Raw genomic sequence first — 121,896 nt, 5'->3', positions numbered from 1 at the left:
ACAGTGTGAGAAGCAACCTGATATAAACTGACAGAACTTCCAGAGCTGTTCTATTGGATTTAGGTCAGGCAAGCGTGGGGGCCAGGCAATGATATTGATTCATTCATCTTCCAGGAACTGCCTGCTTACTCTCACCACATTGTTGTGCACCAGCAGGAAGCCAGGACTCACTGCACCAGTATAGGGTCTGACAATGGCTCCAAGGATTTCGTCCTAATATCTAATGGCAGATGTGTCGAGATGTCAGACGATGTTACAGGCAGCCTAACACTCTTTACAGTTTCTCCAGACCCTTTTATGTCTGGCAGACATGCTCAAGGTAAACCTAATCTTAACTGTAAAAAACATGAGGTGCCAATTCTGGTATTCTATGGCAAATGCAAATGCAAGTGTTAATGAAATTAACAACAGGCACACTAGTGGGGCATCAAAGCAGCTGAAACCCCCTCTGCTACTTACCTGACCAGATTAATATCCCAGATTTGATGCTGATTAAAAAGTGTTCCTTTTAGCAGTGTATTTTTATGGTTGTATGATTAAGGGGAAAACTTTTACTTAAGTAACACTCTGCGTCCAGATGTCACAGAGGTAACCTGTTATTGTGCACATCTGAAACTGATAATGAGGTATTACTCCACCACTCTTTACAGTGAAGTGCATTTCTATCATGTCCTCTAGTATGATGACAAGTATGTCCTTCATTCAAAAAAGGTAACAAAACCACATGTGGATAAAATGTCCCATTTATTCATTTCTAAAATTATTTTTTATTTACACATTTTCATCCAACTTTATCCTCCACAGACTTTATATAATTACACTTAATTAATGGTAACATAACTTAAGAGTATGATGACTGTTTTCTGTGTTTTTTGATTTTGTCCTCCCGTAGCTGCATTTGACTTCTGAATGAATTTATAAAGCAGTTTGATGAACACACAGTCACAGGTGTGCATGCGCACACACACACACTTTTCAAACATAAATACTCCTCTAGACCGAGCTGTGGTTGACCAAGTAAGCAAGTTCTCTGAGAGTATAACTTACTGTGGTACAGTAATGTGACCAAACATAATAATAAATCAAAAAACAAACCAAAAAAAAAAAAAAAGACAGGTTATAAATAAACATTAAAGTATGCTGTCAATATATACACAGGAAACGTTGCAGCACCAATGATAGGTTTCCCCTGAGGAAACTACCACATAGTAGGAAAAGCTATGAAAAATATGTTGTGTATCAAAACATGGTTCATAAATTAGAAGTGACCAAATCAACATAAGCATTCAAACAACATAACAAATTCTGATGTAACCGGTACATACAAAACAAAGGTAAAAATGACTAACTTGACTATTTTTGAAAGCAGGTAGAGGTAGAGTACCATCTGTCAAGATGTACAGGTCCGACTGGATGGGACCGAAGACAAAATATCATGAAAAACAATATCAAATATAGCCTCTGATTGGACGATGAAATATTTAAAGCACACATATTTTCCATATTGCACCTTTAGTTAGACAGTGCCCTCTGCAGAGGCCTGGCATGATCCTTTGGGTTCGACCCCTGCTAAGGATGGTGTGTTTGGGAGTTGAAGGGGTGGAACATGAGTGAATGGCAGGTTTAAGTTTTGGGTTTTGGACAGGCTGCTGCAATGTGAGGCCCTACCCCTGTGATCAGGAAGTAAAATGGGTCCATATGCAGTGGCCCTAAGCACCTTTTGAGTGAAAATTAAACAAACACTTTACACATTGATTAGATAAATATCAGTATACACTGTCCTCTTTGGCACGTGTGTTCCACAGAGACTGATTTCTTCCACGTAGAGCTGCCTGCCATTGGATGTTGGGTTTTTGTTAGTCTCACAGTAAGTCCTGTTGAAGCTCTCCTGCAAATGCAACAAGCTCTTGGGGATACAGTCTGCCTTGCTGTGCTAGCATCTCTTTGGTAGGAAATTTTAAAAGTCTGTGGATTAAAGTGGTTTATAAAAGTGGCTTCGATGACAGGGATGTTGGTATCAGAGGAAGCAGACTGGACCGGTTTCTACACGTCGCTGACTGTTGATTTGTGAAATGGGAAATTCCTCTATGTCTACAATTGGTAGCTGACCACTGTCCTGAGTATGGAAGAGGAATTGTGATTGGTGCCAGCTGCCATCTTGGATCTGGAACAGGACAAATGGGGGAGGGGAGGAGAAAGGATTGTGATTCTATTTATTTGTGGCAATGAGTTTTAGTAAATAAAAAAAAAATATATCTTTAGGAAGTTCTTTAAAATTCTGCTGTCACCTATTTAATTACAACCAACAATTTATCACCAGCATAAAGAATATATCAGAGTATATCATCAGGATATCAGTTTACATTTTCAAATCAGTCCCAGCAAGTCATAATTTCACAGGACAGTCCTATTGCTATACAGAATCATCTGTGGGTTTCTGTAAGAATGACCACAGAAAATGCTCATGACTAAATCAAACTGCCCCAACGACGAAAACAAAGGCACATTTTTTTAAACACCACATTACCTTGCACTCATCTTGTAGCACATGTGGTTCAAGTAGTGTGTCTTTCTCAAACATCTGTTTGTTCCAGCCACGAAACCGAAGCCTGGTGTTCTCTTTGTGTCCATTGGAGCTGAAGCTGTCTGCGGTGCTGGAGGGTTGATAACTCAGGCAGTGAAACGTGATGCTTTGGCTAGCCTCACTGCTCAGTAAATGGAGAAACTTCATCTGGACATTTCCTATGTCAAATACCATCTGTCGGAGACAGAAAGTGCACAGACGGTGTAGATTGTGAACACCATGTTATTACAACCACAATGGGACAAAGACCTGCCTTCCAAACAAATGAAAGTTCGGATACTCCTTCATTTCATATCTGCTGTGGTGAAGCAAAGGCAGGATAAAGTACAGATGCATGTACAGATGAGGACAAAATTATAAGCCCCTCTATGAAATTAAAAGTTTTTGTGAAAAATTGTGGAGCGTTTTTTAACAGAGGAAGGGATTCTTAGCTGTCACTTGACATAGCATCATGCCAAAATGAAAACAAAGCCAGTTTAGACTTGAGAAAAAGAACTGCTGATGCTCACAAAGCAAGAAATGGATACGCAAAGAACTGGAGTGAGAAGTATCCTCAAGAAACTTGGAGAGAGCCACACAGTACAGAACAACCCTGTCAGAGGAAGGAAGTGAAAATTTTCAAAGAATCTGGAAAGAAAACCAGTGAGAGATGTGTCTAAAGACCCCAGAGCAACTGCCAAGACACCAGTGAGTTACTTAGCCAAGACAAGAAGTAGTATTTGGGAAGACAGTAACTAGAACCCTGCACAGGAATGGACTAAGACGTTGGAGACCAAGAAACACTGTACTTCTTCAGAAGAGACACCTTCAAGCTAGAATGAAGTATGCGAAAGACAGCCTGAAGAAAGATTAAGCAGACTAGAAAAGCATTCGTTGCTCAGCTGAGACAAAACTAGAACTCCTTGGCTAAAGAGAGTACAAGGAAGTACAACCCTCTGTCTGTCATAGTTTTTTATTTTTGTGAAATAATTTTGTTTCTGTGTGCAAAGTAAAATAATATAAGCATAATGCAGTAAAGCAAAATAAAACAAACTCTAAATGAATCAAAATGAAACTTTTCTTGTACTGTCAATGTTAAATACTGTAGTCTAAAGTAAAAGTGTCCTTTTTTCACTCGTTCAATGTTACCTTATCAGTTGACACTGGATGTAAACAAGTCTGTCCCCCAGCTGTAAAGTTGCAGAACACCTCGAAGGCATCAGACGTACAGCCCAGGTTTGGATCAACCCAGAACCAACCTGAAAAGAGAAGAATATTAATGTTAAGACCTGCTACCTGTGCAAAATAGTGTCTTCAATGTATGGGTGAAGATGCTCACCGTCTTTTAACTTGTGCTGACAGTCCAGCAGGTCTTTGCAGACACGAGCTGGGTTCTCCTTTGTCCCGAGAGGCTGTTTGATGCTCTCGATCACACTGCTCAAATACTGTAGAGTCTTAAGTACTTCCGTATTCTGGTCTGGCATGCTCATCTCCATGTTCTGGAAACTCTAGTTAAGGATGGGGACGACAACACTGTCAACTCTCAAGTTTTAACCTGACTTCACAAATCTACTAATCCATAACTTCTCTATCCATCCTTATAAAGTGCTTCACCTCTGTCCTCAGGGCACCATTGGAGGCGGATAGACTGTAGACTGCTAAGTCGTCATATAACACCCTCTGTGGATTAAAAATCAACATATTCAGTTCAATGAAAACAATTCAGTGCCTTCATTATTAAACGGAAAGATTTTAATCTGTCAGCTTACTCATTGATTAAGGAAATACGGCAGCAGAAAGACATGTCCAGTTTAGTGAGAAAACTTTAATAGCGTCAGCGTATACTTTAATACCAGACAAGGGCAGAAAAATAAGTCTTGGATCAATAAACAGCCACATTCTTGATTTTGGTCGCGGGAAAATTAACACATTCCCCTTAGTATAAACACCGCAGCAATCACTGAATGTGTGTACACAAAAAAGGCAGCTGAGTTGTTTGTTTAAGGGGGTTCTTGGAACTGTTTGAACAAGAAAAGGTCATGTAGAGAGCAGAAAGCTGCATGATATCCAGAATCTGGGACAAACAAGAGCAGCCATGCCAGAAAAGGCTTCGTCAGTGCTACTGAAAAAACAATCACAGGGATCTTAGTTATTATTGACATACACCATTTGTTGGCTCATCTAGACTAAGACAGGAAACAGGTGCTTGTCCTGGTTCGATCATACCCTGCCACTGCTTTGCTCTCAGAAAAAAAAATGGCTTGTATTACTTATTTTTTACTAAAATGTTTATTTAAGCTTGAAAAAGCACACATCTTAGGTTTCAGGAAAGAAGAGAAGAAAGAGAGAGATGTAACTCATTTACCCCCCCCCAACCACAATGAGATATAAATACATACAGGCTAGGTAATATATATTCAAGAACTGTACATCATTACAACATCTGAATTTTACATTAAAGCAAGACTTCTGCTGTCTAGTCAATCTTGTCTGCATTACACAAAATACTTACTGTTGGACCAGGAGCGCCAGGGGGTCCCTGGGGTGGTAGAAAGAAAAGGACAAAATGAGTAACACACACAGAAATGATCTCATTGTGGTTGCCATCATTTCACTTTTTGGTTTGTCATGTATGTGCCAATGGACTCTGTGAAGAAAATGTACACTGCAGGAAAATGTTAGAGTGTACAACCACAGAACTGCCCTAACCCCAGCTCGCCATGTGATTCTCTGAAGTCTTGAGTCACTTCTCACTTCTTTACATTTTGCTTCCAAGGAGACAGATTTGGACTCCAGGCTTTCTGTAAATCTTTCAGAAGTTTTCTTTCGACATTGGCTGCTCGTTCACTTATTTTTAGTCCAGTTCTTACACTTGAACATTTTTGGAGGAATGTTCTGTTGATGTTGTTTTTTTGTCTGTTTGTTGAATCATTAAAGCATCAAAGAAGCATCTAGTGTTATGTATAGACCAATTTTAAATTGTTGCCGTCCCCAAAACACAATTAGTTTCTTTAGTTGAATCTAAAAAAAGAAGAAGAAAAAGCAAGCAGCCTATGATAACAGTTTGGTCAGCATAAAATGTAGCTGCACTTTTGCAACAACATGGTGAGTTATTAACTTAACATAGTATCTGAAACTCATGCCCGTAAGACACAAGACAAAATCCAACAAAGACATGACACAGTAAATCAAAGGCAACACCAAATTTGAATCTAAATCATTATCAATATGTAGGGGGAGAAAGTCAGGAGAGAGGTACCGGAGGGAGTGTCTACAGCAAACTGTAAAACATGGTGGAGGCAAGAGAATACCATGAGATTTTGATCTACCATGCAGTACCATTTGGAAAGCATCTGATTATCAATTATCAGCTTGTTGACCTTTTTTAGCATGAAAATGACCCCAAACACGCTGCCAATGCGGCATAATCACACCTGGATACACACAATGATGTCAGTCACACATGGACTGGTCTCTCCAGAGACCTCAACATTATTGAAGCCGTGTGAGATCATCTTGACAGAGAAAAGCAGCCAACATCCAAAGAAGAGCTTTTTCTTCAAGAAGCTTTATGAAGTTCAGACTGTGCAGAAGAATAAAGGTGGTCATACCAAATATTGACTTTCAAACTCATTAGAAGCACACAAACTGAGTCTTTGCCTTTCATACTATATTCCGATGCATGTTTGCACATTTCAATAATTCCTTGCATCTATTTCTTATTTTCTAGCAAAATATAAAGAAATGAGAAGTGACTCACAACATTTGCACTTCTGTATATTTGACCTGTAAAAACTCTCATTCATAATTGTTCATAATCCAAAATAACAGTGAAATATATACAGTAGTTCTGTGTATACAGTAGGAATCATTCTGTAAAGTGATAGTGTAGTTAGCACTTACTCTGGGTCCAGGGCTTCCCTGTGGTCCTTGAGGCCCCTGAAAGAGTCAGGCGCATAGAAAATAAGCGTTAAAATGGCTAAAATGATTATGATACCCAGAGAACTACTACATAAATAACACACACTACGAAAAATTAAATAGATGAAATAAGTGCAGCCCCACAGTGAACAGAATGGAACAGATTCGTGATTCATCTTCCTTCAAGCGCCTTGAGGCGACTGCTGTTGTGATTTGGCGCTGTATAAATAAAATGGAATTGAACTGAATCCTTCTCTGAGATGCTCTGTAGAGCGACAGTAGCATCATTCACATACTGCCCCCTCTGGTGGACTAGGGACACAACACTGGTGCAGTTGAACTTCATGAAGTCTGTAAGTGGGATCCCAGGCACTTCCTATCCATACCATACTGTGAGACTATGCACATTTTAACAGCATCTGAGTAAAGCCTAGGATTAGAGCCCCATTGAGTACAGTGTGTTTGCGTGTGGTAGGGTGAAATGCAGAGGGATTTGCAAAGAACTGACAATCTAACTACCACGACTGAGAAGTGACTGTGTGGATTACACTGCAGCTTTCCCTGCTAACATTTTGTCAAAGCACTTCCTCAGCATTGTTTACACAAGAGGGCCCCACACTGAGCTCCGGGAGAGCATGCTCATTATGACTCAGCCATAGCCTTAGCCTAAAGTGTCATACAGCACCGACACTTTAGGAAAGCCATATAAACAAAACTACCACTACACCCTAGCTCACATTCCTGTAACTTTCATCAACTACAGCTCTGTTTTTACACGCACAAACTGCTTTGAGGTGGCCGCTAAGACAACCAAGTGTTTCTCAGTCAGGAATGTTTGACACTTTGGCAGAGTGCAGTCATGACATAATAATACAGAAGACTTTCCAGGTTTTGATTAAAGGGTTTGATTGCATCTCACCATTTCACCACTGTTTCCTTTTGGACCCCTTGGTCCCTGCAAAAAAGGATAACATAGCATAAAGACACATACAGCGCTGTATTCCAATCTGTATTATCAATCAACATGGCCAGAGATGAACTCTCTTTATTGGAAATTAAAGAAAACATACAGTCAAAGTCTGAATGTGAGAGTGTAATAGTTCCCTTTTCTTTGTACGAGTCCTACACACACATACACAAAATGAGAAAAAAAAAAACCTACAGGTTTTCCCATTGGACCCATTTTTCCTTCAGGGCCTAGAGGTCCAGTGAAGCCCTGAAACAAATAGTGACATTGCTGAAAAGGCAGTAAAAACATCTATAAAGACTTCAAGGTGTACTGCACATGTTCTCTTTATAAACACTTTGACAACAGGGAACAAAACAAAAATGTATTCATATTTCTGAAAGTTCTTTCCTGAGTGGGATTTGATTTAAATCAGTACTTCTGAAGAAAGCACCATTGTGTGCCTACCTGGTCCTATTTCAGTTTCTATTAAACTCACCAAAGTACCGATAGGACCTTTAGGACCAGGGAAACCTCTCAGTCCTAAATCACCAGTTGGCCCCTGTTTCAAGGAAAAAGATATTTGTTATTTCTTGTCCAAACCTCCTCTCCCGTTATTTTTTATCGTTTTTTTATACGCTCTTAATACATGTTGGCTACTCGGTTGTTTACCTTAGGTCCTGGTAAGCCCTGTAAACCAATCATGCCCAGATCTCCAGTTTCCCCCTATAAAAAAACAAAAAACACAATATGCAAAGAATGGCTCTTTAAAAAAAATTTTTTTAATCTCTTATGTGATGTAATCGGGGCTGACAGTAAATCTCTCAACAATATCCTCAGTAGAATTACGTAGATTTACTCATAAAAGTGGGTCCCTAAGACAAATAGGTCTTAAGATACATACAAAACATATAAAGTCAACACTTATTATTGGAGATAATGGACAATAGAAAATAAGTTGTTTATTTCTTTCTTCTCCAATGGAGAAGACAGGAACTTGATATTTGATATTTAATATGCTGAACATACAATAGTTAAAGACATATAGCATGTTTATGTGTATGTTCACACTTATACATCTTTTGAGGACCAAAAATACTTGTGGGACCAACAGTCCCTTATGGGGCCCAAATTCGGGGCCCCACAAGTCTGAAGGCATTTTTGAGGCTCAAAATGTGGTTTTAGTGTCAGGGCTACAGTTAGCCTAAACCTAACCATAACCTAAGGGTTAGGCATTTTTGATGGTTAGGGTAAGGGTAAGCGGCTAGGGAAAGCATTCAATTAGATGTCCTTACTAAGATATAAAAGGCAAGTGTGTGTGTGTGGAGGTGGGGTTGTTTTACTTGATTTTTCACCCAGTTTTAATACCAGACACAACAGGGACACTAGGCAGGCCTTATAAAGACTCTTCTTTTCTTTTTCAAAAGAACTGGGGCACACAGACAAGACTTTATGTCTCAATCTGCAGCCTCAGTGCACACACTCACATAACCTAGACACACTGCGAGGGAATGGATGTCTGCGTCCTATCCTGTGTCTAAGCACATGCTGTCCAGGGTGGCAGACTGTGTTTGTACAGCCAGTCTTCCACATTCTTTAGACAGCTCCACTTTGAAACTGGTGACTCTGGCCGAGAGACTCTATTGACTAAAACGTGTAAAGGGATCTGACCCAAGGGTCTGAGTCTCCTCTCAGTTTCAGGAGCATCAGTGGAGATAACTATAGGAGGGGAGAGCGAGGGATTAAATGCTGTTTCTTTTTTCTTCTTCGGGGAGTTACATAACTAAAGGAGCACCTCTTTTTCAGGTCCCTGGAGTGTGAGGATCTTACATAACTTGGCCTCACCAGGCGGAATGTTTCCATTCCTAGTCTCGCCCAGATAATTTGTTACTCTACTCAGGTTGGAAAAGTGTCAGGCACACATTAAAACCTCACCAAAGATTGGCTTCATAGGTCCCTGAAGCTATATTTAGAGAGGTATTAAAGAATGTATATAAGCTTATGAAGCCATATTTCAACAAGTGCATTCCAGTGGAAAGTAATGTATATACTCTACCGGGTACATGAAAAAAAGACATGACAAGTATCTGTGAAAAACACACAGCCTGAAATAAAAACTGTACAAATGTGAAGATTAAAGAGTTACAAAAATGTGTCAGGCATAGAATTTAAAATAACAAAATAAAAAAAAATAAAAAATAAAAAATATATATATATATATATATGTATATTGTATTTTGACATCCTTCTTTTAATATGATGCGATGGAACTAGTTAATTTGATTTTGTAGAACTGTCTCTGAATGTGAATTCAGCTAACAGCATCCTGGTCCTTCGCCCCAGCATTCTGAGTTTGATGGAGCTTGAAGTTTTGGTTTTTGGTTTGTTTTGGGGTTACATTTAGCGTATCTGGTTGTATTCCTTGTTCCTGGCAGTTTATTCCTCCCTTTGTGTTTGTCCTCTTGTGTCTAGTATTCTGCATTTTGGTCAATTTATGTGTCTGTGTTTCCCATCCGTTATCACACTTCTTGCCTCCCCTGTGCCTCGTTGTAAGGGTTTGAAACACCAGCAACAAACACTGTTTTAAGTTGAAATCCTGTCCTGCATCAGAGTCATAATTCTGTCTTCTAAACACTGTCCACGATGAACAGAACTGATCCTCAAACATACAGTTAGAGCCAAAAGTTTTGCACACTGACACCGTTTCTGTGCACCACCGCAGTTGATTTTAAATCAAACAAACAAGATGTGATTGAAATGCAAATTTTCAGCTTTAAATTTGCTTTAAAAAGAGTTTAACCAAAGTTTTTAAATTAACTGTTAAGGAATTGCAGCTATTTTTTATTTATAGGCCTAATTGTACGTCAAAACTTTTATAATAAATCACAGAACTACCACACAGTTTACAACAAACTTTGCTCAAGTACTATTAAAGATTGACTTATATTTTAGGACTTTGCTTGCATGTACTCACAGGCTGTCCTTTGGGTCCTGGGTCTCCTTTCTTTCCCTGGTCACCTGCAGCCCCCTTCATGCCCTTGATTCCAGGGGCCCCCCTGTCTCCTGGTAGGCCAGGTTCTCCCTGATTCAATAAAAGGTCAACAATTAAACAGTGTAGGTGCAAGTTACAGTAGAATTTTATTTCACCTTAGATGACTTTCATCTATCAAAACTCTGCAAAAATTCAGAATAAAATGGGTCTTTATAATGATTAACATTTCCACCTTGTGACCAGGCGGTCCCCTTTCTCCAGGAGGTCCAGGAAGTCCAAGTTCTCCCATGGGACCTGGCCGTCCAGCAGGCCCTTCCAGTCCCACCGAGCCCCTCTGACCCTACATACACACAAGAGGTGATTGAACAAATCTTTGCCAAGGTTAAAAAGGTACTAAAGTTAGTGTGCTTCCTCAAAAGGCACAACACAAAATCCGCAAAACATTATACCACTGTTTAAAACTCTACAATAGTAAATGACATATATAGTGACAAATTTGAGGTCTATCTCATGGGTGCCTCTTCTGTTTAAATGTTGCTATTAAATAAATGACACTCAAACTTCTGAAGTGGGATTATCCCAAAATACACTAACAAAGCAGGCAAAACCACAAGCATAGTCCTCTGCAAAAACTAAACACAAGTGTATAAATGCATGTTGGAAAAATCATTTGGAACTTGAGTGTTAGTGGAGAGGGTTATTTACTGATGGTAAATATTGACATCTACTACAATTAGTTGCTATAGAGTACAATGACCACTATTTCCAGTGTTTCATTTTTAAATATATAAACAAAAATTGTTGTATTGAAACAATTTTAGAACACGGGTTCTCGACAGCGTATGCCTAAAGGCGGTCCAGAAAACCTGTTAGTGAGTTGTTTTTTACTTTGCAGACCACAGTGGTTTCCTGCTCCATCAGCAGTGTAGTGAGGCAGCAGGGAGCCTGAGATTTTAAAATAACACACTCAGTGAGTTGTTGCCTCGCATGTGGCTGACAGTGAAGAGACAGGATACTTTAGGAATTTGGGTGGAATTACACCACCAATGGTTTACTGGATGAAACCCACAGTATGCAGGTGTTGGCAGACCCTTACATAAACCAAGGTCTCACCAATTTACTCTTCACCTTTCCCCACATACAGGAATGCGGGTAAAAGGGGCTACGTGCCATTTAGAAATAATTTTGACCTCTAATCAAAAGAACATGAGTCGGAGGGTAAACATAAATTTGTTGAATTTGAGCCCGAAAGAGACCAATTTTAACTTTTCAACTAATTAACACACAAGATGGTCTGTAAATGTCACGGATGGCAGACCAGATTAAACCTAGATAACAACATCCATGGACTTGACATGTGATGCTTCATTAAGGAGACCTTTGAGATATAATTTATAATGGGTTCATCATTTTATCATCACTAAGTTATTGCCAAAAATGTCATTTATGAGGTCACAGTGAATTTTGTGCCAGCTTTGGCACAAAGGGCAAAGACAATGTGGATAATTTCACAAGGATTTATGAAACGTGACAGCTTTTTCTTGACAGCTTGAGTGAAAAACTGAAACTGATTCACTGTAGTGCTACCAGTAAACAGTATAGTCTCAGCAAAAAGTGCCTTAAGCACTGAAGCAACTGAAGGTAACAGTTTGTTTAATCATTTGTGACCTTTTTGTGATGTCATTGAATGTACAATAAACATAAATATAAACAAAAAAGATATTTTTGTCACAGAAAAGCTGCCAATTATTTGAAAGGTGCTCTCCAAGACTCAGAATCTGCAGCTTTTAAACATCTGTTTGATTTAAAGACTTAAACTTAAGGAGTGAAGAATGTCCTTTATCAAGTAAAACAACAATGGTGCTCTACTACAACTCTGCAGAGCTGAAATTTTGCCTTCTTTTGGAGCTCAAAGTAAAAAGTGATGCAATGTCACATCATTGCATCACGTTTTTACACAGCAATGTAAGACATAAGATAAGATAAGATGACCTTTATTAGTCCCACAGGTGGGAAATTTGTTTTGTTACAGCAAAGTGCAAAGTTATGTAGCATATTACAATATTTAAATTAGACAGACAAGGGATTGTTCACCTTCTTTCAACACCAGTTTATAAGAACAGGTCTCTGTGAATAAAATGCTAATTTAAAAAAAACACAAGTGCAGTTGGGGATGTTACCAATAAGAAACAGTATAGTTTTAGTTCATCTGAAAAGCATCAATGGCTAAAATTAGCCTCACTAGACTTTCATACAACATTATCTAAATGAAAGCCAGACCAGTAGGACTTGGCTTTCCAGCTTGGCTAAAAGGACTTTTGCACGCATGTAATCCCAGTCCACTTTGGCTGCATACATATTTGGAGAGGCCCAAAATGAAGAGGCCAATCAAATCAAACAAGACATTTAATGATCAGTCCAAGTCTCCAGTCTCACTCGTACAACAACAGATGGAAGGAGCTGGAGTAAACCTTTGGTCACTTGCAATTCCATAAGTCCCATTTGTTGATTTTTGTGGTGCTGCAGTGGTATCTTTCCAAAGCACGCCACAAGTCTCCAGTAAAGTTACTGCCCTGTTGACAGTTTAGCTGTGCAACTACGTCTTTCAACTCCTTCTGCGACCAACATTAACAGTGCTCGTGGTGCAAAAACGTTCAACTGAACTCTGCTTTTTGAATATATTTCATTAATGTGAGTCTATTGAATTGCCTAAAATGGAAAGCTAATCAATTACTTAAGACTACCGTAGTTAGCTTTTGCTATAATGTTAATCCCAACACCAAGGAAACGCTGCTGTCTATATGTCACTGATTACCTGTCGACCTTGCTTTCCTGGAAGTCCTGCTAAGCCAGTCGGTCCCGGGGGGCCATCAGGGCCTGGATAACCCTTCATTCCTGTGAGCCCAGGTAAACCAGTCGGCCCCTGTTAAATGACAGTGTCAGTTTCAGCCTGAGGGGCATTTAAAAATACCATCAATCTTTTCGTAAAACACCACTTTCCGTCAATAATCTTGTGACTATATTTACACCTGTGATTCTTCCTCTGATGCTTAGCCTGAAGCACTGAAGTCCACCGTCTGGATCGTTAGAAATTACAATAAAATATTTATCCTGGTCTTCTCTGTCTTCATATTTCTCAGTTACTTTGTCTTTCAGTTACTTCCTGTTTTATTTTGAAGGTTGGTTTTCTTGTGTGTCTTGCTCTGGGTTTTGTCTCCTGTCTTTGTTCCTTTCCTGCCTTTTTATTTCCAACTGTGTCTCACTGTCAGTCATCCCTAAGACTCTAGTCTTGTCTTTCTCTTTGTGTAATCATCTGCTCCTAGATGTCCTACTTTTGTCTTTAGTGCCTTCCTCATAGTTTGTTTTAGTTTAGTTTTTGCATTTTTATTACAATCCTGTTGGGTTTTGGCTTATCAAGTTTTTTAAATTAAAGCTCACATTATGTTCTGCATCAGACTTCTTTTTGTCTGCATTTGTGTCCTCTGATGCAGTCATGAGTATTAGAATTCTCCATGTTTATTGGTCTGTTTATTTTATCAATGATAACTGTTGATCTTGTTGTGATTTTTTTTTTCTTTTACAGGAATGAGAACCGTGTAGATATATCCAATAATTTGATGATGCAGAAGATTCTCAGCTAATGTAAAGAGGAGGCTGCTTCTCTTTAGGCCATTCACTTAATTGAGCTAATATGATGCTTACTTCAATGCCGGGAGCTCCAACCAGACCTCTTGCACCTTTCTTTCCAGCCAAACCCTAGAAAAACATAAACATGAAAAATAACATGTACATTTGCATTAAAAAGAAAACAAAAATACTTTAGTATATCACTCTCTAGACAGTAAAAATTTGATTTTTACTATACTTCACAGAGAAATGTTTCAGTTTTGAGTGAAAATCACTGAATACTGTTGGAAGAAATGTCCAGATCAAAACTTTTATGGATACTTTAGAACCACAACAGCTAAAAACATAAACCCACTGACAGTGATTTATTCATAGTCCCAGAGAGATATTGTTTAAGAAATGCTTTATCAAAGCTGTTAATCTAAAACAGGCATACAGAAGATCCTCACAGTTTCCAGTGTTTCCTGGCAGGCTGCTAAGTTCTCAGTGCTTCTAAGCATATAGAAATACAAGTTGCATGTTAAGGTATTGCACAAACTTCATTTGAACTCAAGTTTGGCGAAATCCACTGAAATGCTTGGATAGTATGTGAACTGCTTATATAATCACTCTTCTATACAAGCTGTTTCACATGTGGTGGTGAGTCAGTCATGTCTGTACACCTGTGACACTTCAAGATTACAAAAGGCCATATGGAACCTGATCAAGGAGCGTCAAAGCTGTTGCACGGGGAAATCATACTTATGCAATTAGAAAGCCTGTGAAGACTGAGGGCTCTAAAGAACATGAGACTAAGCAAGCAAACCTGTTAGTTCAAGGTAGCACATGTTACTAAAAGCTGTCTGCAATTTAAGTATCAAAGAACAAAAAGCAATGAGCCATTAATAAACACCAGATAAAATATTAGAGAAGCTTAATCGTGCATTCAGGGTGTGAGGAAAAGCTGCAGTTCCCTGGTTGCTGTCCAAATTTAACTGCTCCAAGCCTTTTTTTTTTTTCTTTAACCGCCTGCTTTCTAACTCGATGAAGTAAGCAGAATTCTACCACAGCTGAGCTAAAATTATCTAGCGTGACAAGCAGCTTAAACATCTGTACCAGCATGCTCCTGTGGTGACAGCTAAACGATGACAAATTGGGGATTTTGGTTAAATCTGTTTGCATCTGGTTTTGTACATTTTCTACTGTCAGGTGTAAATCCATCATTCCACGCAGAGAAGAGACCAAATTTAGTGATTCCCTAAACTATTCACATTATTGAAAAGCTGTATTATGCTGTATGTGAATGCTGTCAAGTCTCACCGGAGCTCCTTTTTCTCCTTTTGGGCCTGGTTCTCCGGGGGAGCCTGGAGATCCCTGTGCGAAGGAAGAATACACGATAAAGTAAGCAGAATATAAACACACAAAATATTATCAAGCTCTCTAGATCTATATAAAAATTATATTCAAGATTCAAGATCTATATAAAAATAAGATTCAAGACTACTTCTTAAATGAGTCGATTTTAACACTCCACAGTATATACAGTATATCCCACAGTATAGCTCCTAATCTAATAGGCAACGACCTGTTAGGAGAACAATCACACTCTCAAATTGGATAAAGAGTTTTGATTTAAAGATGTACTTATCTGTCACCCTTTGGAAGAGATATTTCATATATTTAGCATCACCACAATAAGGCCAACACACAGTAGAGATATTTAACTGTGGGTACATGTAAAAAAACAACAGATTAAATACTGTTGCTACGGCTGTTTACTGACTGTGTGGGTTCTCTGCCATTAGGTCATGGTAGTCTTAAGCTTGAAAATAAAAAGGCAACCAGACTTCTTTAAGTCTTCTTTAACTCTCATCCACGAGCCTTCTTCAGTCTAAAATTTCAGTTTAGGTCTTTAAAAAATTTTAGGCAGCTGTTTACTGACTTACCGGTGGGCCTTGTGGTCCAGAAGCCCCACGAGGTCCAGGGGTACCGATATAGCCCTGAAACATAATTTTCAGATTTGATAAGTAACTTTTTATTTGTGAATAATACATACACGTCATTCTCAGCCTCATGCCCAAAAGCATAATTAATGCGTATACCCAAAGGCCTCTTTTCCACCTGCAGTAAAGACTCAGAGGCTCCATAGTATCAAAACTAGGATTTTTTTATATTATCTGTAATAATATAAACTGAATTAAACTATTTCATCCATTTACTTAACTAACCAGTCTGTATCTGCTGCGTCTATCTTTTGTACTGTCTAAGGAAACTACACAATATTACAACAAAGAAAAATGTATCTAAAAACTAAAATGTTTTATATGTTAACGACAATGAAGATTTTTTAAGTTGGAGATGAGTTCACAGACTAGCATAAACCCCCCCAGTTAATACGTTGCCATCACTGTGAACTTGTGCTCAACTGTGTGTACTTTTTGGGAAAAAGCAGCAGATTTTCTCAGCCTTATTGCTTGGATTTTGGTAATCCTCTCCAACATGTGTGGTCTGCTCTTTATGCAGCGTGGAGTATAAACAACAATCAAGCAGACTGAGCGGAGTGCCGTGTGCCTGACGTTTAATGATTCTTTTCTACCTGATAGCCTTCATCCCCCGACTCTCCACGCTCTCCTCGTTCCCCTGGAGGCCCCTGCGTAGACAATGAATGGACACGCATGAATGTGCATACTGCATATATGTACATGCCTGTCTTTTACCTGCACAGCTTCAGTTGAGCTGGGCACCTACTCAGACTCACTCCCCACATATCAAACACATGAATCTCTCTGAACGTGACCTACAGGGTACAACAAAACAGAGGCCGGCATTGTATCGCTTATACTATACACTGCAATTCTGTGCCAACTTGAAAATTCAATACTACTGACGTGCAGGCAACCAATACTCCCGGCTGCTCATGCAGTGTAGTTTTTGTCAGTAGTCACGTCCATTGCAGGGGAAATGCATCTTAGAGAACACAACTGTTGTATAACTGCAAGACTCCGGGGTTTCCAAAGCTGCTTTATGCTGATCCTCCTTTGATATTAGTCTAAGAATGAGTCACTGCTGAATTCTTGTGGTGACTTAGGTATTAGGAAGTAAACTTGTATTCTTTAGCTGTGCCCTGTGTGTGAGGTAGCTGTTTTCTCTGTAACTTCTCAGTCAGTAACCAAGACAAAGAAGGTTGATAATCGCTTCATGCTCATGACAGATTTAGGACAAGAAACTTTAACAATCATTTTTTATAAATGAGTGCATTTGGTGCTAAAATCAGGAGCTGATCAGGATTAATTTTATATCCAGTCTCAATCTGGTATTTAAATTGCTTTGAATAAGCAGAGCAAGGAGAGTTCAGAAAGGAGAGTTTAAAGGAAAGCAAGACCTACTGGTTCACCTAAGGGCCCTGGCAGTCCTGGGGTCCTGTTGTCCTCGCCCGGGTAACCCTGGGATGTAGCAAACGCAAACATACAATCATAGATGGATGGATGTAGATTGCAGGCAGATAATTTACTACTTTAAAGAACTCTGAATAAACCTAAGAAATCCAGTTAAGGACATTAATCACAAATTCAGGTATCAAATTACCTTTTCACCTTTGGGTCCTGGCGGGCCAACAGGCCCAGGCTTTCCAGGGTGCCCCTAAAAGGGAAAAAAGAAAACCTGATTATTGTACGTAATGGAGCTGCGACACTTTCGCTAACTTTTAATCAGAACTGTTTGGCATAAACAAAATTCCTTATATTATGTCAGATTCGATCAAGCATGAAGAACTCTAAAAGCACACATGCAAAAAACATTAGCAACAAGCATTAGGCTCTATTTGTGTAGAATTTGTAAAGGTATTTTCTGATATCTAGTGTTTTTGAGGATATCTCAGGCTACCGAGAAAAGCAAAAAAGGACGACTGATGTGTGAGTCGTCCTTCTTTGTTCAATAACTGTGAGTAAAGTGTTCTGACATTAAAACATCTCAGGGCACTGTACTCATGGGGGTTTGTGCGTTTCTGAGCATGTGTACATATGGTTGTTAAGTTTTCATGTGTGTGTGTTTATCCCACATGGTTTATACAATACACATTCATGTATACATGAGTGAAGACAAAAAGACTGTTCTCATGAAACCAAGTTTAGAAAAGAAAAACTTACTTGGTATCCTGGAAGTCCTGGTTGCCCTTCTATCCCCATGACTCCAGGCTGACCCTGGAAACAATGCAGAAAATGCAAAATAAGGCCTTGAATCAGTCATGGTGCTTTTGCTTTGCTTTTTAGGTCTTCTCCAGATAAATATATCTTTGGCAGGCTTATAAATCGTTGATCCACAGCTATGTCAAAGTAGTCTCAGTGGTTCTACTGAAAGGGGAGCTGAAAAAATGTCTGGCATCCTCCTAGCTTGCCATCTCTCACATCTTCTTGTTTTGGTTTTAACAGTTTGCTTTGGTTTTAAAATTCTGAGTTTGACTTCAGCAGTATAAAGAATTAATTATACACAAGACACAAGATGTGTCTTTTTTTCCCCTTTTTCCTCTCTAGCCCATTACAGCTAAAGGTTCAGCTGATGCAATTCCACAGATTCAATTAACAAACATCAGAGACTGCAAGTCACACCTTCAATATAAACTGTGGCTTGCAGTTTTCAACACCTACATCCAAGGAGCTCCAAGTAGAAGAAGATATGGGAACTTACAGGTGGGCCTCGAGTTCCCCTGGCACCTTTCAGTCCTGGCTCGCCCGGCTGGCCGATGTCTCCCCGAGTGCCAATCTCCCCAGCAAGACCAGGAGGACCCCTCTCTCCCTAGAAAAGATTGTAAATATAATTAAAAGACATAAAAAATATTATTATTAATAAATCTTGCTGTTTTCGTTTAATTGTAAGCAGGCTACTTTAAAAATAAACTATAAGACTACATCACTCAGTGGCTCTCTGTGTTAAATGTGCCCTTTGTGTTAAATTGAACTTGGCTGGGAAACATATGGTGTTGAACAGGATATTTACTTTCTTTCCGTGCCGTCCTCTGTTTCCTGGGGGACCCACTTTTCCTTCTGGACCCTGTAAAGCAATGGCCAGTAAATTATATTGCTTAAAATACATTCTAAATTACTTAATGGTGTATCCCAGAATAGACTCTGTCATATTCTGGATTCTGTCTCACTTCATTGCCCGATGTTCAGATTAAACACTAACCAGCAGATACTGATACACTAGACAAATCAGTAGCTCTAGTCTATACTGTTGTTCTGAGCTCTGAATCTGCGTCCTTCCCTCCAGATAACAATGACCTTCTTGCTCCTCGGCACCCATGGCTAGACTTGGATCTGTATCTCCAAACACCAAGAACCTAAGATCTGCAGCTATCAGACCATGCTACACATCCAAAATCTCTGACAAGGTAAATTTATTAACCTAGTAGCAAAACATTTTTATTGAAGAGCAGAGTGACCCCTACTGGGAATCAAAGGCATTATTTACAGAAATGTGTCTCTAGATTTCCCTCATTTACATGAAGTTTGCTGTATTATCTGAAAGTTAAACTTTGGGAACAATATTAACTTACGCGGAAGCCCTGTTTCCCAGGCTCTCCGGGTGGCCCCAGGGGTCCAGGATCCCCTTCCGTCCCTTTCTCCCCTGACTCCCCAAAAGGCCCACGCTCTCCAGGTTCACCCTGGCAATTTGACATAGAAAGAGGAAAACAGGCACACAAGAAAAGAGTAAAAGTAAAGACAATTCAGCAACAATAGAATAAGCTTTTATTATATTACCACTAGAAAGATGGAAGATTTGGGGCAAACTAACATGACTTTCACCCCCTTCTGTAGATTTTAATATCATACTCAAATCCAGCATCAAATTAAGTGGATATACTAAGTAATGCAATGAGATTCAATGTACGACTGGGATGACCTTATTTTTGAATCCTGAGCTAATCTGCGGATGTTCTAACATTTTGATTTACTGACATAGGGTCAGTCCTGCTAAAATAAATGTTTTGGCTCCCTGGTTTATTTGATCAGAAATAATCAAGAACACACAAGTCAACAAACCTTGGCTCCATCTTTTCCCTGAGGTCCGTCTTCACCAGGGGGACCGGGAGGACCCTTAAAACATAAAAACAGTTTTAAAAAATCTGCTGTAAAAAGTTAGAAATCAGCAGTTACCATTACATCTCAACTCAATTGCCGAGAAAACTACAACGCATCTATGAATTTTTACTTCAGTTTTAATTGGAGCTGTTTATGAAATAGACATTGATTCTTAGTAACAGGCATGCTGCTTCTTGAAATCCTCAGCAAGTTTAAATAATACTCTGCACAACTTCATATCACTTGGTAACACAAGATTGTTTAATAATTTGTGTAACCTGTGGTTACGTGTGATAAAAAAAGCTCCGAGCCCAACCTAATCCAACCTGTTGCATGCATGCAATATACTTGCACATCACTTCAATGTGATGAGAACTAGAGTGGGTATTTACATACTCTTGTATTTATAATGTGTTTGTTTAAAACAAGAATACATTAGGGGTTAATTATTTTCGTGTAGGCAAAAGGCAAAAATCATGCCGCACTCTCTAAAATGGAAATAGATTCATGAAAAATTCAAATTATGTTGAAATCCTCAATATAATAATTTAAACTATAAGACCTAGACCTCATAGAACATCTGCACTAGTAAGATCTCCAGGGAAACAACCATACTGCCACATGTCACATATGATCCAGGTTTTTGTTTTCCATCCGAGTATTTGATAATCGGATAACTTTCATTGAATTTTGAAAATTCCATCCATTCACATAACGTGATTAAACAATGGGATCACACCAGATCCAATACCAGTAGATTTCAGGCCACACATACGTACCTAGTTTTAAAGCAAAGACTGTATTTGAAAGCTGGATGAAGCCATCAACTGAGGGATGTTGCACTTTGAATGGAAGCAAGTCAATTACAATGTAACCACTAAAACACATCCTGCTTCATAGTCTATTTTACTGTGAATGGGACCATAATTTAGAAAAATGAACATAGTGTGGAATAAAAAAAGATATAAAACTAGTGACTGTGACCATAAAATCAATGGTTTTCTGAGGTCATTAAGTTATGTAAGAACTGGTGTTGATTTTTGGTTTTTGGGGGCTTCTTTCCTGTAATAGACTATACAAACTGACCTAGATTTTTCACATGAAAGGGGTTTCCAAAAGGAATGCAGATTCAGTTTGCTTCCTCTCAGACATTTTACATAATCAAAATGGTTTTATGTACATACGAGGAACTTAAAATACATGAAATGATGAAAGGAAGGTAGAGACTGGGGCATAAAGTGCGTGTGTGTTTGACAGAAGCCGCTTGGCCTCTCTACTGCTGACAGCTTATATTCAGTACTCATGTGCTGCATCATGCCTTTCTTTGCAATAAGCCTCAACCTAATGAAACACCTATCTAACACACAATGTTTTTGAATGGATCTTGGACAGTTAAGCCCTGTCATGTTAAAGAAATCTGCACACAGACAGCCAGCCAATCAAAGCTCTGCCTAATTCTGTGGACAACACAGGAAGATGAAACTAAAGCAGTCTAAGTTCTTGCATCTACATATATATAGTTTATACATCACACAAACACTTTTGTGTTTCTACTTTCTTCTGGCAAGCAGATAAAACATCTCTGTCAGAATGAGGGGGGTGAGTAAATATACAACTGGGTTAGGGTTACCCGAACACAGGGAAGGAAAGGATTAGCAAACTGTTTGCAGTCACTCACTCTCATTCCCTCCTGCCCCTGCTCCCCTTCAGCTCCTGGAGGCCCAACATCACCCTACAGGGAGACAAAACACAACAAGAAGCTGGCTGGAGGTCAGAACACACTTACATATTTGCATCACCCGCTGTTTCACTGAGGATAGATTTATCTCCAGTAAAAAGTGGCTGAGTGTGCCCATTGATTTGCACATTGGTGGAGAAGGAAGAAGGCAAAGGTTCAAGAACTATAACAAGACAGTACAAACCTTTGCCCCTGGCTCTCCAATGGCACCTGGTTCTCCCTCTAAACCTGGTAAACCCTACAATGATGGGAAAGAGAACCATAAGCAATATTTCATTTGTATACATTTGGATAGAATTGTCAGATAATACTCATAATCAATAAAGCAGATGAGCATTTAATGTAAAGTACTTCAGGCCCTTGTTCTCCATCAGGTCCAGCCTCTCCAGGAGGTCCTCTGGGTCCCTGAAAGAATAAGAACCACCATGGCTAAAGCACACAAAAACAATGATTCAGGAATCTCATTAACTTCTACATCAGGAACTTAAAACAAAATAGATATAATACAAAACTCTAGCATGTAATGCCACAACTTTTAATTACATGTCTAGTCCAGAAAAAGAAATGAGAGATGAGACTGTCTGGAATAAAAAGCCTGAAGACCAGCCAAACACACAAGATGAGACCTATAACATAAACCGAGCCTCTAGCATTACAGAAAGCGCTCACCCTTATAAATATCTGTATCTGATTGTTTGACATTCCTCCTGCCCGTGAGGGGACTGGAGGAGTTCCAGGGAAATGAAGAATTTGAAGACTAATCCAAAAAGGGAGGCACAAGGTGGGGAGCATTCAGGTGTGGGGAAGCAGAAGAGGGAAGAAAACAAAGAGAATATCAAATACATACTCCCTCCCTCGAAATGATTCTCTTTCTGCTAAGATCAGAGCTTCTCGTGTGATTTAAACTGTAACAGCTTCTCCCTCGCGAAACCCGTGCGAGCATCTACAGGCGAGCACGTTCTCCCTGCTGTCATTACACATACCGCTGAAGGTGTTTTTCACAGCATGCGGTTTGTTTACAGTTTCCTGTAACAACCACATCAATGCAGCAGTAAAAAAGCGCATACTTACTGGTTCACCTTGGGCTCCCCTCTCCCCGGTGCTGCCTGGAATACCTGGTTTTCCCTGGAAACATAATCATGAGCTCAGTGGTGATTCACTCAAGCATCCTGTGTAGTTAACAGAAGTCATGCTCGGCTTCTCGTCATTACCAACACCACCATCATTATCACCACAATTTCCAGTGTGGCCACACACACGCGATGACTGAGTTTAATATTTCAAGGTTGCCTGACAGCTACAGACACAACACAGAAACTCCAGGATGAGATTCTGTTTGTCGTAGTCCAAACATTGTATAGCCGAGACACTCCAATTATGTGACCAATGGCATTTGTTTTTAAGCCTGTGAGCTAAATCTGCAACATTAGAAGTTTTGTGGCTCATGAAGCAGAACAGGTCATCTGCTAATTTGAAGGTTGGTGGTTTAATCCCTGGCTACTCCAGTCTATGTGCCAAAATATTCTTGGGCAAGATACTGAAGTTACTGAGTTACTTCTGGTGCACTTATCAAATAAAGTATTTAGACACAAAAAAGGTGCGTATGTGATGAGACGTGAGGTATAAAGTGCTTTATACAAACAAGTCCATTTACTATTTAATTCAACAAGGTTAAGTCCTTTGGATATTAATTTAGAGCAGCATAGCTGGTTAAAAGGACATTCAACCGCTAAAAATCATTTACTGGCATTCCTGAATGGGAAACATAACTGTAATTTGGCATCTTAATCCAGAAATAATAACATCCTTTACCATTTACTATCATTTTGATTAAAGAGCTTGTGCACAATGGTGGTTGAACCACTACAGAAACATAAAAAATGATTTTGTTAATTCCCAGTGCTGTCAATTTAGGGCAGCTGTAGCATACCCCTTACACTGACTGGTCATAGCAATTATTATTCAAATTTTGCTTCTGTCTACCGAAAAGGTTAGACACAAGGGAAAAAACATGTTTTCAAACTGTACACAAGGTGAGTGAAATGAACTAAGGGGAGAAGTACCAAAAAACACAAAAGCCAATGACAATTTTCAAAGTTCACTTACTGTTAAAAAACAAAAGCCAGTTAGAGTAATGGTTTAAAAAAAGAGTGTGGACCACAAAAAGATTTATGAACAGCAGTCACAACCACTGTCAGCTGCTTCAACTTAACAGAACTGCCTTCGACTGTGAGCTTCATGGGTCCTGACATCACAGATAGCATTGTTTTCTCACTACGATTCAATTGCTTCTTTTTTTTCCTCTTTTTTTTTGCACAGAGAAAATATGAATTAGAATAAGTGACAAGTTTTGAGAGATATTTTATTGGACACAAGATGGCGCTAAGATGTCAGAGTTGGAAAAATGGAAATGCTGCTGCCAAAGATGCAGCAATAAGGAAAGCTAGAGAAAGTTCCTTTAAAAGAGTGCAGTAGCAGCAACAGTGGGACAAAAGCTACTGTCAGCAGTAACTCCTCGCTGTGAGGTGAGGATGTAAGCTGTGTTTGGAAAGCACACAGGTCGCAACTAGTCCCAAGTTGGTGCTTGTTGTCCCGTCCAAAGGATGGCACGAATGTACTGAACGAGTGTTTCGTTGTACTGATGGCTGAGTGAGAGAGAGAACGCAGGCCCAGACGCGTCTTTGTATGTGTTTGTCTGATAAGAATGATTACTAACAATCCCAAAGTGTCAAATGTTCAGCCAATACATGATTTGTGGGCAAGTAAAGAAGCTCATTTGTCAGTGGAAAATTAAGACGAGCCAAACAACAGCACGGAAAGAAATGGAGGTGATAAACAGTATATATATCTATATCTATCTACATATACACATACACACACATGCATACATATTAGAGAGAGAGATAGCGAGACAGATAGATCTGCTGTGACAATCATCACTCCATAATTAACCAGCCCACATGGAGGTGCCTCTGATCTCTGCTGTTTACATGTTTTTGCCATCTGTGGATCAGTTATTGCAGCCTTTCAAATGCATCATAACTGCAATTCATCATTTTATCAATAATTAATTGTAAAGACCAAAAAAGGGAAGAAGAAAAAAAACCTAGGGTTTGCTGGCAGGAGGCTCCTAAAATCTGCCAAAAGTCTGACTGTGGCATGACCTGCTGCATCTATTTGTTCAAATATCCCACTGAGTATTTACTGTCACAGCTCTTTGATCAAAAAGACTGAAGGATAATTGTAAAAAATTGTTAATTTTCTCATGTTCTTTAAAGTCTCCTGATATACTAAAACTCAAAAAGCCAGTATCTGTGACGCCGTCATTTAAAAGTTTAACATCAAGAGTCGGAGGGTTTGATCTGTGGTTGCTCCACTCTGCATGCTTAAGTATCCTTGGTGAGATACTGAAGCCTGAGTTGCCCTCCATGCTTTCGCTGGAGTGTGAACGTGTGAATGTTAGATATAGCGAGCACTCAGACATAGAAAAAAGTGCTGGAATAAATGGGTGATTGAGCAATGTAATACAAAGTGCTTTGAGTGATGAAACAGAGTAGAAAAGTGCATTCCATTTCTCTTAATAAACCCTTATCCAATCTGCAAACACGAAGTGGATAAACAGTGAAGAAAATGGATGGCTGTGATTAAATGAAATGAAACAGGTCTGGATGAATGTCTTATTTGGACTTTGAACACTGTAAACGGGCTTAAAGTAGTGAAGATTTACTCCTTATTTCTTAAATATAAAAGAAGGAAATTGTGTTAGCAACTGAGTCATAATAATTTTAGTACTGTGCAACATGCGAAACCCTGCACCCACGCCAGACGAACAACAAGGAGCACATCAACACAAGCTGATGAAGAGCGCAGAGTGTGGATTGTTAGTGCAATAAAAAGATTCTTTATGATAGCTTTAAAGTAGTATTATATACTGTTGCTTCTCAAAAAAAATCTAAAGCTTTAAGAGACAAAAAGAAAGAAATATTACTCACAGCCTTCCCAGGAGGGCCTCTCTCTCCTGAATTTCCAGCCTTGCCCTTCAAGAAGAGAAATATACATATGAACAATTAACGTGTATTGAAATACGTTAGGTTAACCCAAATCAAACCCATTACCATGTCTTATGGTGATACAGATCCAGCTACTACCGCATAGCAGAAAGAGGGAGCAGGCATGTTTGACATTGACGGCTCAAACATCGAGTTTTGGGGAATTTCTCTCAGATGAAGACAAAAATGTGAGTGTTTTACAGGAGGAATAAATAAATGTGTTGTTCATTTATCTTTAACTGCTTGATGGTTTCGGCACAAAACAGCCCAAATGTTTACTTTCATCCTGCTACTCCTCATCTTATTGAGATCAGGTTTCTTTTACTACAGACCGCCAGCAGCACAGGCGAATTGCATTTGCGTCTAACCTGCTACAGGGCCAACGAGACCAAAGCCCCCCTCTGAAGATAAAAACTGATTAAAGTCTCATGGAGCTTGTGCACCGGGCAAACCGTTGTTGTTCTTGAACCTGTTTGAAATCAGACACACTCATGACTTTTCCATGCGGTGAATGTGCATTTTCAAAAAGGGGGGCGTGCTTGGTGGCTTGTCCGATGCAGCTGGATGACGCCTATTTTATGACTTTTTTTGTTTATTCTTGGCTTCAGACAAATGAAGCTACATGTAAATGTACTCAAAAGTCTTCAAGTATATGTAAAACACACAGCATTCCCCATCTCTCTCTAATACAGACGTGAAAACACGTTGACCTAAAGACTACTTACTATGAAGCCTGGCTCTCCTTTAGGTCCGATCTCCCCCTTTTCACCCTGAAAAACATACCACCGTTTGGAACAGGATTTAGGATAAAGCCTCAGCTAACACACAGGAATTAGTGTCAGTTTCCTACTATATTTATACCATGATGTTACCTTGATGCCCTCAGGACCCAGTTCTCCCGGTGGGCCATCTGGACCTCGGGGCCCCTGTGCAAAAACAAGACGAGCCACACCACTGAACATCACTCAACAAAGAAAGAACAGTACGTTGAGCATCTAAGCTCTCACATGCCATCTATGGGTAATGAAACAATCGCACCATACACCATACAGAGGGTGACAATGATCTATAACACCGACACCCTCAGCCCCCCTCTTTTTTTTGCTCGTGTCCATGCTTTTAGGCCTTTCAGCTTATCTCTCCATTGAGTCTCCCCTTTTATATCTCTTCCTTTGAGGACAAATCTGCTGCTATTTTGCACGAGCCTCTCATGTCACTCTGCTCTTTTATCTTCCTCGTAGGATTTATCGTTGTATTTTTTTTCCTTTAGTTCACCTCTCCAACCTCAGTCTTGATTTAAACACCATTGAGTCATATACTTTTGCCTAATCTTTCATGTTATAATGGATGCTATGTTCATTTATCTGTTTAATCTGGTCATAGGCTGGGAAAAAACTTTTCTTAGTGGCACGGACACTGACTGAAAGCAGGTGACGTACATTCACCCCTGCAGTGTGGCACTGAGGTCGCGGAGCAGCAAAATTATGACAACACTGAGTTGCCATAAGGTTTGCTGTCATTTTAAATGTCAGTGCACCTGAATGCACAACACAACTACCATCAAGAGCCTGGACTGTTATTGATGTTTTTGAAATATGTCTTGCATACTGGCTGCAAATAAACCACAACGTCACTCTTCAGTCATCTGACACTCATACACACAGAAACAAACATGAACTATATGAATGAAAAAAACTGTATTGTGGGTTTTACGGCCCAGTAATGTGGCCCAGTAACAGAATGTGTGCACTTTAGCTGCTATGTTCAACTTCCAATCATCACAGATTTGAAACACTGATATTTTTGTAAACTACAGATTGTTTGATTTGCCTCTATAGTCAGGGGTGCACATAAGTGGTCCGCAGGTGCCATTCGCTGTCAAAATAAAAGACGCGCACCAGATAAGAAGTTGCAACGGGCGTTTGCGAACATAAGATTTTCTGGAGGAGGACAGACATTTGTTTAGAACTCTTAAAGATGTCGAAGAAGCAAGCTCCTTTCCGAACTACAAAAGAAGCGCGTATTCTCAGAAAAGTGGTTGCAGGAGGTGAGCTGGCTTCAAACAAATGATGAACGCACAGAGATGTGGTGCAGAATATGCTGTGAAAATCCCACTCTAGCAGACAAAAACAGTGCCTTTTATATGTACGCAAACGCGCGTTGCAACTTCTTATCTGGTGCACGTCTTTTATTTTGACAGCGAATGCGCACCTGCGGACCACTTATGGGCACCCCTGTCTATAAGTTTGGTCAGCTTCGCTGTCTGTCTCACAACTGACCAGATGTTGACTGAGATTCACATTTTTTCATGTTTTTTTAAGTGGGAAAATAGGCAAAGCAGTTATTTAGTTGTTTCAATAACAGCTGGTTTTTAATGATTTACTTTAGTCAGTTTTCTTTGGCCCACAATGAATCACATGCCTTTACAATGACTGATGTATTTGACCTCAACAAAGACAGAACTGACACGTGTCAATTATGTTAAACACTCAAGTTGCAAGTGTCGTATGTCTTTCTGGGCAAAATATGCAGAAGGAAGAAAACATTCTGAGAATTAAAGAAGACGATCTCAGATGAGAACTAAAGTAATGTGGTAGTAACTTATTACAATTGTTTTTTCTCCCAATAGGACACATTCATCTAGAAAGCTGCTGTTTGGTGCAGAAGCTACTGTAAGTGGATGCAAACTATCAATTTAAAGGGGCGATTTCAGCAAAAATAAAAGGTTGAAAAGTCCAAAATAAGCTTCTGCTTGCTGACACTAGCCCAGCATTTTACAAGAAAGCACCAAACTTTTAACTATCTTGCTAGTAAAAGAAATTTGGAAAAGCTGCTTATGTGTTAACAATTAAATGATTCTTCAGGGACTTTTCTAAATGTCAAGATACAAAACAAAAGAGTTTGTTTCCAATCAAATAAAAAATCCAATCTTTTTTTGAGGGCAACCAGATTTCTGTTAATACCCCAGGACTGCAGTAACCTTATTAAAAGATAACAGGACATGCCGTGGCATGTATATCTGCCAAGTTGGTTCAGGATTTTAAATTTGCTTCCTCCTCAAGTTCTGCTGCTGCAGAATTTAAATTTTTAGAAAATCACAAGAACAGAAACCAGAAACTGTTCTTTTGCCACCTGTAGGTGTTGTTCTTCTCTCTGCCACACGATGTCCCACCAGCATTAAATCACCTCACTGGTTTGACCTTACAATGATGTCTTCTAACACTAGATTCATGGGGCTCGTGAAACAGTTGTAATTGCACCTATAAAGAAGCTCGGGCCATGTGGAACGACATCCACATGTCTTTTAATTGCTTCAAGCTCTGGTTTATGGGAAAGAAGATGTGATGTGAAACAGACAAACCAAAGGTCTGATGAGGGAAGTTTTTTTTAAGGGACTGATGCAGCTTGTGCCCAAATGTTACAGTCTCCTCTTACCCTTCTACCCTTTGGCCCAGCAATGCCTGGACTACCCCTCGGTCCCGGTGGACCCTGTCAGAAAAAAAACAGTGTGGACATAGAAGTGAAATTAGTGAGAACATAGACCAGGAAATTATAAGAAGAAGGGAAAAAATAAGAATAAAGTTTGAAGGTTTTCATAATATTTGGTGGAGTTATGGTTATAATATTTAGATAACATAACTATGCATCTCCTAACCACATCATCACTAATGCTGTGAACCTACGGCATGCTGCACAAAGACCTCAGTGGAAATGATCATCAGCCAGTTAGATGCACTGTTTACTGCTCCATGCTAAATTGTGAGAAACGGGGAAACTGACGTATCAAATAGCCCTCATAAACTTTAGGTGTTTACAAAGACGAGTGTATCCTTCAGCACAGTTTAAGGGCCCAAGAAAATCTTGCAATTTAGGTATTTACAGACATCCAGCTGAGACACTTGGTACAGAAGATGAGATTCATTAATACACAGGAAGCAAAAAGAACTCAGCAAAGGAAATTGGTGACAAAAAATACACATATAGGGAGTTGTGCATGAAATCATGAATGTTTTTGTTGCTCCACTTACAGGTGCACCTTGCATGCCGATGTCCCCTGGGCTTCCTGGCAACCCTGGATAACCCTGACACCAAAAAGAAAGGGGAAAACATGTCACTCTTTACTGATATCTCCTACAAAATCATTTTTAAAAAGTAAAAGCGGTTAACACGACATAAAATATCCAGGCTTATCTGCACTACGCTCCGGGATCAGCGACTAATCTGGGGCAGCGGTGAACAGAACTGTTTCATATTATGTTGTCTTAGAATGGGCTCCAGGCTGTTCGGTGTTGTGGTTCTCACCCACATTTTACAGTATTTTCCTATAATTATCTATGAGGGAATAACACCCAAAAGTCAAAGAAAGTCACTAAAGACAAGAACACTTTCCAGAACATGCTAATCCTGCAAATCATCTTTGAACAGAAACAGAATTTCTGGATACGATCATTGTAATCTGTGATGATTACACAGCACAAGCCTCCAAACTCAACCTCCACTTCTCGTTAATGTGGCTACATTACACCACCAACTGGTTCACACAAATCACTGCAATCCCTCTCGTAGCTCACAAACATCTCTCTCCTTCTCAGTCAAATGTGCACGCTAGCCATTTGACTGCCACCAGATTAGTTAGGTCAGGCCTGGGGCCCAAAGCCACAGACATGGAGTCAATCCAAGGCCCCTGGACAGTGAGGGATGTAGGCCAGCTTCTCTTAAAGATTCATGCAGCATTACAGCACATATAAAAAACACTGCTGCCCTGGACACTGTTTTTAGTCTCAGTAATCCACAATCAATAGGCGCTATATTCACTCAGCTTTTACACAGCTAGGTTAGGCTTTGGCTCTATTTAGTGTTACAATGAGGTACAAACTGTGAATAACTGTTAGTGGTATGCTACACTGGTCAGATTCACACTGCCTGTGGTAGCTCTAACTAATCCTTCAGTACATTAGATAATATTACCTATCTAGAGATTATATAGGTGCCTAAAAGATCTAAAAGATTCTCGTAACCTCTAAGAATACAGTACCTGCACGTTTATTTGCAGCAATACTCTATATTGTGCTGCTGTCAGTATATTACTGCAAATTTACAGTGAAAGGTTTCACTGTGGAAACACCTTCAACAACAACACTGTGGAAAGATCTATTTTGCAAACATTTGTACCTTCAGAAGTTGCAACACTGAGTAATCTGGAACTCGGGTCTCTAGAGGGTCTGCTTTCATTTCCAGGAACTAAAACTTGTAATATCTGCCAAAGCTTACAGCCAGCATCACTTAGTGGTTCAAATTTAACTCATCATCTTTAGCCATTAGTTTACTGTTTTAGTCTATTAACGCCGTAGCATAACTGATTACTTGGAAACCCTTTTACCCTAGGTTTGTGAGCTCTCAGACAAGAAACAGAGCGCTGCAGAATATCCTGAATGACTGCACTTACCCTGGGCCCCTTCTCTCCGGCTGGACCTGTTGGACCTGGTGGTCCCCGGTCACCCTGGAGGAAAAGAAAGAGTTGATCATTAAACCATTACCTAAAACCTCAACACACATTCGCATACATTTCTACTTAATAAAAGCCATGAAAGTGGAGAGGAGCTTCTTAAGTGTAGAAGGTAAATGTGACAGTGGTGTACAAATAGCAGATACTATATAAATGTCTTTGGCCCTCTGCACAGTATAATAAAAGCAAAAGGTAAGCTTCCAAGGACTTCTTTTTAACCCCTGTAACACTTGTTATTCCACCTTGTCTCACACAGGGATCAGACTATTCGTATGGAGCTGTTTTGGAAATACTTAGGGCAGTATTAAACAAATATTATCCATATATCTATAATGTGAAAAGAATTTTTAGGCTCTCAGGGTATGGCTGGTGCTGACAGATTGAACCAGGAGGAGGATTTTTGTGTAAGAGGAGTAGGAGGACAAGCAAGAATCTGACAAGCAGATGGCTTCCCACCACAAGAACATGTTCTGACAAACGGGCCTTCTGGATAGGAAGGAAAAGGGGCTGCAGGTTGAGATAGAGGGAGGGAACAATGACTGTACAGAGATTAAAAAGGTGTGTAATGCTGTGCACGTTTACTCGGCATAAGCTGAGGTGGAAAAAGAACTTTTTAAAAAAAGCACTGTGTCAGAAACAATTACATTCTGAGAGTTTCTAACATCCACAGACAAGCAAATTTGTCTAAAGAGTCTGGTAATCACAGTGAATGGAAATGTTCCCTTCATTACAGCTTGAGGTTCAGCAGAGGGGCGGAGGGTTGAAAGGCAATAATTGTGATGTGGATTTGACAATATTGTTATTGATGTGGATGTGAGAGTGTTGAGTGTTTATACAAGCACGTGTTCTGGGGCTTGTGGGCCTCAAGCCATGGCTGCTTAACATAGGCCTAATTATATAGGTCTGCCACTAACAGGCAAGCGGCTGATGCTGTCTGACAGCCTAATGACAGAGAAACACACACCTTACCTTTTCACCAGGAACCCCTATCACCCCAGCTATCCCAATCAGGCCTGCTGGACCCTGGAGAGGAGAGGGATAGCGTTAAACAGAAACACATCACGAGAGGTTATATCTGCGCAAAAACCCAATCTTCATTCATCTAAGGGTTACTTCCCGACTAGTCATGACACCTGGAATGTGAGAGGTCATAGATTACAATCTAATGCTTACGTAAGCAAAAATGTAGGTGCTGCAAAGATGAAGAGAAACCTGAAGGGGTGAAGATCATTTTTACTAGCGCTACTTCAAGCAATGCAAAATCACATCTTGACTTTCACGTTTTGTTTTGGAGAGTTTTTCCTAGAAATAGTGCTCAACTAAAAACACTGAGAGAAACAAAGGAAAAGTAAACACATCAATATGTGCCAGTAACCATGCTATAACAATATTAATTCCAAATCCACTTCACAACCCATGTGGTATTGATACTGGGCCGTTATTCAACAAAGCCAGAAAAAAAGGCTGCAACCTTGTTGTGACTGCTGAAACTAAACTGTTGTCTGGCAAAAAAGGGAAAAAAAGTAACAAATAACACATTTTTTGCTCACATACTACGTTCACACTGCACTCAGAGTCAAGAAAAGCTATTTTGTGAACGACTCCTTGTGGGGGAACCACCAGAAAATGTAAGTATGGAAGTTATCAGAAGAGCTTAACCATTTCCAGCTTAGTCATGCTGGGACGGGGGAGTGGGGTGTGGGGGTGCTATAGTTTGAAGCGGTGCCAGCTGCTTCACTGGATAATCTGGAGTAAAATGGCAAAATGTCTCAGTGGCTGATTTGACATTCTGGCAGAAAAGCGCAGTTAAAAAAAAGTTTGTCCTCGTGTTTCTAAATATGCAAGTATGTAAAGTGAGAATAAACAGGAAGGAACGATGTGAAATGTGCAATTATCACAAGCCAGACTGAAGCCTCAGGATCAAGAGTGCTTGCATTGCAACACCAGATTTCTGTGTAATAATTCAAACGATTGCCTGACAGCAGAACACGCCGGCCAAACGCTAAAGCCAATGTGGTCAGTCTGCGGCTGTGGCTGTTGTGTGGGCCGATGTTGGTTCCCATGACTGACACAGTTAACACACTGACACAGATTCTTCGGGAGTGCTGTTCTTACTTTCACCGTACAGACACATATATGTATGCCTCTATATGTAGAGGAAGGGAGAGTCAGAGGCTGAGACCAAAGTGGCAGACAAGAAACAGACCACAATGACAGACAGGGTTTTTTTTTAGTTTTTTTCCATTTGTCAGGACCTAAAGGGCTGACAGCCTGAAAGTGTGTGTGTGTGTGTGTGTGTGTGTGTGTGTGTGTGTGGGGGGGGGGGTAAATTGACCTCAAATCTCTTAATTCGGACGTGAAGCGGGATATTGTGGTGCCCTGTATCACTTAACAGAAAGACATGGCTTTAAAAGTTTTTCCATGTGACAGAGGTCTTGACATGAGAGCTTTAACGGTAATGTTTCTCTGAGCCACAGCATTGATAATACCTCACAGTTAAGGAGGAAATACAGCCAAAGTTACATTTTAATACGAAATTCTCTTTAATAAGGATATTTAAATGAATGTGAGTACACTCTGAGTCAGTGACACACACACGCACACACACGCACACCATAGGTGAACTCTGTTTCAGAACATTTGATGCTTTTATTAATTGTGGAGTGGAGACTGAGATGAAAACAGAACAATCAGCAGATAACCTCAAATCAGCCAAACTATGATCTTAAAAACTCAAAATTAAACTGAGAACAGTTTATTGGAGGCCTTAGAGCATAGGTGTCAAACTCATTTTACATCATGGGCCGCATGCAGCTCAATTTAATGTTAGGCGGCCCAGACTCCTTTTTGACAGCGTAAAATAGTCTAACTGCACATGTAATCTTTGAGCCATCTCAATATTTGGGCTTAAATTGTAAGAAATGAATGCGTTAAGTTACAGAAAAAGTTCTGGCAGCTTTTTTAGTTAATTTATAGAAAATGTCCTATTTTATTGATTTATTTTACTTTGGATAGACTGTAAAAAAATAAATAAATAAATAAAACCCCGCATTTCTGCAGTAGATACTGAAAAAACAGGAACTCTTCTGTCATTTTGTCTGTTACTTCATTACTGTAGTATGAATGACTGTGGAGGAGGTCTTTATCAATAGGACAGGCTGTAAAATTTATGAAAATACATTTAAAAGCCTTCCTTCCCATTTTCCAAAGACATCCGTCCAGTGGGCCAGATTGGAGTGTTTGGCGGGCCAATTCTGGCCCCCGGGCCTTATGTTTGACACCACTGCCTTAGGGTGATATAGATGCACAGCGAAGACAGGTTGACTGAAACCCCTTTGGATCGACCCAGGGCTTGGAAGTTTTCTTTTTTTTAGCTTCTTAGATATCTAATTTATCTGGAAAGTGATGTAATGGCATTCATTAGAGCCTCCATATGTTTTAGAGGGTTTTTTTTCCACTCTGCATAGCCCCATGGTTCCTGTTTGGCTTCAAAGGGTCCTCTACTCAGTAACTGCTCTCATATGTGCAGTGCTGCAACAAAGTCCAGCAGTCCCACTTGGTTGCCTCCACTATGCACAGAATGCAAATATTAGCATTAAGAGGCCTCCAGGAAAGACCAGCATACTTTGATTGGTCAGAACAGTTGCGTGCATACAAGAATATTACAAGCATGTCCCGACATTTCTCTACAGTATCTGTGTCAAGTATAAAACCCAAAGACAGACGTACGAAAGCGTGATTTTTGCAGTTAGTTGATTTCTTTACAACCAGTCTTAACACAGATGTTTTTGGGTAATCGATAAACAGTCCAACATTTCTGTGTTAACAATTTCTCTGTAAGTATGATTCATGCACAACAGCATGTCAAAAAGGCTTTTACAGGCTTTGAGCCATAAAAAAAAATGGACAACACAAATGAGATCACTTCCACAGAGGATATCTGTTCTACTGAGAAGTTCCACCAATTCTGATTTAAAAACAGTATTTGGTTGCAAGAAGAGAGATCCAAAATTTCTTAGCCTCAAAAGTAGGTCAGTAAAATAGTGATGCATGAGAATGTGTTCCTGTAACCACTTCCAAAGTTGCCACAGAGAACAGTTTATTTACTGGAAGCACTTCATCAGTATCACAGTGGAATCAGTGGAATCTAATAAAAGCTATACCACAGCCCTGTACTCTCTATAAAGGGATCCAATGGAAAACTACTAATCCACAGTACACCGTCTGCTAGCTAATGTCATTAGAGGTGTGAAAGGAACTTACTTGTGGTCCAACTTTTCCAATATTTCCCATGTCCCCTTTCTCTCCCTGCAAGCAGTAAACATCACAGAATGTGCTGGTTAACTTCCTGTAATTAAACAGATCACTGATTTGGTTCTCACAGGATATTATAAGTACAAAAAAGATCACACACATAGACCATGGGACTACATCTTACTCTGGTTTGCCATCATGTACGATGATGGTTTTTTGGAGAAAAAGACCTCCAGAATAAACCGCAGCTCTCTCATAAATAAGCGCATGTTTACAGCATTATAAGTCTAGGCAATAAGCACCTCACAAGGGGAGGAAAGCATTAGACCAGTAAAATCTTGATATACATAATACTAAACTTATTATACCACATTACAGCCAAAAAATAAAAGAGTAGGGAAAAAGTCTACAGTGGACTATATTGCAGTGTAACTCCATTTTTACAACAGTATTACGATTTTTCAGTGAGATGATGATGTCATGACTTCACATAACTTGTAAGGCATATACAAATCTAAATTTGAAATTGCCACAAATATAAGCACTTACGTATACAGTGATTAAGTGATGGGACCTCACCTGTAAACCCTCGGAGCCAGGTTCACCTATGTGGCCTTTCCTTCCAGGTCTCCCCTAAAGGTCGACAGACACATACACATGAACGTAAGTATAAATGCTGATCAAATGATGACAAAGCTTATTTTATTCCATCCAATCGGAGGTGATTCATCTGTGTGAATCGTTTCATTCAAACTACCTACGAAAGGCTTAGCATGAGTTACGTGTGCGGCTGAGTGCAAAGTCAGTGTATGAATTTGGGAGTTCTTACAGTAGGGCCAGGCCTGCCGGGTGGGCCGAGTGGTCCTTCGTCGCCCTGCAGAAACAAAGTTTGTTCAATAAAAAGTTTCCACCGGCGTGTTTCTGAAAAGTTGTAAATAAAAACGTCTTACACTGATTTGAAAATTATACAAAGCATTTATTTATCTTCTAAAACAGATGTTAGAACTTATTTTTTTATTATATTTCATAATACCAGGAAGTTTAGCACGCTGTTGTATCACTTCTTATTTTAACAACATTTGGAAAGCATGTGCGAGGATAACAGTTGGTGAGGTTTCTTCCATCCTTGGTGGTAAAGGATTTCAGCTCCATGATGGCTCAGGGCTTCTTCTGTCTTTTTATTAATTATTAACATTATTATTATCATCATTATTATTATAATGCATTAAATGTTTTCACTGGGTGGCCAAAAGAACTGTTGACTAATAACAGTCATTTTTAAGCATAGGTTCAATCAAAAAGTGAGACATTAAACCTTAAAAAAGTTAAAAACCCATATTAATGATCAAACGTCTCTACCCCGTGCAGTGATTTCCACTGTAGCATTGTGCCAGCAACTCTGGGGACATCTTGTAGCCCCGTGTTACTCCTACCCATGTTTTTTTGGTTGCATGCAACATTTCCCCTCTAAACATCCATTATCGCTAACAGATGAAGGCAATTCTGTCTGAATTGGTGATGTCGGCACATTCCCTTGTCTGCAGTACAGGAAACCCACAGGGGACTGTGCTTACTCAATTCCTGTTTACTCTGTACATCTCAGACTTTCAGCAAAACTCCAGGTCATACCACCTACAGAAAATCTGATGATTCTGCAGTTGTCTGATGTCAGCAGGAGAACCACCACTCACCAGATTTTTATTTTATTTTTTTACAAACCATAGAGATGGCTGTGTTGTAAAATCCCAGTAGCTCAGCAGTTTCCGAAATACTTAGACCAGCTCATCTGGCCTTAAACCACCCTTCTCATTCATTCTGAGCTTCAGTGGGGTTTTTTTTTTTACCATGCCTACATTTCTAAATGCATTGGGTGGGATGCTAATTAGATATTTGCATCAATGAGAGACTGAACAGGTGTACCTAAAAAAATGGGCAACTTGGTTTCTTACAAGGTCTTGCAAACTGGATATGGAAATGTTAAAATTTTACTCAAATAAAGAGACAAAATGAATATATCTTGTTATTTCTCAACATCCTGGTTTTGGGGTATCAACCTTTGTCTGCAGTGTGTGACAGAAGAATACATTAGCCAACTCTACACCGTGGATGGATGCCAGGTCAATATTCCAACATTAAGCACAATAGAAAACTGTGTGTTGCTCTATACTTTCCAGTGGCTTCAGTTGCTTTTTACAGGGCTGGAAAAAATTTCAGTCTTGTTTTCATAAGCACCCGTTGGTGAATCATGACTTCACCTGGTGGAACATGCCCTGAGAGATATGGCAGGGGGGAAAAAACATCTGAGATCTGAGCTATACCTGTGAAATATGAATAGAGGTTAAATGAGAGGGAGTGTGTTAATTTATCTTGCATGATCAAATGGAAATTCCTCAGTGAGCTATAGTTTCCACTTCTCTGCACGAGTGAATCGAGAACCTGGAAAGATAAGTTAGGTGTCAAATTGTCTCACCTGTATTCCTTTAGGCCCTGGCGGACCCTGGGGTCCTCTCTCACCCTGCAAACCCTAAAACACAGGTGAATGCATGACTGGATGAAATGAATGAATGAGTAGATGGATCGAGAGAGTTTGAAAAGAGATGCCGTTGTACCTTTGGACCAAGTGGTCCGTTTGGGCCCGGCGCTCCAATGTCCCCAGGAAACCCCTTGCAAAATCAGGAGAGAAAGAATATCGTTATAGAACATTATTATTAAGCCAAATGTTTTGATTCCTCTGCATTAGCCTGTATAAGACAGAACTGTATAAAAATAATGATAGATTGCTACTGAGCTAATGATCTCCCTTAGGCAAGCCTGCCATGACACGATCACTCATCTCAAAAAATGTGCCTGCGAGCTGCGGCCTTTGTCACCTTTGATGACGTAGCACTCCTGGGCAGCTTGACTTTGACATTGTCCATGTGTTTCACATACTTTGCAGTATTAACAATGTGCACTTTGACAGAAGGTGAGACATTCTGCGTAACACCTAAAGAAAGAGTGCTGGCAAATCATGACAGAGCAGGAAAAATTCAGGGACATATTAACATTGTGGAAATTTAATAGTTTTGACTTAGAAATGCTTGTAACTAGCAAGATAATGTGCTACATTCAGTTCAGTGCTATGTTGTTGCTAGTGGGAGAGCTAGCATAGCATAGAGAGGATTTTCCAAGTTTTTAATTTAACCACAAGCTGTAGTCAGATGAGTTGATGCCTGCGAAAAGCTCCAACAATCCACACTGTTGCTCTCTTTGTCTCTCGTATAACGCTTGTTTTTAGGCTTTTAACGGAACTACTACTAATACATTTATCCAGAAAACCCCCCAAAACGTTTTAAGCAAAGCAAGTCGATTACTGACTTAAAAATTAAAGAACGTAAAATAATTACTTGTCTCTTCCATGACAAAGAAACAATTCAGTCTCTATTAGTCAGAGCGTCTATAGCTAATTATAATCATTCAAATCAACATCAAATTACAATTTTTAGCAATTATAGGGATTATGAATGATAAAGGTAATGTTTTCTGAGTATGAATAAATAAACTGAGCCCAAAAAAGGAACAAAAGCATAGCAAAACATCCAAATACATGTACCTAATATGAGCAACTTTGCCCACACAGACACACTCAACAGTATAAGGCTCTGTGAAGTCATCTGTTTCTGTTTTAAGATTTATATTAATTTGTTCATTATCTTCTAAATTCATAGATAATTTGGTGTGAAAACAAACGGAATAACGCCCATGACAATCCCGTCGAATCTAAGGTGAGCCAGCATTTGCAGTAAATGCACCGTGAATGGAAATACTTATTTTACAGCCACATGCATTCAGCTTAAATCCTATATCTGCTACCTGCTACTTTATCCCCCTACGCTGTCTTTGTCTTTGCATTATCATAAGTTTGACTTGGAGCAGCCATAAAAGAAGCACTGTCTTGGCAACGTGCCCATCACATTACACACTCTGTTAGGAAAGTAGCTGTATCTGTGTTCAGGCTGGCTCTCAATCCATCTTTACTTTAGTCAGCAGACTACACTGAGCCAAAATACAGTAAAAAGAAATGCTGTCATATACTACAGTCAGTATTTTAAGAAGAGAAAAGCGGAAACATTTTACTCTGACCTTCTCATACCAGATTTATACTGGACTGCTGAATACTGGCCTCAGTGAAGCTCATGTTTTTAACAGTAGCTGCCTCTGACTCTTCATTTCATGCAAGCACAAGAAATATTAATAATAATAATTTATTTGTACAATACTTTTCAAAACACAGAGTTACTGTGTCACAGTTTGAATAAAAGCTAAACATAAGTATACATGTTCCAACATACAGATACATAAATGGGAAAATATGAAGGGAAAGCTAACCTATAAAAATAAGAGGTCAGTCGCTCTGATATAAGCAAGAGCCAGTCAATATAGAGCTTTATATGTTAATAATGTGACGTTAAGGTGGATTCTGAATTTCACTTGGACCCAGCAAACAGAAGCAATAATAGGTGTGATTGGTGAGCGTCAGCTAGCTTTTGTTAGCAGCCTCGCTGCTGTGTTCTGCACCATCTGGAGAGGAGCTATGGAGGACTGAGAGATGCAAGTGACTGACAGTAATAGGTGGGAGAAAATTAAAGTGTATATTAAAAGCTCTAGATAAAAGAATGAATTACAGTAAGTTTGATTTTTGCAACATTTCTTAAATGAAAGAAACATGACTGGATGAGTTTTGAGATTCAAAGATGATGCCAAGGTTCTGTGCAGATTTCTGATGTTGCTGACTGATCTCCTTAGAGAAACTGTCAGGGCCGAACACAAGAACCTGTTTTACCAGGATTGAGACGGACGAAATTTGAATACATCCACTTAGAAATGGCAGAGAAGCATTCACTGAGACGGGAGATGCTGTTAAGGTTTTTGGGCTTAACAGAAATGTACAACTGTGTGTCATCTGTATAGCAATGGTAGGAGATTCCTTTGAAACTATTAAGTAACATGTATAAAGAAAACAAAATTGGTCCAAGAATTGAGTGCTGGGACTCCACATATGAGGAAATACATTTGTTAAGCATCTGTCAGAAAAGTATGATGAAAAAATATGCACAAACACGTATGCCCTACCTCTGGTCCTGGAGGCCCAGGTGGTCCAGGCACACCCATTTCTCCAATTTTACCCTGACGAAAAGAGAAGAAAGACATGAACAATTTGCTCCTCTTGTGTTGTGCTGATATAATCCTGAAATAAGTCACTGGCACCACTTTGATGATGTATTCAAATATCAGATCACCAAGGGGATCCTACAGAGAGTCTAAAGCATTCAGATCATGATTCTGCTTGCTACAATGTTTGGACAGGACAGGGTAAAAAAAAGAAAAGAAAAGAAGATCATAAATAAATAAAAATTAGCCAATAAAGGGTAACAATGTTACTTCATACTTGCTAATCTGTGGTTGACAAAAGATTTTCCAAGCAGTTTCTGTCACTCGTCCATCTCAAATGTTTGTTTCTTTGCTTTGATTCTCCACAGATAGCTGTTTAACTTGTGCAGCTTTCCTGCCATTATGTTAACACACTAATATTACAGACAGCTGGGCACCAGTCTGGGTTTGGTGTGGAATAATGGCTCTAAGCGCTTCAGTAACAGTTCTTAGTAAGTCATAGATGCAGCAGTTTGCTGAAACCACAACTTATCTCTGATTGGCTGGCAAGAGACAAGAGCAGGAAAAAAACCCACCTGGAACCAAAGATTGAGCCTCAGCCTTTGACTCACAGGGATTACGTTTACACATGCTAACCTCTTTATTTGGCACTGGCTGTGTTTAATATAATTATCCAGCACTGTAACAGTATACATATGACAGGAAATAACAAAAACCCTTTAATCATGTAGACTGCTAACTACATGTTAGCTTTTTGTCTTTTCTTTCCTCTTTACACTGGGCTAACAATGTCATTATTCTCATTACGTGACTTGTTTAGATATCATCCTGCAGGGAGTTTGTAATGTTTTATCTTAAAAGAGATTAATTTGCCCTAATGGTTGCTTGTGCTGATAAGCAAACCCAGAGCTGTTTAAAGACATTAATTTGACATTTATCTCCTATCACTGAATCTCCCCACCCAGAAAATCTAAGATAAAAGTAATGTTTTCTGAGTATGATTAAAAAAACATGGCAAAACATCCACGAACATGCAAATACATGTTCCAAGCATGAGTAACTTTGCCCACTCAGACACACTCACACAGACATACCGGTGGCCCTGGTTTCCCTCTGGGCCCAGGAAGACCAGGTGCACCAGCAGCACCCTGAAAGACAAACACACACCATTTTTGAGTTGATTTTACAGAGTATGTTGTTGACTTTTCTTGTTTTTTTAAATCAATCTCTATGTACCGTAATGGAGCAAACACAGGTAGAACCTACTGGTAATAGCAGATACACACGTTGCACGGTCACATGGCATGCTATGCTTTTGTAAGGACACTTACCTTATCCCCCTGGTACCCCATCTCTCCTGGCTCGCCCCTTTGTCCGGTTTCACCCTAGATTTCATAGTATCAAACAGAGATATAACACAACACTGCATTGCCGCAATGATCTGAAGAAACCACAGACAAAAGAACGGCACAGACTACACAGAGGCTGTTTAATGCACCAGCACTATCGAAATTCAGTTTGATAGGTTGAGTTCAATGTTGTGAAAGCAAATGAAGAGTCTGTAAAGAACCACTGAAGCAATATCAGTGTTTAATATGAAAAAATGATTAAACACTAATACATAGCACTGAGTTTGCTGGATGTGTTAGCAAAATGTCACAAGGATCTCATATAGTACGTCCAAGTCACACATTACACACAGATGCACTGCAATAATATAAATATTTAGATCACCTTATCACCTTTCAATCCAGGCAGGCCGGCTCGTCCTGTTGGGCCCTGTCGCAGAGAGAGCGGAACAAAAGGAAGGAAGAGTTTAAAATGTAATCACTTAGGATTCTCCTAAGATGTAAAACATTGGTAGAAGCAAAAATCAGGCCCACCTGAGGTCCCACCATACCAGGCAGTCCTCGTGGTCCCTCGGGCCCTGGGTCTCCCTGCGAAGAGAAGGACACAGTGGAATTTATGTATATGTATCACAAATACACACACATGTAGTACTTGTAATACGAGTCCATTGTTGTTGTCTGATAGTGAATGGCATTTTTGCACAAAATATTTCTGATCCATTGTTGACATTGTTTTGACATGCAGCACATTCCTGTTTGCCACAACCCTATGAGAAACATAAGCAGTGTTGGCAGAGTATCCAGTTGTTTTGCAACGGTTTGGGTTGCCAGACCCCAACAGTCAATCCACTCTAATTGACAGAGGTGAGGGGAGACTGGCCAGAAAGTGTGGCTGGACCAAACAGCAGACAGGCTGCTCAGGTAGCTTTCACCCTGTCTGCAGTAATGGTCAGAAGCACTGATGTGATGACAACAATTTCTGTATGCCCAAGTACGTGTGAGAGCATACGTACTATACTATTCCCACAGACACAGCAGTTACAAGTTACTCGTTTTTTTCCCTCTAGGCCTAAAGATAGTGGAATCAATACCATATTTGCTCTGTAGCAGCAATGTCTGATGCAACCAGCAAAAGCATAGTGAATGCAGATGGATACAAAACCAAAATAAAATCCAGAATTTTGCACCACTCGTCTGCAGAAAAGGCCTGAGAGTAATAATGTTACTGAAAAACAAACCTAAAAGAATCAAAGAAACAACCACTAAAAACAATCAATGTGTCGTCTGACCAATATGCACAAAATCAGTAATAAGGATTACAGAATATTGTCTATGTTGCATCATCAAAGACATGTGGCTTAAACTATAAGTCCATCTGGACCCCTTAAGGTCAGTGTTTGATGCTGAGGCTCCGCTGTGGTACCGCAGGAGGACACACACAAATCACATGCCTTCCATCAAAAGAGGCTTTCAACAGTGAACACATGAAAAATGATGCACTGAAAGAAGGGGAAAAGCACAGATAGAAAATGCTCCCCCATTGCCCCCACCCAAAAACTCCAGAGTCCACTGGCCCAGCTGAAACGACGGGGTACATCAACATCAACAACATCCCAGTTTCCTGAAACTGCTGTCAAGATGAAGCCTGTCTGCCAGGTGGTTAAATAATCATCCAAACCGCTATCTGCTCGCTACACAGGGAAGACAACTGGTTCGAGGCTCAATCAAATCCAGATTGCTGCATTCCTGTACATCACGTTTCAACACAACCGTTGTAGCCTCAGAAAGTCCAATTAGACAGAGAAATGTTTCTACACCCAGGACATCATAATCCCATTTAAGCGCGCCACTTCAAATGCCTCCGATTCAGATCCAGACAAGATTTAGTGCATTTTAATTTAGACTTGGCCACAAACAGCATGTACCTCTGTTAGCCACACACCAAATCCGATTGGCTACATACCAAAAAAAGGGTTGGGCCTCCTTTGGTAGCTTATGTGCTTATGCCGTTAAAGCAATTAATTATGAGAAAGACCTTTGGGTCTCCGTGATCAAGTAGCTCCTGTAGGTGTAACGTGTAGGTGTCCTTTTTTTCACCACGTAGTTTATGTGTAGACAGCTGTTATTCCTTGCTACTGCAATGAGACATATACCAATAGCTAATTTCACTGTAACTCCAATGTAACTTTAGCTATAGTCTATAGCAGAAGAATAGATGAGATGGTATGAATCTAAAACCTTAAGCATCTAGTTCCTGACACAATCAAAGTCCAGTATAGCTAAATGACTTTGGTGCAAACTACTGAACTGCAATGCCCATCATTTCCTGTCTGTCTTCAATATCGCTGATTGCTACCTTCATGGACACATTCACAAGTATTTTGAGAGTAAATAGAGTCATTCCTAAAAAAAAAAAAAAAAATGCGGGTAGTATATAAAAACAACAACAAAAAAATGGTGGAAGAATTGTAAAGAAAAAAACAAGGGTATTATTACAACTACTCTGGTCTCCATCTCGCCCTACTGTTTTTCTTTCAGGCTATGAAAAAGTGTCGGGCTGCATCACATTTTGCTGAGTCACACACTGGCAGAGACATCAAGTGCATACCAGAACGAACACTTGCTGTTTATGTTCTCTCTGCGATTACTCGAGTAAAGGTTCTAACCATGTGAAATAGGCTTTTAAATAAATGAGTGAGCACAACGAGAGCCTCAACGGTGTGACTGACAGTGAGACGTGAAAATGAGTTTTAGATGTCAAATTAAAGTTCTTTGCGAGATTCGTCCAGCGTCAAAATCACCCAGCTGGAAAACTGAGTAAATATGATTTATTACATCAAAGGCTGGATTAAAGAGGTGCGGGGATTTGGGCTCTCTAGTATGATTACTCAAAAGTACTTACTGGCCGTAACTTGTCTGAGAACTGCATCAGCTTTAATTATTAATAATTCAGTTCCCTCCTTCTTTGTTGCATTTGAGTAAAAGTAAAATTATATAAATTGCAAATAACTATCTTATCACTGACTTCATTTGTGCTGTAGCGTTTGACGTTGCTCCGGGTTGTTCCGTCACACAACCTGAAAGTGTTAAAGCGTTCACATCGGAGCTTATGATCAACATCACTGAACACAGTGAAGCGCAGCGCGTCAGATACAACTGTGAAGGAACAAAACGTGGTGGCACCTTGATTTAATTTGGTCAGAAATGTAATTTACTGTTTTTCTTTGGTAGGAATTCGTGCAAACTTCAAAAAAGTATTTCTTTGTTAATAAATACTGTTGAAAAGCATGTTTATTTCCCTTATTTCTTGCCAAGAAGCATTGTTGGCAACAAAGGAATAATCAACAAAACACAAATTTCCTTACTTTTTGTGCTAATTTTAAATAGGCACAGGAAAGGAAAGGAAAGGAAAGGAAAGGAAAGGAAAGGAAAGGAAAGGAAAGGAAAGGAAAGCCCACTCACACACATGCAAGCATGTAAATCCGTGTCACATCCTTTTCTTTTTACACCAAGTGATCTGTGGTCTCTGAATGAGACCTGTCATCAGTTAAACACAGCTGAAGTGCCATGGCTAGCACAGCTGATATAATCAAAAGCAACTCTATTTATTTTTGCATAGCACATGTAAAAATCTGTATGATATTGGGTTTTGGGTTTTCTTTTTAAACCAAAACATGTGAAGATAGTGTGTGCATACTTCCTGTCTGGCTGTTTCAGTAGGATCAGTGACTTACAGCCAGTAGCTGAGGTGAATGCTGAGAAATCATTCCTCCAGCTGTGTCTAGCGCCACTCAGTGACCCCTCAAAAATCCCCAATAAATCCAAAGATACGAGGAATGCAAACCAGTGTAAACGACACTTGAAAGCACGGGACAGGTGCTGTATACAGTTGTATCAGGGTGGCTGACGTGAACATCTGGAAGTAACTATGAATCCAGACAATACTGCATTCTGCAGTAATGGAAAAAAGCTTGTTCTCCTTTAGACCTCTGACAGTCTTTCCTTAATTTAAATGTATTTTAACCTCTTTATTGTAATTCACTTTACAGCAAACAACAATCTCAGCTCCAGTACTCTACACTCAACCTGATATTAGACTAAAAAAAAAAAAGCAGGCAGCTATATATTCTCTTTATTCTCTACACCACAGGTGTCGAACTCCAGGCCTTGAGGGCCGGTGTCCTGCAGGTTTTAGATGTATCCTCGAACCAACACAGCTGATTTAAATGGCTAAATTACCTCTTCAACATTTCTTGAAGTTCTCCAGCGGCCTGGTAATGAACTAATCATTTGATTCCGGTGTGTTGATCCAGGGTGATATCTAAAACCTGCAGGACACCGGCCCTCGAGGCCTGGAGTTCGACATCCCTGCTCTACACCATGTCTGCCTGTGGTAAGTTTCGCTTTCACTAAGGTTTCCGATGTCTGGCTCTCTTTAACATGTAAGCCTATGTTTACTTGTGAATCTCATCACATTCACATCCTATATATACGAGTCCCTTACTTATGGCCTTACCAGTGGCTAAAGCATGAACATACATGAACAAAAAGAAACCCACTGAGAGTCACCTGGCCTCTATTAAACACAACAAGAGCAGAACGAGACACCAAAGCTGAAAATTTCCTCCACATCAGGCATGAATTAACTTCCTGGATGAAGAAGAGCTCAGAAAAGTAAAACATCCTTCCAAAGATTCCTGGATCCAGATCCTTATCATCTCCAGAAGTTAATCAGTTCTGAATTGGGCCAAGCCCCACCTCTGGTGCACTTTTTATGCAAATATGTCAATACCTGTTTGAGTGATCTAGCGGACAAACAAATACATGAAATGAACCAATCAGATGACCTCCATAGTTGAGGTAGATTTACAGTGTCATGACTCAGGGTCTGATGTTACGGGAAACTGTGTTTAATATTAACATTTGATTTCTCTTTGTTTTCCTTGCTGTTCTTGTTCTCTGGGTTTCTCTAGGTTTAAAGCTTCAATCCGTGTTCTGTGAATAATCCTTGTTTCAAATTATTGAGTTCCTATTCCTGATTTCATTGTATTACAGTGGGCCTGTATTGTTGTAGTTTTGAATAGTGTTTTCTTGGGTTTCGCCCTCTGTTTTGAGTTTATCAGAGTGCCTTTAGTCCCCTCAGTGGTTTTCTGCTCATTCCTCCTTCAGTCTCTTCTGCCTCTGCTTTAGTGTGAAGTCTCCTTGCTTACATGTTTTTCCTATTTTACTTTGAAAGTCAGCCTTTATTCCCTTGTGCTGCTTTTACTTCCTGTCTTGCCTTGTCTAGTTGTCACCTATTGTTAGATGTCGTCACCTGTGTCCACACCCATCTGTCTTCCCTGGGCACTTCTGATAGTATTTGTAAACTTGCCTCAAGATGTCCGTTCATTTTCTTTGATGTGCATCTCTGATTTCTCTGCATGTCCTTTTTTATTTACTTTTTAAACTTTGGGACTTTTTATACCTGCCTAAATAAAAGTATGTTATCTCATTTCATTCCATTGTTTTTGTGCCTTTCATTCAGGTCACCTCAGCTCCACATATCTTGACATACAATGGAAGAGAACAACAACAGAAAGGTTCACTACTGCCATCAAGAAAACAAAACCAGTATTAAACGATACGGTGAATCTAACCAAGAATCAGCTTGCGACGTGAAAATTCCTAACTAGTCGTGAGGCTCATGAGCCAATCCCAATCTAAGCACTAAGACAGACAAGTGGAATAAGACAAAATAGCACAGAGAAAAAACTGAGCCTTGTGAGTAACAGGTCTAAGAACGGACTCACAAATCTAAATCAAACAAAACATGCTGCTGCTAAAAAATACAGACTCACCCTTAGACCAGGAAAGCCACTTATGCCAGTCCCACCAACAGGGCCCTGTGGAGGAACATCGTAAGTACATTTGTCTCACTCTCAAAACAATACAGGAATAACAAAGCATATTTATGTCTGATCATATATCTGATCACAAAAAACCCTAAAAAACTCTCAGTAAAGCTAGGATTATTAATACTTATATAACTGTACATTTTACAGTTGAGTATTATGAGACACTGTCCAACTGTCCTGCCTCTAATGAGACAGCACAAACAGAAGAAGCCAGAGTTTGAGGAAGACTGAAGTAAGTGTTGGACATACTGAACAAAAAGCGGGCACGAGTTCTCACCTCATTTCCATCTGGACCAGGAGGCCCCCTCTCCCCAGCCTCGCCCATGACACCCTACGGGGCAAATACATCCGCAATTAATTCAAGAAAGTCAGGACTACCATTTCTAACTTTACCCTCAATCTGCAGAGAGTAGCACCCTCACAGAGGTAAGAGAGTAGTGTTTTTTCCTCTGCTTTCTCCATAACAGCTCTGTGCTTTCTGTTGCGCGTGGCATAGCAAACTTTTTTTTTTAAATTTATTTTACATGTAGCATATAACGTGCAATTTCCCAAATTAATTATTCAAGATTAAGTTCACATGGACATAATGTGCAAAAGCACATTTTTTAATGAGCAAGATTAGCCGGCGTGTTAACCAGACATCACTGTTCCAAGAAAAAAAAAATTAAATAAAACAGGCACTGGGCTTTTTGCCCGTTTGGCAACTTCAATACAGAGAAGCGAAGGCTTGTTTTTAAAACATTAACTTTTCACAGTGTGCGGGCCCAACCTAGACATTCCATCTGTCTCTGAGTGTAACTTTATTCAAGGCCACCCTGGAACAAACTCGCAGACCCTATGCCAGGATACATGTCATTTGCTATATCTTGAATACTGTATTGTACGTATGTGTACATGTGTAATAGTCCTCTTTGTTCTTTTCTCTCGATGTCCTATCAAACCCACCTCCTGCTGTTTTAGCACATTCACAACAGCAGGATACAAATGTGCCTCTTTTGGATGCTTCTGGGGTCTGTGGGGATATGCAGTACTGCTATATGCTGGCATACTGTATACCTGATGAGTTGGACAGCATCAGTTTTTACCATCTACGTGATGGGCAAAGGTATAGATTTAGGGAACTGTCAACTATGGCAGAAACCAAAATGGATTCATTATTACATGTCTTCCTTTGGGGCCAGGTCTTCCAGCAGGTCCAGGTATGCCCTAGAAAAGAAAAACAAGCAGTTAGATTGCTCACGCAAGTTTTGGACTGAAATTGAAATGACTGGAAAGAGAATTAGAGAGGATATGAGCGTAAGTAACCACAGCTCTTCTAATCTCCCCCCAGTCCATAAAACAAAATAAACCCATAAAATAAGATGCTTAAATTATCCATTAAAGTCGCACAGGTTCTTAATACAGCCTACTTTAAGTGAGGATTTAACAATGCATTTCATCACGTTGAATAAAGTTCTCTTGGCATAAAACAAGCTAATGTGCAAAAGCCACAACAAAACTACAAACACCAGGATTTTCTTCAGATTTTGACCTCTCAAAAATGAAGCAATGTGTTCAGTAATTACTGACTGCCTAAATGGAAAATAATTTTTTCTGTAGCCTAATGATGGGGGGGAAAGTATAAATAAACAGTGAATAAATGGAGGTGAAAGATAAGACATTCACGGATTTATTAGAGGTAAATAAAAAGAGTACTTATGTGTCATGTTTATAAAGACTTTGACAAATTGCGCACTGGAAATGAACAAACATCACTCACTTTCTCCCCTTCCAGCCCGGGTGGGCCAGCATCGCCCGGAGGCCCAATGAAACCCTGAAAATGAGAAAAACATCACAACAAAGTAACAATTCTGTTATATTATATTATAATATATTATGCTTATATTAACTTGTCATTATAAAATAACGACAGCAGAAGAATAGTAGCCTGTCTGGTGCACTGTTCTTTAAATGCCTTCAAATGCACTAATAATATTTCAGCGACAGAGCTGCACATAGTCTTTTATTTTGGAAACTGACTAGATTTCCTTTTCCTGCATCTGACTTTTCTCACTCTGTATCAGATGTGGGTCATGTCCGCTCATCTTGGCTAACACGAATAATTTATTTTGTGCTGATGGCAGCACAGGAAAAAAGATTTGCCACTGAAATCAGTTGATAAAAATCAGGACGGTCACAGCTTGAACATCTTTGTCTGGAGTACAGAGCCACCACATGAAAGTGTAATGTTGCAAACCATGAGAATGCCTAATTGGGTAAAAATAGATGACACAGTCAGGGGATTTTTTTTAATCCTTTTAAAATGTAATTCTGGATTTCAAAAACATCTGTGGCCCTGATGCATCCTGAGGGAAACACGGGAGAAATGGCTGGTTTCACTGGCCAAACTCTTCTTTGTTCAAGGTAAATGTAGTTCAGTAACCAGCAAAGTCTGAACAAAGATTCCTCATCAGTGTTACAATGTGAATTCGAGGAGTTTTCCAGTGAGTAAAAATGCAAACAGGATCAGTACCTGAGACCAATGATCCATTTAATTTTTGTACCAATAACAAAAAAAAACCCCAAATAGGATCTTTAATCTGATTTTAAATCATTAACAGTGTTCTGATATCATAATTGGTCCTGCCTTGCAAGCTAACATACACCAAAAACAAATCTGTTGGAGCCATAAGAAATTAAAAAGTTGGTTTTAGCCTCATTTTTGCAGCCAAACTGTCAAAATACGAGCAAAAACCCTAAAGCTGCATAGTATTTGTACTACAATTCAGACTGGCTGCATTCAGGTTTGTATGTCAGTTAGCATACAACGTAATCAGTATTTCCGAGATATCCGTTTTTTGCATCCCTTTCCACCCTCCCTCATTGCTCAAACATCTTTCTTTTCAGCACATTGTCTGCCTCTGTGGCTCCTTCTCACTCTGCCAGCTTCGGTCCGACACTGTGATCCTAGCTATCCTGTTTCCTGGGACCGCAACGCTCCTCTTAAGTCCATTCTCTAGCTAGCTCATTTGACCCCTTCTGATTTCATCTGTTCCTCTTCTACCCACTGTCTTTCTTCTGTTCTCCTATTTTGGGGCATTTCCCACTGAGGCTTGAGCCTTAGTAAGAAGAACGAGTCAGCCGTCTTGGTGCCAACTTGGAGTGGGGATCAGCCCCCACAAGCAGATTCTCGTGTCAAAACTACAAGTCAGATCCTGATCAGTCACTGTGGAGCCAGCCTGAAACTCTGGTCCTAATCCTTTCAGGAAATGAAAGAGTTCAATGTAGTAATACTGAAGGAAAAAAAAATAGCAGAAAACACCTTATACTTACACGAACACCTTTAGGCCCAGGGCTACCTTGTGGCCCGGCTGAGCCCTACAAAGAAAAACAGGGAGACTTTGTTGACTACAAAGCATGCGATGTGCATAGGTCAGCAGAAAGCAGTGTACATTATTGTGGCTGTGTTCTCTTAGTAAAGTTCTCGATAGAGCAATAAAGGAATCTGCAAGGATTGATGGAGAAACAATTTTTTTGTGTTTTTCACTGCACCTGCCTGCCAGGGTAACCTGCAGCTCCAGCTTCCCCAGGAAGTCCTGGTATGCCCTAATGTGACGAGAGAGAAAGAGGGAGAGCGAGAGAATGAACAGTGAATAGGGAGATTAGGTGGACGGATAAAGTGAAAGGGGAGAAACGCAGACTTCTAGTAGCAGTGCCAGCTAAGGAATAAAACAAGCACTGTTCATTCCGAACAGCTCCGTCTACTAACTGCACCTTTCAGCACCCCTCCAATACACCCCATCCCTCACTATCTCAATCTGGCTTTTACTTCAGCTCATTGTTCACTGTTATGTGACTCATTCTTGTTATTGTCGTTGTTTGAGAAAGTGAAGAGTTTTAAGCGGGATAAAAAGAGCCATAAAAGGAAGCAGCTACTATAGGGGACAGCTGAAAGACTACCATAACTGGCTTGTCATACACTCATCTTTGAGCATTTTAAATATTTCCCCTGAAAACGCTACGTCCAGATGAACAGAATCAACTTTTGGGGATTTACTTACCTGGATGATTGAGCATGCATCAAGACATCTTGGCATTCGTTCATTTGCATTTGTGTACCAACCCAGTTCCTATTTGTATTTTTGTGACAAAGTACTAGCCAGAATCCAGCTACCTTGACTTTAACACTTTTAGTTTTTGGGGCAGTAACGCATGCTGTAGCACAAACCATGCACACAAATAACTACTTACTTGTTCTCCTGGTGGTCCAGGTGGACCCAGATAACCTTTAGGACCCTTAAAAAATAGAATGAAACAAGTACTTTTAGTAAATTTCAACTGAAAGAAAAATGGTAACTAAGAGTAACTAAGCTGCCCTGCTAGCAGCATTAAAAGGCATAAAAGCTAAATGCTGAATTAAGAATATGTACGCCAAATGTGAACTATTAAGAGAGCAGTCAATCTAATCAAAATATCATGTTGAGTGTTGAAACAAAACATGAGGATGAAGTCAGGGGATTACCAGCTTCAGTAGGATTCAATACTTGGGAACCATGAATGTATGGGTCAGGTTCAAAGAGTTTAACCAACCACCCCACTGGACAAACCCCAAGCAGTGCACTAAACAAGAAGAGCCAACAGTAAAACTAGAAAAAAGAAGGGTAGTTAATCACTTTGATGAAGTAAAGAAAAAAACAGTGGGATAATAAGAGATGTTATGGATTTCCTGTGGGCAGTTTTTGTGTTACTACTTTAAAATTTCCAAAGTCATAGATAATGCTTTAAACCTGGGTCAGTAACCTTATCCTGACTTTGTATGTCCTGTGTAAACATGGGAAATTATGCAGTTTTGTATCAGTGAAAATAATAATAATAATTCATGTTTCTGTGGGAAAGTCTGTGGGCAGGGACACTTTTTGGGACTGGCCAAAGGACGTGTGATAAAACAATATATAACAAATCTGTTACATGTGACATCCCTGTTTCAGAAATTTGCTCCTCAAACAGTTTTCTTTCAGTTTGTGCCATCTAGTTTTAACCAGTCTGTGTCCCATTTTACATCAAGACAGTTTATAAAAACATCCACAGCACATTTCTGAGTTCTGTGTGGTTTTAAAACAAAGTGATACAATTAAAACACAAAAAATTTTCATTCTGCAGAAAGTGATTAAAGTGGTTGAGGAAACAGTTTAGTGACTCTGGTCCAAAGCCAGCCCTGGGCTACAGCCAAATCCCGCATTTAGTTAAGTAAGCACGTTTTCTTTGTAAGCTAAACAGGATTTATTGTTGAGTAAATCAGAGCTATTCTCCTCTTAAGCGCTTTATTTTTCCTTTTGACGTGATTATCAACAACAGATGTTTACGGCTACAAAACACAAGGTCAGGGCCAGGTCAGCGTCTTTTTCGGGGAAGAAAGAGGGCTTCTTGAACAGTATCAGTGTCTCTGTCATGTACTTCCGAGGTTGTGACATATGACCGTCACGCCCAATAAAAGGCCCACGCAGGGCTAAAGAGCATAGGTCCGGTAATTTCCTCTGAAAATACCTGATGGGCCACAGGGGGTGTGCTGGATGTATTAAGTTTAGCTACTGCAAAAACTGATGTGGCCTCTTGGGATTCAAGGTTAAGGCCAACTATGTGGAACCAGATTCAGAATTTCATCAAGAAGCTACCTGTAGATACAGCCATGTGAGGAGCAGGGCCACCCACTATAACAGAATAAATCTACTGAGTTCATGGGTTCATGCCAAGAAAAACTCAAACACAACAGCAGCGATGTGTGGCTTTAAGTAAAACTATAAAGCCTAAAAAGAATTTAAGGCTGTCAGTTGATAATTATGTATCAATAATGCTTTTCATTTTACCCGTCACTGCATCTATGAAATTCTCTGTTTTAAAGCATGGCATGACAGTGGATGTCTGGTACCCAAGACAGTACCGTATCACCCCATTAGAGCACTTCGCTCTCGCACTGCAGGTTTACTTGTTGTTCCTAGAATCCAGCTTCCAGTTTGGATTCGGGAGACAGACACTATCTCTACTTTTAAGATTAGGCTTAAAACTTTCCTTTTTGCTAAAGCATATAGTTAGGGCTGGACCAGGTGACCCTGAATCCTCCCTTAGTTATGCTGCAATAGGTGTAGACTGCTGGGGGATTCCCATGATGCACTGAGCATTTCCTTTTCTGTCATCTTTCTCACTCAACATGTGTTAATAGACCTCTCTGTATTGAATCATACTTGTTATTAATCTCTCTCTCTCTCTGTCTCTCTTCCACAGCACGTCTTTATCCTGTCTTCCTTCTCTCACCCCAACCGGTCGCAGCAGATGGCCCCGCCCCTCCCTCAGCCTGGTTCTGCTGGAGGTTTTTTCCTGTTAAAAGGGAGTTTTCCCTTCCCACTGTCGCCAAGGTGCTTGCTCATAGGGGGTCATATGATTGTTGGGTTTTTTCTCTGAATGTATGATTGTAGGGTCTACCTTACAATATAAAGCGCTTTGAGGCGACTGTTGTTGTGATTTGGCGCTGTATAAATAAAGCTGAATTGAATTGAATTGAAATGGAATATTGCCCATGCTATTGATCCCATGGTCCAGGGAAAGGTGCTTTTCCTCTTTCAGATGACCTCTGACCTTAAACCTTAAAAGCCAGGTTTAGCTTTGAGCAAAGCAGCACTACGTCCTAACAGTCAGTTTCAAGCTCTGACTGAGACAGAGAGGAAGAAACAGGATCGACCTCACATGGTAAGGTAAAGATGTAGGAAAGGAAGATGAGCAAGAAAAGATGGGCTCATATATTTCTTTCTGTTAGATTACAGTGAAAATATAAAGACACACAGACTGTAGACGGAGAACTGTGGCAAGCAGCAATGACAGGGGCCACTCTGATTCACCTCAATACAAAGAATTAAAAGGAAACAGTAAATGGTAAAAGTAAGATAAAAGTTGTGGTCCCAGTGACTTTTTTAAAGAATTATAAAACAACAAAATGACATTGTACAGTACATAAACATGTACTTTTTCACAGATTGAAAGTCTTTTATGCTCTCATTTATTGGTAGCCACAAGCAGTTTTATAGAATAAATGTTACCAGTAAGCCTGGAAATCCATTGGGTCCAGGACGACCTGGTGGTCCTCTGTCACCCTAATAAAACAAAGGAAAAAGAAAGCACCGTCATTACTAAATGCCATAAGCAAAAATGTGTTCAACTCAATACTAAAGCTTCATAAACGCATTACACCAATGAATATTTCATGAAAGTGATGCAATGGTTGAAAAAGGAAGTAGCTTTTCTGGTTAAAATGAGAAATGTGGGTGGCCAGTGCAAGCAAAATAGGCAGTGCTTGACCAGTTAGATATAAAATTAGGCATCAGTTAACACCAATGTGAACATGATCGCTCTCCTTACATCTCAGAATAGAGTTCTGTCTCATAAAAAGGATCTTATAGTGCCTGTTCCATCCAGTTGTGGCTGTGGCCGGCTAATCCCTCTGTGTGCTACCTCAGCTGCCACTTGTTAAATCTGTTTTTTCTGTCGTGGATCTGACTGTGTCCTGTTGTCAAGAGCTTGGCCATCTTAGAGGGGAGCAGCATTTTTGGTTTAATCCTGTGCTCGCTCAGAGAAGGCTCAGCTTACACTTGTTTGAGTTCAGTTACGATACTGCACACTTGACTTTACACATGCACAAAAAGAGGTAGCAGCGCAAAGTAAACAAGGAAATTACACTGTGATTCATCATTTGGACAGCTGAGTTGTTTCTTGCTAAACATTATTAGCAAGGAGTAAAGCATCTGTTTATTAATCCTCCATCACTTTTACAAGAAAAGCCCACACAGTGAAAATTCAGATTTAATGATACAGAGGAGATCGAAATATTCTTATTCTGATTTTAAAAAACAAATAAAGGGAAGTTGAGTGTGCATATGAGAAATTAACTTGGCTAACAGATTTTAACCAGCATTTTTTCTAATTGTAACACCCCGATTTTTTATATTCACAGTGCATGGTAGTGCAGAGGTCTGTGCGCTATTTGAATGTTTTCTTCTCTTCAGGTGCTTTAGTTTCTTCTCATGGTCCAAAGACATGCATGGGTTATGTTAACAGGCAATCCTACACTGGCTTTAGGTGTGAATGTGAGTGTGAATGATTGTCTGTGTCTCTGTGTTAGCCTTGTGCTAGCCTGGAGATGTCCCATGGGTTCCTCCTGGTACACAACAATGCTCAGCCTCATCTGGTGAGAGTATGCAGGCAGTTCCTGGCCTCACCTAACCTACATCCAACACAACATCTCTGGGAAATTATGTTTTAGTCCATCCAAAGCCGCCACGTTCCACCTCAGACTGTCAGGAGCTCAGTGATGCCCTGATGCAGATCAGGGAGGAGATCCCCAGGAAACCATCCATCATGTCATTAGGAGCATGCCCCAGTGTTGTCAAGCATGAATACCAGCATGTAAGGCCATACGGACTAATGAGTATTATTATGAATTGATGCAAAGAGGTTTCTGCAAAATGGACTAGCCTGTTGCATAATTTCTTCACTTTCATTTTCACCAAACTGTCAAGATGCCCATAAATGGACTCTACCCCAGTGCTGCTCACCCTAAATTTGCTTCTGGGCAACAAAAAACATTTCCCTGGTATTTCCAAAATGTTTCCTCAGTGTTTTAAAGACTTCCCAGCATGCCTTTGTTTTGTTGACTCAATTTGAGCAGTGTGAAACAACACTCGGAGCTGCATACATCTTTTAAGTCTCATGGAGGTACAAGAGTGATAACAGCACTGCACTAAGAATGAACTTGAAATTAATACTGGATGAACCCTACAGTTTTGGTCTTAACTGAAAGTTCACATGAATCTGTCTACCCCAGCGAGGATTTAAAGAGAGCTGTGATTCTTTCCTATACAAAGATCCTCAAACTTGAGGGAAGATGGAAACGTTTGGATCTTAATCAGTTCAAGAAATGTAGCAGTGCTTCTCAGGAATATCATTACTGTAATCATGTTTGAAGAGGAAAATGAGACAGAAATGATGATAGACTAAGCAAAGGCCAGCCGTGATGATGTCAGACAAATCCGTGACAATAAAATGACTCAGAAATGCATAAAAAAAGGCTTTAAAGTCAATGTAGAATGAATTCATTGGGATAAAGAAAACCATACCCTCAAAGTCATTGTTGCAGCACTTGAAAACAAATTTATACTGAAAACACCTCGTAAAATTAAATGAAAAATCTGTTTTTCATCATCCATGAATGAAAACTGTTTAGTATTTTGTGACTTGTCACGGCTTGCTGAATAATCTTTAGTACTCACTCTACTGTATGAACTGTGTCAACATTTTGGGATCATTTCACAACATTACAAAAAAACCAATGAATCCCACATCAAAAACCAAAAGCTGCCAGTAAGTGAAAAGAGATCATGAGACAAACATAGCAAAGAGCAGAGGGACAGAGAGCCGGACACAGAGACCAGTGGCAGATTCCTCACCTTCTCTCCCGGTGGAGCCTGACCTGGAGACAGCCCAGGGTCTCCCTTTGAACCCTAGAACAGAAACAGGGTCACAAGGTCAGAATGTCAGACACTCAGTGTATTTATAATCTATTGCTGACACGCACATCCAGATATAACCACACCTCAAAAATAGTATACATAAAGATTCTGATTTTGAGAGGTCCAAAAATAAGTATGCAGAATAAAGCATGCATAACATGCAGCCTGCAGTGCTTGATTACTCGATTTACACTGTATGTTAAAAATGTATGTGAACCCTTAAGATAGCTGTCAGCCAAAGGCTAAGTGGTGGCAACCAGAAAAACAATATTGGGGGTAAAGGAGTGAGTCTGATGCTAAAGTTGATGCTCATCTCATATAAAAGACATCTGGAAAGGCTTATAACAAAGAATGACTCATTAGATACATTTGGGAAATTTAAAAGTAATTTTAGATCCTAAAAACAGAAAATCAGCTGAAGGAAGGAAGGAAGGAAGGAAGGAAGGAGCTGATTACCACCTTTTTTCATTGGTCCGCATGCAGCATTTTGTGTGGTATGAAAAAGCAAAGCATACCAAATTCAAAGCCATCTGGTGTAGGATGACAGTCAGAGGCTTTAACCTTCAGCCGGGTCCATAAGTAATTGGACATCTTGATAGTTTTATTTATAATCTGCTGTAGCAGTGTAAAGAGGCAATGTCCAAAAACTTACAGACCTATCCGTATAATAGACACGTATCACCTGTGAGTCTTTGATGGGTTTAATGAAGACGAAAGATACGGTGGCTCTTAGTCTGTTTTACTTAGTTATTTGGTTATTAAAGTGAAAGAAACAGTCGACTCCAAACACACAGCCAAAGCAGGGCTCCCCAGATAGATGATTTCCAGAGAACAGCAATATTGCTCATTAACAGCCAGAGGTCTCACGCCTTTCCTCCCCAGTATGAAACAGATTAAGGTCAGAACATCTTTTCTGTTGTGATTCAACTAAAAATAATATTCTCCAGACAGCAGACAGCCTTAAAGATGCAATGCCAGTAGACTGTCACATTATTTTAGCGCCAATACTTAATCTGACATTCCAACTTGCTGTTGTCACCACTAAAGTGTCCTGGTGAGGAATAGTTAGCTGTTCCTGTGAAGCAGGAGGAACAGCCAATACAATACAACATTTTGCACACTGTAAAAAATATTTGGGTTTGGATACTAAGAAAATGAGTGAGTCAAATATATTTTGTGACAGTTAAACGAATGTGTTTTACATGCATGATGAGCTGAACACGTGTGACAGACCCTCTTTTTTACTTTCACTTTCACTCTTGTATCTTCTACACATGGGAAGAGACAAACGTACTGAAATGTGGAGGTGAACAGACAGGCACCTAAAGGGAATGTTTCAAAGGGAATGTGGCTTCATTCTAACGTCACAATTTTCCATTATATTTATGTCATGGCTTACTTTGAGGAATGTTTCTGCAGCTGAACTATACCGGAGAGTAAGAGGAGGGACTAAAAGAAAACTGATTCTGAATTGAACCTGTTTGATTGCATTGTGTGATTATTCCAATGACTGGAAACCTACAAACAAAAACAACCAGAAATGGGCGTCAGGAAGGTCATTCCAGAGTCTTATTGGCAGTATCTCTAAAGAAATGCAGATTCCAAAATCAAACAATTGTACACAAGTAAAACTCCTCAGGGTAGCTCAAGCCCTGCTATGAACTGGAAACTCCTGGAACACCAGTGTCACTGTCCACAGCGAAGTGAGTTTTACATCGCAATAGACTGAAAGGCGACTGACATCTTCAAGCGTGACTGAGACTTGCTACTGCCCACATGGAGAAGGCAGATACCTTCCAGAGAAATGTTTTAGGGCCAAATGACACAAACTTTGAGCGATTTGTCCACAGTGGAACGGCCTTCCTACAGCCCTGGCCTCAACCTTATTGAACATTTGTAGACTGTGCTTAAAAGCAAGTCTGTGCCATGAAAACAACTACTGCAAAAAAACGTGGTCAAATATCCAGCCAGGATTATGCCACAACTTCTTAATGGCTACAAAAAGGATCTGGTTAATCTGCAACTTGCTAAGGCACATTTAATCCAATAATAGTGAGGGTGCCGCTATACTTTTTACAGAAAATCCAAAATAAATTCAAACTTGAGCAGCAATTTTTTTTTTCCAGAATTTCAAGATTTTGTACAGTCATTCCACCCTGGGAAAAGAACTTAAAAAACAAAAAACAACACGACATCCATTCCCACAATTGTTGGATGTAAACTTTTGACCACAACTGCGTAAGTACCTCTCCATTTGCCTTTTCTGAATCCGTTTGTGAAAATGTACTAATTTATCAAAAGGAAAACACAAAGTGAATTCGAGTGTGTTACAGTTCAGGTTTTGCTTTTTTCCTTCAATTGTTTTTTTGAATATTGTTCCCTTCTGTACACATGATATCTTTATTTTAGTCTTCTCTTTGCATAAGTAACCTATTTAAATGTGACTGGTATTCGTTGTTTGCTAATAATAGACTGATGAGTGCCACATAAATGATGGTTGTGCCACTCATCACAACTTGGTTCAGAAGGAAAAGAAAATCATTTAAACGTTTTGGTAAATCCCATTTTTTACATTTTTCTTATCCGTCTACACTCACTGCAAATAAAGATTACCTGCTTGTGTTTTTCAGCATCATATTTCCGTAGTTTTGACTGACACCCAATGAGGCATACAAAGGCTAAGCGGGTGAGAGAACAGAAATCCTGCCATACCATAAAACCAGTTCCTTCCTGTTTAAAAAACAGTCGGCTGAGCATAAAGTCGACAGCCTGACAGGCTTTTTCAGGTTAAGGGCTTATCTTTATAACATTTCAGATTAGGCTTCAAAAATGTAAGATTGGCTCAGCGTCAGTAACCATATTCCCAGTGTCCTAGAAACAAAACACATTTCAACAAGAGATGTTTTCCAAAACTGAGACAAAGAGGTTCTCAGTCGCTTCCCTGCCTCCGCAAAGGGTTTCAGGGGCTGAGAATGACTCACTGACCGGTCACTATGGTATTAGATACTCTTTTATTTTTCCACATGAGTGTGGGAGTAAACGCTGACAGAACAGAAAGCCGGCAGGTGGCCTGCCGTTGCATAATAGCTGATCAGTGGACCTTAGCCAAATCTCAGCGTCTCAGCAAGGTCAGAGGTGATACAGAATAAATCCACCTTTCTGTGCTGTTTCAACAATCAAGGAAGAAAAACAACATTTGGTAGCCTCATAAATAAAATTCTTCTCTCCGTGTACTAACAAAGTGAAGAGGCATTCGCTTGGCGGAAAGTTTGGCAATCAGCGATAAGGAGGGAAGGGTAGGACAACCACTTATGCTTCGGTTCACTCCTGTAGCGGGAGTGTTTGTTGATTGATTGCTTGGTCTTGGCAGCCACTCTGTGGGTAGATAGTAAGGAATACCGCCACCACAAACATCTGCATGGCGCTGCCCACATTCTCGCTCAGCCTTACTGATGTTTTTGGTCCTAAGCTGGGGAAAAAGCTTAGCAGTGATGCTTTCTGTCAGATTTTTTTCCCCCCTTTTTATATGAAATCAGTGCTATGGTTAATGATCCAGGACTGGCACAATTATGCCCTGTGGTTAAAGCCAAGGTAATAACGATCTAAGCTAAGGGTATCATTTAAACAAACAACCGCCTTTGTCTCCTCCTGGTGCACGGTGTCAATATACTGGCCTGCTATTATCATGCTTGCCTACATCTGGCTGTGTTTAATTCCTCTTGCACACGCTCTCTTCTCTTCAGGGAACAACACGTCAGCCGCTATAATTGATGCCATTTGCTATATAGTAAAAACTTTAACTACGGAAGAGTAAATTTCCATAAGTTTGCAGGATTGCTCAGATAACTCAGCCACTTAGTGGCATCACTGCTGATGTGTTTGATTGATTTAATGTTCAAACAGGCAAAGCGCAGACTCTATCTAACAACTGTGTACAACTATCCTTTAAAAACAAACTCTTGACATGCCTCTAACTGAACTAGCCATTATGTCAAGAAACGCTGTGTGTGGCCTTGTCAGGAGAAGACAGCATGAATGCAGGACGCCGCACTGATGAATAGCATGATTAGATCTATTGCCAATAAGAATAAAAAAAAACAAAAAAAACATGGCAGGTTGAGTGTATTTATACAGTTTTTCGGTATAACTGTCTTCTCAATGCATTTTACACTATAACCCACATGCACTGATGGTGCGTTAAAGCCAATTCATCATTTCAGTAGTTTCCTAAAGTACACTTTGAAAAGTCGACTAAAACAGCGAAATCAGATCACTGAGCTTCTGATTAATTTACATCCCACACTATTTCCTTATCCATAGCCACAGCCAATGGATTCAGCACCCCAACTACTAGAGCAGTGACGACATGGTTATCAAAACCCACTAATGTGACAAGTCCTTTTCAAACAAACCAGCACTTAGCCACGGGTTTTCCACTTCTTTACAAAACAGGGTGACTAAAAGCATATGGCTAGATCTTTTTAAAGAAAGAGTGTGAAAGCGGAGCATAACTGAACAACATCCCTGGCCTGTGTGTTGGGTTCAGTGGTGCCCCATGTGGCTGTGAGGAGACGTTCTCCACACCCATAGGGAGTGTACTAGCCAGAACTCTGTGTGGTACTCTCACAGAGTGCTGTTTATGCACCCCACTCCTTCTCCTATTGGAGAATACCACTCACCTTGGGTCCAGGTGGTCCAGGCTGTCCTGGGTTTCCATGTGGACCAGGGGGACCCTGGAACAGACACAGGAGAGAAACGTCAAATTGCTGTGCATTGCTGTCAACAGCTCAATTTGAGATGAGTTCAGAACAGCTACATGTTCCCCAGCAATTTAAAATAAAAGTGATGAAACAAGAAAGTTGCACAGAGATATTGCTGTTTCCTCAGAAGTGAACACACCATTAGGTTTGAAATGAACAAATAACTCTATTCTATCACATTTGCCCTCAGTGCAAATCAGTAATTCATGGAACCAAAGAGTTATGCAACCACATGTGCTTAAAGCTACATGTGCACAGTTAAATGCACACTCGCACATCCACCATAAATGCACTGCATTCCTCCACATCTGTACCCCTGCTGCTTACCAGGCTTTTCTGCACTACAACAAAAGCTAAAAAAGAAGCTCCAGCTTTTCAGTGCTGTGCCTATTGTCTTTTGAATGAACTAAGGTCCACCTTAAAGAACAAATGGAATTAATTTCTCTGATGGCACAAACATTAGATTCTCTTACTGCAACTCAGCAAGACAAAAGCTGCTATGATAATCATCACCTCTTCCCCCCAGCACAGATTTGTTATAAGATACAATATCATCTTTCTGCACAAACACATCTGAGTGCTAATATGACATTAGCACTCATATACAGTTGCCTCTTGCACTTGCAGGCATGATAGTTCACACTAGTTGAAAGCACTGACAACAACATCAGCAATGTCTGTAATTCGTTATCCCATGTCGTCATGTCAAAGACTTTATGTGACGGGGGGACGGTTCTGGACCGCGAAGTCCATTATCCTGTGCAGATACAGCAGAGACACAGTTAGAGTGCGCTGCCCTCAGCTTTCCAACACAATGATCCAAAGCCTCATCCTGTTTCTACTTTCAGACTTAGCCTGCAGGGTTATAAGTATGCTCTATACCAGCCATGTGTTTTACAAACCTGTAATAGGAGACATGTTTAACTGAATGCCACCTCTTAGGGTCTACCAGCCTGTCTGTCTTTCTTTAAGGATGCTTTCATGCTGTTAAAATGCAGACTTAAGTTAAAATCTTCCCTTCAAGTGGAATCAGTCCACTGGCGTAACAGCAATGCCAAAACTGAGGCTCAGGCAAAACAGTACCAAGTCCTATGACGTAGTTGTGAACCTTCCTCATCTTTTGCTGCAACTAACATGATGCCATCTGACATAATGCTTCAACAGCTTGGAGAGCTATAAACTCCTGTATGTGAGTGTTACATATTGCCTCTTTGTCACATCTGAAATACTGTGACTAAACTCAGAGAGGAACTCATGTACACATAGGCACATAAGGCCCACTCGCCTAAATAAACTAACATGGTTTTACCACATTAATAATCAATGCATTGGCGCTGAAACTCGGGAGTCATTGCTTGATGTGGTTAAGAAGCAGGTGCTGAAATCTACAAGTAATCAACTTAATTGTGCTGAATGTTTTCTTTAAGTGCAGCCGGTATTTCCATTCCATCAGTTAAATTAGCCATGATGACACATCTCCGCATGGTCGAGCAAAAACGGGACTGAAGTTATTCTTATTTACGACTTATTTATACCTTCCGTCCGACACTAAAAATAAAATGCGCCTTGTTCTGTTTAAAAGATGCCTCCAGGGCCTGTGGCGTGATTGCGGCGTTGCATCATCAGCCTTAACAGATGTATACAAAGTAGTCTTGAGATCAGAGTGGATTTAATCACGCTAACCACAACACTGTCTGTCAGCACTGCTTTCCTGACGGTCGCAGATGTGGTGGTGACTAGCAGAAAAGTACATGAAGAGTGATTTTGCATAGATTACTCACCCGAGAGCCTCTTTTTCCTGGAGGACCAGGTAAACCAGGGGGACCGGGAGGACCCTAAACCAGAAAGACAGAGGGATGTGGAAAGGAAGGAGATATAGATAGAGACAGGGAAGGGGGAAAAAAAGATGTGCGTTAATGGCAAGCAATAACATGTAGTTCACTGTCTCGGCCTCTGCAATGATGAGTTTAGGCTGTATTTATGTAGGAGCTGCAAAGTTTAAAGAAAAGAGTCAAATGTTTGCATCTACAAGCCCAATCAAGAAAGTCCTGATCAAGTAAAGCAAGTTACATTCTCATTATTAGACAGACACCGGTGTTCTCTGACTAGCCTATTCCTAACCACCATCCAATATATGTATAATGTATACAGGGCTAAACAGCATTGAATGGGCCAAAATGGAAGCAGAACCACAAATTCTGCCTGTGCTGAGAAATCAAGAAGTTAATAAGAAACATAAACATGTGCATTCAGTCCTAGTCTAAGCAACAAATGTAATTAAGGATATCATAGGAAGATATTTTATCATTCAAGGTTTTGTTTTGTTGGAAACTTAGTGAGCTCATACAGTCCAAATGTAGATCCAGCTTTTTCTTTTCTGTATTTATTTGTTCATTTATTTAAAAAAATGTGCTCTCTCAACATTCTCATACATCCTGTTATTAAATGCTTCACATTATATGCCAAATGTGTGGAAAGGAGTTTTAGAAAATATAAGTAGAAACCAGAAAATCTATACCTAGGTGACAAATGACCACATGATATCACCTGCCAAGTTAGGCCTAGGTCTGGCCTTTGACTGGATCATTGAATCACCTTCATTCTTTTTTTCACCATTATGTTGTAGACTTGCTGCTGTGCTTGGCATCGTTGTCCTGTTATGACCCAGTTTGGCTCAGGCTGTCTAACAGATGGCCCCACAGTTGACTAGAATACTTTGGCATACAGAGGTCTTCAAGGTCAAATCATTGACTGCAAGGTCCCCAGCATTCACCGTCTCCTCCACCGTGCTGACAGTCTGTATAACATGTTTGTGCTGATTTGCTGTGTTTGATTCACACCAAATGTGGCGCTGTTAGTCTTGGCCAAGCATCTCCACTTTGGCCTCTTCTGTCCAAAGGACATCGTTCCAGGATTCTTCTGGTTTATTCAAACACATCTTTGCAAACTCCAGCTGTGCTGCCATGTTCGTTTTAGAAATAAGAGACTTTGCCTTGAACAAGCTGTACTTGCTCAGTCCTTTTCAATATATACAATAACCATGAAATTTAACATGTTAACTGGCACCTCTGGTGTCTGAGATGTAGCTCTTACATGGTCAGGCCATGAGGTGAACTTGCTGGAACATGGGGAAGACTGCGGCCTTGTGTAGTCTTGAAAGCTCGAGACCAGCAGACTGCCAAAACCTCTGCTTTTCTGCTAAAGATGCACACACTTGCAGATAATCGATCAATCAAGCACATTTGATTAGCAGCACCTAGCTGCTACTTTCCATCTATGGAAGCAGTAAGGGTTTACTTAGTTTTTAACAGGGCTGTGTGCCAGACACTAAATGCACTCTGTTTAGCTGTGTAGAAAGATTAAAATGTTTTGGGAAAAGGTCAGAGTCACATGTAAGAAATACTTTTACACCATTTACTTCTCTCACCAAAACAATGTCAATATTCCCAAAACTAGATGATAAGACTGACTGTTTACTGTTCAGTGTTTTTAGGGCGCTCTGGAGCATCCCTTGTCAGAGAAGTAGATGGGCAGAGAGGGATACATAAATAAAGAAACAGCTGTTTGTTCCTCCAGACTCCCACATACAGAGACATGGAAAGTGTGAGCACACCACCGCCTTCGCCACAACAACAGGGCCTAAAGAAACGGAGGCACTGATCGACTAAAATGACTGTATTCAAATGCTTCATCTGTGCTGCCAAGATAGGGGTCAAATATTCAACAGTGTCCAGTGAAAAGGTCAATTTTCTTGAAAGTTGAAGGGCAAAATGAATCTTCTTTTGAAGAAATCTTTTTAACTGCTGCACTGCGTGCGATAAAGTTGAGTTGATTCACACAAACCAATGTACATCGTTTACACACAGCAACTTACTTTCAAAGGGGAAGGAGGAAATTAATGAGTGAATTTCACTCCAGTCCTGTATTTTATTTTTTATTGGCTGTATTTCAGTGAAAACAATTTTTTATGTGTATTTGTGTATGTGTTTGTTATAGTTTATGCAAGTCTGTTGTTTACACTGCTGTCTTTCTTGGCCAGGACACTCTTATAAAAGAAAATTTGAATCTTAAAGAGTCATTTTTTTCCTGAATAAATAAAGTTATAATAAATGAATAAATAAAATAAATAAAAATTTGGTGAGATTCTTTTAATGTCCTGGGACTCGAGTTCTTGTTTTGGGATTGTTTTTTTTTTAATTTCTAAGAGCTATATGGGATAAGCTGGACCTGATAAATACAAAAACCAAGCATCAGCTATGATTTCAACTTTCAAATATTTCAATATTAACACTTGGAATAGCTGAGGCAAAAAAAATGTATAAAGGACGCAATTGGACACAACCAGTGACCTGTTGAGGCCAATCAAACACATGAAAGCAGCAGAGTATAACAGTATTTCAGTGTTTTACATTGCAATACCGTATAAACATAAAGACACCAAATATCGTCTTGATGCATTCTCAATCATCCAGGAAAGTAAATCTCCAAAAGTTGAATCTGTTCATCTGGACGTAGCGTTTTGTGGGAGAAACGTTTCGTCACTCATCCAAGTGACTTCTTCAGTCTCAGCTGACTGCAGGTTTCCCCAAACCTTATAAACAGTACATTTGCATAATGACTGAAACCAGCCCACTGAAGGAACAATGGGCTGTGAGGTCAGTTCCTTAATCATAATTATGCAAATTCCCATGACCATTGATCAACAATCACTGACCAAAACCCACTGATCAAAGAACACTGATCAATGGCCATGAGTACCATTCACAGAGAGTTGGGGAATGGCTGCAATCACAGCGTTGTAAGATGGCGAAAGATGTACCCTTAGGCCCCCTCCTCGATTCAGAGATGGTCTTTCCCTTTTCACGTAAATGGCCTCCTTGACTCCGTGCTCAAACCAGCGTTCTTCCCTGTCCAGGATGTGTACATCCTCATCGTTGAAAGAGTGTCCACTGGCCTGTAGGTGTAAATAAACTGCAGAGTCCTGGCCTGATGAGGTTGCTCTTCTGTGTTGTGCCATCTGCTTCGCTAGAGGTTGTTTGGTTTCCCCGATGTATAAATCCTGGCAATCCTCCTGGCACTTAACAGCGTACACTATGTTACTCTGTTTGTGTCGGGGGACCCGATCCTTGGGGTGGACCAGTTTTTGGCGCAGCGTATTTTGGGGTTTAAAAGCCACAGAGACCCGGTGTTTAGAAAAAATGCGTCTCATCAGGACGCTACAACACAGAGCGAACACCATCCCCACTGACAAAGCGGCCAGGGAGGTAGAAGAACAGCACATCAAGAAGGCCCTGAGTAAATGTGGTTATCAAAGCTGGACTTTTGTCAAAGCTGGGAAGGCACCTAAAGAAAGCTCCAGCCGATCCAGGAGAGAAGGACAACCGCTGCCCAGGCGAAAACCTGTAGTGATCCCATATGTGTCAGGAGTATCGGAACAGTTGAGACGCATTTTTTCTAAACACCGGGTCTCTGTGGCTTTTAAGCCCCAAAATACGCTGCGCCAAAAACTGGTCCACCCCAAGGATCGGGTCCCCCAACACAAACAGAGTAACATAGTGTACGCTGTTAAGTGCCAGGAGGATTGCCAGGATTTATACATCGGGGAAACCAAACAACCTCTAGCGAAGCGGATGGCACAACACAGAAGAGCAACCTCATCAGGCCAGGACTCTGCAGTTTATTTACACCTACAGGCCAGTGGACACTCTTTCAACGATGAGGATGTACACATCCTGGACAGGGAAGAACGCTGGTTTGAGCGCGGAGTCAAGGAGGCCATTTACGTGAAAAGGGAAAGACCATCTCTGAATCGAGGAGGGGGCCTAAGGGTACATCTTTCGCCATCTTACAACGCTGTGATTGCAGCCATTCCCCAACTCTCTGTGAATGGTACTCATGGCCATTGATCAGTGTTCTTTGATCAGTGGGTTTTGGTCAGTGATTGTTGATCAATGGTCATGGGAATTTGCATAATTATGATTAAGGAACTGACCTCACAGCCCATTGTTCCTTCAGTGGGCTGGTTTCAGTCATTATGCAAATGTACTGTTTATAAGGTTTGGGGAAACCTGCAGTCAGCTGAGACTGAAGAAGTCACTTGGATGAGTGACGAAACGTTTCTCCCACAAAACGCTACGTCCAGATGAACAGATTCAACTTTTGGAGACACCAAATATCGATATCTTATACATGCAGCAAATATAAAGTGTACATTTAATCAGACCACCAGATGGTGCTGTTGAGTGCTGTTTTTCTAGAGAGGTCAGCCGGTGACGATCAGCATGTGGGGCCAAGTTAGCAAACCAGAGATGTAGGCAGAAAGAAATGATAAAAGCACATTGCCATTTAAACATATACCGTATTTTTCGGACCATAAGGCGCACCGGATTATAAGGCGCATTAAGCGAAACAAAACAGTCAGATAAGTCAAACTTGACTCAACTCATTCTTCTTGCTTCCTCTACTTCCGTACCATTGTGTCGTTAATGTTGAATTCTCTCGCAGCTGCTCTATTCCCATGTTGTTGCAGTATATTAATGACTAACCTCGCATTGTGGATGGATTATCTCAGTTGTTCTGCTGACTTAAGTTTGGTCCGTTTACAGCATCCTGCCATGAGATTGCATTTGTCCCTAAGTGGAACAAAGTAAGCATTCATCCTTCAGCTTTACTGGGTTTATGTTATGCTAACATAGCTGTGTCGCTAGCGATTGCGTAGCTCATCATTATATACCAGCTAGTCCAACTTCAGTAACCCTACAAACGTCACTGCTGTTTAGTTTTCTGTCTTCATTTATGTTGGAAGTGATAGCAGAGCTATACGTTTTAATTTTTCCACAAATCTCTCAGAATATGCAATGTCATGTTTAGGGGAAACTAGCAAGCTAACTTCCTGATAACTTCTAACTCCATTAAGTTTAATAAATTCTGTTTTCATTGATGCCTGGTAGTTAAACTTAATAGTTACACCTGGTAATGCAGCAACGCTGATTATTTTATTAACGATGAAAGAATTTAGAGAGTTTTTAACTCTCAGTGATGCCGCAGTCTTCGTTTGACTTTGGGACCTGAGTTTGACCCGGGTTACTCCACGAGGCTCCTGACTATGGTAGCCGTAATGCTCCAGCAATCCATCAAACTTCGTAGCGTACCAAAGTCGTACTAAAACATTTTTGAGAGATTTTTGAGCGCCGTGTACCACATAAAATCGGTTTGGGGTCAGTAGCACAACCAGAATTCATACATAAGGTGCACTGAATTATAAGGCCCACTATCGATTTTTTTTTTTAAATTAAAGGATTATAAGTGCGCCTTATAGCCTGAAAAATACAGTGAAGGTTTTTTTTTTATTTATTTTTTTTAGCAAAGCCGGGACAAAGGAGATGGATATGACACCTGGGATTTGCAAGGACGTTTGTATGGAAGTAAAATACTCTGGGAATACTGGAATAAAACAGTTTATCTCATGCAACATCATCTTAAGGTCGTAGGCAAAGAGTAGCAAAACTAACAGTGATTTAGCTCAGCCAAAAGTCCAGCCAACCCCGTGGCCCACTTAACTAAACAAAGCTACATCCTAATTCAGAACAAGCTACAAAAACAATGCAGTCCATAGCCTACTCCATGCGCAACAACCCGCATCCATACCATGCTGCAGAAAGCAGGGGCCTTTGTTACGTGCTCATGACACCCAAGCTCTACAGAGAAGTGAAGCGTAAAGCTGATGAAAGTCCGAGTATAGTAGTCAGGACCACATTAACTTCCGACACGTGCTGTGGAGTTCAATGTTATATGTTACTATATTAGCTCATTATCTCACAGAGGACTGGCAATCTACGTCTCATCTTCAAATGACATCTAAGAGCAGAGTAGTCCAAACTTGCATAACTCAAACTGAAACAACTGCAAACTCCTTATCTTCTCAAATGCTTTTATTGTCAGTGGAAAACTTGGTTTCCCTTTTGAAACTTCAGAGAACACTAGAAGTGATAAGCTCCCATCAGTCCTCCCATCAGCTTGGGCGTGACATTTGCAGTGGGGTCAACCTACTCATAATGTTGTGTCATAAAATTTGGGCCAATATCAAAGCAGTGAGTCATTTTAAATTGGGTTTTTTTTGTCACTGTGAGTAAAAGAAATCATATACATCATATTATAGACAAAGGGGAAATACGACACGCTTTCTTCTGGTGCGTCTTTGCTTGTTTTGAATTTTCTTAATGAAAAAAGTGCAAAAATGCGAAAGCACAAATTAAATAGGCCGCCTGTACTCGTCCAGTTATGTGGCTGAAAAACTGTGAAATACTTCCCTTGAGGAAACAGGCCAGCTTGTCTTCAAGTTCAAACAAAGAACTAGCCACTGACCTTCAGCTGACCCAGCATTCAAAACATGCCTGCATCTAAGCGGTCAGAGTAGCCAAGACACACAAACTGTCAAAGATAACAGCACCGAAGGACAAACATTGTGGCTAATTAAACATTTTTTGCCAAAATACGATCCGCTGGAAAAAGCCCTGTGACTTAAACTGTGTCATGTTCACAATACTCGATTATGCCTCCAAAAAATGATTTTCCCATAGAAATAAAGTGCATCTTTAATTCTGTTTTAAGGGAATTGTAGTTTCTCTCCAAGAAAAGAGCTTGTCCATAATAGGACACTGGAAGCACATCTCAAGTCATGAGACAATGTTAACCATGTTAGAAGATTCTCATCCATTCCCTTGGGTACAAGAATCATAACATTTGGTTAATGTTTGGTCTCCTGGAAGGAAACAAGGGTAGGAGAGCGAGATCATGATATGGACAAAATAAGTTTCCCTCAAAACATAATTGAGAATGAAGTATAGCAGCATAGGAGTGTCCTTTTAACAGAATACTGCAGTACAGCTCAATCAGGCTCTGGGACATGTAGATAAATTGAAACAACGACCCTGGATAACATGTATCTCTCCCCACAGGTCTGCAGCCACTTTATAAGAAGGCAAGATGAATCCAAGCATTCTGCATCATTATACACTCACAGGTTTATACCGAGCACCAAGAATGCCTAACACATCTCACACATGGAAACATAAGCCACACGCATGAACTACGAGTGTGTCCAGAGCCAAAGTTCTCCTGATAGCTAGCTTACATCATGGCCTGGATCAAGTGCGTTTTTTTTCTTTTTTTTTCTTTTTTTTTTAAATCCCGGGGTATAGCTCCAGCCTTCCAAAGATTTATCCTCTGACATAAGAGCAAAAATACCTAGCAGTACTTAACAACTTGTAGATACAGGAAAAAAAGCACACTGCTTGGACATGCCATCACCTTTAAATCACTACATTTCACAGCCAAAACATTTTGCATGTCTCCTGAGTGTAATCAAGCCACATTGTGGCTCACTCTGAATTTTACTCTAAAATATACATAGCAATGCACTGGTTTGCATATCAGTGCTCTTTATAGGCACTAATTCTCTGCTTGTCATTCATAAATTCAGTCACTTACCGGAGGACCCGGCTCTCCTTTGGGGCCACGTAAACCATCTTGGTAGTCATAGAAGAACTCTGGCTCCTCGTATCCATAATCGTACTCTCCCATGTCTACGTCATCATAGCTGCCATCCAAATCATGCTGCTCTGAGGTGTCCACCTGATTCTCCCTGTACAAAGTAGTGCTGTTGGCTCTCAGATGAGTCTCTGGGAAATGATGGGTTGTGGAGCCAGAGTCCCTAGAGCTTGTGATGGAGTTGTTCCTGAGTTCTTCCTTTAGTTGGCTCTGTCTGACCAGGGAAACAACACCTGTAGTGGCATCCGGACTTGGCTGTTTTCTGGAATTTCTCTCTTCTTCTGTGCTGTTTTCAGAGTGTTCCGTGTCCCCCTGGGGCCTAGTGTCGTTAGCCAACACATTTTTGGTAGTGGTGGTTGTTGTGCTATAGGCAAGACCCAGAGCTGCTTGACTACTTGGCGTAGTTACGGTGGGGCTATAAAGCTGGAGTGATGATGTGGCAGAGTGGGATAATGGTTCCAATGTGGAAATGTTTTCTTGGTCCCCCAGATGAGGTCGTATTGGTGGGCTCAGAGTTGAATGTTGCGTGACCAAACGATCTGGGGATAGTTTAATGGCTGCTGTGGATCCGACGGGTGTATTTTGAGTAGCTGCTACTCCAAGAAGAGACTTTGTCAAATGGCTAGAAGGGGGGTCATTCACCACAATATCCGAATCAGAATGTGGGAAATGTAATCGGTAAGTGTCGGCCAGCCGGCACTGTTTTTTAAGATATTTGCAGTAGTGCGCGGCAGCTTGAGCTGAGGGATAGATATCCAGTTGGCAGACTCGACCACTAAATGGTGCCGCCTTGGAGTTCATCCTTCCCAGAGTGAAGACACCCCCAGATTGCCCCAGTGTTTGAGATCTCCCCAGGGTTTGCTCCCACTGCTGCACCCCTCCACAATTCGCATAGAAGGACACTGAACGTGCACGAACCCCAACAGCAAAAGGGTGCAGGCGCCCATCCTGCCAATTGTAGTTGAAGTAGATGGATGCTTTCTCTGCAGTATAAACCACCACTCTGCGTGGCAGCAACTGAATGCCAAAACGCAACCGGTCCATCCTGTCCTTGATACTAAAAAGAAATGCATTGTTTGCTCGCCAGGAGCTTAGGCTAACTATAACGGAGAACTCTTCGCCAAACTCTGAAGGGAATAGATTGGGCACTGGAGCCTCATAGAGGGAGTTTGAGTCGAGCAACGCCCCATATCCAGAAAAGGGGCCATCGAAAGGTGAGGGAACATTTGCATAAGTGGGAGGCTGTGAGCTTGTCCTTTCGTAGGGATCGTCTGTGCGGCTTTGAGTTGTAAGCCCCAATCGATAAAGGATATCCACTCCTAAAGGACACAAACAAACATTTATAAGATTAATATGCTGAGGGTGAATTGCACAATTTTATGAAAATGTACAAATCACAAAAATATTTCAAAACAGTTTTAATACATTAAATTGCATTTCAATCAAAGAAGGCGGTCTAACACCAGGTTACATTGACGTTTAAACTTAAATTCCTGATAAAAATCTTCTTTATTTCAAGAATTAAAACTAAAAAAAAACCTACTGAGAATATATCTCTGATACAAGAAGAGTGGGGAATTAACTTATCCAACAGGTACGAAAAGGCTGCATTTTTACTAGCATCAAACTATTTTATCGGTAGGATATTTGATCGGCATTTACAGTGCTTAAAAAAAAATGTATTGGAGCATGTGTCATGTCACGGTAATAAAAAACTGAATTCACATTTTTATACCCAAATTTTAGCCAGCAGTCTGGACTTAATTAATTGAGCATAACATTCAACCGCTAAAGCTAATTTTTCTGTTCTGGAATACAACTTAATAACTTTCTTTTGGCATCTTGATGAAAAAGTAACAGTTTGCTTTTGTGCTTTTTTCAGTTTTTTTGTAAAACTGTAAATTCGGAAGTTCATTGATAACAACAATTAAAGCATTAAAAACATAATTTCAAGCTTGCAGTAGACAAACCATTACATAAAAACAAAACACTTTTAATATAGGGCAGCTGTGGCATAACCCTTAAATTGGATGGTGGGCTAAAAGTAAAGAAGAAACGGGATGATGAGTCTTTAACCACATTATCAGTGCTGATTTTGTGTAATCTGACCACCAGAGGGCACTCTGCAATGTCCGTGTTGGTAGCTGATCTGAGCAGAATTGGGCAGAGCCTGCACGAATAAAAATTAACTTAACAAAGTTAATAAAACCTTTTTATGCTTTGTGTGTCATGAAAAAAAGGGGAAAAAGATGCTATTGGCCAGTATATCGAAAAATCAGATTTATTATATCATCGATTATCGGTATCAGTTTGAAGTCCTATATCAGTCAGCCTCTTTTTTTTATATTATTCCTTTCAAAACTATTTAAGAGTGCAAACCTTGATAGTTCACTCTTTTAATAATATTGAGAAAAATATTTGCATTCGCATTTACAGATTCACAAATATAAATGAAATGATGAAAATCTTCTATAGATGCCTAAACATGTTGCTCATGGACAAAAGATTTTAATTCGATGGCATTAAATATAAAATAATTACAAAACAGTTATTTTTTGACCAAATAATCAGGCTAAAACACAAGAGAGACACAAGTTAACGACTGCAGCAGTGGCATACAAACGCATCAGGGGTGAAAAGAAGCAACTGGAGAAGAAGTGCTTGTCACATCATTGGAAGTGTCCCAGCATCCAGAGCCTGCAGCAGCGTAACTAACAGATGCTTTTGGGGTCATTTGATCCAGCCCTAACTAGAGATACTGCCTGTACTGAACCCAAACTGGGACCGGACAAGAGTTATTGTCTTTTTGAAGTTAAATGACTAAGAAAAGTTAGTGAGCCATTAGGGCCATATAACAATGTCAGCATGGTGCTGATGATCCAAACCATGTTTTTCAAGCAACAGAAAAGCAGCTGTAGCCCAGATGAGAAGCAGGGGCAAGATAAGCATGTAACATTTAAAAAGAATACAGGAAACTCCTCCATATAGCCTTTTGGAACCGATCTGTCAGGCAAACAGGCAAACAGAGCACTTGCATACAGAGCACACTCTGTCGAGCGTTGCATTCAAGGAAAAGAGCAAACTGGCAATCATGTATGTCAGTACATGATTGTGATTAAAGGATGCTGCACACATATTTTAACTATAAATATCGACTGAATTACAAATTATGGCCTCACTTATTTGTCTACATGCCTGAGAAAGCATGGAGGTATCTGTTAGTGCACTGTCAGACAAAGACAGCAGCCACACAGAAGCGTTTGTTCAGTGTTTAGATCTCAGCAGCAGTTTGATAAACTACGTTCCACTGAAGAAACGCCTCCACCGTATTTGGGAATACCAGCTCGATAGATGGGTCAGTTAATTTAGTATTACTGTGAGTGGAAACAAAAAACAAACTAAACCAGTGTCCACATATTATAGTATTGTCTTCTTAAAGAAAAACCTTTCTGCTGAATACATTTACACCTAATGTTATCCTAAAGTGTTCCACAAAGTGTTTCAGACTTTTTTTAGTCTGACAAAGACAACTGAAGAGTGGGATCTGTGCTTGCTGCTACTCAGCATATAGAAAAGGCATCAGAATCAATTTCCTGAGAGAAAAAGTGGGATCAGTACATGCCTGGAGACACAGACATAAAGTGCATGCTTCAGAACATTCTCTATACCCTTAATAACTCTATGCTCTATACTCTTGGTTTAGTCAAATCCTTTATTAAAACTTTGCTATCAAAAAGACTTCGGAAAGAGTTAGAAAAATACGAAAATCCTGAACTGAGCATTTCACCTCTAGAGGTGTGAATATGTAGATGTGCGGAAATAATAATTTTTTAATGTTTGAACTTTATCCATAATGTTGCAGTCAGGTTTAAAAAGAAGTGCACACTCTTTCATAACTAAGGTTTAAGATATAATAAAAATCCGATAGTTCTTAGCAGGTATTGGAAAAGCAATAAAATATGATATATTACACCACGTTATTATTATTCATGTAACAAAAACTAAGCCAACATGCTGAAACAGTGTGTAAAAAACTAAGTACGCTGCTTCCATAGGAACTGAGAGGGTTAGTAGCAGCCAGGCGCCGCTAATCAGATGCACTTGATGATCTGATCAGCAACAAATGTGAGCACCTCTGTAAAAAGCAGATGTTTTGGCACTTTGTAGGTTTTTAGCATTCAGGTGCGTTAACACATTGCCAAGGTGGAAAGACATCAGAAATAATCTTAAATAAGCGATAGTCAGTGCACCAGTTTAGCTAAATGCGTGAGCATCCACATGCTGCATGGCCAGAAAGCAGCGGGTTTGAGTGACTGTGGCCCTTTGCCGTCTTCTCCTCTCTCTCTTACTGAGTTCATCTGTACTTATTATCCAACAGAGGCAAAAAGCCAAACGTTTAAATAAATATATATCAGTAATTGTTGCTGGACATCATTCTGGGAAGGGTCTTGAGGTAATTTTCAAACAAATGTGTGGATTCACAAGTGAAGAACTTGTGAATACATCTTCCCAGGAGTGGATAAATACTCCTGGAGGTCAGTCTGTGCAATGCACAGAGAAACTTCATAGACCTCGGTTAGTGTGTTAAATTTTACAGTTTATGACAATACAATTAGAAAAAGACTGAAGATATATGGCTCACTTGGAGTGGTTTCAAGGAGGAAATGTCTTCTCGTTAAAAAGAACATGGCACCAAAGTTTCATCTGAACAAACCACAAGACTTCTGGACCAATGTCTTTTGGCCTTAACGCACGGTACCACATTTGGTGTGAACCAAACACAGCATACCAGCACGAACTTGTGTAAGGCTGATGATTTGGGCTTAATTTACCAAAACAAAACAAGAACGTTCAGGAACCTCAATTTCCCTGAAGTTCTTGTGTTTTCTTTTAGTCAACCATGAACTCTAGAGCCAAGTGCAGGCCAACTGCCTAACAACCCAATATTGCCTCACACTAGGTCGTGCAACAGAATAATGATCCCAGGCAGAGCAACAAACCTACTACAGAATGGCTGAAAAAGAAAAAAATCAATGTTGTGATGGGACCATAAAAGAGCCGATGTTTATATAAACAAGGAAGCAACATTGTAAACAAGGTTGGGCCAACGTTCCTCCACACTGATATGAGAGGCTGAGCTCCTGAATCACAGGGTGCACTTAATTTTTAATTTTGTTTCATATAACATGTGTTGTCGTTTATCTCAGCTTGTATTTACCTCATTCTAAGACCATTTCTGTCATACTGTTTGGGTGCCAGAGCAGAGGTAAAGAAAAGAAGACCATAGAGATAAAGACAGAAGAAAGGTTTTTGCCCTGGATGTGCTTTCACAGCATTTTTAGTAATGCAGCTCTGATAGGAGGAGTATCTGTCTGCAGACGATCCGAGCGCTCACTGTGATGTCCTCGACATTCACTGCCTGAGGTAATGTCAGACGAGATCCCAATTAATCTGTCTCATACGTTAAGACAGGGTGCTCTTGCGCTGTCTGTTCATTCCTCCTCCCCTCATTATGATGGATTGATTCTACTTGGAGCGGGCTATCACCCGTGATACGTGGGGACATGGCGTTGCATGATGGAATAAGGGGAGGGACACTGCAAGAGGCAGTAGACAAGGCACATAAATAGTCTATGTGAGGACTCATCATGAGGTCAGTCTTGGATAAGTGCGCCTAGACAATACTGCAATAGTGGAACAGACACCAGGATATGACATATTTTTATATGATTGCTATATTGCCTAAATCAAAAAGGATTTACTCTTTCAAGAAAGTCAGACTCTGGGTGAGAGATGGGATTATAGTTAAAAGATCCCAAATCAATGTAGATCCACTGATAGAGCAGAGCCCAGCAAAAACAACAACTCTATCTATGATCACCTTTTAACTTCAGCTCTTCTCACCTTCAGTTCTTCTCATCATTGTTGCTCTGTCTAAAAATAAAGATGAATATCACTTTACCCCCAACACCTGACCAGGTGAGGCACAGCTGCCAAAACATGCCAAGCTAAGATTTCCTCTTCCCATTGTATGTGCATTTCTGCCATGTACTTTACATTATGGGTGTATTTAGTATTTTCATTGATGGACCATAGAGATGCGAGCGCTAATAGTCAGAAATGTAGCAGGAGGGGAAAAGCAGAGAGGGAGGGAACAAAGGTACAGCGGTTATTTATGCTGCTTTTAAATGCATGCCGTGGCCCTGAGAGCAAGAGCAGGCATGTTAAGGAAGAAGGTTAAAAGTGATCAGAAGAGCAGCTAAAGAGGAATTCCTGTATGCACTCGCTCTTCCTATATGTACTGTATTTGCTCCAGCATAAAAGCAGAAATAAGGTGTGATGTGGTTGAGCTGTATTATGAACAAGGCATCATAAACATTAGAGGAGTTCTGTAGGAATCGTAGCACTCTGAAGGATCCCAGTTAACGAGTTCTTTAGGAACCCTAAAGAGTTTGTGGCATCAGCTGATGTAATTATCAGAAGCATTACAAGAATGAATAGTTTGATCTGCATTTAAGCCACTTCCAGTGATTTCATTTCATCTTGGCTTCTGACTTTTCCGGGAAAGATATGCTTATAGTGTAAATGTAAAGATACGCTACTTAAAAAAGCGTGTAATCCTAGTCTGTTTCTTTTCATTTAAAAATATGTTAATAGGAGAACGGTGACGCCAAAGTTTCCATATGTATATATCAGTTATCATATATGGGTTTGTATATGGCTCATTTGTTGACGTTACTTAAATCTTTCTGAGTAACAGTTCAATTCAAATTGATTTTATTTATATAGCACTAATTCATCACAACTGTCGCCTCAAGGCTACAGGAAGAAAAACCTTTTTTCTTAACAATCGAGTGTCAGTTTATTTCCTGTTTCTGTCATTCTGTCTCGCCTCTGTTCTTTAGCATTTTGATCCTATCTCTGCACTTGCTGCTGGACATCTTTTTTAACTATTACTGTGCAAGCCATAAAAAGATTCAACAACTCTTTATCCTGCCAGTTGCGATCAGGAACTGGGGCTGCTGCACTGAATGGGGGCCTCCAGCAATGTCAAATGACTAGAGAGTGCTCATCACTGCTGATTCTGTGTCTTGCCTACACTGAAAAAAAAGTTTATATTTGAGTTGTTGTGTTTTGTTTTGCACTTAATGACTTTAATCTCACAATGCAATATGTAGCATGCCGTACCAATAGGATTACAGTGTTCTCCCAAGAATTAAAATCTCCACATCATATAACATGGAACTTATTTCAAACCTCAGTCAGGAGGTTTTTATGTCAGGTAACATGAGGCTAATGTTAAAACAGAGCCATGAATGCAATAAATAGCAGACACCACACTCACTTAATGTGAATAACCTGGCTCACACCTGATCGGCTTCAATAGGGCCCCCGCAAGAGTTACATAGCATCACTTTTCTGTTATTCATTTGAGTGGGGTACAGACAGGAGCTTTTATACTGTGTATATGACAAATGTCAGTGAGCCACATGTCCTAGTGACAAAGAGGGGAAAAAGCCATCTAATGAAATGCTTTCATATAAAAGAAAATGCTGACTTTTAGTTATGCGTAAGTGTTCTGTTGCTTACCTTGAGCTAGGTAATCTTCTTCTCCAGAGGGTGCTGCTGAGCATACTGACAGGAGCAGGAGAAAGTTCCACCTAGAAGGACAAAACAAAGATCAGACTGATGACTAGTTGTTGGGTTTGTCCCTCTGACACTTTTTTAAACATACAGTCACATCTTTATTTAATAAAGACACACTAACTGACGCTAACAGCTGAGCATGGCCATTTGTAATTAGCATGGCTGTGATATAAAGTTTAAAAAAGCTTATAGTTAAGGTGATCAGGTGACCCTGAACTCTCCTTTAGGTATGCTGCAATAGGCCTAGGCTACTGGGGACTTCCCACCATGCACTGAGTGTTTCACCTCTCTGTGTTTATACAGCACTTTGCATTTAATCATCAGTTATTATTCATCTCTGACTCTCTTCCACAGTGTGTCTTCTGTCTTGTCTTCATCCATTCACCCCCAACTGGTCACAGCAGATCGACACCTCTCCCTGAGCCTGGTTCTGTCAGAGAGTTCTTCCTGTTAAAAGGGAGTTTTTCCTTCCCACTGTCACCAAGTGTTTGCTTATAGCGGGTCACCTAATTGCTGGGGTTTTCTCTGTATTATTACCTTACAAAATGAAGCACCTTAAGGTGAGTGTTGTTGTGATATGGTACTATATAACTAAAACTGAATTAAACTGAATACTATTATGTTGCAAGTGTCTTTAAAATTAAAATTATGCTAAAAGTACAAAAAGCAGTACTTTACTGAAGCAATATAGTCAATGCTCAGCTTCCAAACCACCCCAGTATGTGAGCTGCCACAGTTTAAGAAACACTTTACATAATCTGATACTGCTCGGTGAGTTCAAATAATAATTAATGCTATATAAATAATAAATAACATGCTTATGATCTAATCATCACTATAATAAAATGAGAGCTAAGGTTACATTTTAGTCATTTTGGTTATTAAAATAGTATCAGTTTTTGAGAAAGAAGAGAAGAAGGAGAGAGCAACGAGACAGCAAAAGTGCTAGTGGAGAGGTAACAGACAGCCAGATAAGGAGAATTAAAATGAGCCCTTGTCAAGTAATTAGCTGATAAGGACTGCTTTTACATGAATTCTTTTGTTTACACTAAACAATCAAGAGATACATCAGATAAATGATTCATTCACAAGAAAAAATATTCATCCTCTCCTGTGGTAGCTGATACTGAGTAGATATCACAAGTCGAAACATGTAAAAATCAAAGCTGGAGCCCCTTAAAAGACAATGTGACTGCTCCGTTTCAAAAGCCGTTCCACTTTGACATTTTTATGCCTGAAGACGTAGTGAAAAGCGATGAAAACAATATTTGAGCATCGTGTTTTATTGTTTCCAGACAATGATGGATTTGATCTCCAAGGCATATGGTTAATAACAATTTAATACTTTTTATGGAAACATTGCCTCAGCAAAGCAAGGACCATAAAGAGGCAAATGCCCCGGCCAACATTCACACAGGAGTTGCTCCTCCCTTTTCATCTTTTTCAAGTTGGGTTTAAAGTTGGATCTCCTCTCCCAAAAACCTTACATATCCTGAAAAGCTACCAATACTAAAATATTTTCCATTTTATAACAGGCTTATGAAACAGTGAGTTATATATTAATCATACTGCATGTTGTCACTTTACTGCACAAGAGTCACATAACTCCACTCTTGACCCTCACTGACCCCCACCTCTAGGTGGCACTCCACACTAGACAGCTACAGAGGAAGGACAGCCGGTCCTCAGCGTCACTGTAAAACATTCCTACCCAAAACTGTGCAAAAATATTGTGCAAATTAGGTAAATTTGTTCACGTTAACTACAGATTGTCCAGTAATTTTTTTTCCACTAAAATGCAGATAGGGTGCATATACATTCATGTGTCTAGAAATGTCCAGAACTACAGATCAGGCAGTCGAACGTGTGTTACACGGTCTTACAATCTAAGGTCACATTTGCTAACACTGTCACCAGTAAAGCTGGAAAAAAAAGTATAAGAAGCAGCAGCTCAAAAAGAAGACTTCTGACTTCTCTTTTTTGAAAGGCATTTGACCTTGACCTTCTTTAAGTTTTCAAAGACATTTGACCTCTCACCCCAGAGGCTTCTTAAGTTCAGGACTGACTACAATGACCTGGATGACTGAGAACAGACAGAAAAGAAGAAGCAGTAACTCCAGTTTTAGTGAAGGTTTGATTTAAAGGTAACGCAATCAAAATACTTTACAGCACATTATCATTGAGGTTTTCTGGAATACCCTCCTTCAGTCATTGATAAAAAAAAGAATCCAAATTAAATAAAGCTCCATCACAACATCAGCGTTTGCTCATTTATCCCCTCATGAAGTCATATTCATTCAACTTAGTTTCACTTCACATTTTTCACCTGGTCGTCCCGCCTGCATTGGCCCTGCTCCTCACATTTTCAGAACCACTGATCTACAGTAAAGCTGGACATTCAAACCAAATCACATCAGCAGCCCTGAAAACAGTAACAGCTGCTTATACAACTTGAGGTAATTCTAGCAACTGGTGTCATATTTTTCTCTGACACTGACACAGTGTGGTGGCTGTACAAAGTACAAGAGTCCTGCTATTTTAATATGCAGGGCGCTATCAGTCAAAGGTTGCTGTCACACCTTAATCCTGCAGGGACTGACAGCCTCAAACAGCATGACAGGCGCCTTACAAACAAGTCTTTTTGGTAGCCTGTGAGTCACTTTCTGACAGAGAGCGCCCCAACCCCAACCCCCAGACGGGAAGCCATATTTGCCCTGCAGAACTGAGTAATAAAATATAATCGAAAGCAGAAAAGAGGGGGAAGATTAAACAGACAACAAGGGAAGAACGGAAAAGGAAAAGGCTGCCTTTAAGTAGAGACACTGTGAATGAGTGTGTCACCTGTTCCCCATCGAGAATGTGGTGTGACATTCCCCAGTTGGTAATGCAAACGTATTCCCAAAGTTGGAAAAAGTTACAAAAAAACGAGTTTGGGGGAGGACATATGAATACAGTCATTCATCTACTGTGAGAGGATTACAGTGACATTTATAAGGGCAACGAGTAGCTGGTTCTGTTTAGACATTGGCAGCTTTTAAAAGTAGACCAAAAATAGGGGGGAAAAAAACCAAATAAATCACTTAACGTTCCTTTTTAGAGTGCGTGGATCCATGTGACGCTGATTCAGACATTTTTTTGTCCTGCTGTCTGTCCCACAGTCTCTTGTTCGTGGCTATTTAAAGCATCTCTAAGGCTCTGTCACTGAGCACGTTCGGGCTATCGCTTCATCACATTTTTAGAAACAACTGGTGATCATTTCCCCACTTGCTGAACCTTGGTTTGGTGCTTTAACCTTCATTGTGACATGCAAACAGAATGGAAGGGATAGATCAGACTAATAAGAAAAACAGACTACATCCAATCTTTCATCAGAGGTGAATTCCCTTATATGTGACAGTACCGCTACGGCACGTTTCCTGTCCTAGCAGTTAATGGAAAGGACCCCTGAAAGCAAGACAAAGCTCCCCAAACAGTGCTCTGTTGACGAAGGGAAATACCACTATGTGGGGACTGGGTGTCATGTCAGGACTATAAATAATCACAACTTAAAGCTCCCCTCTGCAATGAATCATTCCAGCAGTACCAGATCTTTCCTTTCTCCCCTACAAAATTAGCTTGGATCCCTAACAATGGTTCATTCAACTGGGGAGAAGGCTGAGAGTCAAACGGAGAGGCAAAAAGCTCAATTACGCTTGGCAAATAGAAGCAAACCTATTACAGTTCTGTTTATAGCCTCATAAGGAATGGGAATATTTTTTTTTCCTTTTTTTAATATTCATCATTAATGTCGGTCAGGAGGTGAGCAGCAGCGTTCACGGTTCATTGTTTACATGTCTAATTTACAAAATCAGTAAGTAACAGCAAAGCATGCAAAGCTGCTAATCTACACATACAGCTCTGAAATGAAACTTCTTGAGGATCTCCAAGAAATTGGAAGCACTAAAACTGCTGTTGAGCTGCGTTGGTGTGAAAACTCCAAAAGCTGCTGTGTTTGACTTCGCTTTGGGCAAAAAAGGTACTCTGAGTAGGACAATCTAAACAAACCTGATGAGACTAACCCTGACTCACCCATCCCACTTTTCATAACCCCTGAAGTTCTTGGAAGTGCTCCACATACGAGTCATTATTCAGAAGATTGAGGTTTATAAAGCATGACCTTGGAGCGTTTACCTTACCTCTACTGTTATGTGACTTAGCTGAGCCCAGTCTAAAAATGCCATGGATGTCATAGCAGATATAACACATAAAATGACGCAGTGCCCAGAGGAGCTGTTAAGACCCAGCATCACCCAGCGTGTTACAGTATAAACCAGTTGAAATGTTTCCAAATGAGTGCATCAGTTTCTTGCAAATCAGGTGTTCTGTTCCTGCATGTTTTGCTTCTCAATCTCAACAAAAACATTCCTGGACACCATGAAGTCACTGATCTACTGCCAAAGAGTGTTCCCGCTGGCCGGGTTACAGCTTCAGTACCTGTACCCTTATCATAATAACTTCACTATGGTATAACTAAGCGGGCTTGTTGTCCTCTCTCCAAATAGCCATCAGCAAAAATGATTAACAAATCAGCAGGTTTCCAGGATTCAACTGTCTAATAGTGGAGCGTTTGCAAAGGCTAGAAATGATAATGATTTCCTAAGTGTTCCAAGCCATCATGAATCTAAGTTGGCTCTTCTATAAGGAGCATGCCATGTCTCTCCTCTAATGAGCATGGCTAACATTTGTCAGCTCACTCCCATGGTACTCGGAGTCAAGAGGTCACAGCAGACCAGTGTAAAGATTGACTGAGTTCATAAAACAGTGAGCAGACAAAGGCCCGTGAGTAAACTTCCACTGGCCTTTATTTATTTGCCCTTTCCCTGTTGCAGAGAGACCTTCAGATGTTAGGAGGGTTAAATACACTCACTCACACCGACAGGCCAAAATCCCTGCAGCCAGTGATTCGGGGAAGGTGAGTACACTGCAGCACGAAGGTGGAGAGGCTGTGATTTTAACGCAGAATAATTCAAAAAGGGTAACCTGAGCTGTGGGACGTGGAAGTCTTATTAAAAGCATTTACAGTGAGCTCTGCCAATCGCCCAGAGGAGCCAGGACATTGTTTTTGTAAAGACTTTCCTGTTCAGCTGTCCATCTGTCCATTTTCCTAACTTCTTGTGCTTGGTTTGGGGCTGGAGCACATCTAAGCTGACACTGGATGAGAGACAGCATACACCCTGCACAGGTTGCCCGTCTATCATAGGCTGTTAAGTTGTTCCTGTGTCTATAAGGGTTCATAAATTATCTAAGATTTGATCAACACAAATTAGAGTCTGCTTAGCTCCATTGCAGATAAACATAAGTAGCTGCTAAATACAATTAGATGGTGGGAACATCGGTATTGTTATTATTCAGTTATATTGAAAGCAAAGTTGTACTTATCCTATCATGCAGTCCATTACAACTTATATAGCAAGGCTTTTCTGTAGAAGCATTGCCCTACAATGTAATGCATCACAAAGTGTTTGTTCAATTTTACCCAGAATACATGGCAAAGAAAAGCTGTGGGCCGTATTAAAGCAATTATAATAATGAAATGTTAGGGTAGCCTCATAGGGAGCTACACAGTTTGCACTTTTTTGTACTGATAGTAAAACTTTAAAAGCACACGACAAGGGAAATATCCCTCATGCACTCAGATGCACAGTAAACATGTGGTACACCGAAAAACATAATAACTGTGTAAAATACAGAACAATTAACGTTTTCAAATGAAGGCATTTCACTTCATGTATGAATTCTTGCTGATGTTTTTCTGTATTTCTTAACAATGGACTGAAATTTTTACCGTTTGCAAAAATGTCCATAAACGTCTGTAAAAAGACAAAAAATATGCTGGCAGAAAAACCCTTTATATTCTCTGCTTTTTTTTCTTCCGCTTCAATGACCTGACAATAGCAAATTTCTGCTCACATTATCAACCATCTGGAGGTACCAACCTGTGCTGAAGAGTCGGCATGCACTCTCAGCCAGAGTGTATGTGAGTGGTTGTGTTTCTGCAGTGTTATAGTTCTAGCACTGGCAGCAATAGAGCAGCAATGCCTGCAACAGTGGGTGATTGTCTGGAGCTCAGGAGCCAGTTAACCACTGATGCATACACACTAACTCTGTCTGTGAATTCAAGGGAGGCCACATTTATCCCCGGTCACCTCAGTTTTCCCATAAGGCTCTCATTTTCACTCCCAAGGACCAAAAAAGGATCTCTTATAGGGTTTCAACTCCACTTTGTTTTACATCAAGCAACCACTATCAGCAGAGAACAACAGAATGGGTGGTGATCTCAGATTTTTGTTTTTAGATCATATCTCGAAGAGATTTAAAATAGAGTGCAGACAACTTGGACTCACTTCTGATAGAAAATAATGCTTTTCCTGTGAAGTACTCTTTCTTTCAAGGAGTGCACATTTCTGATGTTCCACAGACCCCAGCTAAATGTAGCAGGACAACAAGACCTGCATGCTAGATGTCAATAATGCACACTCCCATGAGGAATGTTTAGGGGTTAAGGGTGTTCATCTAAAGCCTGAACACGTTTACAGAGATGGACACATTTGCTGCTCTTGGGTCCTTGACATTTGCTTCTGTGCTTCTTCTAATTTGTCACTTGCAGAATAAGCATTATTACTTGCAAGACAGCCTCATTCATCCCCTTTCTCCATGGTTTACCGTTTATTCTCCAGCTTACCGGAGCTGTGTGAGTGGGTGCCAAATAAAAAGATGATATTGTAGCAGATCCTAGACCGCATGTTCACATGGTGGGATCAAAGCCAACTTCCAAAGCTAAAATGCATGGGTGTGTGGAAAAGTACAGGTATCAGATGGGGATGGTAAAGCTTAACAGCAGCGGTCCGTGCACATTTAGAGTGAAGCTAATATGGAGAACAAACAGGTCAAACGGATCGAGCTGAAGACATCCTAAAAAGAGAAAAACTACAGCAGAGCTTAGTCGTCTCGTCCTTAAACTTTCTAAAATACTGAATAGTTTGTGTCACGTTTTGGTGCCACAATCGTGCAGCTCAGCTGCTGAAACGTGTTTGGTCAACTGGCGCCCTGTCAGGGAAACACGCCAAAGAACCTGAACAGAAATAAGTCTCCCAGTTGCCATATCAAGCGAAAACCTGTTCCGGTCAGCGCATAGATAGTCTGACATCTGCATAGTACTTAACCAAATGACCACTTACGTTGCTGCCGCGGAAACGTGTCCACTCCTTGTCCGTTGAGCTCCTAAATGCATTTGTATGCATTTGTCCAGGCAGCAGAGATCTGGGTGAAAACAGAATCACACTCAAGGGGATACCTGCACATGGGCTAACCTTTGGTAAGAGCCAAAGGAAGCATAAAGCGGACGGAGATAACTGCCACTTCAGAGTTTCCTCATCGTAGCTGCTGCAGTCTTGAGGAGAGGTCTCTCCAAACTATTTCAAAACCAAAGCCTCAGATCCTTTGCGCTCTGCGGCGCGCAGTGATCAAACTATTTCTATCCAAAGTGGAGACGCGCAACAGTTGCATAGGGGGGAGAAAAGGACTTGCAGTGCAGCGAGTCGGTATGCACCAGTGTAAACTTGACTGCTCTCAGGGATACACAGGATTAGCACTCCACTTCTTCTTGGTCTCCAGCACAGCAGATTCAGTTCCATGCGTCTTTGCCTCCAGGCGGTGGCTTCTGCTATGTGCCTTGACTTGCACTGATGCGAGGGGAACCCGTACTCAGCCCATCACAACCCCATCCTACCAGCTGGTGGTGTTGGATTTCACCGGTTACTGACTCGTGACATCACGGACGGAGTTTTGGCTTGAGCCCTTCAGTCACTCTTTGAGTGGAGTTTGAGTGCTGCACTACCCTGCACGTTTTCAATATGTGTAGTTATAAAATGTTATAAAATGCACGTAAAAATCGTAAATCATAAACATACGTAAACCAACACAAAAAATAATGACGTAAAACAGAAAACATCAGATGGCATCAGTTCAAAATGTTATGCAATTACTTTACTTGACATATGACATGTAAGCTGAGTTTTAAAAAGAGCTTAATTTTGAAGCGGTTCTAAATACTATCGCTAACACTTTACATGGCAGAATAAGTGAGCTTGAGTTAGTTTTAAGTGCACTTGATGCACATTCACAAGGAAATCGTCACAGAGAATGGGATTATTATGGTCTGATCTCAGTCGCCTGTTTCTGAAGATAAATCACACATCCAGCAATAAAAGTAGAAAGCCAGTATCAATGAAATAATGATCACAATACTACTAAAACAAATAGCATGCGGTATGTTAAATCCACTAATTTAATTTGAGTTAGTAACTTTGATCTTTTATACATTGACCATTAAACTGAAATTGGGCATTGGCTGGAAAAGTGAAAATATGCTGTAGCGTGCTCACAGTGTGCTGTACATATAAAAACTTGACTGCCTCGTGATTGTAGCACAGGATTAGCAAAGGATGAAAAAACGAATTTTGATGTAGTGAATAATGCACTCTAATAAAACAAAATGCTGTGATTCAGCGAGAGAGTTAGACTGTTAGATGTGAATGTGGTTTATGAGCTTAGGTAGCATGCCATATAGTCTGAGGGGTTTTGATTTTGCGTCTGCTCCTTCTCCCGAGATTTACACAAGCACAGATTTATTAGGTGTATAAACTCCAGCAGTGTTTATAATGAAACATTTGCTCCGGCACCAAAAAATGCTCCTTTGTTTCGTGGTTTCCCTGTCCTAACGCTGCACAGAGTTCTCCTTGAAAATGACACCCTTTCCTTATCTCAACCATCGATTTTTCCAAACAAATGAGCTCCAACTCACTTCCACCATTTCCCACTCAGACTAACCCAATAACCTTGAACAAGAAGAGCTCTGTCACGACCCCCTCCCCGCCACATGCCATGGCATCCTCCTCTAGATGTCTGCATCCTCAGATCAGCCTGGACCGGGATCGAGTCCATATGGTTTGCAGTTTAGGGGCCTGGGAGACACTGAGCTTTTCCTGCCTCCAATTCCAGGTGGAGAACACAGGGTTTTCTAACCTGAAGACAGTAAAACAGCAGTGACAGTGAGCAGTTAGAATGCCCAAACACGGAGCAAGGTAAGAGACGTCAAAGTGGCATGAAAACTCCAAGAGAGCCCACCAACCAGTACAAACGATGACTTTCATAAGGATTTTGTGATGCCTGTAAACAAGGTGTCTGAGGCCCTTTGTGCTGCGGATGTGTGCCTGCAGCAGTGAGTCTACTCGCTGTCCCCCTTCTTTATCAAAGACAGTGTGAGGAGGAGGAAGCCCACATGGGATGGAGTCTCTCTCTCTGGCATTGCTATTCCTCAGCATTTTCGGGTAGCGATGCTCTATCCAGATGTTTCACTTCCTCTCAACTTCAAGAGAAAGGTTCAGAGGTGCTGCTTTTCCGAGAAGGTTATGAATCAACGTGGTGAAGAACTAAACTTCGTGATAATGTTGTAGCACAGGGCTGCTTGAGCTTGTTGACTGGCAGGAAAACGTTCAAACTCTGTCACGGGTTCTTAATAAAACCTTGATAAAATCACAGATTTAGAGCCTGCCTTGCTGTAAAAGCAGCAGTCCTTTAAAATCTTTTCTTATAATACCAGAATTATTTACCATAAAATATCTTCACTCACATGCAGAGGGCTTTGCAGCACACTTTTTAAGATGAATTTTCTCTTTTTTTCCCCCTTCACATGTGCAGATGTGCAGTAATCAATCCACTGTGTGCTGAGCACCAAAGTGTTAGGCCCAAATGAGTCAGATTCACACTCGCCTGTCTTTCTCCTGAGGAACGGGCAGATGCAGATGAGCGTACATGGAGACCCCCTGCCCCCACCCCCAAAACACGTGGTGTTCCCCTCCTACAGTTTAATAACTTATCCAAGGAAATGACCAGTTAGTGTTTAGACCAGTGCTCTCAAACACTTTTCACTTTTTTCGAAGTGCACAAAAGGCCAGGCTGGATTGTCATCACAGCAGTGTGTGGTTACAGACAAAGTCCTTCAATATGATCAAGTATTAATGCACAGATTGCACGTGTCAATTCAAATGAACTCATTAAAAAAAGAACAGCTTTTCATGTTTTATTTAAAAAAAAACATTTTGCATATGCTGGCAGCATGGTGTTTGGAGTCTTTTGGACGCAGCACTGTTGCTGGCCCCGCTCCCAGAAGCTGCATGGACTATTCCTACCTGCGTGCTCATGTCTCGTCAGTGATTTCATTTCCAGAACTTCCCATTGGAAGGCCAGGATCCAAATCACATATTCTGCTGCTCTGAGAGCGTATTGTCTTTAAGGTTTGAACATTTTATAGTAACACACCAGCTTGTAAACGTGAGGAGCGTGAAAAACCTTCGGCCTCGCGAGATTATAAGCCCAGAGTCAACCATGGGTGGTTAAAGAGGAAAAATAAGACAGCAAAATCTCTGTGGTTTGGTAGAGCACAGAGCAAAAACCTAAGCAGCCATTAGGCTCAATAAAGATGTGCTTTTGAGAGGCCACTGTAAGCACATTCTTCTCAACATAATGATCCAGACACGGTTGGTTAAGTGTGCCTCATTAGGTAAAGGGCTCATCAGTTTGCCATGAATTTAACTGGGAGGAGGGCGACCAGTCTGACAGCAGACTCTACCTGCAGACTGATGAGATGCTAAACTGGCTTCTGTCTCTAATTAGCAGACACGGCCCTGTGTAATTTCTGTCCTGTGTGCGTGTCATCGGCTCGTAGAGCTGTTATTTTGCCGAGGAGGGAGAGTGTGGGCAACAGCTGGGAGAGTGCGTAACAGATGGCGAAATACAGAGCAGTTGATAGCGGAAACAATGTTCCATGTACGAGTGTGTGTGTGTGTGTGTGTGTGTGTGTGTGTGTGTGTGTGTGTGTGTGTGTGTGTGTGTGTGTGTGTGTGTGTGTATTCAGTGAGGTGGTTTGTAGTGCTTAAGAGATCACGGGAAAGCAGTGAGAAAGGGGCCAGGGGAGTCCAGGGTGAAGGGGGTGTTTGGGCAGGGAGGAAGTGTAAGAGTGTGCAGGGAAAGTGAAAGTTGGGTTGGGGTCGAGTGGGGTAAAGAAGGAACACACACACACACACATATACACACACACACACACACTGTGCAGGGAGGTGCAGCGTCATGTGCAGCTTTTAATTTAGTGGTAAGCTCATGTAGGGACTACAGGCAGAGTTTAAGATGCAGACTCTTGAAACAATGCCTGATGACTTGATGGTTCATCTGAACTCTATGTGAAGGCATAATTTTTAATTTACAAAACACTCACAAGGCCTTTAATCATTTATGGAGGGTACACATGCTTTATTCGTGTATTCAATGTAAAGAAAACACCAGAAAGTGATCGTTTCTCTTTTCTGATTGTGTGCCAGCATCAATGGGCTTGCCTGTGTGCAATTAGTTTTGCACACGCTGAGCAGAAGTCAACCAAGCCCGCAAAAGACAGGCGTGTTTGTCAGCTTTTAAAACCCCAGGCATTTACATGCAACCATAATCATATATTGCAACATCATAAATGACTCGAGTTTCAGACAGATGTGAAATAATTTATGGTTTTCCTAACATTGTCAATTAACAGCTCTTAGGAAACCACTGCAGTGTCTATACTTGAATTATGCTTTTATTGCTAAGAAAAAAAAATGATGCCTGAAAACAGGAAGGAAGAAACATGTAAGCTAAATACCTGATGACCTTTAGCGTTTAGCCGCTTTCCTCTGCGGCTCTCAAATCACCTGCTGACCAGTGTCAGCCAAAGGAAGTATGATGGTTTCCCCATCGTTCTTGCTGAAGAGGAGAAAGGAGAAATGCATATGCTCCAAATTAAATGAATGTGATGTCTAGAGATAATCTAAAGGGAAATGAATGGGCCCACTGGATGGGTCCTTAAGCTTGGATTTACACTACGTTACAGCTTGGTGTCTTCTTGGAAGTCTTCGAGGGCTTTCCGCAACTGGATCTTGGCAGTTTATTCCATTTATTATTTGTGGCAGATCCTCTCAATCTTTGTCAGATTGGATGGGAAGTGTCTTTGTGCTTCCATCTGATGATCTGCAGGGTTTAAATCTGGGTTTTCCCTGCTCCATTTAAGGATGATCAGACCAAAAGAGACCTACAAACTATCTTAGATTTGATAGGTAAACCTCGAAGCCCCGGTTTTCAAGAAGCTGTCTGTATTTGGTTCCATTCTTTCTCCATTTGATCCTGATTGGGCTCCCTCTAACTGCTACGCAGAACCACACCTTTGCATCCTACCATCTCCAGGTATTACCGGAGGGACGGCCTTAGCCAGTCAATGTACTTGTACAGTGTGTTTTCAGTGAGTGGTCTGCCCCAGGTGTAAACACCATTTCATATTCACACAAACACAGAGCAGTGCAAAATAAAGACAGATATGTTGAAGACAATGTTACTCCAGTTGAAGATCAATCTTAACAAATGTAGTATTGTGTACTTAAATGTGTTAGACAACCTGATCTGTCCAGCACAGTTTCTCTCCCTTTTGGCAACTATTGCTGTGATTTGGCGCTACATAAATAAAATTGAATTGATTTTTTAAAAATTGAATTTCATCACCATTATTGCTCAGTTTCCAGACCTCTGTGCGCTCTCAGTTTGGGAAGAGGAGAGGAGCCGCCTGAGACAAAGTCTGATTTAGAGGGGGGCAAGAAAAAAAAGACACCTTGACCTCACTTTCATCTCTGGAGCTGATCCTCTGTCTGGCGTGAATTCTCCAAGAAGCTGGCTGTGGAACAGAGAGTGGCTTTATACTTGCTTACTGCAAAGTTCCTCATATAAAATCCCATTTAAATTCTCAAGAGGGCTGAAAGGACGGCTTTGAGAGGCATGTTCACGCTTATCTCCAGTGATACTATTAGGCTGCCAGTAATTTAGTCCTGATCCCTTATATTTTCTGTGTGAAGTGAAGCCAGTGTTGATAATAATCTTTATGCAAGGATGATGTATTGAACAATTGTGACTCAGAAAGTCAGAGAAATCTTGCTCAGCCTAATGGTTCATCAGTACTGTCATGTGTTATGTGTCCAAATCCTGTTTGGCATTTCATCTATCATCATAATTCATGTGTTTGGCATTTAGGGAAATACCTCTATTTGCTTTAACGCCAAGATTTAGATGAAAAGATTAAGTAAAGTATGAAGTTGCTGTGAGCATCCAACTAAGCATAAAGAAGCAGCCCAGCAGGATTACGCACTAAGAGATACAGTCTTGAGTCTTGAGTCACTCTTCATTACTTTATATTTTGCATCCAATGAGCCAGAATTTCTTTCATTTTTAAAGTGAGTGATAGTTCTCCAGGATTTTTCTTTGGACACTGTCTCATTTCCAGTTTTTTGGACATTGTACCAAACCATTTTCAGAGAGATGGTGGGTTTTTTCTGTTCATTTTTTAAGCTAATTAACACTGACCTATGAATCACTGAAGCATAAAAAGCATTTAAATCAGGAGATGGACCGTGTTGTATCTACACATGACAGACAACTAAGCAAAGAACACATTTTTTTCTATCTTTCGGCACTTTGTTACTAAAAGCACATGATTTGTTTCCATTTAATTTGTTGAATCCATTAAAAATCCCAAAGAAAGCACAGTTTGACAGGCATAAAATAGTATTTTTACACCAGCATGGCGATTCCCAAAGTATGTTTGAAGCCGAAAACCTGTCATATCTCTGCATGTGTGCAATGTCTCCTTAAAAAATTTGAGGAAACTGAACACGTGGAAAGTAAAAGTAGAAGTGGCAGGCCTAAACAAAACTATAGCATACAACTACACCAGATGAACAGTTCTTGAAAGCAATGTCTTTAAGAGAGAGGGGAAAAGACCTGACACAGGACCTGAGCGATGCATCTGGCCCTTCAGTGGATCCACTGAAACCTCATCATAAATGGCCTTAGTGGAAGGCTGGCTGTTAAAAAGCTCTTCTCAATGAAGGCAAACAGGAAGAAAAGGATGAGGTATGACAAACTATGCATGAACTGAACTGAAAATCACTGACAATTGGTCTTAACAATCAGATTAATCCAAATTTGAGATCTTTGGTTAAAACTGGGATTTTGCATTTTTGCCAATGGTGTTGGGGACCCTGTTTAAACTGACTGAATTATGAACACAGAAAAGCACTGTGATTTTGGTCCACCGTGCAATACCATCTGGAAAGCATCTGAGCTTCATTTCAACAGCTTCATTTTTCAGCATGATGATGATCCCAAACACACTGCCAGTGCAGTAAAAGCATACCTGGATGGGAAAATCAAAAACATAAAAATATTACTGAAGCTATGTGGGATCTTCTTGACAAAGATCGGAACGAAAAAGGCAGCCAGCCTCCAAAGAAGAGCTTTGAATTTCCTTCAAGAAGCCTGAAGAACTATTCCTGAAGACTCCTTAAAGTAATTATAAGAAAGCGTGCCTAAGAAAGACCAGGCTGTGTTGAAGAATAAAGGTGGTCATACCAAATATTAACTTTCTAGCTCGTTAGGATGGCGCTTTTGCAAAGCGCCACATGGGTTATTTCAGGCTTTTACCAGTCTAAACAAAGTCCGCTGGCTGTTAGCTGCTGGAGCTTCCAATTTACTGAACAGATAAGAGTGTAGCATGCATCTTCTCATCTCACTGTTAAAAGTTTTTTAAACACACCACATGTACTGCTTTGGCTAAGAGACAGAAAAAAATAAAACATGTTAAATGATTCTGGGAAAGCTCACTCAGCTAAGCAGCTTTAGAGCATTGTGAAGTATTTGAAGTCCACTTTAAATCTTACTGAGATACTTGAAGAGACAGACAGAATACCTACCAGCGGAGATGCCGCATGTGCTGTAGCAGGGATGTCAAACTCATTTTACACTCAAGTGGACGAGTCAGTGAAATTACATGATAAATGTAATTTATCATGTAATTGACGCTTAGGTTTGACACAAAGGCCTTAGGTTTGACACAAATGTGTTAGAGTGAAAACAGGGGACAGCAGATGACCTTGGTGGTATTACCAGCCAGGTCAAGCAGTACATCCTCCTGTCTCACAGGCGGAAGTGTCCAACCCAGAAGAGACTTCACACCAGTTTGATGCTGCCTCTCCTGCAGTTTAAGAGGTACTGAAATATTTCACATGTCTGCTACGACCACGGGTCTGTTTTACCTTTCATGTTAACCCAGCCCTATGGTTTTTAGCAGAAAGTGCTTTGTGAGTCATAACACTTGCCACAAAACTAGATTTGGCCAGAGTGGTTGTATAAAAATGAACAGGCTTTAGAAAACCGAGCCCTCCCTGGCCTTTTTAGTGCTTCCTCTTTGACTTCATAAATTTTCTTTGACTTTAAATTATTCATTCACAATGTGTGTACAAGTTGTTTTTAAGCAAAAACATTTTTCTGTGGAAATACCGTCAGCATCTGGTCCCCTAAATGGATTTAAATAAATACTGTGGTAAAATACTATCTGGCTCAGGTCTCTATGACAGATCACTCAGAGAAAGTAGATACAAAACAAAACTAGGCAGTGACAGGCTTTATTGCTTTTACACTTAGTGATTAATAAATCTGTTTCTGTAACTGAGGACCAGCCCATGGAGAACTTTAGCTCCTTAAGATGTCCTCAGTTTCTCCTTACCTGTGCCGGAAACTGCAACTATGCAGATCCTCTGTGAGGCCCAAGCACACTCACTCAAATATTCAAATGAAAAACAATTAAAAACAGACACACTGTTTATTTCGTGGGAGAGTAAGCACACAAAAACAATGTGTTCTGCTAAAGATTAGAAACAACTGCACAGAAAATTGTTCCCAGTTACAGTGACGGGATGTGGGGGGGGGGGGTTACAACATACATTTACTGCTGCAGGAGAAGAAGACCCACTGTGGTCCCTGGTTTCCACAATAACATCCCCAGGGAGGAGGAGAAGAAGAAGTAGACATGAACAAGGAGCAGACAGGAATCAACACTGGAGCAAAAGGTAGGGCGAGGTCGATTAAATATCATACTGTGGAAGTGCTGGTGTGAATATGAAAATGTTCACATTCAATCTGTTATTTTGTTTTTAGAACGGATATACACTATAATGCCACTCAGTCATCCGAATCATTGAATTCAGGTGTTGCAATCACTTCCATGGCCACAGGTGTATAAAATCAAGCACCTAGACATGCAGACTGCTACTACAAACATTAGTGAAAGAATGGGTTGCTTTCAGGAACTTGGCAAATGAAATTTCCTTGCTACCAAATATCCCACAGCGAGCCATTAGTGATATTATAACAAAGTGTAAGTGATTAGGAATGACAGCAATGCAACCATAAAGTGGTAAGCCATGTGAATTCACAGAGGTGCAGAGGTCACCAACTTTCTCAGCAGTCACTACAGACCTGCAAACTTCATGTGGCCTTCAGATTAGCTCAAGAACAGTGCGCGGAGAGCTTCATGGAATGGGTTTCTGTGGCTGAGCAGCTGCATCACCACTATTACAAGCGTCATATGCAGTAGTGTAAAGCATGCCACAACTGGGCTCAGTGTAGACGTGTTCTCTGAAGTGATGAATCACGCTTCTCTGTCTGGCAATCTGATGGACAAGTCTGGGTTTGGTGGTTGCCAGGAGAATGGTGCATGTCTGGCTGCATTGTGCCAAGAGTAAAATTTGGTAGAGGTGAGGCTGTTTTTCAGGAGTTGGGCTTGGCCCCTTAGCTCCAGTGAAAGGAACTTGTAGGAGTTCCTTTCACTTGTCCAGTCTTGGTATGTTTCAGCATTTTGGACAATTTCACGCTCCCAACTTTATGGGAAGAGTTTGGGGTTCCTTCCTGTTCTAACATGACTGTGCATCAGTGCATAAAGCCATAAAGATGTGGATGAGCGAGCTTGGTGTGAAAGAACTTGACTGGCCTGCACAGAGTCCTGACCTCAATCCCATAGAACACCTTTGGAATGAATTAGATTATAGACTTAGAACCACGCCTTCTTGTACAACATCAGTGTCTGACCTCACAAATGTGCTTCTGGTAGAATGGTCCGACATCATATTAAACCCTATGGATTAAGAATGGGAACTCAAGTTCATATGTGTGAAGCAGACTAGCTAATACTTTTCACAATAGTGTATTTTCTGCCCCAACTGAAGTAAAAGAAGAGAAACTGTAACAATAGACTGTATATAAAAGATGGAATGTCAGAATGAGGCGCATTAACCATGTAGGTGCTCTACATAGTTAATGCAGGACAGTAGAAATAGCCAGAAAACAAGCCATGCCATTCATCAAGATGAGTGCATTATAGCTTCAGTCATTTGCAAAGACACTAATACGGTAGAGAGGGCTAGCTCAGAGTCTTGGACTGGCTCAGGGAAGCCTAGCAAAACGATAGGGGCCTAGGCACCATCCAGTTTTCCCAGAAAGTAGCCACACCCCAAGCCATTACATCACTAATATTCAGCATTTTAACCTCCATAAGAACTGATTCAATTTCAGTGCCTGCCTCAAGTTGCCATTTAAGGAGTTACAGTTCCAAGCACTTGGTGTTTGCTAAATTATTTTGCTATAAAGCTTGCCCCCTGGCAGTAACTTATATTGTTTGGCCATTGAGGGGTTTTGCCTTTTCACCAAAGTGAAGAAACACTGGTTTTTATGTGAAGCATCAAAAGTGCGCAATGTAGCTAAAAGGAAGTCATCAGAGCAGTAAAGCTGAGGTAAAAAAGGTAACACACAACCCCTAAAATGTGATAAAACACAAATATATCTCAGTAAATTTCCACTACCTCCCAACAGCAGGTTGGATGCCAAGGTTCCTTATATGTCCTTCCTATAGCTCCAACATTTCTCCATCCATCAGCTGCCCTGTGTCAACGGCGTCTGTCACCAGTGCAAAAAATAGCTCGTACTTCCTGGCTGTGGGCTCAGTGTCCACTGAGGCAAAGCTGTGCCACCTGTCAGCCAGAGTGCAGGTTAAAAAGCCAGGCTCCAGACACAGACGGACAATCAGCACTACCTCATGTGTTTTCTATCAGGGTTACAGCCAGGTTTGGTGTGGCTGCCTCGCAGCATACGACTTCGTGATCATTACCTCATATGTGCATGCTGTCCAGGCTGCCAGACACAGCATTACAAAGGCATCAAAGTCTTAGGTCACTTCTTGGATTTAACAGGATGTGAGAATAAGAATTTCCTACAGTGTTAACTGGCTAGAAAGACTCAAATCAAATACTTTTTGAGTGGCCATAAATCAGAGACACCAGGGGGTTACCTGATCTAGAATGAGGTCTGTGCTTTTGCTGATGGACGAATGAGATAAATGGTTCAAATTCATCTTCTCAGATAAATAGCGCTGGATTGATGTGAAGATTTTGGAGAACTTTAGAGAACCCTTGTTATTAACCCATTTGTGAAAAACAAACGTGACCACATATATGAAGAGCAATAAATCCCCTGAAAGGACCAACCAATCAATAAACTGATCGTGCCAACACACATCGTCTGCTTTGTTGAAAATCACCTCAGTTAGTTTCCAAAAACTATTACAAAAGCGTCATTAAGCTCCATTGTTAAATTGTGAAATGACGTCATTATAAACACCAGCACTATTGTTTAAGTCAGTCTCACATCCACTGGCCTGTTCCCATGCATGACATTTCACTGGCACACCACATGCTCAATAACACAATAGCACACAGCTAAAATGTGTTCCACTGTTAATGAGTCTTGAAATAAGCATGCAACCATATATTCAGGACTCTTTTTTTCAGCATTTATATGATTGGGAGGATAATGCGGCTGTGGGGCCGCATGCCGCAGGCAGGGAAAGCAAATCACATAATACTAAAAAATTGTTTGTGGCTATCTGAATTGACTGGAATGATGTGCTGAAATGTTCCCAAATGCCTGTTTCTGAGACTTTTCGGGAAAGCCTTTGAGACATAATTAGAGCTTGTAAGTAACCATCATACCCAGATGATTTAATACATTCCATATAATTCAAAAGACTGACAAAAAATGTGAATATATGACTCATTCCACTTGACTGGCATCCCGACACATGGTTATTCCTGTAGTTGATCCCTGCTCTGTTCTTTTGGCCCAGTAGGACACCTCTACATTTTTTTCATCTATTTTGGTACATCTGTTATACTTCTTCTTCTTCGTCTTCCAGAAGGAGTTGTGATTAAAACAACATTTTTCTGGGAACACATCCTGCTGCAAACCTAAAAACAAATAACTGTTTTATCCAAGCAGTCTAGACAGAAGAAGACCCGGGGTCAGCCGCGTCATGACTTCCAGACTGTTTTGAACTGACTAGCTCTGTTGGACACTGGACAGCATGGAAACCCAAACACTAACCAGCCAAGCAAGTGGATGTGTCAAATATGGGCACATTATGTAATCAGATCTATTAAGAGACAGTATGAAGGTTTTCCCAAAACCTCTTTTATCCAGGTAGGTTGGGATAGCTTTTTTCCCTGAATGAATGAAATCATGATTTTTTAAACTGCATTTAGGATTTATTCGGGTTATCTTTGTCTAATATTACTAATACTGATGATCTGAAACGTTTAAATGTGACAAGTATGCACGAAAAAAAAAAAATCAGGAAGTCGGTAAATACTTTTTTACAAATAAACCTTTGGTATTTGGAAAACGGTTATATTAGGTTGTACACTGGTTTTGAGGATGCAACAACACGAAGTCAGTGAGAAACTTCAAAAGTAAAGGGAAGATTTAAAAAAAGCTCTTTTGTTGACCAAGACAGCGAGATAGGGGGAATGTGAACCATTCCCCCTAATTGAACAGCCTGTGGCCGCCTCGCTATCATCTGTGCCCTCTCTGTTTTATTGAGGGCCTGTTGCCCTCTCATCTGGAGAAGACAAAAGGAAATGAAGGCAGAACGCACTTATACAAAACAACACTGTCTTTAAAAATAGTTATGATGCAAATGCGACTAAAAGTTGCAATATTTTTTATTTTGCATCTATTTCTTCTCCGTGTTGAATGCTGCTGAAGGTGTCAAAACTTAAATAACCCTGTTATTATTTTCAGGTACTCTGTCTGCTTGGTCTAAAAAGAGCCATGGACACTTGATCTGCCCCTTTCACTTTGCTATATCTGTGCATGCCTGTTGTTTTGTTGTTTCCTCATCCTAAAATGGCATGAGTGCCCAGACATATAAGGCAACGATTTGTGGCATTAAAGCCAAGGCCAAGGAGTGGTTAAAAAAGGCAGGAAACTGTTAAGTGTGCTCACTAGGGGAAAGGTAATTGATCTTTTCAGCACCTCGGAGCACTTTTCAGGACTATTTTGTAGAGTAAGGAGGAGCGCTCAGCTGCCCAAGCTTTGTTTTTGAATAACAGCACCCAGCTGTACAGAAGCTTTAAGGATTTGTTTTTTGCAGTAACGTGAGTGCTGATCGATGTCTGTACTTCATGAGAGCAGAGTCTCTGACAGGCTGCTCATGTTCTTCCTGCAAATGTCCAACAGAGGGACTCTGTATATCTGTGACCTGTATATCTCTGAAAGACTAATTTGGGACTGTTTTGGGTTTAAAATGCATTGTTAAAAAAGATTGTTTAAAAAAAAGATTTGCTTTGGTATTTTGTTGCCTTTGTTTAGAGAGGCACAGTGAGCTAATATGGGTGATAGCAACGAGCACAAGAAAAAAAGTCTGGCTGCCTGGAATTTAAAACTTAACACTCACTGCTGAGTTGGTTTGCACTTATGTGCCATCGACCATAATGTACAGAAGAGGATTAGGGGCATAAAAAAAGTCAAAATTCTGACTTTACTCCTTCAAAGTTAGAACATTTTTAATAGAGAAGCAGAGCATGAAAGATTTAGCACTCCGTTAATCTTTCACTAAAAAGCTATCTCATGAGTTTCAAATATTTACTGCCTTTAGACTTGAGAGATGGGACTGAACAGTTTCCAGCTTCATTCTTTGTCGAGGAAAGAGTCAGCAGTTGCAATGGATTTCACTAAAACTAAAATATGTAAAGTGTAGCCCACTTTGGAACTCTCCTCCTGAGGCTGAGGAGAGTTCCAAAGACCCCGGAGCGGCTCGTCCTGGCTCAGCTTCAGCCCCTGATGAGCTCATCACTGGACCCACTTCAGTTTGCCTACCAGCCTGGCACTGGAGTGGATGATACTGTCATTCACCTCCTACATCGTTCTATCTCTCACCTGGAGAACACTGGGAGCACTGTGAGAATGATGTTCTTTGATTTCTCCAGTGCCTTTAACACCATTCTTCCCACAGTCCTAAAGGATAAGCTGGAGAACTCAGGAGTGGACCATCACCTCAAAACATGGATACTGGACTACCTCACCGATCAACCACTGTATGTGAGAACTCAGGGCTGTGTGTCGGACAGGGTCGTCTGCAGTACGGGGGCCCCACAGGGAACGGTTCTGGATCCATTCCTGTTCACCATCTACACTGCAGACTTCTCCCGCAACTCCACCCAGTGCTTCCTGCAGAAGTTCTCTGATGACTCTGCAACAGTCGGCCTCATCACTGATGGGGACAACAAGGAGTACAGAGAACTGACCCAAGACTTTGTGGACTGGTGCCAGCAGAACTACCTCCAGATCAACACTAGTAAAACCAAGGAGCTGGTGGTAGACTTCCGCAGGCACAAACATCCTCCACTGCAACCACTAAACATCCAAGGTATGGACATTGAGGCTGGTGCCTTGGAGGTCATCAGAACAATAACCTGGACTGGACTCAGAAGCCCTCTACAGAAAAGAGCAGGCTGTACCTGCTGTGGAGACTCAGATCTTTTGGAGTGAAGGGCTCACTCCTGAAGACCTTCTATGACTCTGTGGTGGCCTTAACCAATCCTGTACGGTGTGGTCTGCAGGTGCGGTAGCATCTCTGCTGGGGAGTAGAGTATTTAAAAGTAGAATGGGAGGGACAGCCTTCAGCTCTCAGGACCCTCTTCTGTGGAACCAGCTTCCAGTTTGGATTCGGGAGACAATAATAATAACAAGACACTTGTTATTAATCTGGCTCTCTTCCACTGCATGTCCTTCATCCTGTCTTTTTTCTCTCAGCCCAACCGGTCGCAGCAGATGGCCCCGCCCCTCCCTGAGCCTGGTTCTGCCGGAGGTTTCTTCCTGTTAAAAGGGAGTTTTTCCTTTCCACTGTTGCCAAAGTGCTTGCTCATAGGGGCTCATAGGATTGTTGGGGGTTTTTTCTCTGTATGTATTATTGTAGGGTCTACCTTACAATATAAAGCGCCTTGAGGTGACTGTTGTTGTGATTTGGTGCTATATAAATAAATCTGAATTCAATTGAATTGAACTGGGGACAGGAAGAGACAGAACAGGCTGATCTGGAGGGCCAGCTCTGATCTAGGATGCCCTCTGGACCCAGTGGAGGTGGTGAGTGACAGGAGAATGATGGCAAAGCTGTCATCCCTTAACTTATCTTATCTTATCTTATCTTATCTTATCTTATCTTTCTGCCAGGCAACAATCAGAGAGAAACTCACATGCTTATTCACATGAGTGTGCACTACAAAAACTGGGTGCAATTTAAAAGTAGACTTTAAACTGGTTGGTACAACTTAAAACTTGTCTTAACAAAGTCTTTATCACTTAGGAACAATGCATCTTAAAAAATTAAGCTAATGGTAAAAACGTTCTTTCGGTCATATTTATCATATTCCCTCAAACGGTTCAGGTCAACAGGACAGCATCTCCACATGACCCAGGGTCATACAGACACCTGCTGCCAAAACGAGCAGCCGTGTAACTGACAGGCGTTAACACTCTGGTAACTACACTGCTGAACGGTGTTAAATACGCTGCACTGAATTACTGTGCGGTGCTGCCCTGCAACCCATACCCAACTGCATCAAGGATGATCTAGATGACTTGATTAGCGCTTCCATCGTCTACCCTCCTGGTCCTCCTTGTCCCCCTCCTCCTCATCTCATTTCACACTAAACAAAGTCGCGGCAGGGTCCGATGGCCAGAGCCCTCTTTCTCGTATCGCCTCACAGTCAGAGCAGCAGTTGATGAACTTGGTTGGAAGGAATCTGTATGCTCCTCCACTTGACTGAGCAGAGCTAATGAGTCAGAAAATCCCACAGCTAGGGCTTCAGGGTTTGCCTTGGGCATCAGAAGCAAACAGGTAGCTCAAGCATAGGAGTGAGGATGAGGAGTGTTAAATAGAGCTCACTTTGCAGACTGTCGAACTCTGCGTGGGAGAGTTGAAAAGCTTACGAGGACTTAAAGGGGGAGAAGGTGCAAGAAGAGGAGGAGGAGCGTGTGACTGGATGAAGCAGGGATTACCTCTTTGATCTGTAAACTCTGTCTGTACCAGAGAGGCCGGGGGTTCCTCAGCTCTCAGCCAGGTGCACCCTGTTCATCAAGCTGTAGCCAACCCCCCACCGAGCTGCCCTGAAGGTGTGAAATTTGCTCCGATCCCTTTCTTACATGCCCCATCACACAGGAGACCTACAGCAGGACATCACACGCAAAACACAGTGCAGAAAGCCAGGTCAGTGCCTGACCATCACAAGAGCACAAGATCTGTTGGTTAATAAAACCATATTTTGATCTTGATTTGCTTTCTTGCAGACTGTTAGAAAACAAGATTGATACTCCTAAATGTGAAGTGCAATTGAAGGTTCAGGGAACCAGCCCGGTTTATCAGTTTCTTCATAGACATCAAACTTGCAGAGAGAGCAGAACATAAACTATTGTTTTAAACTGACCTGACTTTCATGTGCAGGCTCATTGCTGGTGATGAGGGCTGGGTTTTCCAGCTATGACCCAGCAGTTCTCAGAGTTTCCAAGTCCAAAGATGGCACATAACACCAACAGGTCATTTCTTTCCTACATGTATGAGGTTGGGCACCATCAACCTCTCCCCCTGGGTGAGGTTTCCAAGAGCTTTGCTATATGTTAGCTTTCATTGAGAACATTTAGCAGAAATAAGCTGAACTCTGGCAGGTGCCATCTTGCCATTGTGTGTCAGCATAAAGATCATTGAAGCTGTGGGATTCTTTGAACTACAGACAAGTAAGATGTTCATGGTATGATTTGAAAGTAGATAAGATTTATGATTTGTGGTGGCCAAGTTCTGGATACATAAGATAAGGAAAAAACCTCGAGCCCAACTCATATCAGATATATTGGCTATTATTAGCTATGTACTGATTTATATGTGTTAATATTTATAAAAGACAGTAAATGAAAACAATAAAAGTAAAGAAAAGGTGGGAAACACCCTTCAGCCATGTTATGAGTGGTGATGTGGCACAGTTTGTCCACTAGAGGGCAATCTTTAGCTTCTCTTTCACTAAAATGTGTTTAAAACACAATTGCAACAACCAGCTAATCCGAGCAGAGTCATAAATGTATTTTTAAAAAGGATTCTACAAGTTGTTGTAACAGCAAGACAAGATTATTTTTAAAATGTGCCGTTACATTATTAAAGCGAGGACGTATAAATACCTACACATAAAGAATGTTGGGAAAATCGGTTTGCGTGTCAAAAAGAAAAAATAAAGTGACTAAAGACACAAAGCAAAAAGAAAAAGTAACTAGCCTGACGTATGTTATGTTAAACTTGACTTATTTTCTAGTCTTTATTAAAGTTTGGTAGCTCCCCGTTCATTATTTCCTGTTTTTGTCACTTTGCCACCACTGTAAATAAGGCTACGTTCACACTGCTGGGCTTAATGCTCAATTCCGATTTTTTGATCAAATCCGATTTTTTGTCAAATAAAATGTGACAGCAAACGCGCTCTAGTGTGAACGCTCAAAGCGGCCCGCATGCGCAAAAGAAGATGTCACACACAATGCGCTCTGTTTAGACCCAGACCAAACAATATTGTTTGACTGATGGCCCTTAATATAAAGACTTCGGACTTTACGTTTCCCAATTTTTGCTTTAAGTTATTTTGTTATTTACATAATAATGTAAATAACCTAATAATTATCCTTATTGCTGTTTTAGAGGAGCGGTGCTTCAAAGGATAGTTGCAGATTTCTGTCAGAATCTGCAGATTATACAGTACAAATAAAATGTTCACGTTGTCTTCCCAACAGTTTCACTAACATACACTGGATGGCCAGGAAGCGTTCACGATGTCTTCTCGGGCGCTTCTCCGGCGCTGATAATTGGCGTCCGTCTTGTGTCAGTGACGTAAAAGACGGATTTAATGCGACATGACCGTTCAAACAGCAGTCGCTTTCTAAAACATCGGATATGTATCGGATTCAGTACCACATACGAAAGTGACCCAGATCGGATTTGAAAATATCGGATTTGTGCCGTTCACACTGTCATACCATGATCGGATATGGGCCGCATAGGGCCAAAAAAATCGGATTTGATGCGCTTTCGCCTGCAGTGTGAACATAGCCTAAAACGCTGACTCTCATCACAGCCTTTGCCTTCATTTGGGTCCTTTCAGCTATAACTCTACACAACTGCCGTAGCAGCCGTGACATATTAGGAGTTAAACTCTTTGCCTTACCTTTAGCTCTTAATGCCATAATTCTGAGAAGTCTTTCAAAAAACCTCCAAAATAATACAAAATGCAAGCAAATTATGCATCTCCCATTTTGGCTTCTCTTCAGTAGCTCTCTGTAAAATCCCTCTCAGTGTACAGCAAGTCGTTGACTATCAGGCTCCTCTGCTGTGGAAGCAGCTCCTGGTTTGGGTTTGGTAGACTGACACCCTCTCTTTTTTAAGGACAGGTTTAAAACTTTAACTTTGGATAAAGCTTGTAATTGTGTCTACCTCAGATGATTCATATCTGTCCTGTGATGCACTAAGCACACATTACAGTTGTGTGTCATCAACTCTGCATAGTCTGTTTTCTATGGCGGTGAAGCCTCATGTTTCTGATATATACCATTTCATTCAGTTCCAGTGTATAGCACCAATTCACAAGAAGTCATAAAAAACTTACAAAATTAGAGAGAAACCTCAAACAAATCAGTAAATCAATAACCTTGATCAATGAGCAAGCACTTACTGATGGTGGAAGGGAAAATTTTTACTTTTAACAGGAAGCCACCCCAGACAGAACCAGGCTCAGGGAGGAGCAGCCATCTGTCATGACCATTTATGGGATTAGAGGAAAAAGAAGAAAAATGAGAGCATAAGGAGACAAAGACAAACACGAACTATACGGAAGAGAAGACACGAGTTAGTGATGTGCAGTTGTCGCATATAAATGGAGAAAGAACTGAACGAAGGGAACATGCTCAACACATGGTGGGAGCAGACTGAGCTGACATCAGCCCGTGTCTGGATAATTCAGGAACATCTATTAGAGGCCTAACTATAAGGTTTATCAAAAAGGAAAGTCTGGGGGCAAATCTTAAAAGTAGAGAGAAGGCCTGTCTCCTAAATCTATACTGGTTTCACAGCCTGAAAGGCGACAACTCTGGCTCCAATTCTCCTTATAGAAACTTTCGGAACCACAAGCAAGCCAGCAGTCTGAGAGCAAAGTGCCTTGTTGGGATAGTATGATACTATGAGGTGTCTGAGACATGTTATTGATCCCAACGACACGTCCAGTGTTCCTTATTTAACTGTTTCTCTCTTTTCAGTGTCACCAAGCTCTCAAGGTGAGAGTATTGTTGCTTTTCTCTCTCTCTCTGTTTTAGTATGTAAAGTGCCCTGAGATGACACATGGTTTGATTTAGCTCTACATAATGCCTCTCGCAGGAGAGACTGCTGCAGTGTTTATGCGCTAGCTGAGTATTCTTGATACCCTGTCCTCTTCTCTCTTGTTTGCAGACAAGACTGGCAGACGGCGCTGAACGGAGCCATTCGAATTAAGCATTTGAAGAGTAAATGTTGCTGGCGTCAGCTCAAAGCATTCTTCTGTGACATGTGCAGAACATACAGACAGGGTGAGGCGGGGGGGGCTCTTAATGCAGTGGTCAATATGTTTTGCAGACAGCCTTGAATCTCCCCCCCACAAAATCATCCCCAAAAACAAAAATAAAAACTCTTGCATGTTTATTTTTGTTCCACCCTAGGCCTTTCCTGTCTGTTATGAGCAGAAAAACTAGGTTTTGACCAGTATTTGTTGACGTGCTAATATATCCATGTCAGTGAAAAATCCCAGGCTATCATTCAGTTTAGTTTTTTAGCAAAATATCTGAACTTAACATCTGGAAAAGGAAACGATTCACTGCAGGCATGTTTTCTGTAAAAAAAAATAAATGCATAAAAAAATTGAGACCACACAACTGGACAACTAATTGCCAAAAGCCAAAATATGCAAATGCGATGCACCGCAGCTTACATGCTGATCCTCTGACAGTGCAAATGTAAAACTGGAATGAAATGCACTATTAAAACATAAACACACTGACAAGAGACACAGCTTAAAAAACACACATGAAAAAACAACTTTGGGGAACATTCCTCTTATAACAAGAATGCAGCTGAAATGTTAAGATCTACATTTCGCTTCATGGTTTGAAGCAGCTGAACACAGAAACAATGAAGCCCTGTAATCAAAAGCTGACAGTGCGGTTACCTCATAGAGTAACATTTATCATTCTGACATCTAACCTAAGCTGTAAAGCAGTGGAAAAAAACAGAACTCACTAATTGTCCCTCGTAAACTTGTGCTTTTGAAAACACCTCAGAGTACAGTAGAGACAGTCTGTAGGTCCGCACATCCCTCTGTGTGTAGGTGTGTGTCTGTGTGTGTGTGTTTGTGGGCATGTTCTGGAGGTTTCAGGGTTTTAGAGGCGGGAGAGCGGTGAAAATCAAAGCATCAGGAAGGGCACGAGGTCGAGTGTGCTGTGAGTGTTTAGCCCACAGCCATCCACGCTGCAGGACACCGTAGAACATGTGATGGGGATGATCGACCCCAGCGCCCACCCTCACTCGCCTGCAAACTGTCCTTTTGACCCAGATCTCCCACACCTTCTCCCTACGATTTTCTCCCTTCCCTTTTCTTTTATTCCCTCACTTTTCTCCGCTCTCTTCACGTTTAGTTGGATCCTGTTCCGGACCCCCACGGACCCCGCTGCAAACAGAGCTTCGAGTTTATGAAACGAGCTGAAGAATGCCACCTCTCAAGTTTGAAATCTGCACCGACTGTGCAAAGATGTAACCAGAGAAAATACATAATGGTGGAAGGTGTGAGTCATTGTTTTTTGCTTGGTATGATAAAGGAAAGAGATAAAAGCAAAGAGCGAGGGGAGCAGAGAATACACTCAGCCTGCTTGAGAGGTCGTCTGTGCATGCAAACTCTTCCAGCGCAAGCACAACCAGCGTTTATAAATTTAGAAATACATGTTTTAACAAGAATGTTTGATCTAGACTTCCAGCTAAAACAGATGCACCTCTTTTTCTTCTCCCAGGAAAAAATGAGAAAGGAAAAAAAAGACCTGTCATGACCCCACATGTTATTTCCACTTCAGCTTTCTTGCAGTTAATTGCATCACGGCTGGATTCAAGTGGAAAGCCAGATTAAAAAGATAAGAGGAGGAGATGATGATAGATATATCTAGTTATGCTCAAAGATTAGGTGAGCATGAATATTTCATTTCTACAGGTCCCACTTTGTCAGATTTGTGCTTTTCCTTTTTGTTGTCTTGCTCTGTAGAAGAAAGGTAGAGCTTAAATTAAAATGCTGTGATTATTTCGTTTGTATTTCAACTGCTGTGTGGCATTTCTTGGAACATGTCAATCACTAGTTATTTAGTATAGTTGCAGAATCTGTTTTCAATAGAAAAAACTTTACAGGATCCAAACCTCAGCTTTGCTATTCAGACTGTGATGAAAAATAATCCCAGCACTGTCATGTACATGTAAACGACAGGAGTCTAGCAATCTAGCTGCTTCCATAACATAAGTGAGAAGTGATGCTTTTATGTGATACAAAAATAAAACATCCAGGATGTTAAACTCACTTTTCACTGTGAGCCATGGACAGAGCACGTTGATCATAAAGAAAAGTCTCCTTTCTGTGAGTGTAAAAAGTTTAACTACACATTTAATCCCTGAGATGCTTTAATAAAAGAAGTGTAATTTCAACAGTATGTCTCATTTTTTCACATTTTAAAAATGCTGAAATTGTAAGAAATCAATGTGTAGGTAGCTCTTCCACAGATGGTCCTATTATTATAACATGGAAACCTTTTGTTTTTCCTGAGAACCCAAAGTAAAACTCACACATTTCTATAGCTGATCAAAAAAAACAGGAACTTTCTGTTATTTAATTGTTTATTAATTGTTTACATTAGCGCTGTATCAATTGCCACATGGGAGGTCTTCATCTCGACTCAACAAATCCTTCTTCCCCACTGCTATCAGACTCTCGAACAGCTGACCTATTTTAACAGTAATAATCTTTTTTGCACATCAGGTCATCTCTCATATCAAACCAGCATATTAAGCTCTTTTGCACATAAATCTATATAATAATTCAATTTTTTTGGTCTCCATTTATTTATTCATACTATTTGTATTTTATCTATTTGTACATATTAACCGGCATCTGTGTGTGGAGAGCAGAGAAAGAATTTCATTGTACAGAGAAATGCTTTTCTTTGTACACATGACAATAAACGCTTTGAATCTTGAATCTTCATCAGTATGAAAAACCATAAAACTTATGAAAATGGTAATATCACATCTAACGTTCGCCTTCAGGACATTACAAACTTTAATCTCGTAGATTATGGAAAAGTGCATGAAAAGAACTACTCGTTGGTTCTCTGGTAACTTCTACACACACACTCACTCACACAGGTACCATGTGTGCTGTAAACAGGCAGTCATCCTGGCGTGTCTGTTCTTTCCATTGACCTTTTTAAGGTCACTCCTTCATCCCAGTACATGAACAGAGCTCACAGGTCACCAATGTGTTTGGCTACATTGACAGTCTTATTAAAATCTTCAAGTTTGATATAAGACAATTTCAAAAGCAGCTCAAGGATGACAATGAAAATATTCAAGAGAATTCCTTTATAATGCTCTACAACCAACTACAAATGAAGCTCTTCAGATAAAAGGAAGCATCTGGCTTTTATGGGCAGATCACCAAACTACTTATTTTTTTCTTCCTCCAGGTGTTGCTTGGCAACATCAACAAGGTGATTGTGGGTTAATTATCTAAAATGAGAACAAGATTTCTACAACAAAGATCCAAAGTATGCTCGCAGTTATTAGGCGTGCATTCGAGTAGACCAAAACACATGCAGCTGATGCAACAATTCAGAGTCCTTCTGCGTAAGAGCTATCTATTGTGTGGTCAGCTAATGTGGATTAATGAAAGGGGAAAAGTATTAGCTAGCTCAAATTAGCAGGCATCCTGCTAGCTGAAAAAGGGAGCAAGAGAGGACATCTGCCAGGTGCTGTCTGAGGAAACCACCTTCGGATAGAAGAGTCTTTGGATGCAGTAAAGACATGTGAGATATTATGAATGGCTAGATTAAACAGTGCTTTGGAGAGGTGTGGTTTTTCGCCTCCATGTGGAATTCCTCACAGCACAGTCAGGCACTCTGTGCAAAAACAAAAGAAGGAAGCAGAAGAGTAAGTTACAATAGCCATAGGAGGGTATCCATCCTGCTGGATTATTCATCATTTCTCTTTCAGAATACCTGCGTCCTTTTGAAAGCCAAGAAAACCCAAAGTGCATTCAGTTTTCATGGGAGACCAATGAATGATGTCATAGGAGAGCAGTACTGGGGTTACTGTGAAAAAAACTGTAAACATTTAATAGGAAACCAGTAAGCGTTCACTCGGCAAAAAAACTGACGATGGAAAAATTAATGACTTGTTTTTAAAAAAGTCAAATTCTTAATGTCTCACATCCTGTCTTGTTTAGACTTGGGGAAACAAAATACATTCATCTGGAAACAGCTGGATGATTTCTTTTCTTTTCTCTGTTTTGAAGAAAGAGAAACGCTTTTTATTCATGTATTGATTTAGTTTCTTACAGCGCCTCAGAGCAGTGAGAAAGGCAGAGTCTGTGGAAGTGTGATTCCACAAATATCATCCACAGCCTCACGGGCCTGTTTGGGATTTGTAAAGAAGATGGTGTGACTTCCTTCAGTCCAGAGAAATCAGAGATTTCAGGTCAATCTAAAAGGACTCGGAGGTTTAAACCTTACACAATGTCCTCAGCCATGCTCTCTCACATTTCCCAAACATCTTTGTGACAGAAAACAAAAAGTTCTGATGTCTTCAAGATTAACGTCATGTATTGGGCAAAAATGGACAAAAAGCCTTATACCTTAGAAATTATGACTCTTACAAGCACAGTGTGTATTGGCGACATATTGAAAGTACTATATAAAGATGTAAAATATCATGTCACATTTGACCTCTGACCTCTTCTTCAGGCTCAGTGGATTAATCTGAAGGTCAAAGTGATAGTAATGCTATATAAATCTGTGTTTCCTTGCGCCAATATTTATTTTTACAATCCAGGGATAGTGGTCGGTATATGGGAACTGTAATGCTACTTTTGACCTCTGACCTCTTCTCTGAGGTCAAGTAAGGTCAAACTTTCATAAAATGTCTTTTATTTATTTAGCTCTGCTTAAAATTCTGCTACCTTTGTTTGTAGTGGCAGCATCGAGGACATGATACTGGTATAGGGGGATTATAAAACATCATGTCACATTTGACCTCTGACCTCACAGACTTCACCTCATTTCACATCTGCCTTTTTTTCAAGTTGACCCAAAATTTTCATGTTGAGCTGGTCCTGGCAGATGTTTGCTCCTTGCTGAGCCTGGTTCTCCCGGCGGTTTCTTCCTGATAAAAGGGAGTTTTTCCTTCCCACTGTCACCAAGCAGTTTTCTCTGTATTATTTTGAGGTGTTTGCCTTAATGTATGATATTCCTTGTGCTGACTGTTGTTTTTATTTGATGTTAAATTCAATTGAATTTAAGTTAATAAGGTTAAGGGTTAAAGGTTATTAGTGTCCAATTATTTACTAATCAATACCTATTATCCATTACCTACTCTATACAATACTGTTCCCAGAGAATGAGCCACCTTGGTGGAGGTTTGTGCTCAATATAGCTGCTAGATTTATGTTTCCTTGTCTATTTTATACAGTTTGGCAGGTGTTTGACCTGTACAGAGGGGGGTCACGCCTGGCCCCTGTAAGTCTAGCTGACTTTAGAGCCTGCAAATGCTCTTAACACATCAGAAGAAAGGCCAAGAAGGTCTTAACCTTTTAGGTTGTTGAAGTGTGGGTCAGGAGGTTTGGTTTGATGTAGTGAGCTTGTTATTTTTTTTTTTTTTTAAGGCATAAATCTGATCTATCTGACAGCTGCTCACTAGGAAAAGTCTGAATGCCATGATCAATCTTGCAGTATATATACTTATTTTAACAAATATCTAGCATTAGAAGGCATGTAGTGGGGGACATTCACTATTTGGAACATGTTCACTTTCTGGCACTACACCTCAGCTGGAGACCTCCCTTTTTTTAAACCCTGATTGTGGCCCTGATCTGAGTCGAGCGATAAGGAGGCTGCAGTTATCAAATGTCTCCAGCAGATGGCAGAAATTCTCTGTAAAAAAGAGGAAAAAATGGAGCTTAAACAACAGCCCATTAATTGTATTTAATTAAAAAATAACTGTGGCTGAGTATATTATACAGAAACAATTTTAACATTAAAACAAACTCCAAATACTGAAAGACTTTGACGGGAAGATTTATTTTCTTTTGGTCGAATTGCAAATTACCACCAGCCTGCTAGGAAATGGCTTCACGACAGGCTTTACGACACCATCTACTCGCTTTACAACTGTTTTGGAGGCTCATTCAAAATGGAGTAGATCTTGAAGAAGTTGGGTTCAGCGGATCTAGCTTCATTTTCGCGTGGGTTTTACAGCGATAGCTTGTTCCTTAATAGAATATTTGTAGCCTCAGAAAAATGACAGAAGAAAAGAAGACGGGCTCTTTGGGGTTCTTCTCGAGCTACGACGATTTGAGCGACAGCAGCAACGACAGCGATTCGGACGACCAGGAGGGAAGCCGAAAGAAGAAAGCGGGGACCGAAGCCGAGGGGAGCGCTCGGTCCTCTCTACCAGGAACCAAGCGAGAAGCCGGCGGAGCTCCGTTACCCAAACCCGACGAGCTGTTCCGCTCCGTGTCCAAACCCGCTTTCCTCTATAACCCGCTGAATAAGCAAATAGACTGGGACAGCCTGACGGTCAAAGCCCCGGAGGAGGTACAAATACATGTTGAACTGCGGTTATTATGACCACAACAAGCACGCTCTGATGTGCTAGATGAGTGTAAGCACTGTACAAGCCACAATTAAGAGTTTATGGGCTTCACCTGTGCTAGCTCAGGCTGCCCAGTAGTGGCCGCTGTTTCTTTGCTAGCTGATGCACACAGTGCAGCTCTATCTGCCGTGGTTGGTTGGAGACGTTATCAGACTTTTCATATGTACAGGCTGTGCAGAAGTATTGAGCCACACTCAGTTCCTTATAATTTACTTCCATAGAGCCTTCCTAAGTGGTCTTCAGCAATAGTTCTTCCAAACAAGGTGTTTACATCAGCGGATGAACCAATCTTGTGTCTACAGTTAACAGACAACTTGGCAAAGAACCGATTTTAAATAGCATTTTTAGGCACTTTGTTACGATCAGCCTGTTGAAAAAACATATTGTTTGTTAATTTCTTCAGATGACCCTATGAAAATGCCAAAGAGTGCACAGGTCGACAGTATAAAATAGTATCTTTGCACCAAGAAGGTGATTACCAAAGGGCTAAAAAGGTCATGGCATGGTGTGCAGACTGTTGTTAAAAACTCTGTGGAAGCTGAGGCCATTCAACTAAGTGGCACGTCTTAAAAAACAAAAAAGAAAGACACTATCTACAGCTGATGATCTGTATCTGTTCTTAAGAAGTAGGAAAACAAATCCGGCAAGGGCCTGACACAAGACCTGAGAGATAAATCTGGCCCTGTAGTTGGTCCATCTACTGTTTGCCAAAGCCTCATCAGAAATGGTCTCGGTGGAAGGGTTGCTGTCAAGAAGCCATTCTTAATGAAGGGAAACGAGGAGAAAAGGTTGAGGTTTGCCAGATTACACAAGAACTGGACTGAAAATCAGGGAGGGATAAAAGTACATTTGAAAATCTTGGTTTAAATTGGAGGTGGTCAGGAGAGAGGTACAGTAGTGACTGTCTACAGTCATTTACAGTCATAACCATCGTGTTTTGATGTGGACTTCAAGAAACCTGAAAAACTGTCCCTTTAGTCTACTTAAAGAATTTAAAGGAAGCTAAAGTTGTCTAATATTGATGCTCTTCAGCATCATTTTTGACTTGCATGCTGTATTTTCATTTGTGTTTGCACATGTTCCAATAAATCGCTGTAAATCTTTTGCAACATCTAAAGAATTGAGGTGTAGCTTGAGACTTTTGCACAGTCCTGCACATGTGTGATGTCATTCTGGTGCATGAAAGATGTTTTTCTGTCTTCTCTCTTTGCATGTGAATGAGGACAATAGAAACGATGTTAGGAAGACTTTTCATTATAACGTAGTGCAGTACAGCAACACCACAAGCCATAACCTCAGTGTTAACAAGTCAATATATATCTACTGTGAACATTATAAAGTGATTGAGTGATTCACATATTATAATAGTTATATTTCTTGTTTATTTTAAAGAGAATTTACTGTCTTGCATCTCTTATGGAGACTAGCTATTATCCCCTTTGCTGTTTGACTTTCTCTAAACCAATTTTCCACATCTTTTTCCTTGAAGGCTGCCAGAGAATTTAAGCCATGGAAGACAAACGCCGTGCCCCCGCCTGAAAGTTACACTGCAGAGCCAGAGAAGAAGAAAGGACCTCCCCCGGGAATGGACATGGCTATAAAGTGGTCCAATGTGTACGAGGACAACGGTGAAGACGCACCGCAGGCTCATACAGGCAAAGCTCGTTTTCTACCTGAAGAAGAAGAACAACCCTCAGACTCTGGTGAGTTTGTTTCATTCTCCTCATCACAGCTCTTTTATGCCGTTGTGCAAAACTCACTGGCTTTAAAATCCCAATAAATTTGGATGTGTATTTAATCCTATGTTATTTGATAATTTGGCAAATAAAGCAAGAAAATATGCACTTGTGATAAGTAAAGAACTACATGGTAATGAAACAAGGGCAATAGAGTAGATACCGGAGGTGCACCATTGTGTTAACGTTTTCAATATGTTGAAAACGGCTTAAGTTGTGTGTGAGGATTTTTGGAATTCTTCAGAGAAAGATCAAGAGCTGGAAGTTGTTAACAAAGATTTATTTGATTTGCTGCCACAAAAATGTGAAATAAATAATACCAAAAACTAAATAAAAGTATCAGATTATAAATGTAAACATCCATTTAAGGCCTTTGCGTCTTTAATCAGTACCCAAAGATGCGAAGCATAATATCAGCTGCACCATTCCACCTATGTATTTCCATCCACCTATATGTAACAAATGAGTGCAATACAGTAAAATAATGAGGGCGTTTGCTCTGCTTTCTGCTTTGCACCTGCTTGGAAAATGTGGACTTGTTTATTTAAACAATGTGCTGTTGAGAAATAATAATAAAGATTATGTTTTATTCTCCGTCCCTCCACAAAATCACAAACTCATCCAATTCGTCATCTGCTGATCAGATGAGGAGTCAGAGAAGCCAGGGCTGTCTGCCAAGAAACGGCGAGTGGAGACCTTCCAGCAGAAGGAGAAGAGGAAGAGGGACTTCGGACAAGCCACATCTGATAAGAACTTTGTTGAAGAAGAGAAAAGGATCCTCAGGCAAAAGATTGAGTGAGGACCAAACTTTCTCCACCAAGGAAATTGTCTGCATTTCAATCTTTTCCATCAGCAGGGAGCATTCACTGCATTAGAGCATGCAATCATAGAGGGTTATTTTATCTGTATCTACATGTTGTAATTTGAAGCAGTAGTTTGTTTGTTTTTTCAAGTGAACACATAAGAATGTTTTAATTTGATTCAGTTTGCAACATTGTTAACAGTGCTTAAATTTACAGACCAGCTGCCATAAACACAAGAAAATCTGTCAAAAACTTGTTTAAAGCTCAAACTTGTTGTAGTTTTTTAGCCAAATGACAAACTGAATTCACACTTTTATACCCAAATCTGAGCCGGCACACTGAACTACAATGACAAGTCAGAAATGATCAATCCTGCTACTAGGCCGAAATTATCAACCACTAACACCATTGTTTCTGTTCAGGAGTGCAGGTTAATAACTTTGAGGTGGCATCTTAATCAAAAATAATAATTTACTGTTTTTTTTCTGCTTTTCAGTAAAACAGTTTGAAAATTACTGGAAAAAAATAGTTTTGTATTTAGCACTAAAAATATAATTCAGAATAAAGATGGATTATCTGTTACAGAAACATAAAATGATTTTGATAATTCCAATATTGTTCATTTGGGGGAGCTGTGGTATAAACCTCACACTGGGTAGTGGTCTAATAAATCTTTTAAGCACTGTATATCACGTAATATCAAAAAACATTATTTGATGGCCCCATTGCAAAGGCTAAAGGCTAACAGCTGTGATTTTGGACTTAATAACAAGCCAAGGGGGGGTAATTTAAAGACACAATGATAAAGGATATCACAGCTGTACAAAAGCGATAATTTCCAAACAATTAACAAAGTTGTGAGATTGTTCTTGTTTGACTCTGCTGGACTTCAATTATTCACCATTATTCATTATTGAAACAACCCTAACCTGTAAGTGTGTTTACTTCCTGTTTTATAAATTTAAATAAGTATATTAACAGTGATGTTTGGCTGTGGTGGGTTACTTGGTCTGTACTTTGTTTTGTGTTGTATACTCACTGCCCATTCACCACCGAAATATGACTGTGTTGTTCTTCGAAATCTGAAATTGCACCATTCCCCCGTTGTTCCTGCTTATGGCCACTAGATGTCGCCTTTAGGCTACACTGGAACTGCGTCCATGTTTATGGTGAGGTCAGCTGTGTGACTGCATAAATGCTGGCTACTCAAATTACAATCAGGAGCTGTGTATATATGTCGTGTCTGTCAAAAAGGGAGTGGTAATCTTTGATTTGGAAGTTTGTGTCGTCTCAGTTTTCTCGAGATGCTTGTTCCATTCAAACTGTTGATTCAGCGTCATGTACCCGGGACTACAACAGGAAATAACCTCCTACATGTCTGTTTCGAGTACGTCGTGTATTGGAACACAGTATGTTTTTTGTGGATCTTTTATTTCTTCCAGCAATTCTCTGTATTCAGTGTGAACAGTTACGATATATTTATAGCTTTCTGGGCAACATAAACCATTGAGGCAATAAAATTGTTTATTGAAAAGAGTCATTTAACTTTTAAGTTGCAAAGTCTGTTTATGTATTGAATAGCTTATTTGTTAAAGTAATTTATTTTTTAGCCATTAAGTTTTTTAGATTTGTGTTATCAAAGTAACACACTGTAAAACTCATAATCCATTTTTTAGGTTCCTATGGCCATTGGAGTAAATATAATGGTTTTCCAAGAATTGGGGGAAAAAAGTTTCCACTTTGCAACAGTTTAGTGATCAGAGGAATTCCTGGTCTATCTGTCATCATGAGTTGACATGAAATAGTGGTGAATATGCTTCTGATAAAATTCCAGCCTCCAGGTATGTGCCTGGCCTTGTCTGAAATGTGTACCAAGGCCTGCAGAACAGCAGCAATGAACTGATTTTTATCAGCTGTATTTACGCACAAATAACTCCCCTCTCTGTGCTGACTGAATGAGCAAAGACCAGCAAGGTCATATCCATCAGTGTTTAAGAATTATTCATCTCATCTCAGTCTAGTAGCTGGAAATTTCCCAGGAGATGGATGCTTTGCAATGTGTTGCTTTTAGAAATACATTTCCAGCTTAGTTTTTGTGAGGTTTTTTTGATACTGTTGAGTTGTTTCTGTCTTTGATATGATATCCACAGCATTCTTTGACTTGAGCCTCTTTGTCTTATAGAGATCATTTTACCACAGGAAAGCATTTTTCAACCCGCCAGAAGTCACACATGGCTAACCTTATCCTCTTATCTTTAATGAAAGAGAATATATTAGTGTTTTGTTACACACTTTTAACAAAAACAGAATAAATGCAGCAAAACTTCACTTCAAATTCTCAATAACTAAATCGCATTTTAAGAAAATAACCTTTTGTGGTCATTTGAAGGTATAAAACAGTACTAATGTAAAGTTAAATTGCAAGAGATTTCCAGTTACGGCTGTTCCCTGGGTGTGTCACTCTAACCTTAGATCACTCTTGACACATTTACTGGAAGGTCAAGACCTCATCATGACCACTGAGTATTCAGGGGCCTTTACTAAGCTGGCTCCCAGCAGCTGCTGCTACCTGACTTATGACATTTTCACACTGTCAGCACAATGTAGCAGCTTGTATGTAAATGTAACCATGGCTGCTGTCTGGTGCTGCTGGGAAATTGGAGCCAATGAGAGAAAGAATACACCTAACAGCAGCTAAATGCAACTTCACATGTACAATATGTATACCAGGTTCATCATCTTATGATTGGCATGATAGCACGGTGCGCCGTGGTTGCTTTTTTTTTTTTTTTACGCAGACATGCAATAAAAGACAACTCAGGCTAACAGATATTGTAGCTGTTTGGTCTAAAATATTTTATAATAGTTTATCCATTAGTTGTGACTGCTCGTTGTGACAACAGAGGGAAAGTAAATTTCCTTTTAGGAGTTGTAAATGTCTAGAGAAATTTACCACAATCCTTCCTTTACTTGTTGAGATATTTCACAGTTGACCAAAGCTGTGGACTGACTCACTTTTCCATCCACAGCTCCATGCTGCTATAGTGGCTAAACTCAGACTTTATGGTTTTATTTACACTCTCCACACCATGCTGGTTCCGTGTCAACACACTCACCAACGTCCCTAAAATCTCCACTCATCCCTGGATGTTTTCTAGAGGCAAACAGCTGCTTTTCACACCAACAATCTGGTGTGGCCAATTGTGTCAAACAGATGTTCAGCAGAAGAGAAAATCTCTTCAGACTTGGGAAACAACTTTCTGCCTTGATCTGAAGTAAAGTCTGTGCAAAAATCTCGAGCCACCCCACATTTCTTTAGGGGCATAAACCTGGCCATATCTTGCATGGTCTGCAGTATGTCTTTAAAAAATTAGGAAACTGAAATGAAGCGAAGTGGAAGACAGAAGAAGATGTGGTAGATAGATTAAAAAAAATCTATTTACAGCACATGAATAGTTTGTCAAGTCAAGTCCTTAAGAAAGGGGAAAAAATCCACCAAATACCTGAGATGGAATCCAACAGATGCAGCAGGGCCCTCCTGTTGATTCATCTACTGTTTGCCAAAGCCTCCTCTGAATTGGACTCACTGACAGGGTGGCTGTCAACAAGCCATTCTTAGTGAAGGGGAGAAAAGGGCTGAGGTATGCCAGATCACAAAAGAACTAGAAATCAGTGGCAACAGGTCTTATGGAGCAATGGATCTTAAATTTTACATTTTGGTTCAAATCACCATCCCTATGTACAGAGGAGGTCGGGACTACTCCTATGAATCACCACCTTACCATAGTGGAGGCATTTGTTTAACCCTGTGATCCCAGGTGCTATGTCTTTGGCTTTTGCCCCATCATAGTCTTCCAAGGAAAATTGGTCCTATGTAACAGTCCAGGCCTTACTCAACTCTGGATAAGTCCTGGGGAGGGAGCACAAGGCAGAGGACCTGATGAATAGTCCTTAGCCCATGGAGCTGGTTGGGCATAATCTGAAGAGGCAATATATTTGATCAGGATACATGAACAGGCTCAGCATGTCAAAACATGTTGTCAGGGTGCACTGGGAGCATCTGGCCTGGGCTCCAGTTCATGAGATTTTCAGCTTCTACCTCCAGCAGACCTTTATAAGCATTTTAAAGGAGGTTTGGGACACCAAGTCTGAATGGACCGTCTTCCACACCTTGATTGCTTAGGAGCCTGTGCACAGCTAAGGTTAAAGGATGGTTGGTGCCTGCCATGGTTGGAATCCCCAAACCAGATGATGGAAACTGGAGGCGGACGGAACCATCAAGCTGAAGAAGTCTGTGGGACTCAAGGCAGCTGACAGGTACTAAGTACAGCTCTGGCAGTAGCTGAAACAAAAACTCAGGTGTTTGAGGAGTTGGATGAGGGCACAGAACAAGACTTTCAGTCAGCCTCGAAGTGATTCTGGCAAATGGTCAGGTGACTTGGAAGGTGATGGTGATGGAATGCCTCGGGATGGTGCCTCTGGTATGGTAGAATAGGGTGGTGGTTCCCATCTTTAAATATGGGAACTGGAGGGTGTCCTCCTCCAAGGAGGGAGGAGATCCAGCCCCAGATAAGCAGCAGATAAGAATAAGGATGGATGGATAAATGCTTGGTTGGTTGAATGAATCAGAGGTGTTGGGGATCAGATTTTGATCCACCATGGAATACCATCTGGAAAGTGTCTGATTGGCAACAGCTTCATTTTTAACCATGACACTGATCCCACACCCACTGCTAGTGTAGAAAAAGCATACTTGGATAGAAAAACACACAGTGGAACGCTATCAGCCATGGATTGGTTTCCCCAGAGCTCAGACATCTACATTATTGAAACAATCTGGGATCATCCTGATAAAGAACAGAGCAAAAAGGCAGCCAATATCCAAAGAGAAGCTTTATAATGTCATAAAAAAATAAATGGAAAACTATTCCTGAGGACTACTTAAATAAATTTCAAGAATTTTTTTTTGCCCAGGTTGTGTTGAAGAATAAGGGTAGCCATGCCAATTATTGACTTCTAAGTTTGTTAGAATTGTACAGACGCTGCTTCGCCTTATTTCCATGGATGGTTTCCACGAATCCTTGCAACCATTCCCCATTTCCCACAAAAGTATAAAGAAAAAATGTGTGGCTCAAAACATTTACACAGTAATGTACATTTAGAGAACAATAATGATTAATATTAAATTGTTGAAAATATTTTTTTTTTTAGAGAAAACTATAAAAGAGCAAAATTACTGTTTTACTCCGATCAGGCTTTATCTGTTATAAACCACGGGGTCTTTTCTCATAGCCTGGGGTGGAATTTTCCAAATGGTGGTCAGACTGTAACATAATATTGCAGTTTACAGTAACATTGTGGTACTGACCACTGATTGCAGCCGAATATTTCCAAAAGATGTTTGAAGCTTGAAAAAAAAGTTCCATTCCTTTATACCACCAAGAACATCTGTGAAGGTTTTTAGAGAAGAGCAGTGTCATCAGACAGACAAATAAAGGTTATAGCTGCAGAGTAAAGAAGGACAACAACGGCATTTGAAAAACTAAAAGACGCGGGATTCTTTTATGGGTTGAGAAATTGCTCTGCCTCTTTTTCATTTTAAATTCATTTTTAAATTTACTCAAACAACTAAACTGCCACAATACACAATGCAAAGCTGTCATTTAAGTTTAGAGAAAGATAATTTTTCTACTACACATTGGATTGACTAAAGAAATTGAAAATATATTTAGCTTCCAAGACACTGAGCACCATCTTAACTCAAGGGTAAAATCTTGAATGAGAGATAATACAGCTTGGATGATATACAGTGATTCTGTGCTGGATCTGGCAGCGTGAGCATGACAAGACGGCCGTGAAGCTGTCAGGGACAGGAACGTACTTTCACACTTCTCCAGTGATAGAGAACAGTAGCAGAGATAAGAAGACTGAGCTCTTTTCATGATAAATGTCAGAAGTTGTCTCTTGTTAACAACGCGGAGCAGACACCAAAGACAGCCCAGTCTCCCCAGTCTCTCTCTGTTTGTTATGTACTGTATGGCTATCCTATCATTTTGGCCATTTGTCCTTAATTTATCCAATCAGACCAAAGCCAGATGGTTTTTTTTTTTCATGCATGATTGTGCTTGTTTTCTGTGTGAATATTGTGAAAGACACATGTATTAACCACAAAGCGCTGGTTTGTTGTGACACTGTGTTCTACTTACATGACAGGTTAGCAAAACATTTTGTTTTTGGATTCAGTTCAATTTCATTATGTTTATCGTATCTTCACAGTGACTTGTGTGGTCACTCTCCTCCCTCTGTATATATCCAAGAGTATTTCAGTCAATATTTCAACTGTTTCAGTCAGGTTAATGTCTGATAAGAACTTATCTATGTTCCAGACACGAGGATATCAGGAGATACTAAAGGCTTATAATTACACCAACCAGTTTACAGATACTGTCCTTTTATTTTAGCGTAATTAATATGTGGACGCTCTATAGTTTATTACGATTGTCCCCAGCTTGATTACACAGATGCATCAATTCTGTGGATGTTTT

General features: G+C 40.4%; 2 protein-coding genes and 1 long non-coding RNA gene across 3 annotated transcripts; 2 read left to right on the top strand and 1 right to left on the bottom strand.

The window, feature by feature from the left end:
- Positions 1 to 725: 725 nt before the first annotated feature.
- On the bottom strand, positions 726 to 87,305 carry col24a1 (collagen type XXIV alpha 1 chain). Its single transcript, XM_005457122.4, has 60 exons — positions 86,753 to 87,305; positions 79,479 to 79,549; positions 71,829 to 73,207; positions 64,121 to 64,174; positions 62,259 to 62,312; positions 57,517 to 57,570; positions 55,114 to 55,167; positions 52,277 to 52,321; positions 51,578 to 51,631; positions 51,359 to 51,403; positions 49,806 to 49,859; positions 49,208 to 49,252; positions 48,324 to 48,377; positions 47,990 to 48,034; positions 42,687 to 42,740; positions 42,538 to 42,582; positions 42,135 to 42,188; positions 41,898 to 41,951; positions 40,765 to 40,818; positions 38,262 to 38,315; positions 38,123 to 38,176; positions 36,482 to 36,526; positions 36,232 to 36,285; positions 35,662 to 35,706; positions 32,368 to 32,421; positions 31,339 to 31,392; positions 29,921 to 29,974; positions 29,328 to 29,381; positions 26,765 to 26,818; positions 26,618 to 26,662; positions 25,836 to 25,880; positions 22,915 to 22,968; positions 22,195 to 22,248; positions 22,028 to 22,081; positions 21,784 to 21,837; positions 20,067 to 20,120; positions 19,580 to 19,687; positions 19,021 to 19,074; positions 18,712 to 18,819; positions 18,174 to 18,227; positions 17,614 to 17,667; positions 17,415 to 17,471; positions 16,625 to 16,678; positions 15,975 to 16,028; positions 15,349 to 15,402; positions 14,125 to 14,178; positions 13,238 to 13,345; positions 10,655 to 10,762; positions 10,405 to 10,512; positions 8,103 to 8,156; positions 7,930 to 7,992; positions 7,647 to 7,700; positions 7,404 to 7,439; positions 6,467 to 6,502; positions 5,076 to 5,102; positions 4,178 to 4,243; positions 3,903 to 4,071; positions 3,713 to 3,822; positions 2,528 to 2,758; positions 726 to 2,164 (listed from the first exon to the last, which is right to left on the bottom strand). Exons 1-60 carry the CDS (start codon positions 86,803 to 86,805, stop codon positions 2,018 to 2,020), a joined length of 5,172 nt encoding a protein of 1,723 aa, XP_005457179.1. The 5' UTR covers positions 86,806 to 87,305; the 3' UTR covers positions 726 to 2,017.
- An 8,132-nt stretch (positions 87,306 to 95,437) lies between these two features.
- Positions 95,438 to 108,558, top strand: LOC102082181 (uncharacterized). The gene is made up of 3 exons (XR_266790.4): positions 95,438 to 95,545; positions 106,333 to 106,448; positions 107,550 to 108,558. It is a non-coding gene; the product is annotated as an uncharacterized LOC102082181 (long non-coding RNA).
- A 3,750-nt stretch (positions 108,559 to 112,308) lies between these two features.
- Positions 112,309 to 116,887, top strand: lg17h1orf52 (linkage group 17 C1orf52 homolog). Its single transcript, XM_003452336.5, has 3 exons — positions 112,309 to 112,754; positions 114,302 to 114,515; positions 115,193 to 116,887. Exons 1-3 carry the CDS (start codon positions 112,458 to 112,460, stop codon positions 115,345 to 115,347), a joined length of 666 nt encoding a protein of 221 aa, XP_003452384.1. The 5' UTR covers positions 112,309 to 112,457; the 3' UTR covers positions 115,348 to 116,887.
- The last annotated feature ends 5,009 nt before the right edge of the window (positions 116,888 to 121,896 follow it).

Source organism: Oreochromis niloticus, linkage group LG17, assembly GCF_001858045.2.
Source record: "Oreochromis niloticus isolate F11D_XX linkage group LG17, O_niloticus_UMD_NMBU, whole genome shotgun sequence".
Lineage (NCBI taxonomy): Eukaryota > Metazoa > Chordata > Actinopteri > Cichliformes > Cichlidae > Oreochromis > Oreochromis niloticus.
The sequence above is the reverse complement of the archived record's forward strand: the minus strand, read 5'-3'. Positions and strand labels throughout refer to the sequence as shown.

Excerpts from the sequence above, each read along its gene's own strand:
- col24a1 (XM_005457122.4), bottom strand. The coding sequence starts at position 86,805 with ATGCATTTAGGAGCTCAACGGACAAGGAGTGGACACGTTTCCGCGGCA. Across the intron at positions 29,975-31,338 it reads CCGGAGAGAAGGGGCCCAGG|GGTTATCCAGGGTTGCCAGG; the intron begins GTAAGTGCAGTC and ends TTTTGGTGTCAG. Across the intron at positions 18,820-19,020 it reads GAGGACGGCACGGAAAGAAA|GGAGAGAGGGGTCCTCCTGG; the intron begins GTAAATATCCTG and ends AATCTTTTCTAG.
- lg17h1orf52 (XM_003452336.5), top strand. The coding sequence starts at position 112,458 with ATGACAGAAGAAAAGAAGACGGGCTCTTTGGGGTTCTTCTCGAGCTAC. Across the intron at positions 112,755-114,301 it reads CGGTCAAAGCCCCGGAGGAG|GCTGCCAGAGAATTTAAGCC; the intron begins GTACAAATACAT and ends TTTTCCTTGAAG. Across the intron at positions 114,516-115,192 it reads AGAACAACCCTCAGACTCTG|ATGAGGAGTCAGAGAAGCCA; the intron begins GTGAGTTTGTTT and ends TCTGCTGATCAG.